Source organism: Coregonus lavaretus (assembly GCF_964263955.1).
Source record: "Coregonus lavaretus genome assembly, chromosome: 3".
NCBI classification, from domain to species: Eukaryota; Metazoa; Chordata; class Actinopteri; order Salmoniformes; family Salmonidae; genus Coregonus; species Coregonus lavaretus.
The window spans coordinates 4,128,785-4,272,963 of NC_139990.1; the positions used below are offsets into that span (position 1 = coordinate 4,128,785).

Here is a 144,179-nt window from a genome sequence, read left to right on the forward strand (position 1 = left end):
CCCGGTATAAACAGTTTGCTTGCTTAACACAATTGCTATTGCGCCATCCAGTGGACGTAATTGGAACAGCAGTTTATTTTATTGAAAAATTGCAGCGCATTTTTATACTTTACAATTTTTTTTTTTTTTTTTTTCGGACGTTTGCCGGACGTTTGACACCCCTGTTCTAGATGATTCTGTGCTTCCAACTTTGTGGCAACAGTTTGAGGAAGGCCAATTCCTGTTTCAGCATGCAATGCCCACGTGCACAAAGCGAGGTGTGGAAAAACATGACGGGCCTGCACATAGCCCTGACCTCAACCCCATCGGACACCTTTGGGATGAATTGGAACGCCAACTGCGAGCCAGACCTAATCGCCCAACATCAGTACTGACCTCACTAATGCTCATCGCTGAATGGAAGCAAGTCCCCGCAGCAATGTTCCAACATCTAGTGGAAAGCCTTCCCAGAAGAGTGGAGGCTGTTATAGAAGCAAAGGGGGGACCAACTCCATATTAATGCCCGTGATTTTGGAATGAGATGTTCGACCAGCAGGTGTCCACATACTTTTGGTCATGTAGTTGAACTATATTATGTAATGGCCATTGATATGAAAAGTAGGAAATTATTAATTTATGAAACACCTGTTCATGTGCATTTTGGATTCATCCCAGTTTTAGGAGTTGGATTCATTATTAATCACACCAAGTGGGGTTTGAAGGGTATGAGAAATTGACAGCCTCCTGCACTGTATTCAGCAACATCGAATCTAAGGTTGTAACACAGTATATCCTTGCATCTACAAGAAAACATAACATTTAAGGGTACAGTATAGCACGAAACATTAAGATAACACCTGTTGACATGATCATTTCATATCGGATTAAAAGGTTCCTGGAACGTTCAATTAGAAGTCTTCCGGAAGTTTGAAATGGACGGACCAGAAGTGTGCAACAGCGGTTAGACTGTCACGAAATCGAAGCATTTGTAAAATTATCTGTCAAACATTTGATTGTTATTTAATGCCCTTTGGTACTAGCTAGTTCTATCAATGGAGGAGATGTAACACAATAAGGCACCCTCTGTCATAGATCGGTATTACACACAATGGTATAAAACAGGTAATTTATTAACGTCTCGTAAAGTGTCGACCACTGAACTTGGGTGTCAACATGATACCAACATGTGTTTTGGTTTTGGTCATGGCAGCCTGACGGCCTTTATGTCATTTACAGTAATTTCATAGAATGTGCAGTTGACTCATTTGTGTTAGTGTTGGGCTGGTCCAAAAACCTGCAAACCCTTAGCCCTCCTTGTCCATGGTTCGTTACCACTGGTTTATCGACATTGTTATGAATTAATAAAGTTGTAACTAAATGTGTATTCGTTGTGCTTAGATATCAAGGGTGCGGCTTCTTCAGCATTCAAACAGGTAAGAACGTCAGTGTTCATTTCCTGCTACTGAGATGAGTAGATACACCTGCTACACTTCAAATTGGACAATGTGCAGCTCATCAACAACACTAAATCAAATCAACGCGTTGCTTCGCTACTTCCAACATGGACATTATGATTTCAAGTCAGTAAACGTAAACATGGCGTTAATCTCTCTTTTTACAGAATCTGTGTGATCACACTGGCAAAGAGTCACCCTATCCTTCAGAATGGCAGGACAATCAAGAGCATCAACTATCAGATAAACGCTGGCTGCAGTCGCCTGCAGAACAGAGTGTGTGGAAAGTCGAAGAGAATATGTACTGCTAGATTTAAAAAGAATCATAATTGTATATAATCTGGTATATTCTCTTCCATACATACTCTGGCATATTATATGACATTATTATCTGGTAAATTATACTACTGTTATATACTATGGTATTGTCATCCTCTGAGTTTTCTGACTTGGGACTGTCAAACTAACTACACAAACTAACACGTGTCTTCCTCATTCCCAGGGAGGGCAGTTCCTCACAGAGTTCGCTCCTTTGTGTAGAATAACATGTACAGATGGAATACACCATTTACAGGTGATTTCAACCTTTGCCCTCGTGTTAAGATTTTCACCTCTGCAGATAATCCACCCTTTATGGTTAGTGCCATTCACTACTTATTAGATCTTTTGAAATGATCCTGAAATGTAATTCTGGTTGATCTTTTCAGCTGCATAAGGGGTCGGCTATTGGAGGTCAATGAGGTTGTTCTTGAAAGGCCAAAACTTTTACTGGGAAAGGTGAGGAGCATTTCCATAAGCTTCATACCAGTTAAAACACATTTTTGCGTTCTCTAGTGTTCTTCATTTACATGTACCCCATTGAGAAGTTAAATGACATTAGCATGGCTAACTCTCCCACCTATCTTTCGTGTGTATCTGACCAGCCTTCCACTGAGGGATACATTGCTGTCATCCTCCCTAAAATAGAGGAGAGCAAGACGGTCACTAACGGTCTCCTGAGCAGAGAGGAGCACGAGAGCGTCGTCTCTAAACGGACCAGCAGCAACCAGCCTGAGTCATGCTGAGGAATGAGGAGGTCACAGGGACTCATCACACTCACCTCAGCTGGAGTGACTGGGGCAGCTTTGTTGCAGGGGGCTCTTGCCTCCTTCAGACCAAGGTACCTACATCAGATCTACATCACAGCATAGTGCATAACCCTGTGTAGATATGGACTTATGCCCGTGGTGGATGACAGTGGGGTGATGGAGTTTCTATAGCCACTACCAGCAGCAGCCAATCCAGGGCAAATACTTTTGTTTGCTTTGTTGTAACATGGAAGAAATTGAGCCAGTTAAGTTTTAGGAGATACCTTTTTTAGCTCTTGATGATGATTGTTGATGGAATGTGAGATTTAATTTTCGAAGGAGGAAGTTCCCAAGATATTTCCGTTACGTCGGTTATTGACTATGTACCAAACAAGCCCTTCTTTTACTTTTTTTAATGCGTACTGTACATACCTAAATAAATGACCCACTCCACCCTGTTTTAAGAAAAATAATGTTTATTTAGATTTGTGTTCAATTTATCAATCATTTAACTGTCAAAATAATAATGGTCCAAAACTAAATCATTTTTTTAACATCTGGGGCTTTACTCAACAGCAGCCGACTTTAGCTGCACTAATTCACAACCATCGCTAAAGCTTTATATGGTGGTTTAGTCTTCACACGAACCATTCAGGTTTAGTAGGACCAAAATTATCACATCTGTGGATATACAGTGGCTTGCTAAAGTATTCACCCCCCTTGGCATTTTTCCTATTTTGTTGCCTTACAACCTGGAATTAAAATGGATTTTTTTGGGGTTTGTATCATTTGATTTACACAACATGCCTACCACTTTGAAGATGCAAAATATTTTTTCTTGTGAAACAAACAAGAAAATAGACAAAAAAACAGACAACCTGAGCGTGCATAACTATTCACCCCCCCAAAGGCAATACTTTGTAGAGCCACCTTTTGCAGCAATTACAGCTGCAAGTTTCTTGGGGTATGTCTCTATAAGCTTGGCACATCTAGCCACTGGGATTTTTGCCCATTCTTCAAGGCAAAACTGCTCCAGCTCCTTCAAGTTGGATGGGTTCCGCTGGTTAACAGTAATCTTTAAGTCATACCACAGATTCTCAATTGGATTGAGGTCTGGGCTTTGTCTAGGCCATTCCAAGACATTTAAATGTTTCCCCTTAAACCACTCGAGTGTTGCTTTAGCAGTATGCTTAGGGTCATTGCCCTGCTGGAAGATTAACCTCCGTCCCAGTCTCAAATCTCTGGAAGACTGAAACAGGTTTCCCTCAAGAATTTCCCTGTATTTAGCGCCATCCATCATTCCTTCAATTCTGACCAGTTTCCCAGTCCCTGCCGATTAAAAACATCCCCACAGCATGATGCTGCCACCACCATGCTTCACTGTGGGGATGGTGTTCTGGGGCGTTTTCCTTGATGGCCAAAAAGCTCAATTTTAGTCTCATCTGACCAGAGTACCCTCTTCCATATGTTTGGGGAGTCTCCCACATGGCTTTTGGCGAACACCATATGTGTTTGCTTTTTTCTTTCTTTAAGAAATGGCTTTTTTCTGGCAACTCTTCCGTAAAGCCCAGCTCTGTGGAGTCAACGGCTTAAAGTGGTCCTATAGACAGATACGCCAACACTTTGTAGCTACTTAAGGGTTATCTTTGGTCTCTTTGTTGCCTCTCTGATTAATGCCCTCCTTGCCTGGGCTGTGAGTTTTGGTGGGCGGCCCTCTCTTGGCAGGTTTGTTGTGGTGCCATATTCTTTCCATTTTTTAATAATGGATTTAATGGTGCTCCGTGGGATGTTCATCGTTTCGGATATGTTTTTATAACCCAACCCTGATCTGTACTTCTCCACAACTTTGTCCCTGACCTGTTTGGAGAGCTCCTTGGTCTTCATGGTGCCGCTTGCTTGGTGGTGCCCCTTGCTTAGTGGTGTTGCAGACTCTGGGGCCTTTCAGAACAGGTGTATATATACTGAGATCATGTGACAGATCATGTGACACTTAGATTGCACACAGGTGGACTTTATTTAACTAATTATGTAACTTCTGAAGGTAATTGGTTGCACCAGATCTTATTTAGGGGCTTCATAGCAAAGGGGGTGAATACATATGCACGCACCACTTTTCCGTTATTTATTTTGTATAATTCTTTGAAACAAGTTTTTTTTTTCATTTCACTTCACCAATTTCACCAATTTTGTGTATGTCCATTACATGAAATCCAAATAAAAATCCATTTAAATTACAGGTTGTAATGCAACAAAATAGGAAAAATGCCAAGGGGGATGAATACTTTTGCAAGGCACTGTAGAGATCTATGCTTCAAGTACCACACTAATACACCGTGATACACAATAGCCCACAAGGCATTCTTAGGCTTGCGTCCCAAATGAAACCCTATTTGCTATATATAGTCCACTACTTTTAACCAGAGCAACTAAAAGTAGTGCACTATATAGGGAATAGGGTGCCATTTGGGGCGTACACTTAATTACAAGTACACTTCATAACAAGTACACTTCATAAGGAACAGCTTCAAAAACCACAGTTCATTTGATTTGACTCATGCGCTGGACCAACAGTCTTTTAGAAAGGTATTCTGAAAACATGGATAAAACAGTATACCACACATACACGGAATATGATTCAATACTCTACTGACAGTAGAAAGTCAGTCGGATAAACTTGTCTCCGCCTCAGCTGAAATAGAGCAATAATAAGAGCCTCATGTGTCAGTCAGTTTATAGCAAGCCAAGTGGCATAATTCAGTGATTAAACCATCCATTTACACTCTTATTTGGCATCAAAGTGAGATTGCATTAATTACAAACAATAATTGCTAAGCCATGATGGGATTTGGTTGGTGTACAACAGTGAGAGGAACATCAGACATCAGCTTTGTCCTTGTCTCAGATCTGTTTGGTTGGTCTTGCCAACTCCTCATGACAATAGGCTAGGGATCAGAAAGCTGGGGTAACAGCCCAAATCACAGGGTAAGATTCAAAGACTTGTGGTGATGACGGCATCATGCTCTGACCATGGCTTTCATTTCAGCATATTTCTTTTTTTTCTTCATACATGTGATACATTTGGCTGAGATGTGCTACAGGTTACAGTTACACGACAAAGTGAATGGGCTGATTACACTGACGGGCACATAAGTGAGCGTTTTTTTGTTGCCATAATTGTGTCCGAGTGAGTGAGGCATCTGTCGCCCCCCGGCGGTTGACAATGGTACGCTCCAGCTCTGTGATAGGTAATACAGGTTAGGGGTCAAAGGTCACTGGACTGGACTACTTGCTCTCCAGGAAGGTGAGGTTGGCCATATGCTTCTCCAGGGACTTGACCCCGAAGCCGTTGCTGTTCTTGCCATTGAGCGCGTCGTCTTTGACGGGCGTGGACGACTGCCTGTCCCTCCAGCTCTGTGGAGAGCCCAGACTGCTTCTCTCTGACTTATACTGGAGGCACAAACACAGGATATGGTAGTCACTTTACCCCTACCTACATGTACAAATTACCTCAACTAACCTGTACCCCCGCACATTGACTCGGTACCAGTACCCCCTGTATATAGCCTCGTTATTGTTATTTTATTGTGTTACTTTTTTATTTTTTCTTATTATTTATGTAGTAAATATTTTCTTAACTCTATTTCTTGAACTGCATTGTTGGTTAAGGGCTCGTAAGAAAGCATTCCACGGTAAGGTCTACACTTTTTGTATTCGGCGCATGTGACAAATACAATTTATTTTATTTTTATTTTGAAATCGAATCAATGTAGAAATGGTGGAGAAAATGACCACATTTACATTTACATTTTAGTCATTTAGCAGACGCTCTTATCCAGAGCGACTTACAGGAGCATTTAGGGTTAAGTGCCTTGCTTAAGGGCACATCGACAGATTTTTCACCTAGTCGGCCCGGGGATTAGAACCAGCGACCTTTCGGGTACTGGCACAACGCTCTTACCCACTAAGCTACCTGCCACCATTGACATATTCATCTGTACAAGTATACTCAAACCCCAGTAAACATTGGTTACTTGGACATCTTGTTAGATGAGCTGATGTCAACTGTGACCTCACCTTTCTGACAAGCTTATTACAGACTGGCAGGAGGTAGATCACCACAGTCATGATGCCTCTAGTGTTCTGAATGGACGAATCCACCTAGAGACAGACAGAGAAAAATATTACAAAAACATATCAAGGATGGTGGTCTAGATAGAATGTAATTCATCCTAACAACATAAAGATAATGACTTTATTATCCCTGTGGGGAAATGTTGGAAAACCACATGGGAAAGCTGATTGGCTAAGTTGTCTCTAAAGAGTTTGCTAAAACCAACTCTAGACAACAAACAGACAGAGCCTCAATTTCCTGCTCCATTTAAAAAGGCCTTTCAGCAATGACCTTTGTCTGATTAAAACACCCTGACAGACTAACAGAGGACCGATCTGTCTAGTTAATGACAACTTGAGGGGAAAGCCAATGGCTATATAACCGATCCACATTAATCACAGAAGCTCATGGGTGTGTCCCAAATGCCACCCTATTCCCTACTTTTGACCAGAGTCCTGTGGGCTCAGGTCAAAAGTAGTGCACTATATAGGGAATAGGGTGCCATTTGGGATGCGACCCATGTTATTCTCTAATATCTCATTCTGACTGTAACCTTCCCCATTAGTAAAAAGTGACCCATGCCAGTTCATCACTGTCCAACTGATTTTAATGGAGGTTAATTAAGCTCAATGTCATTAAAGGGCTTAATTTTACAATCATGTTTTCATGATTGACCTCTCTGTAAAGCAGTAACCAATGTTTGCCCAATGCTGCCAATGCTGATGAATGGGTTGACTTTCTGTTCTTTTTCATTGCAGTTTATCAATCCTCCTTGCCAGTTTATTTTCTGTGCATTGTCTCATACTCTTCTCTATAACCACGTCTTTTGTGACATGATAGAACTGTATTTATAGTAATAGAACTCTCCAGTCAATATCTGTACTGAATTCTCTATGACTGACAGACTAATTATTTAGCTGAATATTTGAACTAAGAACTTAAATAAAAGTGGATTTTATTACACAAACAAATCCAGTCATTGACAACTAAGGCTGACCCCAATTAGTTGACTGGTTGATTGTTTTGTCGTTAGGCTGTTGGTCGACCGAGATTGTTTTAGTCGAGCAGTAACATACAGTGGGGAAAAAAAGTATTTAGTCAGCCACCAATTGTGCAAGTTCTCCCACTTAAAAAGATGAGAGAGGCCTGTAATTGTCATCATAGGTACACGTCAACTATGACAGACAAAATTAGGAAAAAAATATCCAGAAAATCACATTGTAGGATTTTTAATGAATTTATTTGCAAATTATGGTGGAAAATAAGTATTTGGTCAATAACAAAAGTTTCTCAATACTTTGTTATATACCCTTTGTTGGCAATGACACAGGTCAAATGTTTTCTGTAAGTCTTCACAAGGTTTTCACACACTGTTGCTGGTATTTTGGCCCATTCCTCCATGCAGATCTCCTCTAGAGCAGTGATGTTTTGGGGCTGTCGCTGGGCAACACAGACTTTCAACTCCCTCCAAAGATTTTCTATGGGGTTGAGATCTGGAGACTGGCTAGGCCACTCCAGGACCTTGAAATGCTTCTTACGAAGCCACTCCTTCGTTGCCCGGGCGGTGTGTTTGGGATCATTGTCATGCTGAAAGACCCAGCCACGTTTCATCTTCAATGCCCTTGCTGATGGAAGGAGGTTTTCACTCAAAATCTCACGATACATGGCCCCATTCATTCTTTCCTTTACAGGGATCAGTCGTCCTGGTCCCTTTGCAGAAAAACAGCCCCAAAGCATGATGTTTCCACCCCCATGCTTCACAGTAGGTATGGTGTTCTTTGGATGCAACTCAGCATTCTTTGTCCTCCAAACATGACGAGTTGAGTTTTTACCAAAAAGTTTTATTTTGGTTTCATCTGACCAAATGACATTCTCCCAATCCTCTTCTGGATCATCCAAATGCACTCTAGCAAACTTCAGATGGGCCTGGACATGTACTGGCTTAAGCAGGGGGACACGTCTGGCACTGCAGGATTTGGGTCCCTGGCGGCGTAGTGTGTTACTGATGGTAGGCTTTGTTACTTTGGTCCCAGCTCTCTGCAGGTCATTCACTAGGTCCCCCCGTGTGGTTCTGGGATTTTTGCTCACCGTTCTTGTGATCATTTTGACCCCACGGGGTGAGATCTTGCGTGGAGCCCCAGATCGAGGGAGATTATCAGTGGTCTTGTATGTCTTCCATTTCCTAATAATTGCTCCCACAGTTGATTTCTTTAAACCAAGCTGCTTCCCTATTGCAGATTCAGTCTTCCCAGCCTGGTGCAGGTCTACAATTTTGTTTCTGGTGTCCTTTGACAGCTCTTTGGTCTGGGCCATAGTGGAGTTTGGAGTGTGACTGTTTGAGGTTGTGGACAGGTGTCTTTTATACTGATAACAAGTTCAAACAGGTGCCATTAATACAGGTAACGAGTGGAGGACAGAGGAGCCTCTTAAAGAAGAAGTTACAGGTCTGTGAGAGCCAGAAATCTTGCTTGTTTGTAGGTGACCAAATACTTATTTTCCACCATAATTTGCAAATAAATTCATAAAAAAATCCTACAATGTGATTTTCTGGATTTTTTTTCTCAATTTGTCTGTCATAGTACAGGCCTCTCTCATCTTTTTAAGTGGGAGAACTTGCACAATTGGTGGCTGACTAAATACTTTTTTTCCCCACCGTACATATACATATACATATATATACATATACATGTATATATATATACATATATACATATACATGTATATATATATACACATGTATATATATACAGTGGGGAGAACAAGTATTTGATACACTGCCGATTTTGCAGGTTTTCCTACTTACAAAGCATGTAGAGGTCTGTCATTTTTATCATAGGTACACTTCAACTGTGAGAGACGGAATCTAAAACAAAAATCCAGAAAATCACATTGTATGATTTTTAAGTAATTAATTTGCATTTTATTGCATGACATAAGTATTTGATACATCAGAAAAGCAGAACTTAATATTTGGTACAGAAACCTTTGTTTGCAATTACAGAGATCATACGTTTCCTGTAGGTCTTGACCAGGTTTGCACACACTGCAGCAGGGATTTTGGCCCACTCCTCCATACAGACCTTCTCCAGATCCTTCAGGTTTCGGGGCTGTCGCTGGGCAATACGGACTTTCAGCTCCCTCCAAAGATTTTCTATTGGGTTCAGGTCTGGAGACTGGCTAGGCCACTCCAGGACCTTGAGATGCTTCTTACGGAGCCACTCCTTAGTTGCCCTGGCTGTGTGTTTCGGGTCGTTGTCATGCTGGAAGACCAATGGAGGTATCTTCAATGCTCTTACTGAGGGAAGGAGGTTGTTGGCCAAGATCTCGCGATACATGGCCCCATCCATCCTACCCTCAATACGGTGCAGTCGTCCTGTCCCCTTTGCAGAAAAGCATCCCCAAAGAATGATATTTCCACCTCCATGCTTCACGGTTGGGATGGTGTTCTTGGGGTTGTACTCATCCTTCTTCTTCCTCCAAACACGGCGAGTGGAGTTTAGACCAAAAAGCTCTATTTTTGTCTCATCAGACCAAATGACCTTCTCCCATTCCTCCTCTGCATCATCCAGATGGTCATTGGCAAACTTCAGACGGGCCTGGACATGCGCTGGCTTGAGCAGGGGGACCTTGCGTGCGCTGCAGGATTTTAATCCATGACGGCGTAGTGTGTTACTAATTGTTTCCTTTGAGACTGTGGTCCCAGCTCTCTTCAGGTCATTGACCAGGTCCTGCCGTGTAGTTCTGGGCTGATCCCTCATCTTCCTCATGATCATTGATGCCCCACGAGGTGAGATCTTGCATGGAGCCTAAGACCGAGGGTGGTTGACCGTCATCTTAAACTTCTTCCATTTTCTAATAATTGCGCCAACAGTTGTTGCCTTCTCACCAAGCTGCTTGCCTATTGTCCTGTAGCCCATTCCAGCCTTGTGCAGGTCTACAATGTTATCCCTGATGTCCTTACACAGCTCTCTGGTCTTGGCCATTGTGGAGAGGTTGGAGTCTGTTTGATTGAGTGTGTGGACAGGTGTCTTTTATGCAGGTAACGAGTTCAAACAGGTGCAGTTAATACAGGTAATGAGTGGAGAACAGGAGGGCTTCTTAAAGAAAAACTAACCCCCGTCCATCGTCCCTTTGATGCAGTGAAGTTGTCCTGTCCCCTTAGCAGAAAAACACCCCCAAAGCATAATGTTTCCACCTCCATGTTTGACGGTGGGGATGGTGTTCTTGGGGTCATAGGCAGCATTCCTCCTCCTCCAAACACGGCGAGTTGAGTTGATGCCAAAGAGCTCCATTTTGGTCTCATCTGACCACAACACTTTCACCCAGTTCTCCTCTGAATCATTCAGATATTCATTGGCAAACTTCAGACGGGCATGTATATTTGCTCTCTTGAGCAGGGGGACCTTGCGGGCGCTGCAGGATTTCAGTACTTCACGGCGTAGTGTGTTACCAATTGTTTTCTTGGTGACTATGGTCCTAGCTGCCTTGAGATCATTGACAAGATCCTCCCGTGTAGTTCTGGGCTGATTCCTCACCGTTCTCATGATCATTGCAACTCCACGAGGTGAGATCTTGCATGGAGCCCCAGGCCAAGGGAGATTGACAGTTATTTTGTATTTCTTCCATTTGCGAATAATCGCACCAACTGTTGTCACCTTCTCACCAAGCTGCTTGGCGATGGTCTTGTAGCCCATTCCAGCCTTGTGTAGGTCTATAATCTTATCCCTGACATCCTTGGAGAGCTCTATGGTCTTGGCCATGGTGGAGAGTTTGGAATCTGATTGATTGATTGCTTCTGTGGACAGGTGTCTTTTATACAGGTAACAAGCTGAGATTAGAAGCACTCCCTTTAAGAGTGTGCTCCTAATCTCAGCTCGTTACCTGTATAAAAGACACCTGGGAGCCAGAAATCGTTCTGATTGAGAGGGGGTCAAATACTTATTTCCCTCATTAAAATGCAAATCAATTTATAACATTTTTGACATGCGTTATTCTGGATTTTGTTGTTGTTATTCTGTCTCTCACTGTTCAAATAAACTTACCATAAAAATTATAGACTGATCATTTCTTTGTCAGTGGGCAAACATACAAAATCAGCAGGGGATAAAATAATTTTTTCCCTCACTGTACATATATATATACACACATACATATATACATATATAGATACAGTTGAAGTCGGAAGTTTACATACACTTAGGATGGAGTCATTAAAACTCGTTTTTCAACCACTCCACAAATGTCTTGTTAACAAACTATAGTTTTGGCAAGTCGGTTAGGACATCTACTTATTTGACACAAGTAATTTTTCCAACAATTGTTTACAGACAGATTATTTCACTTATAATTCACTGTATCACAATTCCAGTGGGTCAAAAGTTTACATAAACTAAGTTGACTGTGCCTTTAAACAGCTTGGAAAATTCCAGAAGATGATGTCATGGCTTTAGAAATTTCTGCTAGGCTAATTGACGTCACAACTCAGTGCCTCTTTGCTTGACATCATGGGAAAATCAAAAGAAATCAGCCAAGACCACAGAAAAATAATTGTAGACCTCCACATGTCTGGATCATCCTTGGGAGGAGCAATTTCCAAACGCCTGAAGGTACCACGTTCATCTGTACAAACAATAGTACGCAAGTATAAACACCATGGGACCACGCAGCCGTCATACCGCTCAGGAAGGAGATACATTCTGTGTCCTAGAGATGAATGTACTTTGGTGCGAAAAGTGCAAATCAATCCCAGAACAACAGCAAAGGACCTTGTGAAGATGCTGGAGGAAACAGGTACAAAAGTATCTATATCCACAGTAAAACGAGTCCTATATCGACATAACCTGAAAGGCCGCTCAGCAAGGGAGAAGCCACTGTTCCAAAACCGCCATAAAAAAGCCAGACTACGGTTTGCACATGGGGACAAAGATCATACTTTTTGGAGAAATGTCCTCTGGTCTGATGAAACAAAAATAGAACTGTTTGGCCATAATGACCATCGTTATGTTTGGAGGAAAAGGGGGCGGCTTGCAAGCCGAAGAACACCATCCCAACCATGAAGCACAGGGGTTGCAGCATCAAGCTGTGGGGGTGCTTTGCTGCAGGAGGGACTGGTGCACTTCACAAAATAGATGGCATCATGAGGAAGGAAAATTATGTGGATATATTGAAGCAACATCAAGACATCAGTCAGGAAGTTAAAGCTTGGTCGCAAATGGGTCTTCCAAATCGACACTGACCCCAAGCATACTTCCAAAGTTGTGGCAAAATGGCTTAAGGACAACAAAGTCAAAATATTGGAGTGGCCATCACAAAGCTCTGACCTCAATCCTATAGAAAATGTGTGGGCAGAACTGAAAAAGCATGTGTGAGCAAGGAGGCCTACAAACCTGACTCAGTTACACCAGCTCTGTCAGGAGGAATGGGCCAAAATTCATCCAACTTATTGTGGGAAGCTTGTGGAAGGCTACCCGAAACGTTAAACAATTTAAAGGCAATGCTACCAAATACTAATTGAGTGTATGTAAACTTCTGACCCACTTGGAATGTGATGAAAGAAATAAAAGCTGAAATAAATCATTCTCTCTACTATTATTCTGACATTTCACATTCTTAAAATAAAGTGGTGATCCTAACTGACCTAAGACAGGGATTTTTTATTAGGATTAAATGTCAGGACTTGTGAAAAACTGAGTTTAAATGTATTTGGCTAAAGTGTATGTAAACTTCCGACTTCAACTGTATACAGTGGGGAGAACAAGTATTTGATACACTACCGATTTTGCAGGTTTTCCTACTTACAAAGCATGTAGAGGTCTGTAATTTTTTATCATAGGTACACGTCAACTGTGAGATATGGAATCTAAAACAAAAATCCAGAAAATCACATTGTATGATTTTTAAGTAATTAATTTGCATTTTATTGCATGACATAAGTATTTGATCACCTACCAACCAGTAAGAATTCCGGCTCTCACAGACCTCTTAGTTTTTCTTTAAGAAGCCCTCCTGTTCTCCACTCATTAGCTGTATTAACTGCACCTGATTGAACTCGTTACCTGTATAAAAGACACCTGTCCACACACTCAATCAAACAGACTCCAACCTCTCCACAATGGCCAAGACCAGAGAGCTGTGTAAGGACATCAGGGATAAAATTGTAGACCTGCACAAGGCTGGGATGGGCTACAGGACAATAGGCAAGCAGCTTGGTGAGAAGGCAACAACTGTTGGCGCAATTATTAGAAAATGGAAGAAGTTCAAGATGACGGTCAATCACCCTCGGTCTGGGGCTCCATGCAAGATCTCACCTCGTGGGGCATCAATGATCATGAGGAAGGTGAGGGATCAGCCCAGAACTACACGGCAGGACCTGGTCAATGACCTGAAGAGAGATGGAGGAATGGGAAAAGGTCATGTGGTCTGATGAGAAAAATATATAGCTTTTTGGTCTAAACTCCACTCGCCGTGTTTGGTGGAAGAAGAAGGATGAGTACAACCCCAAGAACACCATCCCAACCGTGAAGCATGGAGGTGGAAACATCATTCTTTGGGGATGCTTTTCTGCAAAGGGGACAGGACGACTGCACCGTATTGAGGGGAGGATAGATGGGGCCATGTATTGCAAGATCTTGGCCAACAACCTCCTTCCCTCAGTAAGAGCATTGAAGATGGGTCGTGGCTGGGTCTTCCAGCATGACAACGACCCGAAACACACAGCCAGGGCAACTAAGGAGTGGCTCCGTAAGAAGCATCTCAAGGTCCTGGAGTGGCCTAGCCAGTCTCCAGACCTGAACCCAATAGAAAATCTTTGGAGGGAGCTGAAAGTCCGTATTGCCCAGCGACAGCCCCGAAACCTGAAGGATCTGGAGAAGGTCTGTATGGAGGAGTGGGCCAAAATCCCTGCTGCAGTGTGTGCAAACCTGGTCAAGACCTACAGGAAACATATGATCTCTGTAATTGCAAACAAAGGTTTCTGTACCAAATATTAAGTTCTGCTTTTCTGATGTATCAAATACTTATGTCATGCAATAAAATGCAAATTAATTACTTAAAAATCATACAATGTGATTTTCTGGATTTTTGTTTTAGATTCCGTCTCTCACAGTTGAAGTGTACCTATGATAAAAATTACAGACCTCTACATGCTTTGTAAGTAGGAAAACCTGCAAAATCGCCAGTGTATCAAATACTTGTTCTCCCCACTGTAAATGTACCCATTTGGGGATCTGATAGTATTTCTGATTGGCTTAACGCACCACCACTAATGACCTGTGGAGCTTCTCAAAGTAATGTTTTTTTCACCTCAAACAGCAAGCAAACAAAGTCTGTTTTTACATCCATTGAGAATCACAATAGTTCCTCAATGTATTAGAAAAATCTTTCCAGCTCTCTCCCCTTTGATAACCACTCAGCGTGAAAGGGAAAAATGTCATGCCCTGATCCAGTGGAAACGCCATTAAATAGGCCTACCTGATTACTTCTTATCAGTGCTTGACTTGGACTGAAATAGGTTCCGGTACTCATTTTGGGTGCTTCGGGGAAGACCCAAGTTAATAGTTGATACAATGTTTCAAGTTCCTTGCAGACAGGCCATGTGTAGCCAATGTGATTTCTAGGATATTTATTTTTATCTGGATATTTTCTACCTGCAGGTTGCAATGTTTTTATTTGTTGGCTTTATGTAGGCTATTTTTACATATTGGCAATGGCAATAGAAGTTACTTTTTTAGGTTTGTATCATTTTCATTTAGATAGAATTTTAATTAACCACATGACAATGATTTTGCGATATGAAGACATTATTATAAATTAAATGAAACTGTTTCACGAAAATTTGCATATAAAAACCATAACTGGCACACAGATCGGTAGAAATTGTAAGATAAATTGTCATTCCACATGAGGAAGGTTGCTGACTCCTCGTGTAGCCTATTACCGGCAACTTCAGGAGCGTAATGGCAGAATCTGTGAAAGCCAGCAGGAGCTGGAGGAGAATAGTTGGGTCGGGTTACGTTTTTTTCTTCTGGTTATCTAGATCTCTGGCGCCCTCTTGGGGCATTTGTCTTATTTCATTAAAACGTAAGCTCAATGCATATAGTTGCTTTTATTAAAACACATAGGCTGTGTCTATATATGGAAAAGTATACGTTTAAAAATGTAGACCAATCGATTGGTCGAAAGAACAGACGGTCGACCAAGATTTGTTTTTTGTCGGGGACAGCCCTATTGACAACATCATAGTTCCACATACGTCACTGTAAGGCTGGTGTATCAGTAATAGTACCTTCTGGAAGGTGGCAGTCTTGCCCTGTACCGGCGTCCTCACACCCATCTGCAGCTGCTGACATAAGCCCATAAGCTTCTCCATCTCTGACAGCACTACCACCTTCTCTTCATCCGTCAGCTGTTAGAGGGAAAAGGAGAGACATATTTAGTTATGTCAAAATAAAAGTCAAAATGTGATCACAAAAAAAGTTGCTCTATTAAAACACAGTTAAGGTTTAGGAGTAGGGTTGCAAATTTCCGGTAACTTTCCCCAAATTCCCTGGTTTGGAGGATTCCGGATTTCCTGCTTATTCCCTTATAATTCCATGAATCTTCAAACCAGGATTTCTGGAAAACCGGGGAATTTTGGGAAATTTACCGGAATTTTGCAACCCTATTTAGGAGGTTAGAATGGAGTATATGCATTAAAATCTCACTGTGCTTGAAGTCTCTCATGTATGCCATATGCAATTATTTCTCAAACGCTAAAAGAAGTGTATATTGATATTATCCTACTACATTAGAATAGATCTGTGTCGTACCATTCACAATCTCTGGTAGAAAAGAATTAGGAACATTTTCAGCCTCAGTTGAAAATGTCCAGGCTGATTAGCATAAAGAACTTGATAATTTACAAGAGGGTAGTGCAGCTGCACCACAAGCCTGCTCCATTCCAGAGTGGGGGGGGGGGGGGGGGGGCTCCATTAGCCAATGTTTGTTTGAAGTAATTAATCAAACGCTGCTGAGCTGAAATGCTGGATGTGTTGATTATGTATTAGTAGTGTGTGTGTGTGTGTGTTAGTGTTTGGGTGCCCTCTCTGGAGAGCAGGGTTAGCCAATGTTGATAAGCACATTTCCACTTTCCCCAGAGACGGATGGCAGTCATGAATGGCTGTCAAAGAGGGACATTTAATTAAACTCCAGGACCTGGGCACTTTGGAGAGAGGGAGGCATACGTCCTTGTTTCTTTGATTTGAGTACAGAGGAAACTGAAACTGGGTGACAGGATTCATTTCCTGCCTAGTGTGTGTGATTTACATCCGTGCAGTAGGCTACCTGGGTGAAGAACGTGTGTGTGTGTGTGTGTGTGTGTGTGTGTGTGTGGTTGCGTGAGTACCAGGGTGGAGAAAGTGTGTAGTGAAGAACACAGCTGGAGTCCTTCCTCAGAAAGCACCTGCAGAGAGAGAGAGAGAGAGAGAGGTAGAGAGAGAGAGAGAGAGGTAGAGAGAGAGAGAGGTAGAGAGAGAGAGAGGTAGAGAGAGAGAGAGAGAGAGAGAGAGAGAGAGGTAGAGAGAGAGGTAGAGAGAGAGAGCGGTAGAGAGAGAGAGAGGTAGAGAGAGAGAGAGAGAGAGAGAGAGGTAGAGAGAGAGAGAGAGAGGTAGAGAGAGAGAGAGGTAGAGAGAGAGAGAGGTAGAGAGAGAGAGGTAGAGAGAGAGAGGTAGAGAGAGAGAGGTAGAGAGAGAGAGAGGTAGAGAGAGAGAGAGAGAGAGAGAGAGGGAGGTAGAGAGAGAGAGAGGTAGAGAGAGAGAGAGAGAGAGAGAGAGAGAGGTAGAGAGAGAGAGAGAGAGGTAGAGAGAGAGAGAGAGAGAGAGAGAGGTAGAGAGAGAGAGAGAGAGAGAGGTAGAGAGAGAGATAGAGGTAGAGAGAGATGTAGAGGTAGAGAGAGGTAGAGAGAGGTGTAGAGGTAGAGAGAGAGAGAGAGAGAGGTGTAGAGGTAGAGAGAGGTAGAGAGAGAGAGAGGTAGAGAGAGATGTAGAGGTAGAGAGAGAGAGGTAGAGAGAGGTGTAGAGGTAGAGAGAGAGAGGTAGAGAGAGGTGTAGAGGTAGAGAGAGAGAGAGAGAGAGGTGTAGAGGTAGAGAGAGAGAGGTAGAGAGAGAGAGAGAGGTAGAGAGAGAGAGAGAGAGAGAGAGAAAACAAAAAGAAAACAAAAAGCATTGCTCACTTTACTGGCAGAACATTGAGAACCCTGGTCTGGCAAATCTATCAGCCAAGTCTTGTCAATTCCAATGGCTGTATCGGAAGTAGCTGGGATGACGTGAACAAGACCGGTACACTGTACTGTAAGGTTTTCAAATTCACATTTGAAAGGTGTATTTAAAATCAGCCAATCGGTAAGCAGCCAATTAGAATAATTGCAAGTTACATTTTGCTGTGTGAAAGGGTAGAGTTATATAAAGTATGGTTGCATCATGAAACTTGAGGGGACCTCGACAGTTTGTTCTCTACTCCGTTCCGTTTTCTACTATATTCTACTACTCTGTTCCATATTCTATTGTCTACTATTTTAGGATTAGTAGAATAATCCTAAAGGGTGATATGTAGAACACCAGCAGTATATGGTAGAACTAAAAACCCATGTTCCTTGTGTTGTGAATGTACAAGGATGAACCAAACAGAAGTAAAGAACCAATCTCTAAAAGACATGACATGTTGTAGTGAATGTGTCATAGAAGACAGCTGCCCTTTTCCACCTCAGTGAATTAGCAGAGGCCATTATTGCTCAGTGGGAGAGAGAGAGGGAGCTCTACAGTGGAAGGTTAGGCTGTCTCTGTGTGTGTGTGTGTGTGGCATTATGAAGGCCCTGCTGATTGAACGACAGGTGGCCTCATCAGCACTTCTTCTGTCTCTCTTCCTCTCTCTTTCCCCTTTTCTCCTACAGCGAGTGCAGATCATCATCACATCTCTCTCGCTTTCTCTCTCCGTCTCGATCTACATTAAGTGCAGGGCCAGGGTACTCTGCTCCCCTACTCATCCTCTCCTTACCACAGACAAATGATTGTCTTGGGCCTTTTAATACTGTATTGATCCTCTCTTCTCCAAGGGACGTGGTTGTGTTTAATGGCACCTGGGACAGATTGAATTAAAGCCCTGTATGAAGTAGAGAGTGAAGTACAGGAGAGGGATGAGTGGAGTGGGGGACGGGGGACGGGTACAGTACTTTACCTCAGCCTGGTGTAAGAGATCCATGGTTGTCTTCAGAAGGCCCTCCCCCCTGCACAATCGATACAGGAAATGAACGAAAAACAGAACAGAGTGAATGAAATATTACCTGATGATAACAACTGATGAGGTATATTGACTATGAACATCATATCAACAAGATATGTGATGGCATCTGTGTTCTCTACTTCTAAATCCATATCAGAGGTGGTCAATACCTGGCTGGTGGTCAATACCTGGCTGGTTGTCAATACCTGGCTGATGCAAAGTATACTTGACATTTATACTTCAGGCTTGCTGAAGACACATTAATAAAGATGCTTTTAATGTATGATTTTAATTATATATATTTTTTCATTCTCCTTCCTCCTGTCTTTGTTAGTACTTTTATTTTATTATTTAATTTTTTACATTTACGTCATTTAGCAGACGCTCTTATCCAGAGTGAGTGCATACATTTATTTTTCATACTGGCCCCCCGTGGGAATCGAACCCACAACCCTGGCGTTGCAAACGCCACGCTCTACCAACTGAGCTACACGGAGCCCTTTTATGATGGTAAGCACTTTGTTACTTGCATTGAAAAGCGCAATACTGTATAAATGAAGTTATTCTTATTATTATTGAGTGACAGTCTAATGATGGCTAGATAAGCTACCTGGTGAAGACAGACAGAAGCTGGTGTCTACCTGGTGAATAGGTACATGGAGTAGGCCATGCTGGACATGCTCTGGCCCTGGCGGACGATGTCCTGCTCCTGGTCCTCCCACTTCTCCACCTCCGTGTCCACATCGGAGGTCAACAGACGCAGCTCTAGACCCAGCTTGGCTATGGTGCTCTGCTCCTGGAGAGGGAGAGAGGGAGAGAGAGAGAGAAAGAGAGCGAGAGAGAGAGAAAGAGAGAGAGCAAGAAAGAGAAAGAGAGAGAGAAAACAAAAAGATAATTACTTGACACATTGGAAAGAATTTACAAAAAAACAGAGCAAACTAGAATGCTATTTGTTCCTAAACAGAGAATACATAGTGGCAGAATACCTGACCACTGTGACTGACCAAAAATTAATAAAATATTTGACTATGTACAGACTCAGTGAGCATAGCCTTGCTATTGAGAGAGGCCGCCGTAGGCAGACCTGGCTCTCAAGAGAAGACAGGCTATGTGCACACTGCCCACAAAATGAGGTGGAAACTGAGCTGCACTTCCTAACCTCCTGCCAAATATATGACCATATTAGACACATATTTTCCTCAGATTACACAGACCCACAAAGAATTTGAAAACAAATCCAATTTTTATAAACTCCCATGTCTATTGGGTGAAATACCAGTGTGCAATCACAGCAGCAAGATTTGTGACCTGTTGCCACAAGAAAAGGGCAACCAGTGAAGAACAAACACCATTGTAAATACAACCTATATTTATGTTTATTTATTTTCCTTTTAGTACTTTAACTATTTGCACATCATTATAACACTGTACATAGACATAATGACACTTGAAATGTCTTTATTCTTTTGGAACTTTTGTGAGTGTAATGTTTACTGTACATTTTGTATTGTTTATTATATTTTCCACTTGCTTTGGCAATGTAAACATATGTTTCCCATACCAATAAAGCCCTTAGAGAGAGAGAGAGAGAGAGAGAGAGAGTGTTAATGATGGTCTCCCATTCAAGTAACACTACTAATCAAGCCCAAACCTTCTGAGATTCCACCATATTGGGTGGTTTCCGTAAGGGAAGGGCATGATGAGCAATAACTACATTGCTTTTTATCTACAGTGGCTTACCCCCTTGGAATTTGGATTTACACAACATGCCTACCACTTTGAAGATGCAAAATACTCTTCCGTAAAGCCCAGCTCTGTGGAGTGTACGGCTTAAAGTGGTCCTATGGACAGATACTCCATTCTCCGTTGTGGAGCTTTGCAGTTCCCTCAGGGTTATCTTTGGTCTCGCTGTTGCCTCTCTGATTAATGCCCTCCTTGCCTGGTCCGTGAGTTTTGGTGGGCGGCCCTCTCTTGGCAGGTTTGTTGTGGTGCCATATTCCTTCCATTTTTTAATAATGGATTTAATGGTGCTCTGTCGGATGTTCAAAGTTTCTGATATCTTTTTATACCCAACCCTGATCTGTTTTCTCCACAACTTTGTCCCTGACCTGTTTGGAGAACTCTTTGGTCTTCATGGTGCCGCTTGCTTGGTGGTGCCCCTTGCTTAGCGGTGTTGCACTCTGGGGCCTTTCAGAACAGGTGTATATATACACTTAGATTGCACACAGGTGGAGTTTATTTAACTAATTATGTGACTTCTGAAGGTAACTGGTTGCACCAGATCTTATTTAGGGGCTTCATAGCAAAGGGGGTGAATACATATTCACGCACCACTTTTCCATTATTTATTTTGTAGAATGTTTTGAAACAAGTTATTTTTTTAATTCCACTTCACCAATTTGGACTATTTTGTGTATGTCCATTACCTGAAATCAATCAATTTAAATTACAGGTTGTAATGCAACAAAATAGGAAAAATGCCAAGGGGGATGAATACTTTTGCATTACTGATTCATGATCATTCATAACCATATACAGTGCCTTCAGAAATTATTCACACCCCTTGACTTTTCCCACATTTTATTGGGTTACAAGGTGGGATTAAAATTGATTGAATTGTATTTTTTTGTCAAAGATCTGCACAAAATACTCTAATGACAAAGTGGAAGAAAAATTCTAACATTTCTAAAAATAAATATGAAAAATAAAACACGAATATGTCTTGATTACATAAGTATTCTACCCCCTGAGACAATTAGAATCACCTTTGGCAACGATTACAGCTGTGAGTCTTTCTGAGTAAGTCTAAGAGCTTTGCACACCTGGATTGTACAATATTTGCACATTATTTTATTTTTTTATTCATCAAGCTCTGTCAAGTTGGTTGTTGATCATTGCTAGACAGCCATTTTCAAGTTTGCCATAGATGTTCAAGGTGATTTAAGTCAAACCTGTAACTAGGCCAATCAGGCACATTGAATGAGTTATGGCTTTTCAACCTCTGCCATATCATGGATTCAGAGCTATCTAATAGAACTCAAAAGGGTTTTCTTTAATGGAAGCTTCTCTAATGTCAAACATGTAAAGTGTGGTGTACCATAGGGCAGCTCTCTAGGTCCTCTACTCTTCTCTATTTTTACCAATGACCTGCCACTGGCATTAAACAAAGCATGTGTGTCCATGTATGCTGATGATTCAACCATACACGCATCAGCAACCACAGCTAATGAAGTTTTGGAATGAGTGGGTACTAATAAACTGGTCCTGAACATATCTAAAACTAAGAGCATTGTATTTGTATTGTAAATGGTCCTCTGTAGCTCAATTGGTAGAGCACGGCGCTTGTAACGCCAGGGTAGTGGGTTCGATCCCCGGGACCACCCATACAAAAAAATACGTAAAAATGTATGCACACGTGTTCTAGACCTCAGCTGAATCTGGTAATGAATGGTGTGGCTGTTGAACAAGTTGAGGAGACTAAATTACTTGGTGTTACCTTAGATTGTAAACTATCATGGTCAAAACATATACAGTGGGGAAAAAAAATATTTAGTCAGCCACCCATTGTGCAAGTTCTCCCACTTAAAAAGATGAGAGAGGCCTGTAATTTTCATCATAGGTACACGTCAACTATGACAGACAAATTTAGATTTTTTTTCTCCAGAAAATCACATTGTAGGATTTTTAATGAATTTATTTGCAAATTATGGTGGAAAATAAGTATTTGGTCACCTACAAACAAGCAAGATTTCTGGCTCTCACAGACCTGTAACTTCTTCTTTAAGAGGCTCCTCTGTCCTCCACTCGTTACCTGTATTAATGGCACCTGTTTGAACTTGTTATCAGTATAAAAGACACCTGTCCACAACCTCAAACAGTCACACTCCAAACTCCACTATGGCCAAGACCAAAGAGCTGTCAAAGGACACCAGAAACAAAATTGTAGACCTGCACCAGGCTGGGAAGACTGAATCTGCAATAGGTAAGCAGCTTGGTTTGAAGAAATCAACTGTGGGAGCAATTATTAGGAAATGGAAGACATACAAGACCACTGATAATCTCCCTCGATCTGGGGCTCCACGCAAGATCTCACCCTGTGGGGTCAAAATGATCACAAGAACGGTGAGCAAAAATCCCAGAACCACACGGGGGGACCTAGTGAATGACCTGCAGAGAGCTGGGACCAAAGTAACAAAGCCTACCATCAGTAACACACTACGCCGCCAGGGACTCAAATTCTGCAGTGCCAGACGTGTCCCCCTGCTTAAGCCAGTACATGTCCAGGCCCGTCTGAAGTTTGCTAGAGTGCATTTGGATGATCCAGAAGAGGATTGGGAGAATGTCATATGGTCAGATGAAACCAAAATAGAACTTTTTGGTAAAAACTCAACTCGTCGTGTTTGGAGGACAAAGAATGCTGAGTTGCATCCAAAGAACACCATACCTACTGTGAAGCATGGGGGTGGAAACATCATGCTTTGGGGCTGTTTTTCTGCAAAGGGACCAGGACGACTGATCCGTGTAAAGGAAAGAATGAATGGGGCCATGTATCGTGAGATTTTGAGTGAAAACCTCCTTCCATCAGCAAGGGCATTGAAGATGAAACGTGGCTGGGTCTTTCAGCATGACAATGATCCCAAACACACTGCCCGGGCAACGAAGGAGTGGCTTCGTAAGAAGCATTTCAAGGTCCTGGAGTGGCCTAGCCAGTCTCCAGATCTCAACCCCATAGAAAATCTTTGGAGGGAGTTGAAAGTCCGTGTTGCCCAGCGACAGCCCCAAAACATCACTGCTCTAGAGGAGATCTGCATGGAGGAATGGGCCAAAATACCAGCAACAGTGTGTGAAAACCTTGTGAAGACTTACAGAAAACGTTTGACCTGTGTCATTGCCAACAAAGGGTATATAACAAAGTATTGAGAAACTTTTGTTATTGACCAAATACTTATTTTCCACCATCATTTGCAAATAAATTCATTAAAAATCCTACAATGTGATTTTCTGGAGAAAAAAATTCTCATTTTGTCTGTCATAGTTGACGTGTACCTATGATGAAAATTACAGGCCTCTCTCATCTTTTTAAGTGGGAGAACTTGCACAATTGGTGGCTGACTAAATACTTTTTTTCCCCACTGTAGATTCAATGGTTGTAAAGATGGGAGAGGTCTGTCCGTAATAAAGATATGCTCTGCTTTTTTGACACCACACTCCAAAAAGCAAGTTCTGCAGGCTCTAGTTTTGTCTAATCTTGATTATTGTCCAGTCATGTGGTCCAGTGCTGCAAGGAAAGACCTAGTTAAGCTGCAGCTGGCCCAAAACAGAGCAGCACGTCTTGCTCTTCATTGTAATCAGAGGGCTGATATAAATACTATGCATGCCAGTCTATCTTGGCTAAGAGTTGAGGAGAGACTGACTGCATCACTTCATCTTTTTATAAGAAACATTAATGTGTTGAAAATCCCAAATTGTTTGCATAGTCAACTTACACACAGCTCTGACACACACACTTACCCCACCAGATATGCCACCATGGGTCTTTTCACAGTCCACAAATCCAGAACAAATTCAAGAAAGCATACAGTATTATATAGAGCCATTATTGCATGGAACTCCGTTCCATCTCATATTGCTCAAATAAACAGCAAACCTGGTTTAAAAAAACAGATAAAGCAACACCTCGCGGCACAACGCCTCTCCCCTATTTGACCTAGATAGTTTGTGTGTATGTATTGATATGTAGGCTACGTGTGCCTTTAAAAAATGTTTTATGTAGTTCTGTCCTTGAGCTGTTTTTGTCTATTAATGTTATGTATTATGTTTCGTGTGGACCCCAAGAAGAGTAGCTGCTGCTTTTGCAACAGCTAATGGGGATCCTAATAAAATACCAAATACCAAATGATGTCTTGGTAAGCAACTCCAGTGTATATTTGGCCTTGTGTTTTAGGATATTGTCCTGCTGAAGGTGAATTTGTCTCCCAGTGTCTGTTGGAAAGCAGACTGAATCAGGATTTCCTCTAGGATTTTGCCTGTGCTTAGCTCGATTCCGGTTTTTTTATCCTAAAAAACCCATCTTTCCAATAGGTGCCCTTCTTTGCGATGCATTGGAAAACCTCCCCGGTCTTTGTGTTTGAATCTGTGTTTGAAATTCACTGATCGACTGAGGGACTTTACAGATAATTGTATGTGTCGGGTAGAGTTAGTTATTCAAAAATCATGTTAAACATGACTTCAACATCATCATTAAGTTTGCTGACGACACAACAGTGGTAGGCCTGATCACCGACAACGATGACACAGCCTATAGGGAGGAGGTCAGAGACCTGGCAGTGTGGTGCCAGACAACAACCTCTCCTTCAATGTGAGCAAGACAAAGGAGATGATCGTGGACTACAGGAAAAGGAGGGCCGAACACGCCCCCATTAACATCGAAGGGGCTGTAGTGGGGCAGGTTGAGAGTTTCAAGTTCCTTGGTCTCCACATCACCAACAAACTATCATGGTCCAAACACACCAAGACAGTCGTGAAGAGGGCACGACAACACCTTTTCCCCTTCAGGAGACTGAAAAGATTTGGCATGGGTCCTCAGATCCTCAAAAAGTTCTACAGCTGCACCATCAAGAGCATCCTGACCGGTTGCATCACCGCCTGGTATGGCAACTACTCGGCATCCGACCGTAAGGCGCTACAGAGGGTAGTGCGTACGGCCCAGTACATCACTGGGGCCAAGCTTCCTGCCATCCAGGACCTATATACTAGGAGGTGTCAGAGGAAGACCCAAAAAATGGTCAAAGACTCCAGTCACCCAAATCATAGACTGTTCTCTCTGCTATCGCACGGCAAGCGGTAACGGAGCGCCAAGTCTAGGTCCAAAAGGCTCCTTAACAGATTCCACCCCCAAACCAGAAGACTGCTGAACAATTGATCAAATGGCCACCCGGACTATTTACATTGACACCCCCCCCCCCCCCCTTTGTTTTTACACTGCTGCTACTCGCTATCACTTTACCTCTACCTACATGTACAAATTACCTCGACTAACCTGTACCCCGCACATTGACTCGGTACCGGTACCCCCTCTATATAGCCTCGTTATTGTTATTTTATTGTGTTACTTTTTATTAAATGTTTTACTTTAGTTTATTTAGTAAATATTTTCTTAACTCTAATTCTTGAACTGCATTGATGGTTAAGGGCTTGTAAGTCAGCATTTCACTGTAAGGTCTACACCTGTTGTATTCAGGCGCATGTGACAAATACAATCTGATTCGATTTAGATTTGAGTGAGACTCCTGCTAAAATATATCAGACCATGCAAGGTCCCTGCAATAATCGCCATTATTCCCCAATAGTGTGTTTGAACAGACATTCATTTCCTGCAGAATAAATGCACCTGTCAGGATGAGGAAGTAGAGGTAGTAGATGCAGGCCAAATGGCACCCTATTCCATATATAGTGCAGTACTTTTGACCCAGGGCCATGTGGGGAGATTGGGTGCCAATTGGGGCACACCCTATGTGAGGTGTATTGTGTAATTGATGAGTTTAGTTATACCTCCGTATCTAGCTTAACAGCTTTCACCGTCTTCAGGTTGGCTGAATGTTTCTGGGGGGAGAAAAGGTTTGACAGGATGAGTGATATTAAAGGAGAAAGTGAGGGAAAGTCATTTAAACAGAATGACATAGGAAATACCACCAATCATAGTATTGTTTATTCTGATACTCACCCCTGGTCTGGGAAGCGACAAGTAGGCTCTTTTATCACCTGTTATTAAATCAGAAATAAATAGTATTTTGAGGAAAAATATTTTTTCAAGTCACATTTTGGCCATTGGATCACAAGTAAGGGAAAATGAACAAGGGGCTGTGCGTTATATGGAAAATAATGAACGGCATGTAAGGCGTGTTCCACAAAGGAGTGGAACTGACCTTCCACAGAGTTGCATTATTTTTCAGAGAACGCATAGAGACTCGAGTTGATTATCCCTTTTACACCATGGCTATAATTTGAAATGTGTTAATTTGCTGGTAGAAATGTGTTCAACATCCCCTGAAGTGGCTAGCCAGTTTACTAGATACAGTTGAAGTCGGAGGTTTACATACACTTAGGTTGGAGTCATTAAAACTCGTTTTTCAACCACTCCACAAATGTCTTGTTAACAACCTATAGTTTTGGCAAGTCGGTAAGGACATCTACTTTGTGCATGACACAATAATTTTTCCAACAATTGTTTACAGACAGATTATTTCACTTATAATTCACTGTATCACAATTCCAGTGGGTCAGAAGTTTTTATACATTAAATTGACTGTGCCTTTAAACAGCTTGGAAAATTCCAGAAAATGATGTCATGGCTTGAGAAGCTTCTGATAGGCTAATTTACATCAATTGAGTCAATTGGAGGTGTACCTGTGAATGTATTTCAAGGCCTACCTTCAAACTCAGTGCCTCTTTGCTTGACATCATGGGAAAATCCAAAGAAATCAGCCAAGACCTCAGAAAAAAAATTGTAGACCTCCACAAGTCTGGCTCATCCTTGGGAGCAATTTCCAAACGCCTGAAGGTACCACGTTCATCTGTACAAACAATAGTACGCAAGTATAAACACCATGGGACCACGCAGCCGTCATACCGCTCAGGAAGGAGACGTGTTCTGTCTCCGAGAGATGAACGTACTTTGGTGCGAAAAGTGCAAATCAATCCCAGAACAACAGCAAAGGACCTTGTGAAGATGCTGGAGGAAACAGGTACAAAAGTATCTATATCCACAGTAAAACGAGTCCTATATCGACATAACCTGAAAGGCCACTCAGAAAGGAAGATGCCACTGCTCCAAAACCGCCATAAAAAAGCCAGACTATGGTTTGCAACTGCACATGGGGACAAAGATCGTACTTTTTGGAGAAATGTCCTCCGGTCTGATGAAACAAAAATAGAATTGTTTGGCCATAATGACCATCGTTATGTTTGGAGGAAAAAGGGGGTTGCTTGCAAACCAAAGAACACCATCCCAACCGTGAAGCACTGGGGTGGCAGCATCATGCTGTGGGTGTGCTTTGCTGCAGGAGGGACTGGTGCACTTCACAAAATAGATGGCGGCATGACGAAGGAAAATTATGTGGATATATTGAAGCAACATCTCAAGACATCAGTCAGGAAGTTAAAGCTTGGTTGCAAATGGGTCTTCCAAATGAACAATGACCCCAATCATTCTTCCAAAGTTGTGGCAAAATGGCTTAAGGACAACAAAGTCAAGGTATTGGAGTGGCCAACACAAAGCCCTGACTTCAATCCTATAAAAAAATATGTGGGCAGAACTGTAAAAGCGTGTGCGAGCAAGGAGGCCTACAAACCTGACTCAGTTACACCAGCTCTTTCAGGAGGAATGGGCCCAAAACATTTGACCCAAATTAAACAATTTAAAGGCAATGCTACCAAATACTAATTGAGTGTATGTAAACTTCTGACCCACTGGGAATGTGATGAAAGAAATAAAAGCTGAAATAAATCATTCTCTCTACTATTATTCTGACATTTCATATTCTTAAAATAAAGTGGTGATCCTAACTGACCTAAGACAGGGAATTCTTACTAGGATTAAATGTCAGGAATTGTGAAAAACTGAGTTTAATTGTATTTGGCTAAGGTGTATGTAAACTTACGACTTCAACTGTAGCTACCGTAGTTGCCGTGGTAACCAAACAAACTTGCTGGTTTAGCTGACCAAACCATCAGTCCTAGCTTGCCATTATGAAAATCAAATTCAACAATGCCAATGTTTTCAGTTTGACTTTTGCTTTCAAAAGCAGCTCAAACATGTAAGAATTAACCATAGCCATTGAATTCTACCGTTCAAATATACCGTGCATTATAGGGAAATAATGCACGCTCTAGAATGCTCTTCAAGCCAATCAGAAACAAGTATTCAACAATGCCATCGTATAAGGTGAAATATTGGTCCGTTTGGTAAAATAATGATTGTATGCCTTTTAAATCCCCTACACTCATTTTTTATACTGTATTTCAAATGGTTTTCAGCCATTCATTCAATTAAATGAAATAATACTAAAAGGGAGGGATTCAGTTTATTATCCCTAACACATCCTCTGTCACACTACAGTTGATTGTCCCTAACACATCCTAGGGCTAGGTGATATATCGAATTAAGTCGATTACTTTGAATTTATGTTTTTGTGCGATATTCCAAATGCCTGTATCGCAGAATCTAGGCTTTATGTCTGCTTGTTCTCATGTTGTCTTTTTGGTCTCGTCTCTTTCGCTCCTTCTGTGCTGTGCACCTTCCCATTTACACCAGAGATCTGTATATAATGACGAGATGCTCATGTCTCCGCCCTAACAATGGGATTCGTTGTCCCAAAGGCGGGAAGGCAGGCGACAAACTTAGGTTCAAATTAAGAGCATAGAAACAAATTGGCCTTATTTTGGACAGATTTTGGCGAGAGTGAAACCTCTCACATCGCCACTTTCTCCCAAGCCCCTCCCCCTACCACTCACAACAACAATAAAGATGAGAGATCACTTCTTCCGCTCTGACAAACAGTTTCAACTCGCTATTTGCATTTGAGGTTGGAGACATTATTTTACTGTAATAGAGGAGAAGTTAAAATTTACATTTACATTTTAGTCATTTATACACTCTTATACAGAGCGACTTACAGTTAGTGAGTGCATACATTTAACCTTTCAAACCATACCCTGTTTATGTTTAAACTGCTCAAATTTAGAGCAGAGCAGACACTACTAAAACGGATATACCAATGAACGGTACCACGTATCGCTAGCAGCATTTTAGTCAAATAAAGATTGTTATACAAGCTGTTTAGTCTGTTTTATAAATGTGCAATAAGCATAAAACAATTATATAAGAAATTGGCAACTCGTTCTCATTCTGAGAAACAAGGTAGGCCACTTGATTTCAACATCTGAACAAAGTGGACAGGCTAGCATGCTGTTCAAACAGTTGGAGACGGACAGAAGGCTGTGTTCATAACAATTCAACTGTTTTGCCTTGTTAGCTGAATTCAGAGCTTGTGAAATTATACCTAGATCCAAGTTGGCTAAACTGGAAATATAAATATTAGCTGGCTACTCACTAGCACGTGGGCTTGTGCTTGAGAGATTGTTTGTTTATGAGACCGGTGTTAATTGTCTATAATGCCTGCTACATTTTTTGTGCATGTGCATTATGCATGGTTCTGGTTAAATTTGTAACAAAAAGGCAATTTTTATAGACAGACCTAAAAGCCAGATCAGTGATTATTGCAACAAAAAAAAGGTAAAAAACTTGTGCTGCCATCCTGTTAGAATGTAACAGATTATTTTATTATAGTGGTTAAGAGTGATTTTGATTGTGTTCCATGGCCCCCTAGTGGAGCTTTCTGGTACTTAGAAAGACTGCACAAAAACCGGAAGTAGAGTAGAGTAGTCATTCTGCACGCAGACAAAGCAGCTAAAAACAACGCTATGGTACAGTTCTTTCTGTGCAGCTATTTCTTGTCACGCTTCAGTGTCTGAAATTTTTTGTTTGTAAGTTAAATTCAAGCATATTGCTAGTGATGATAATATTGCTTACTTATCAATGTTAGTTGGTTACATTTACTCACGCAAATTGCCTTGCCTTTCATGTATGCCATCAGCTGTATTAATTTGCTTGAGCGTCATGTAAGTGAATTGTAAAACATACTATGCTATAGTTTGTCACTGTTTCTAGTTTAATATGCTTTGTTATTGTACAGAGGTGTTTGCACGTTGTTAGAGTAATGAAAGGAGTTGGCTAGCCACTACTCATATGGTAATTATCTATCTGGTTTGGCGTCATGTCAGATACATGGTATTTTGGCACGTGCTTTATATTTATGCAACTTCAACTTGAAATGTATAATGTAAAGTATATTCATTTCTGTATTTTGAAGTTTCACAACATAAACGTTTTCAATACATTAGTTTAAGAAAAGTTAGGCCTTGGAAGTTTTATTGAAGACTCAGTTGTTAGCTATCTGTCTAGTTTTGCATGGGAATGCAATTCCAGGGCAGAATACAGCTTATTTAGAGAAAACATTTAAAAACCAAGATATACACTACCGGTCAAAAGTTTTAGAACACCTACGTATTCAAGGGTTTTTCTTTATTTTTACTATTTTGTACATTGTAGAATAATAGTGAAGACATCAAAACTATGAAATAACACATATGGAATCATGTAGTAGCCAAAAAAGTGTTACACAAATCAAAATATATTGTGCAAAGCTGTCATCAAGGTAAAGGGTGGCTATTTGAAGAATCTCAAATTTAAATATATTTTGTTTAACACTTTTTTGGTTACTACATGATTCCATATGTGTTATTTCATAGTTTTGATGTCTTCACTATTATTCTACAATGTACAAAATAGTAAAAATAAAGAAAAACCCTTGAATGAGTAGGTGTTCTAAAACTTTTAACAGGTAGTGTATATATCATAAATCGCCCATAGATATGAGTTGTGAATCGCTCTGGATAAGAGCGTCTGCTAAATGACTAAAATGTAAATGTAAACGTTAGGCCTTATCGCCCAGCCCTAACACATTCTCTCTCATAATACAGTATATTTTCCCCAACACGTTCTCTATCATACTACAGTTGATTATCCCCAACACATACTCTATCATACTTCAAATGGAGTGCAACCAATAAACATCACTGACCTGTTTAACGGCTGATGAGGCGCTGCAGTAAAAGGACCATTACTTCACATAAAAGTTTAACTGTCTACGTCGCTTCAGCACTGCACTCCTCCACGCACGCACACACATACACACTTACACAGGCAAACAGAAACACTTCCACCAAGGAGGGAGATTTATCCTTATCACTTCTCTATTCAATGGTTTTAGCAGGGGGATGTCGTCTCTCTCGTTGCGTGTCATTCGGATCGTGGCCCATAAATACGAGCACCGTGACGCGCCACAGAGGTTACGGATTATAGGAATCATGCTGTGGAGTGGGAGAGCGCTGAGAAACAGCTGGTTTCACCCAATGTTGAGATACACATGCAAACACGCAAGCACACAGGCCTGTAACAGAACGGTTTGTGCCTTCGACTCGGTGAGAGGTATCGTGCTGATGGTGCTTTAATCGCTGCCTTGTGTCAGACAATACAAACAACCACAGTTATAGAGATTCAACTGTCTATGAATAGGATCAACACATTTCAGACTACCACAGCTCAGAGAGAGACGGAGAGTACAAACAACCACAGCTTGTAGTAAGACTAACTGCCCGTGAAAAGGATAGAGAGAAAGAGAATAGAGAGAGAGCGAGAGAGAGCGAGAGAAAGAGCGCGAGAGAGCGACAGCGAGAGAGAGTGAGAGAGCGAGAGAGAGTGAGAGAGCGCAATAGAGAGAGAGCGCAAGAGAGAGAGAGAGAGAGCAATAGAGAGAGAGCGAGAGAGAGCGAGCAGGAAGGTGGGGAGAAATCTGTGTGGTGATTACTGGTATTGATGTTATTTCAGTGTGGTGTCGATATAATAGTGGTGGGAGTCCATCAGATTTGACATAACTAAATGAATAACCCATTCCTTCACAGTCTTATTAACTTTTGCTATCAAAAACCCCATGCCAGGGGTTGGTTGTATGGCAACATCTGTCTGCGTGAGATCCAATCCTGGTCCCACAGTTCTTCAACACCCCTCCAACCCCCCCCCCCTCTCCTCCCACCAGGGGGACTGCCCCACCCCTCCAACCCCCCCCCCCCCCTCTCCTCCCACCAGGGGGACTGCCCCACCCCTCCAACCCCCCCCCCCCTCTCCTCCCACCTGGAGGGACCGCCCCACTCCACCCCTCCAACACCCCCCCTCTACTCCCACCAGGGGGACCACCCCACCCCACAGTCCCCCTGGTGGGGCGGTCCCACCCAATCTCTCCAACACCCCCCTCTCCTCCCAACAGGAGGCCCGCCCCACCCCCACCCCTCCAACACCCCCCTCTCCTCCCAACAGGAGGTCCGCCCCACCAACACCCCCCTCTCCTCCCAACAGGAGGCCTGTCCCAACACACCCAATCCCTCCAACCAAGCGACAGCTCCTCTCACCACACCACCTACTCTCACTCCCCTCTCCTACGACCGGGAGGCCCACCTTGGCTGCCCATTACACACCCACACCCTCCTCCCTCTCCTACCACTGGCAGGCACACCTCGGCGGCCCTCGAACACGTCGTTGATCTCCCGGAGCAGCACACCCATGTCGCAGAGCTGCGACTCCCAGGCCTCACAGAACACATCCAGGTTCTCCTTGGCAATTTTACTGGATGGGTGCAGGGCCAGCGTCTGGGCTGCAGAGATGATCTGAGAGGATGGAGGGGAGAGAGAGAGGGAGGGAGGGAGAGAGAGAGGGAGGGAGAGATGGGGAAAGTAGCTATGTTTTAAATTAGTTTTGGAGTGGTGAAGTGCTTCGATAAGGTGCACAGGTCTTGTGCACTGCACACACCTTAAGTGGAGCTATTATGGTGTTATTCACACCAGTAGCTATCCAGACTAACCGGTGCCCCCGCACATTGACTCTGTACCGGTACCCCCTGTATATAGCCTCCCTACTGTTATTTTATTTTACTGCTGCTCTTTAATTATTTTTTTATTTTATTTTTTAAATATCTATTTTTTACTTCAATTTTTTTCTGAAAACGGCATTGTTGGTTAAGGGCTTGTAAGTAAGCATTTCACTGTAAGGTCTACACCTGTTGTATTTGTCGCATGTGGCAAATAAAATTAGATTTTATTTGATTATGAGGGAAAACCAACAAAGGATCCAAGAAAATTATTAGAATGGAATCAGGCCTCAGTCTCATAGAATGTTTAACTACTCTATGAGAGAGCAGAGACACAGGATACCGGATCATTTCCTCTCAGTGTGGGGGCTGATTGGTTTCATTTCACACTATCTTCAGCGAGCAGAGCAGGGGGCATGGAATCCGTTTTGTCTCCCAGTTTTCTAATTATGTTTGGTCTTCCAGGCCGTTGGGACGGATGCTTCATTATCTGCTGCTGGGAGTGTCAGACCCTGCATGACCCAGCAGTAATGACTGAGCTCATAGGTTCAAAGGTCAACCAATCAATAAGGTCACAGAGGGGGAGCCTCTGCCCAGGGAGGTATAATACTGATGTGTGTGTGCGTGTGCATATCTTTCAATGGTAATAAAGAGACACCTGTGGGTAATTGCCAATTAAATGCAACACACTGGAGGTGATAAACTCTGACTTGTGTGCGTGTGCTTTTCGGAGTTATTTCTTCCTGTATCAGATGAAGTCATCTTAATGTCTGTTTCTGTAATAGTTGACTGTGCTTAATGGATGGGGGTGAAGCTCTAGGGGACCAAGATGGCAGAGGATGTGCTGACAAACTGAACCTTGATAATGGAGAAGTTATACAGCTTAACAACAACATCAGGGTGGAGTTTCTGGCACAACATGGATTGTATCAGACATGATCAATCCTCAGTGTGTGTGTGTGTCTGTTACCTGTGGGCCGATGATGTGGACGGTGTCTTCAGCATGTGTGTTTCCTGTCAGAGTGTGTTTCCTGTCAGAGTGTGTTTCCTGTCAGAGTGTGTGTTACCTATCAGTGTGTGTGTGTTAGCTGTCAGTGTGTGTTACCCGTCAGAGTGTGTTACCTGTGGGCCGGTGACGTGGAAGGTCTCCTCTGCGTGTATACAAGTGATCTCCAGAGGCTCTGTCCCAGAGACGTGACACAGCAGACGACACGTCTGGAACAGAACATACAACATCAGCATCTAACATCGATATGACTGGATATGAGCAGCACACAGATCAAGACATATTTTCCTGATATTTCAATTGGAAAATACATGCAGGCTTCCAAAGCCAGTAGCTCATATCACTAGTACCGTGTCCATACACCTCAGCCATAGAGATGTTGGACATTTTTTGATTTAATTGAATTGAATAAACAATTGTGGTTCAATAAAATTGTATAAATTAAATTCAAATCAACAATGGTGATTTGATCAGGGAGATTCAACAGACTTAAGTTAACCTCCCCAGCCCAGAAAGCCTCGCTAACCTCCACCAGCTGTTCCTTCTGCTCGCCGAGCGTGCGGGCGTACTCCGTCACGGCCTCCACGTTTCCCTCGCCCCCCGAGGCCTTCAGGGCCCGCAGAGGCAGGTGTTCCACGTGCAGCTTCAGCAGGTCTGCCGCACGCCCCACCGCCACCTTATGGAGCTGGACGGCGGGAGATGAATATGTGTATACATGTAATGTAATGGTAATAGGAAGAGAAAACAATAGTAAGACAGGAAGAGAGGAGGAGACGGAAAGGGCAGGGTAGAGAGGGAGAGCGTAAGGGGTAAAGAGATTAGGTAAAGAGGGAGAGCGATAAGGCAATATTAAAGAGACAGAAGAGGAAGAGATATGGACAAACTGATGGAGCAGGGTTGGGTCAGTTACTTTCTAAATGTAATCTGTTACAGTTACTAGTTACATGTCCAAAATTGTCATCAGTAACGTAACTTTTGGATTACCCAAACTCAGTAACGTAATCTGTTTACTTTCAGTTACTTTCCCCTTAAGAGGCATTAGGTGTGTCATCATAGTGGTTTCTGACTTGTGGTCAGACTCGCTCAGGTGGGACAAACTTAAACTTGCTCTTTTTTTCAATGCTGAATTTAATGGCATTGAGAAAACAGAAAAGGTGTCATAATGTATTTTTACACGAACATCCTTTCTGAATTTAAAAGTAATCCAAAAAGTAATAGTTTTTTTGAAACGTATTTAATCTGATTACAATATTTTTGCTGGTAACATAACTGATTACAGTTACAGGTTTATGTAATCAGATTACATTTAATCAGTTACTCCCCAACCCAGATGGAGAGTACAGAAAAATCTGATCTAGGACTGAACCACTTGACATGCCAGACAGTGATGCATTCTGGGTAAGACCGCAGGGTTACAGGACTCACCTCTCTGCGGAGTTCGTGGACACTTTGGCAGGTCTTCAGAATGGACAGCTCCATCTCCTCTGTGGACTCTTTGGCATTGAGAGACAGCTGGGATGAGGGAAAGATTCAAATAAAAATAAATAAGGGAGGGGAAAAAGATAAGAGTAGTCATCACATAAATCACATGATGACTGGTGCCTGGGAAGTGGCCTGTTTTAGCAGGAGATGAGAAGTGGCCTGTTTTAGCAGGAGATGGGAAGTGGCCTGTTTTAGCAGGAGATGGGAAGTGGCCTGTCTTAGCAGGAGAAGGGAAGTGGCCTGTCTTAGCAGGAGATGGGAAGTGGCCTTTCTTAGCAGGAGAAGGGAAGTGGCCTGTCTTAGCAGGAGAAGGGAAGTGGCCTGTCTTAGCAGGAGAAGGGAAGTGGCCTTTCTTAGCAGGAGATGGGAGGTGGCCTTTCTTAGCAGGAGATGGGAGGTGGCCTGTCTTAGCAGGAGAAGGGAAGTGGCCTTTCTTAGCAGGAGATGGGAAGTGGCCTGTCTTAGCAGGAGATGGGAAGTGGCCATTCTTAGCAGGAGATGGGAAGTGGCCATTCTTAGCAGGAGATGGGAAGTGGCCTGTCTTAGCAGGAGATGGGAAGTGGCCATTCTTAGCAGGAGATGGGAAGTGGCCATTCTTAGCAGGAGATGGGAAGTGGCCTGTCTTAGCAGGAGAAGGGAAGTGGCCTGTTTTAGCAGGAGATGGGAAGTGGCCATTCTTAGCAGGAGATGGGAAGTGGCCTTTCTTAGCAGGAGAAGATTATGAGAATACACAGCCCTGCTCAGGCCCTGTCAGAGAGAGAGGGAGAGCGAGAAAGAGAGACAGATAGAGTGAGAGAGACAGAAGGAGAGAAAGAGAGAGCGAAAAAAGGTAGAGAGAGTGAGAGGAAGAGAAAGAGTGTGTGAGTGAGTCAGTGAGTAAAAGAGAGATCCCTTCTGCCACACCAATATTCTGTAAAACATAAGAGTTTCAGACACACGTTCGAAGGGCAAGGAGACAGGTGGGAGGCACTGTGCTCAGACAGGATTACAGCAAGGTGTCAAAACAATGTCAAAAAACTTTCAAACAAGCAGAATTCACCAGGGGCCCAGTTTTTCAAATGTGATCTATCCGGATTTTGGCTATCGGATAGGATTAAATGCAAAGAAATATAATGAATTGAATGGATGAATCATTGACTTGAATGGGGACTCCCATTCTATTTCTATGCATTTAATCCTATCCGATAGCTGAAATCCGGATAGAAAAACTGGGCCCTGATGATTTGTCTTTTACCCTCTCATCACCTGCTCTGTTTCTACTGAAGAAAAAAATATCCAGAAAATCACATTGTAGGATTGTTTATGAATTTATTTGCAAATTATGGTGGAAAATAAGTATTTGGTCACCTACAAACAAGCAAGATTTCTGGCTCTCACAGACCTGTAACTTCTTAAGAGGCTCCTCTGTCCTCCACTCGTTACCTGTATTAATGGCACCTGTTTGAACTTGTTATCAGTATAAAAAGACACCTGTCCACAACCTCAAACAGTCACACTCCAAACTCCACTATGGCCAAGACCAAAGAGCTGTCAAAGGACACCAGAAACAAAATTGTAGACCTGCACCAGGCTGGGAAGACTGAATCTGCAATAGGTAAGCAGCTTGGTTTGAAGAAATCAACTGTGGGAGCAATTATTAGGAAATGGAAGACATACAAGACCACTGATAATCTCCCTCGATCTGGGGCTCCACGCAAGATCTCACCCCGTGGGGTCAAAATGATCACAAGAACGGTGAGCAAAAATCCCAGAACCACACGGGGGGACCTAGTGAATGACCTGCAGAGAGCTGGGACCAAAGTAACAAAGCCTACCATCAGTAACACACTACGCCGCCAGGGACTCAAATCCTGCAGTGCCAGACGTGTCCCCCTGCTTAAGCCAGTACATGTCCAGGCCCGTCTGAAGTTTGCTAGAATGCATTTGGATGATCCAGAAGAGGATTGGGAGAATGTCATATGGTCAGATGAAACCAAAATATAACTTTTTGGTAAAAACTCAACTCGTCGTGTTTGGAGGACAAAGAATGCTGAGTTGCATCCAAAGAACACCATACCTACTGTGAAGCATGGGGGTGCAAACATCATGCTTTGGGGCTGTTTTTCTGCAAAGGGACCAGGACGACTGATCCGTGTAAAGGAAAGAATGAATGGGGCCATGTATCGTGAGATTTTGAGTGAAAACCTCCTTCCATCAGCAAGGGCATTGAAGATGAAACGTGGCTGGGTTTTTCAGCATGACAATAATCCCAAACGCAATGAAGGAGTGGCTTCGTAAGAAGCATTTCAAGGTCCTGGAGTGGCCTAGCCAGTCTCCAGATCTCAACCCCATAGAAAATCTTTGGAGGGAGTTGAAAGTCCGTGTTGCCCAGCGACAGCCCCAAAACATCACTGCTCTAGAGGAGATCTGCATGGAGGAATGGGCCAAAATACCAGCAACAGTGTGTGAAAACCTTGTGAAGACTTACAGAAAACGTTTGACCTGTGTCATTGCCAACAAAGGGTATATAACAAAGTATTGAGAAACTTTTGTTATTGACCAAATACTTATTTTCAACCATAATTTGCAAATAAATTCATTAAAAATCCTACAATGTGATTTTCTGGAGAGAAAAAAATCAAATTTTGTCTGTCATAGTTGACGTGTACCTATGATGAAAATTACAGGCCTCTCTCATCTTTTTAAGTGGGAGAACTTGCACAATTGGTGGCTGACTAAATACTTTTTCCCCCCATTGTAAGTGGAGAAAAACACCTAATCTCACCCTCTCTGTTTCTACTGAAATGAGTAGAGAAAAACACCTAATCTCACCCTCTCTATTTCTACTGAAATAAGTGGAGAAAAACACCTAACCTCACCCTCTGTTTCTATTGAAATAAGTGGAGAAAAACACCTAACCTCACCCTCTGTTTCTACTGAAATAAGTAGAGAAAAACACCTATTCTCACCCTCTCTGTTTCTACTGAAATAAGTAGAGAAAAACATAAATCTCACCCTCTTTATTTCTACTGAAATAAGTAGAGAAAAACACCTAATCTCACCCTCTCTGTTTCTAATGAAATGAGTTGAGAAAAACACCTAACCTCATCCTCTGATTCTACTGAACTAAGTGGAGAAAAACACCTAACCTCACCCTCTGTTTCTACTGAAATAAGTGGAGAAAAACACCTAACCTCACCCTCTGTTTCTACTGAAATAAGTGGAGAAAAACACCTAATCTCACCCTCTCTGTTTCTACTGAAATAAGTGGAGAAAAACACCTAACCTCACCCTCTCTGTTTCTACTGAAATAAGTGGAGAAAAACACCTAACCTCACCCTCTGTTTCTACTGAAATAAGTGGAGAAAAACACCTAACCTCACCCTCTGTTTCTACTGAAATAAGTGGAGAAAAACCCCTAATCTCACCCTCTCGGTTTCTACTGAAATAAGTGGAGAAAAACACCTAACCTCACCCTCTGTTTCTACTGAAATAAGTGGAGAAAAACACCTAACCTCACCCTCTGTTTCTACTGAAATAAGTGGAGAAAAACACCTAACCTCACCCTCTCTATTTCTACTGAAAGAAGTAGAGAAAAACGAACAGACCCTGGGATCTAGCTAGTCACACACACTGTAGAAATGGGTCTCGCTAGGGAGCCAACCATTCAACGTGCTGTAGCTCTGATTCCATTCAATCTGTCCATGGAACTGTGGCCTCTACTTTCACACATTTATACAAGCTTAACGATGGAAAAACACATTATATGAAACCCACACGCTATGGAGTCCAAGGAGACTCCTTTCATCGAGGTGTCCAGAGAGACGGGGAGAACAATGTGTTCTATGTCATCAATGGAGTCAAGTGAATGGCCATTCATACAACGAGGCTGACTTCAGGGCCCGTATCCACAAAGCATCTCAGAGCAGGAGTCCTGATCTAGGATCTGTCCATATAATCTTATTCATTATGATTTAAAAGGCAAAACCGATCCTAGATCAGCACTCCTACTCTGAGATGCTATGACGGGCCCAGGACTGGTTTAAGACCTATAAAGAATGAAGGGGAATAGCACCGTATAGCAGTATGGGAGAGGGTAGTGTGAAAAGGCTGGATATTCAATACTTCACCTTCACATTATCTATAAACCTAGCAACAGTACACAAGGTAATGTAGCTAGCAACAGAAAGGAAGAGAAGGAGTGTGTGTATCTGTGGGCATCTACATGTGTGAGTGCAATGTACATATTCATACGTGCTAAATCATTACATACTGTACCTGTGCTCTTAATCAGGTAGACGTATGAGTACATATCTACATGAGTAAATTTCGACATACAGTGGTGTGAAAAAGTGTTTTCCCCCTTCCTGATTTGTTATTTGTTTGCATGTTTGTAACACTTAAATGTTTCAGATCATCAAACAAATTTAAATATTAGTCAAAGATAACACAAGTAAACACAAAATGCAGTTTTGAAATGGTTGTTATTATTAAGGGAAAACAAAATCCAAACCTACATGGCCCTGTGTGAAAAAGTGTTTGCCCCCCCCCCTGTTATAACACAACTCAACTGTGGTTTATCACACCTGAGTTCAATTCCTCTAGCCACACCCAGGCCTGATTACTGCCACACCTGTTCTCAATCAAGGAATCACTTAAATAGGACCTGCCTGACAAAGTGAAGTAGACCAAAAGATCATAAAAAGCTAGACATCATGCCGAGATCCAAAGAAATTCAGGAACAAATGAGAAAGAAACTAATTGAGATCCATCAGTCTGGAAAAGGTTATAAAGCCATTTCTAAAGCTTTGGGACTCCAGCGAACCACAGTGAAAGCCATTATCCACAAATGGCGAAAACATGGAACAGTGGTGAACCTTCCCAGGAGTGGCCGGCCGACCAAAATTACCCCAAGAGCGCAGCGACGACTCATCCAAGAGGTCACAAAAGACCCCACAACAACATCCAAAGAGCTGCAGGCCTCACTTGCCTCAGTTAAGGTCAGTGTTCATGACTCATAAGTGTTCATAAGAAAGAGACTGGGCAAAAATGGCCTGCATGGCAGAGTTCCAAGACGAAAACCACTGCTGAGCAAAAAGAACATTAAGGCTAGTCTAATTTTTGCCAGACAACATCTTGATGATCCCCAAGACCTTTGGGATAATACTCTGTGGACTGACGAGACAAATGTTGAACTTTTTGGAAGGTGTGTGTCCCATTACATCTGGCGTAAAAGTAACACCGCATTTCAGAAAAGAACATCATACCAACAGTAAAATATGGTGGTAGTAGTGTGATGGTCTGGGCCTGTTTTGCTGCTTCAGGACCTGGAAGACTTGCTGTGATTCTGCTGTCTACCAAAAAATCCTGAAGGAGAATGCCCGGCCATCCATTCGTGACCTTAAGCTGAAGCGAACTTGGGTTCTGCAGCAGGACAATGATCCAAAACACACCAGCAAGTCCACCTCTGGATGGCTGAAGAAAAACAAAATGAAGACTTTGGAGTGGCCTAGTCAAAGTCCTTACCTGAATCCTATTGAGATGCTGTGGCATGACCTTAAAAAGGCAGTTCATGCTCAAAAACCCTCCAATGTGGCTGAATTACAACAATTCTGCAAAGATGAGTGGGCCAAAATTCCACCACAGCGCTGTAAAAGACTCATTGCAAGTTATCGCAAACGCTTGATTGCAGTTGTTGCTGCTAAGGGTGGCCCAACCAGTTATTAGGTTGTAGGGGGCAATCACTTTTTCACACAGGGCCATGTGGGTTTGGATTTTGTTTTCCCTTAAACAACCTTCATTTCAAAACTGCATTTTGTGTTTACTTGTGTTATCTTTGACTAATATTTAAATTTGTTTGATGATCTGAAACATTTAAGTGTGACAAACATGCAAACAAATAAGAAATCAGGAAGGGGGCAAACACTTTTTCACACCACTGTATGTATACACGCGAGTGTGTCTATGCGTGTGTGTACGCATGTACAAATATTTACATGTGTGTGTATGCCCAGTTTCTGCCCACATACCGCCTCCATCCAGGCTGCGATGAGCTGGTCAGTGTCCTGGCGGGCGAGCTGGCAGAGCTGCAGGATGCCCTCTCGGTGCTCGTGGCTGGTGTAGGCCGAGTCAGTGAAGTCCTCCGTCCTCTCCACCACTGCCTCCAGCTGGCCAGACAGAGCCTGGTGGGGCAGCGAGTACAGACCCTCACGCAGACCTTCCACACTGGACTGGGATCACAGACAGAGACACAATAATGAATACAACACTTCTTTGTCATGACAATAAAGCATTTCCATTTAATTGACACAGGCAGTGAGAGAATATCATTTGAAAGCTCTATGACCTCTGTTGCAGTCTATTATCTAGTTCAAAAACAAGCTACTGGTTTTTCAGGTTGACTAGGGATAGTTTACTTATTCTAAACACCTTGCGTGCTTCATGTTTGTATGTCCAGGTCTAATCTCTTGTGGACAGACTACGTAAACATAAATGGTACCCAAATTACGCAAGGTAGTCCAGGCCTAAACCGTCACAATGTAGTTACATAGTTGAGCACAGTGTAATAACACATTGTTGTATTGTACTTATAACTATATTACAATGCAAAGTGGAGGAAAAAACAACAACATATGGAATCCATAAGGAAGTCCTCCCCTGTAGTCCCACCTTGAAGTCCTTGATGCCGGTGTGAATGCTGAGGGGTAGGACCTTGGTCTCCCCGCAGGGCTGGGCGTCCGTCACGATCTCGATGACCTGCTCCAGGGCGAAACGCATGCGGTGAAACACGGCGTCTTTGTTGATACGCGCCGACTCGCAGTCCGGGTGTCTGAGACACGTCTACAGTGAGAGACACACATGGTTTTACAACTGAGGCTGCATTTACACAGGCAGCCCAATTCAGATATTTTTTTCACTAATTGGTCTTTTCACCAATCATATCAGCTCTTTTGCTAATCATTGGGAACATTTTAAGAATTGGTCTGCTTGTGTGGCATTGAAGAAGAAACAGTCCATGTTTGGAATCAACTGTAGTAATACAGTCTCTATACCTCATATACATTAAACACAAACACTATGTTTTAAGTGAGAAGTTAGGCTGGATTGAAGCCGAAAAAAATAATGGAAATTCACATGAGCATCACAAGGCCTAATTTCACCCAAGTGTTTCCAGTACACAGGTTTAACCTACTACATTAGCAGTAGTGGTAGGATGCACCTACCTTGGATGCAGTGAGCAGCATCATGGTGCATTTCTCCAGCACTGCTCTGGCTGCTGCCATCCTGGCCTTCTTATTCTCCTCCTTCAGGTCCTAATGGACAGAGACCAACACTGGACAGTTAGAGAAGTAGTCTCCTCCTTCAGGTCCTAAAGGACAGAGACCAACACTGGACAGTTAGAGAAGTAGTCTCCTCCTTCAGGTCCTACTGGACAGAGACCAACACTGGACAGTTAGAGAAGTAGTCTCCTCCTTCAGGTCCTAAAGGACAGAGACCAACACTGGACAGTTAGAGAAGTAGTCTCCTCCTTCAGGTCCTAATGGACAGAGACCAACACTGGACAGTTAGAGAAGTAGTCTCCTCCTTCAGGTCCTAAAGGACAGAGACCAACACTGGACAGTTAGAGAAGTAGTCTCCTCCTTCAGGTCCTACTGGACAGAGACCAACACTGGACAGTTAGAGAAGTAGTCTCCTCCTTCGGGTCCTAATGGACAGAGACCAACACTGGACAGTTAGAGAAGTAGTCTCCTCCTTCAGGTCCTAATGGACAGATACCAACACTGGACAGTTAGAGAAGTAGTCTCCTCCTTCGGGTCCTAAAGGACAGAGACCAACACTGGACAGTTAGAGAAGTAGTCTCCTCCTTCAGGTCCTAATGGACAGAGACCAACACTGGACAGTTAGAGAAGTAGCTGGTTCCCAAACTTCTCTGATTTGTGATTGTGGGCCAGTTAAAAGCCTTTTGAATGATCTTGTGAGCCACCAAATAGAGAGAACCATTTTTCAAGCCACAACTCAGTCTTGCCAAGAATAACTGGCTTGACCTACCAGGGGTCTGGACCAGAGCCATGTATTAAGAATAAAATAAATACATGGCTCTGGTCTGGACCAGTGGACCAATTACTTCAAGGGGTAAGTTGTTCAAAAAAGCAACCCCCACACTTTAAACACACACAGAGCATATCTGTACGATGTGAAAGAACCGTCTCAAGCTAAGTTTAGTTAAGGCTTAGTTCACCGACCATCAGAGATCTCAAGCTAAGTTTAGGTAAGGCATAGTTTTCCAGCCATCAGAGTTATTAGGGCTCCCGAGTGGCGCAATGGTCTAAGGCACTGCATCTCAGTGCTTGAGGCGTCACTACAGACCCCTGGTTCGATTCCAGGCTGTATCACAACCGGCCGTGATTGGGAGTCCCATAGGGAGGCGCACAATTGGCCCAGCGTCGTCCGGGTTTGGCCAGTGTAGGCCGTCATTGTAAATAAGAATTTGTTCTTAACTGACTTGCCTAGTTAAATAAAGGAAAAATAAAAATACATTACTCATAGATTAACCTGGTGAAGTAGATAGCTCAGTAACATCCACTGACTCTCTCCTTATCTCCGTGTTTCAAAGACTAAGCAGCCTCCAGTAAGGATTTAGTGTGTGTTTCAGGGGGATCGTCGATGCGAAGGAGATGTGTCGCGCTGCATGAGGCAAATGGTGGTCACACAAGACACTGACTGGTTTTCTGATTCATGCCGCTACCTTTTTTACATGTATCTGTGACCAACAGATGCATATCTGTATTCCCAGTCACGTGAAATCCGTAGATTAGGGCGTAAGGAATTTACTTGAATTGACTGATTTCCTTATATGGACCGTAACTCAGTAGAATCTGCTTGGTGACCTAAACTGGGATATGCTTAACACCCCGGCTGTCCTACAATCTAAACTAGATGCCCTCAATCTCACACAAATTATCAAGAAACCTACCAGGTACAACCCTAAATCCGTAAAAATGGGCACCCTCATAGATATCATCCTGACTAATTTACCCTCTAAATACACCTCCGCTGTCTTCAACCAGGATCTCAGCGATCACTGCCTCATTGCCTGCGTCCGTAATGGGTCCGCGGTCAAACGACCACCCCTAATCACTGTCAAACGCTCCCTAAAACACTTTAGCAAGCAGGTCTTTCTAATTGACCTGGCCCGGGTATCCTGGATGGATATTGACCTCATTCCGTCAGTAGAGGATGCCTTGTTGTCCTTTAAAAGTGCTTTCCTCTCCATCTTAAATAAGCATGCCCCATTCAAAAAATTCTGAAATAAGAACAGATATAGCCCCTGGTTCACCCCAGACTTGACTGCCCTTGACCAGCACAAAAACATCCTGTGGCATACTGCATTAGCATCGAACAGCCCCCGCGATAGGCAACTTTTCAGGGAAGTCAGGAACCAATATACAAAATCAGTTAGGAAAGCAAAGGCTAGCATTTTCAAACAGAAATGTGCATCCTGTAACACTAACTCCAAAAGGTTTTGGGACACTGTAAAGTCCATGGAGAATAAGAGCACCTCCTCCCAGCTGCCCACTGCACTGAGGCTAGGAAACACTGTCACCCCCCCCCCCCCCCCCCCGGGCTAGTCAATCTGGACCCTTTCTTTCTAAAATTAGCCGCCGAAATTGTCGCAACCCCCATTACTAGCCTGTTCAATCTCTCTTTCGTATCGTCTGAGATCCCCAGAGATTGGAAAGCTGCCACGGTCATCCCCCACTTCAAAGGGGGAGACACTCTAGATTCAAACTGTTACAGACCTATATCCATCCTGCCCTGCCTTTCGAAAGTATTTGAAAGCCAAGTTAACAAACAGATCACCGACCATTTCGAATCCCACCGTACCTTCTCCGCTATGCTTTCGACTCTGTCAATCACCGCATTCTTATTGGCAGACTAAATAGCCTTGGTTTCTCAAATGACTGCCTCGCCTGGTTCACCAACTACTTCTCAGATAGAGTTAAATGTGTCAAATCGGAGGGCCTGTTGTCTGGACCTCTGGCAGTCTCTATGGAGGTGCCACAGGGTTCAATTATCAGGCCGACTCTATTCTCTGTGTATATCAATGATGTCGCTCTTGCTGCTGGTGACTCTCAGATCCACCTCTATGCAGACGACACCATTTTGTATACATCTGGCCCTTCATTGGACACTGTGTTAACAAACCTCCAAACGAGCTTCAATGCCATACAACACTCCTTCCGTGGCCTCCAACTGCTCTTAAACGCTAGTAAAACTAAATACATGCTCTTCAATTGAACGCTGCTTGCACCCGCCCGCCCGACTAGAATCCCTACTCTCGGCAGGTCTGACATAGAATATGTGGACAACTACAAATACCTAGGTGTCTGGTTAGGCCATAAACTATCCTTACAGACTCACATTAAGCATCTCCAATCCAAAGTTAAATCTAGAATCAGCTTCCTATTTTGCAACAAAGCCTCCTTCACTCATGCTGCCAAACATGCCCTCGTAAAACTGACTATCCTACCGATCCTTGACTTTGGCGATGTCATTTACAAAATAGCCTCCAACACCCTACTCAGCAAATTGGATGTAGTCTATCACAGTGCTATCCGTTTTGTCAGCAAAGCCCCATATACTACCCACCACTGTGACCTGTACGCTCTCGTTGGCTGGCCCTCACTACATATTCGTCGCCAAACCCACTGGCTCCAGGTCATCTATAAATCACTGTTAGGCAAATCCCCGCCTTATCTTAGCTCATTGGTCACCATAGCAACAAACACCCGTAGTATGCGGTCCAGCAGGTATATCTCACTGGTCATCCCCAAAGCCAACACCTCCTTTGGCCACCATTCCTTCCAGTTTTCTGCTGCCAATGACTGGAACGAACTGCAAAACTCTCTGAAGCTGGAGACTCTTATCTCCCTCACTAACTTTAAGCATCAGTTGTCAGAGCAGCTTACCGATCACTGCACCTGTACACAGCCCATCTGTAATTAGCCCACCCAACTACCTCATCCCCATATTGTTATTTATTTTGCTCATCTGCACCCCAGTATCTCTATTTGCACATCATCTTCTGCACATCTATCACTCCAGTGTTAATACTAAATTGTAATTATTTTGCACTGTCCTATTTATTGCCTTACCTCCATAACTTACTACATTTGCACACACTGTATATAGATGTTCTATTGTGTTATTGACTGTACGTTTTGTTTATCCCATATGTAACTCTGTGTTGTTGTTGTTTTTATCGCACTGCTTTGCTTTATCTTGGCCAGGTCGCAGTTGTAAATGAGAACTTGTTCTCAACTGGCTTACCTGGTTAAATAAAGGTGAAATAAAAAAATTATAAAAAAATCCCCTGCTCTTCACTTGGTTAGTCTCAGTAGATTTCCAGACAGAGAGATGATGTTAAACAAAAAGAGGGGAAGGAAAGCTGAATGTTTTCCTCTCTCTCTCTCTATCACAGCTATTCACTTTTGATTATCTAGCTAGCGCAGTCTGTTGAACCATAGGCTGTATACAGAATGGCAACCTATTCCCTGTGTAGTGCACACCTTTTGAACGCGTGGGCCCTGGTCAAAAGTAGTGCACTACATAGGGAATAGGGTGCCTATTTGGATGCATTCATAGAGACTGTGTATGAATCAAAGCAGGATTAGCAGACGCTGGCACTACAGGGAACACCAGAGTTATAACTTTCTGCCATAATTATTTCTTGAAAACGTGCAAAGATGTATGTACAGTATGATGTTTTTACAACGTCATTAGGTCGCTAGAGAGTTTGTTTGATTTGAATGTCAAAACTTATCAAGGCACATTTTGCTTTGATGATGTAATCACTCCTTTGAGATGTGAGTCAGATCTGACCCACGCATTTGTTCTGCCGTCTGTCTAAACACACCTACACTATCCCTGGTTGTGCAGAGGCCCTGTAGTGTGTGTATATGCACGTGTGTCAGGGCAGCAGGGGCTCGTCATACATACCCTGCTATCTGTGTCATCTCGTTGTCTGACTGGATGTGGAGTCAACATGGCTCACGGCACCGTACGGTTCTCTCTCCCACACACACAGGCGCACACACACAGACACTCACTTGATTCATTAAGACAGGAACCTCTTTTTACAAGCTGGAAAGCCCATGGCATTTAGACCTTTATAGTTTATCTCTCTCTCAATTCAATTTAATGGGCTGTATTGTCATGGGAAACATGTTTACGTTGCCAAAGCAAGTGAAATGGATAAACAAAAGTGAAATAAACAATAAAAAGTGAACAGTAAATATTACTCACACAAGTTCCAAAGGAATAAAGACATTTCAAATGTCATATTATGTCTATATAGAGTGTTGTAACGATGTGCAAATAGTTAAAGTACAAAAGGGAAAATAAATAAATATGGGTTGTATTTACAATGGTGTTTGTTCTTCACTGGTTGCCCTTTTCTTGTGGCAACAGGTCACAAATCTTGCTGCTGTGATTGCACACTGTGGTATAGATATGGATATGGGAGTTTATCAAAATTGGATTTGTTTTGGAATTCTTTGTGGGTCTGTGTAATCTGAGGGAAATAAGTGTCTCTAATATGGTCATACATTTGGCAAGAGGTAAGGAAGTGCAGCTCAGATTCCACCTCATTGTGTGGACAGTGTGCACATAGCCTGTCTTCTCTTGAGAGCCAGGTCTGCCTATGGCGACCTTTCTCAATAGCAAGACTATGCTCACTGTGTCTGTACATAGTCAAAGCTTTCCTTAATTTTGTGTCAGTCACAGTGGTCAGGTATTCTGCCACTGTGTACTCTCTGTTTAGGGCCAAATAGCATTAGAGAGAGAGAGAGATCTGTTTAGGGCCAAATAGCATTAGCGATAGCGAGAGAGAGAGAGAGCTGGAGGGGAAAGAAGAGTGTCTTGACCAATACTCTTTTCGAGTGGGACGGTACTTACATTCTGTCTGTCCCCGGTCAGGTGGGCGAATTCTACCATTTGGTTCCCAAACTGGCTGAAGATCTGGACAAACTCCTGGAAGGTGCTCACTCTCTCCAGCTGCTCCAAGGTTACTAGCACCTGGGTAAATCAGGAACACTACTACAGTAACTATCGCTGACTCCCACACATTACACATAACAACTCGACTTAAACATCAAATATTATACACAGAACTCAAAGATGGCTCCAGCTTTCTACCCGAACCAGGTCTTGAGAGATGGAGTAAAGTTGCTGTGACACCGTTAAGATGTGTGTGTGAATGGGGTTATAGATACAGAACGAGGCAGCAAAGCAAATTGATACGCAGACTCAATGTGGGCCTCGTCATACAAGTGATGGCCATCACGTTCACTTTCCACGCTTTCAAGCCAAAGTGTTCAGTAGACCAGCTTGTCATGACTGACTGACTGCAACGACGTCGAGGACCTGTCTGTAGAAACAGGAAAAGGTCATCGTGACAGGAAGTGGAATCGTGTCCCAATCGTCTGGTGAACGGGGAGAGAGAGGGAGCGAGGGAGAGGAAGGAGGATTGATGGTCATGTCTCCATGTCTCAGCAGATCACTCTGGCCCTGAGGCTGGGTGGCACTTGAGAAACCAATCAAATCACAGTGATTTACCCCAATCACCTCTACTGTACACACTGGAACACGCAGGGTGGGGTAAGGGGTGACCTGTGATTTCTCTGCAAAAGGAACGGAACAGAGTATATGTTATATGCGTGTTACTTTATGACATATGATTTTCATATCGTCATACCGTCCTTCTCTCATTCCGGGATTTACGGTATTACCAGTTTAGTACACGAGACGCAAAAAACATTGTGCATCTGTTACCAGAATTACAAAATTAGCACAAGTAATAGCGAATTTCCATGGAGGCTGCTAGCTAAATATGCTAACGAGAGTAAACGAAAATAAACAAATTGCAAAGACAGGCAAACCAGCTCATAAAGTTATACATATGTTGATCACTGATTGTCTAGATTCGTATCATCGACTGGACAGTCTATTTTGTTAATATGTTTTTTATCCGAAAAGACTAGGTGATTTGGTGGTTCTATTTCCGTTGTATTTTTGAGACGCTACTCGATGAGATAAACGTCAGGTTCAACTGAGAACACGTGTGTTTTTTAAACATCACAACACATATAGGTAGAAGTAAATGGGGCGGCAGGTAGCTTAGTGGGTAAGAGCGTTGTGCCAGTAACCGAAAGGTCGCTGGTTCTAATCCCCGAGCCGACTAGGTGAAAAATCTGTCGATGTGTCCTTAAGCAAGGCACTTAACCCTAATTGCTCCTGTAAGTCGCTCTGGATAAGAGCGTCTGCTAAATGACTAAAATGTAAATGTAGAAGCTACCGAATGTCATTTTTGGTGAGTCTGGACATTTACAATCGAACGTGAACAAGATATATTGTGCAAATGAACAACGTTTTGACGCATCCTTGTCTGCTCTGAAGCCGCATGTGTACACGCTGTCTGGAGTCGCTAGGGCAACGGGCCTGCCTGCTCTGCTCTGAGAAGATGGGGGAGGAGCAGACAGGCGAAGAACAGAGAGGAGACAAATGCAAGGAAATCAAAAGATAGCAGTGGCAGCTGTACAGATAACTCATCCAAAGGGTGTTGAGTTCTCAAACACGGCACAAAGATTACATCATATGATGCCCCGTCACCTTATTAATTCAGTAACTTACTTAGGGGTCACGTTAACGCAGAATTCTTAATTTTTCACACAGGAACAAAAACAACACGCGTAAGAAATCTCATGCTGCGTTTTGTAAATGCAGATCTGAAATGCATCTTACTGTAATTTCTGCTTGGCATCATACTAATTTTGTGCTGAAGTTGCACTTCTGAACTCAGATGAGAATTCACGAACGTGCATTCTATCTGCAGACAGCACTCTGACTGTGTAAGTTTCTTCTCCGTGTAGGCACTAGGCAGCCTACTTTCCTCAGGTAAAATGCAAGATGAACTCTAAGCAAAACATTAGGAAATGTAGCTGGCTACATTCTTTCTATGATAAACAATAGCAATATGATGGTCATGCATTGTTTTAGCAAAAAACAAATTTACTTGTGTGGCTGCCAGACAAATAGTGTTCCACTTCTGTTCATAAAAATGAAGCTATTTTCTGCCTAATGTGTTGCACTAATGTATTTTCTGTGAAGGAAAACTATAGTTGCACGTCCCTCATCCCTCTATTGAAAAAAAAAAACACTTGACCCTTGTCAATACACAGCTGGACTAGCTTTCACCAGTAGTGCCATTTACAAACAAACACGTGCTTGTCCTTCTAGACCTGTCTGCTGCCTTTGATACTGTGAACCATCAGATCCTCCTCTCCACCCTCTCCGAGCTGGGCATCTCCGGCGCGGCTCACTCTTGGATTGCGTCCTACCTGACCGGTCGCTCCTACCAAGTGGCGTGGCGAGAAGCTGTCTCCGCACCACGTGCTCTCACCACTGGTGTCCCCCAGGGCTCAGTTCTAGGCCCTCTCCTATTCTCGCTATACACCAAGTCACTTGGCTCTGTCATATCCTCACATGGCCTCTCCTATCATTGCTACGCTGACGACACACAACTAATCTTCTCCTTTCCCCCCTTCTGATAACCAGGTGGCGAATCGCATCTCTGCATGTCTGGCAGACATATCAGTATGGATGACGGATCACCACCTCAAGCTGAACCTTGGCAAGACGGAGCTGCTCTTCCTCCCGGGGAAGGACTGCCCGTTCCATGATCTCGCCATCACGGTTGACAACTCCGTTGTGTCCTCCTCCCAGAGTGCGAAGAGCCTTGGCGTGACCCTGGACAACACCCTGTCGTTCTCCGCTAACATCAAGGCGGTGACCCGATCCTGCAGGTTTATGCTCTACAACATTCGGAGAGTACGACCCTGCCTTACACAGGAAGCGGCACAGGTCCTAATCCAGGCACTTGTCATCTCCCGTCTGGATTACTGCAACTCGCTGTTGGCTGGGCTCCCTGCCTGTGCCATTAAACCCCTACAACTCATCCAGAATGCCGCAGCCCGTCTGGTGTTCAACCTTCCCAAGTTCTCTCACGTCACCCCGCTCCTCCGCACACTCCACTGGCTTCCAGTTGAAGCTCGCATCTGTTACAAGACCATGGTGTTTGCCTATGGAGCTGTGAGGGGAACGGCACCTCCGTACCTTCAGGCTCTGATCAGTCCCTACACCCAAACGAGGGCATTGCGTTCATCCACCTCTGGCCTGCTGGCTCCCCTTCCACTGCGGAAGCATAGTTCCCGCTCAGCCCAGTCAAAACTGTTCACTGCTCTGGCACCCCAATGGTGGAACAAGCTCCCTCACGACGCCAGGACAGCGGAGTCACTCACCACCTTCCGGAGACATTTGAAACCCCACCTCTTTAAGGAATACCTGGGATAGGATAAAGTAATCCTTCTACCCCCCCCCCCCCTAAATAAAAAAATAAAATAAAAAATAATAATAATTGTAAAGTGGTTATCCCACTGGCTATAGGGTGAATGCACCAATTTGTAAGTCGCTCTGGATAAGAGCGTCTGCTAAATGACGTAAATGTAAATGTAGATCAACTGTTCTGGGAACTGTACTGAACAAAAATATAAACGCAACAATTTCAACGATTTTACTGAGTTACAGTTCATATAAGGAAATCAGTCAATTGAAATAAATTCATTAGGCCCTAATCTATGGATTTCACAACTGGGCAGGGGCACAGTTTTACCCCACAGAAGGGCTTTGTTACAGACAGAAATACTCCTCAGTTTCATCAGCTGTCCTGGTGGCTGGTCTCCGACGATCCCGCAGGTGAAGAAGCCGGATGTGGAGGTCCTGGGCTGGCGTGGTTACACGTGGTCTGTGGTTATGAAACCTGTTGGCCGTACTGCCAAATTCTCTAAAACAATGTTGGCGGCTTATGGTAGAGAAATTAACATTACATTATCTGGCAACAGCTCTGGTGGACATTTCTGCAGTCTGCATGCCAATTCCACGCTTCCTCAAAACTTGAGACATCTGTGGCATTGTGTTGTGTGATAAAACTGCACATTTTAGAGTGGCCTTTTATTGTTCCCAGCACAAGGTGCACCTGTGTAATGATCATGGTGTTTAATCAGCATCTTGATATGCCACACCTGTCAGGTGGATGGATCATCTTGGCAAAGGAGAAATGCTCACTAACAGGGATGGAAACAAATTTGTGCCCAACATTTGAGAGAAACAAGCTTCTTCTGCGTATGGAACATTTCTGGGATCTTTTATTTCAGCTCATGAAACATGGGACCAACACTTTACATGTTGCGTTTATATTTTTGTTCAGTATATAAATCTTCATAATGTAAAATAATGTGAAGGGTAAAATGAAGAACATGCTTTATCTCCTAACGCATTGCACAAGTTGACTGCAGGTAGCTACAAATATTACAATTTATTGAAAAACTTGAAATAGTTAACGGTATTGATGGCATTGAATAACAATCCAGTGGCTATTTTTACCCCGGTATACGGTATACCGCTTAAGGCTAATACATACCTAGATAGATTCCTGGTAGCATATTATCTGTATTGCATTTAGTCACAACTTGGTCTGACCTGACACATGCATCACCCAACAAAGATACATGGTTTGACCTGACATATGCATCACCAAACAAAGTCAGCTGATGCATAATGCATCAAACCTTTCACACCTCAGACCCCCCAAAAACATCAATTATATAACGCTGTGATCCATCCATCTGGAGCAGTGTGTGTGTGTATGTGTGTGTGAGAGAGAGAGATGGTGAGTGTGATGGTGTGTGTGTGTGTGTGAGAGAGATTGTGAGTGTGATGGTGTGTGTGTGTGTGTGTGTGTGTGTGTGCATGTGTGCATCAGAGGCTTGGCCTGGCTCTCGAAGGGTAAACAGTAGTGACATCCTGCAGGCCAGGCAGAAGAGCTAGGCTGTTATCAGACAGAGACAGGGTTCAAAATTAAATTCTGTTTGCCAGTAATGGGAGCAGCCCCGTCCCCAGTCTGTCCAAACAGGCCTTACTAGACTAGACCAAACAGGCCCTTACCCCCCAGGACCCCGTGTGTGAGCACATCCCCTTCCTGAAAGCACCAGGTAGAGAAATGGTAAATGTGCTTCTTCTGTTATCTCCAGAGCAGCAGAGGACGGAGTTCTCCTGTACTGTATCATGGAGCTCCGATAAGATCTGAAAGACTGGATGGAGTCGCCAGTGCTGGGCGTTTGTGTCTTTGTGTGTGTGTGTGTGTGTGTGTGTGTGTGTGTGTATTGTGTCAGTGAAGGCTCCTCAGAGGAGGAAAGGGGAGGACCATCCTCCTCAGTGAATTTCATAAAAATAAAAATAGTGGGAAAAAAAATAAGTCATCATTTTTAGATAACACTATACTAAATATATTCACGTCAACAAATAATTGATTAAAACACAATGTTTTGCAATGAAGGTCTACATTAGCCTCAACAGCACTCTGTAGGGTAGCACCATGGTGTAGCCAGAGGACAGCTAGTTTCCGTCCTCCTCTGGGTACATTGAGTTCAATACAAAACCTAGGAGGCTCATGTTTCTCACCCCCTTCCATAGACTTACACAGTAATTATGACAACTTCCTACAACCTATCAGAGCTCTTGTAGCATGAACTGACATGCTGTCCACCCAATCAAAGCATAAGCTACAGCTAGCTAGCACTGCAGTGCATAAAATGTGGTGAGTAGTTGACTCAAAGAGAGAGAAAGAAACAGTTTTGAACAAATTATTTCTTCAAAAATGGAGGAGAGAGAGAGATAGCTATATATTTCGTATTTTTTTTTCACTTTCACTTACTTAGCTGGCAAATGCAGCTATCTAGTTTAGCCTACTCAAACACCCGGATCAAACAGAGACAGATGCTATGTTACCTTGTTGGCTATCCAACACTGGAACTCTTCCAAGTCAAGGTAAGCTTTTGGTTTTATTAATTTATTGCCACCGGGGCCTGAACGTGTAACTGCTAAACTGCTTGCTAACTGTACACTGTACTGCATGACTGTAGCGGGTTCACCAACGTATTAGTTCTAGTAGCTATGTTGACTTGACGTTAGCTAATATGGTGACAATGATGTAAGCTGTGTGTAGCGGTTAGCGGTTATGATATGAAGGTTTGGCTTGTAACGTTTTTATTTTCACCTGGTCACATACAGCTGATGTGTTGTGCATTTAAGTTCACAAGTGAATGGAAAAGGTGAGAGGAAGAAAACGCGTAGATGAGAGAAGGAATTATCCAACGATCAAAGGGATCATGCTGTTTGTATGTTGGCTGCTATGAAAGTGAACTGTGTTTGGGTGTGATCAGGGGTGTATTCATTCCGCCGATTCTGTTGAAAAACATTACTTAAACGGAAACAAACAGGGATAAACATACCTGAAGTTGTCCAATAGAAACTTGTTTGCAACTGTTGGGACTAATGATTACACCCTAGATCAGCTAGATGCAGCCTAAACCTATCGATGTTACATTGAGCTGGGTGAATGGAATATGAATGACAGTCATCCAATATGCTGGAATAGAAATAACGCCATGCTCATTAAAAAAAGAATCGTCCTGCCTTATCTTAAACGGCACAGACTGCCACTGGTGTGTGTGTTTGTGCGCACCTGCTTGTGAGTGTGTGTGTCTCTGTGTGTACCTACAGTGGGGAAAAAAAGTATTTAGTCAGCCACCAATTGTGCAAGTTCTCCCACTTAAAAAGATGAGAGAGGCCTGTAATTTTCATCATAGGTACACATCAACTATGACAGACAAAATGAGAAAAGAAAATCCAGAAAATCACATTGTAGGATTTTTAATGAATTTATTTGCAAATTATGGTGGAAAATAAGTATTTGGTCACCTACAAACAAGCAAGATTTCTGGCTCTCACAGACCTGTAACTTCTTCTTTAAGAGGCTCCTCTGTCCTCCACTCGTTACCTGTATTAATGGCACCTGTTTGAACTTGTTATCAGTATAAAAGACACCTGTCCACAACCTCAAACAGTCACACTCCAAACTCCACTATGGCCAAGACCAAAGAGCTGTCAAAGGACACCAGAAACAAAATTGTAGACCTGCACCAGGCTGGGAAGACTGAATCTGCAATAGGTAAGCAGCTTGGTTTGAAGAAATCAACTGTGGGAGCAATTATTAGGAAATGGAAGACATACAAGACCACTGATAATCTCCCTCGATCTGGGGCTCCACGCAAGATCTCACCCCGTGGGGTCAAAATGATCACAAGAACGGTGAGCAAAAATCCCAGAACCACACGGGAGGACCTAGTGAATAACCTGCAGAGAGCTGGGACCAAAGTAACAAAGCCTACCATCAGTAACACACTACGCCGCCAGGGACTCAAATCCTGCAGTGCCAGACGTGTCCCCCTGCTTAAGCCAGTACATGTCCAGGCCCGTCTGAAGTTTGCTAGAGTGCATTTGGATGATCCAGAAGAGGATTGGGAGAATGTCATATGGTCAGATGAAACCAAAATAGAACTTTTTGGTAAAAACTCAACTCAAGGACAAAGAATGCTCAGTTGCATCCAAAGAACACCATACCTACTGTGAAGCATGGGGGTGGAAACATCATGCTTTGGGGCTGTTTTTCTGCCAAGGGACCAGGACGACTGATCCGTGTAAAGGAAAGAATGAATGGGGCCATGTATCGTGAGATTTTGAGTGAAAACCTCCCATCAGCAAGGGCATTGAAGATGAAACGTGGCTGGGTCTTTCAGCATGACAATGATCCCAAACACACCGCCCGGGCAACGAAGGAGTGGCTTCGTAAGAAGCATTTCAAGGTCCTGGAGTGGCCTAGCCAGTCTCCAGATCTCAACCCCATAGAAAATCTTTGGAGGGAGTTGAAAGTCCGTGTTGCCCAGCGACAGCCCCAAAACATCACTGCTCTAGAGGAGATCTGCATGGAGGAATGGGCCAAAATACCAGCAACAGTGTGTGAAAACCTTGTGAAGACTTACAGAAAACGTTTGACCTGTGTCATTGCCAACAAAGGGTATATAACAAAGTATTGAGAAACTTTTGTTATTGACCAAATACTTATTTTCCACCATAATTTGCAAATAAATTCATTAAAAATCCTACAATGTGATTTTCTGGATTTCTTTTTCTCATTTTGTCTGTCATAGTTGACGTGTACCTATGATGAAAATTACAGGCCTCTCTCATCTTTTTAAGTGGGAGAACTTGCACAATTGGTGGCTGACTAAATACTTTTTCCCCCCATTGTACTTTGTTCTGTGTATCTGTGTCAGTGTGCATCTATGGCCCTATATCTACATTGTGTCTGTATGCATCTACAGTGAGGGAAAAAAGTATTTGATCCCCTGCTGATTTTGTACGTTTGCCCACTGACAAAGATATGATCAGTCTATAATTTTAATGGTACGTTTATTTGAACAGTGAGAGACAGAATAACAACAAAACAATCCAGAAAAACACATGTCAAAAATTTTATAAATTCATTTGCATTTTAATGAGGGAAATAAGTATTTGATCCCTCTGCAAAACATGACTTAGTACTTGGTGTTAAAACCCATGTTGGCAATCACAGAGGTCAGACGTTTCTTGTAGTTGGCCACCAGGTTTGCACATATCTCAGGAGGGATTTTGTCCTACTCCTCTTTGCAGATCTTCTCCAAGTCATTAAGGTTTCGAGGCTGACGTTTGGCAACTCGAACCTTCAGCTCCCTCCACATATTTTCTATGGGATTAAGGTCTGGAGACTGGCTAGGCCACTCCAGGACCTTAATGTGCTTCTTCTTGAGCCACTCCTTTGTTGCCTTAGCCGTGTGTTTTGGGTCATTGTCATGCTGGAATACCCATCCACGACCCATTTTCAATGCCTTGGCTGAGGGAAGGAGGTTCTCACCCAAGATTTGACGGTACATGGCCCCGTCCATCGTCCCTTTGATGCGGTGAAGTTGTCCTGTCCCCTTAGCAGAAAAACACCCCCAAAGCATAATGTTTCCACCTCCATGTTTGACGGTGGGGATGGTGTTCTTGGGGTCATAAGCAGCATTCCTCCTCCTCCAAACACAGCGAGTTGAGTTGATGCCAAAGAGCTCGATTTTGGTCTCATCTGACCACAATACTTTCACCCAGTTCTCCTATGAATCATTCAGATGTTCATTGGCAAACTTCAGACGGGCCTGTATATGTGCTTTCTTGAGCAGGGGGACCTTGCGGGCGCTGCAGGATTTCAGTCCTTCACGGCGTAGTGTGTTACCAATTGTTTTCTTGGTGACTATGGTCCAAGCTGCCTTAAGATCATTGACAAGATCCTCCCGTGTAGTTCTGGGCTGATTCCTCACTGTTCTCATGATCATTGCAACTCCACGAGGTGAGATCTTGCATGGAGCCCCAGGCCGAGGGAGATTGACAGTTCTTTTGTGTTTCTTCCATTTGCGAATAATCGCACCAACTGTTGTCACCTTCTCACCAAGCTGCTTGGCGATGGTCTTGTAGCCCATTCCAGCCTTGTGTAGGTCTACAATCTTGTCCCTAACATCCTTGGAGAGCTCTTTGGTCTTGGCCATGGTGGAGAGTTTGGAATCTGATTGATTGATTGCTTCTGTGGACAGGTGTCTTTTATACAGGTAACAAGCTGAGATTAGGAGCACTCCCTTTAAGAGTGTGCTCCTAATCTCAGCTTGTTACCTGTATAAAAGACACCTGGGAGCCAGAAATCTTTCTGATTGAGAGGGGGTCAAATACTTACTTTCCTCATTAAAATGCAAATCAATTTATAACATTTTTGACATGCGTTTTTCTGGATTTTTTTGTTGTTATTCTGTCTCTCACTGTTCAAATGTTATAAATAAACATACCATTAAAATTATAGACTGATAATTTCTTTGTCAGTGGGCAAACGTACAAAATCACCAGGGGATCAAATACTTTGTTCCCCTCACTGTATGGCCCTAGATCTACATTGTGTCAGTGTGCATCTATGGCCCTATATCTAAATGTATATTGTGTCTATGATGTGTGTGTATCCCACTGTGTGGTAGGAATCGATACCTACTTTGTTGCGTGAGGTGATGATCTGTTTGATGACGATGCGGTCTGCGAGGACCAGGACTTTGGTGACGGAGGAGAGGAGCATGCGGGCGGCCTTCACCATGCCTGTCCGGTCACTGAACACTGTGTTGCGTCCGTCCACAGGGGGGGCCACCGGCGTCCCAACATCTGTCAGCTTGGCTATGGCATCCCCTAGGACAAAAAGGACAAAAGGAGGTGGAGAATGATGGTGATGAGGATGATCATGGTGATGAGGAGGATGAGGAAGAGGATGATGAGGATGATCATGGTGATGAGGAGGAGGATGATGGTGATGAGGATGATCATGGTGATGAGGAGGAGGAGGAAGAGGAGGATGATCAAATCTATACGGATTTTTCTATATCATTCAGCATACAAATGCCATACAACATTTTCAGAGGTACCATATCAATTTTCACTGTATCTCCATTTTCTAATACTTGGTCATACTGCTTCACAGTGGTAAGTGTCTTTCAAACAATCCTCCCAGAGAGCTCATCATTTAGTGTTTCATGCAAACCCCATTATCCAAAAATGTGTTCAAAATGTGACATCTAGAATTCAGCTTCACTTTGTTTGAGATGTTTAGCTAGCTAAAGCCCCTTAGGTTCCCTCCCATGGTTGGTGCCCCCTCTCCTGTCAGTCAACAGCAGCACCATAAACCCCAGTAGGAACATCTCATCCTTAACAGGCAGGCTGGCACAGGAGGATTATATTCAGCCCGGTGGCACTGCAGCAATGTGATGCCAGCCAATGCCAGGGCCCAATTGGCAGGCCCTCTGAGAGGCATGACCAGGCCATTTCAAACTGAGCGGCTGGTACACTGGAGGGTCATAGTTCGTTCACGAAATTCCAAAACAACCCTGGGTGGACGAGGGAAAAGGACGGCAAATAAAGGAAAATGAACACACAAATACTGAAGAACCTTAACCACAACAGTCTCAGGCAGTACAGAGAGAGATAGAGAGAGAGAGAGAGAGAGAGAGAGAGGGAGGAGGGCGAAGAGAGAGAGACTTGTCTTACGTTGGATACATGGTTTGCCTCCTTATTTGGGTTGGCTTGCATTCCAAAAGAAAGTGCAATGATGCACTGATTGCATCCGGATGCCAGAATGCCACAAACCAGCTGAAACATTCAGCCTGGCTCACAAAGAATGCTGCTGAACCCCAGAATAGGCTCCGGAATAAGCACGGAGCATGATGATGCTATGCCAGATTCCCCCTCCATCACATAAGGGTTCCCCTATTTTGCTTCACAACAGTGTTGTAACAGTGTTGCTCATTCGTATTCTTGTTCTAGGCCAGACTCGTCACGGTGTGTTTGTTCCCCCATTTGTTCTATCCTGACCTTGTTCTTCTTGTGAAACATGGGTTTGAGTTGTGCAGAGAGAACAGCAATTTATTGAGCACGTCTCTTTATCGCTAAGCTCTCTTTCAATGGGAATTGTACACTTGACTTGATTAACATCTGTGGAGTCCTTTAACAAGTCCTTACCATAAAGATAGTCTTATAACAGGGTGATTGTGATGCTATGTAGTCTACAGCCTGCAGGTTGCACTGACAGACGGTTGGTGAGATACAGGACCTAGGTGCCTTTTAAACACTCACTATCCAAAACTCTTAATATAGTATTTGCCTCCTAAAACCTCAGTTAGAGACATTCATTTGTTTGGACTGGTCCAACAGAACAGACTGAAACCAACAACTCAGCCTCAGTGCCCCCTATCTACGATGTCGCCCCATGATGGAAATCACCAAATTAAAGTAATGTAATCACCTTTTTTATTTATTTGATTATGCTGCCTGCCTCCCTCCCTGCCTGCTGCCTCCATCACTGCCCCCCCGTCCTCCTTCCTGCCAGCCCGAATCCCTTCCTGCCTGCCCGTCCTCCGTCCTGCCTGCCCGTCTCACTTCCTGCCTGCCCGTCCCCCTTCCTGCCTGCCCGTCTCCCTTCCTGCCTGCCCGTCTCCCTTCCTGCCTGCCCGTCTCCCTTCCTGCCTGCCTGTCTCCCTTCCTGCCTGCCCGTCTCCCTTCCTGCCTGTCCATGTACCTTCCTGCCTGCCCGTCTCCCTTCCTGCCTGCCCGTCTCCCTTCCTGCCTGTCCGTGTACCTTCCTGCCTGCCCGTCTTTCTTCCTGCCTGCCTGTCTCCCTTCCTGCGTTGGAGGAGTCCTGCTTAGTCTCTCCCTCCGTCTGGCTACACGTTAAGAGGCCATCAATCCTTTCCTGCAGATTTAAAGCTTTACCTCTCTTTCCTTCTATCACAGAGAAGACAACTTCATTCCGTCCCAAAATGACAGAGGGAAAAGTTCACATTCTCTCTTTTTAATGGTGAACGTCAAATATTATCTCAATAGAGTATAGAAGGTAAGATGGCAGATAGGAGTAGAAGGAATAAATTGGCCACAGTGGGCCACTCTGGCTGACGATTCCCACTAGCTCTCTTTTGTATGGGTTCAGCCCTTTTCAAATCAGCACACTGGGGGATTAAAAGACACTGTTACACATGCCGGTTCTCCCAAACATAAACCTATTATCCACTGTGTTGGGGGTCTAAATTCTTAATTCTTATCCTGTGAGATTTTGTTTTGGACTTATCAACAGGATAAGACTGCAATTGGGCTTCAGGCTTTAGGCTTTGTCCCCGTATTCATCTTGCTATTTTTCGCTTGATAAGAGTTGCAAAGCCGGCTCAAAAATATATTACACTGTTCAGTTGAAAGGGTGGTGATAGCCGCGGTGTAGATATCCTCCTCCCGCGAAGAGTGTTGAAAGAGGGGGGGCACAAGTGGGAAACAGCGGTCACATCTCCCTCTCCATTTACTCTCTCTTTTTGCCTCAATTATTTGTAAGCAAAGGATGCAACCGCCGACAGCTGAGGCTAGAGACAATCTCTCTCTCTCCCTCTGAGCAAGAGTCGATACTGCAGACGAGTGAACTCTGTCCAGAAGACAAACCTCAGAAAGCCTTCATTATGCCTGCAGCACTGCCTGGTACACAAACACTTCAGCCTCAAATCAGAACCATGACACAGCTCTCTACCTCTCCAAACCTGACTCACACTGTTATTTTCTCTGTCTCTGCATTTCCCCCCTCAAGCAAGAGCAGAAGTAACTCTGTTCACTTCACTTTAGCCTTAAGTCTTACAAACTTCAACTCAACTTCACTCAAAACGAACAAAAACAACAAAGCCTCCAACTTCTGGATGCCTCCGGTGCGGTTGTGTTTGATAGGCAGAGTGATGTCTTGAAGGAAAACACATTTTAAACCATTTATTTATGATGAAAACAATCCCAAAAACACTCCGTTAGTTGGACTCCTAGACTGCATCCGAAATGGCATCCTATTCCCTATATAGTGCACTACTTTTGACCAGGGCTCGTATGGGGCTTTGGTCAAAAGTAGTGCACTAGATGGTAGGGCTGGGAATTGCCAGGGACCTCACAATACGATATTATCATGATACTTAGGTGCCGATCCGATATGTATTGCAATTCTCATGATTCTATATGTATTGCGATTCGATAGTGATTTTATTGCGTTTTGGAGCAGGTACACCCAAATAGCGCAAAAAATAATATTGAGTTATTGTCAAAACGATAGGATACGATATATCCCAATATGCAACTGTATCGATCTTTTCCCACATCACTACTACATAGGGAAAAGGATGCCATTTCAGACACAGACCTAATTACCTGCTCTGCGGGCCTCGAAACAAGCCATGCCCATCTCCTCCTTCAGCTCCTCGTTCTCCACGGCGATGGCCTCGCCTACGGCAACAAAGCGTCCCACAGCAACGCTGACGGCCTGGCCCACTCTCTGGATGGCCTGCTGGGTCCGCTCCGACTTCTTCGGCTTGTCTTTGTGGTTGATCAGTGTGGTGATCTAGGAGGATACAGAGACTGGTCAGTGTGGTGATACAGAGACACAGGCTGGTCAGTGAGGTGATACAGAGACACATGCTGATCAGTGAGGTGATACAGAGACACAGGCTGATCAGTGAGGTGATACAGAGACACATGCTGATCAGTGAAGTAATCCTTGTCTGTTTGTAATATAGGTGTATAGGAACCACACTACCATTTAAAGGAATCATATTTTGGGGTGGTGCTACCAGAGAATGCTGTCATAGCTGGTGAGGAAATGGTTATCTGAAGACTGCTGGTTTAAATCCCAGTAATTCTATCTAACTTTCCATGGCACAGTGTGCTGCTGTGCTCAACCTGAATCAGCATACCAACCCATTTCACTGTGGAACAGCATGTTTTCCCAAAACAAATCACTGTCTACACCATCCAGGGTCCAGTGTGTAAACACAGGCCGTGGTTCCACCACTTTGCCCAAGTGAGGAACCAGAAGAAAAGTAGAAATTAGAATCATTTCCTTTTCCCGGAGAGAGACAGAGAGCTGATTGCTGATTTCCTATGGAGTAGCCTAACAGGTGGAGAGCCGGCTGTGAGAGAGCAGGAAAGAAGAGGTGTCTCCCGTAGCGCAGCACGCATGCACGCACACACACACAACTCACGTGGGGCCTGTTAGCGACGATCAGAGTCATCTATTATGTATAGGTTTTAACCAATTACTATCAATTATTCAATGATTGTTTCCATTCGGGTAACTAAGGCATTCCCTTCCAGACCATAACAGAGCACAATTGGTGAGAGAGCAGTCGGGGGAATTTAAATTGGTACACAACTGGCATTCTCAAGGCCCACTAACTCCTGGAGTGTGTCCCAAATGGCACCCTATTTCCTTTGTAGCACACTACTTTCGACCAGGGCCCACTATTAAGGGAGAAGGGTGCCATTTGGGACACAACACTGTGGTCAGCTATCTATAATGTAGTAGGTTTACTGTACAAACCATGGTGCTTATAAACAAGTTTAAAACAATTGTAAAGCACGTGTAAAACTGGCTAAACTTGGCTCCGCAAAACACAGCTATCGATTCCTTCCAAAAATATATGTGGTTGGATTATTTGAAACAAGATTTCATCCAAACAGTGTCTCAAATGATTATTTTTGGATTTGGAAAACAAATTCAAATACCTCAGAACTGACTTTAGAATAGAAAGTGATGGAACAGATAATGTGTGTCCAATACCTATATAGGTGAATTGGAAAAGAGGACCAGAGGGAGAAACAAAGACGAGAGAGAGAGAGAGACAGAAAGAGAGAGAGGTAGAAAGAATGAGAACGTAAAGAGGAGGCACTAGGGAGCTGGAACGTAAAGAGGAAGGACGAGGGAGCTGGAACGTAAAGAGGAGGCACAAGGGAGCTGGAACGTAAAGAAGAAGAACTAGGGAGCTGGAACGTAAAGAGGAGGCACTAGGGAAATGGAACGTAAAGAAGAAGAACTAGGGAGCTGGAACGTAAAGAGGAAGCACTAGGGCGCTGAAAATAAAAGAGGAAGCATTAGGGCACTGGAAGGTAACGAGGAAGCACTAGGGAGCTGGAACGTAAAGAGGAAGCACTAGGGAGCTGGAACGTAAAGAGGAAGCACTAGGGAGCTGGAACGTAAAGAGGAAGCACTAGGGAGCTGGAACGTAAAGAGGAAGCACTAGGGAGCTGGAACGTAAAGAGGAAGCACTAGGGAGCTGGAACGTAAAGAGGAAGCACTAGGGAGCTGAAACGTAAAGAGGAAGCACTAGGGAGCTGAAACGTAAAGAGGAAGCACGAGGGAGCTGGAACGTAAAGAGGAAGGACGAGGGAGCTGGAACGTAAAGAGGAAGCACTAGGTAGCTGGAACGTAAAGAGGAAGCACTAGGGAGCTGGAACGTAAAAAGGAAGCACTAGGGAGCTGGAACGTAAAGAAGAAGAACTAGGGAGCTGGAACGTAAAGAGGAAGCACTAGGGCACTGGAACGTAAAGAGGAGGCACGAGGGAGCTGGAACGTAAAGAGGAAGCACGAGGGAGCTGGAACGTAAAGAGGAGGCACGAGGGAGCTGGAACGTAAAGAGGAAGCACGAGGGAGCTGGAACGTAAAGAGGAAGCACGAGGGAGCTGGAACGTAAAGAGGAAGAACGAGGGAGCTGGAACGTAATGAGGAAGCACTAGGGAGCTGGAACGTAAAGAAGAAGAACTAGGGAGCTGGAACGTAAAGAGGTAGCACTAGGGAGCTGGAAAGAAAAGAGGAAGCACTAGGGCGCTGGAAGGTAAAGAGGAAACACTAGGGAGCTGGAATGTAACGAGGAAGCACTAGGGAGCTGGAATGTAAAGAGGAAGCACTAGGGAGCTGGAACGTAAAGAGGAAGCACGAGGGAGCTGGAACGTAGAGGAAGCACGAGGGAGCTGGAAAGACAAGAGGAAGCACTAGGGCGCTGGAAGGTAAAGAGGAAACACTAGGGAGCTGGAAGGTAAAGAGGAAACACTAGGGAGTTGGAACGTAAAGATGAAGTACTAGGGAGCTCATCAAGTGCAGTGGGGATAGGTAATTCCCCTTCATCCACCTGCTTTTCACAGCCCACTCTTCAACCAGAATCACAGCCCACTCTTCAACCAGAACAGATCCACAGCCCACTTTTCAAACAGAACAGAACCACAGCCAACTCTTCAACCAGAACCACAGCGCGCTCTTCATCCAAAACAGAACCACAGCCCACTCTTCAACCAGGCGGCAGGTAGCCTAGCGGTTAAGAGCGTTGGGTCAGTAACCGAAAGGTCGCTGGTTCAAATCGCCAAGCAGGCTAAGTGAAAAATATGTCGATGTGCCCTTGAGCAAGGCACTTAACCCTAATTGCTCCTGTAAGTTGCTCTGGATAAGAGCATCTGCTAAATTACTAAAATGTAACAAAACCAAAGCCCATTCTTCAACCAGAACAGAACCACAGCCCATTCTTCAACCAGAACAGAACGACAGCACACTTTTCAACCAGAACCACAGCCCATTTTTCAACCAGAACAGAAGATGCTCGAGGCATATTAATTGGAAGGGGGCGGCGGGTGAGTTTGGAGTGAGTGCGTGACTACGTGATGTCACAGTGTAGCCGAGTGGGACGCGATGGTTGGTTTAGTGACATGTGTCCCTGAAGAGTAGGATAATCAGAAAACGAGAGAAAATGTAACAGAGCATATCTCTCACTCTCGCCCTTATCTGCCCCTCTCTCTCTTCCCTCTCTCCTTCAATGCATCACAACAGCGTTGCCTGGCCAGGATTAGATAGCCACTAGTTACGTTGCCTCCAAACCAAGGAGCTCTCGATAACTCACCTACAGAAAAAAATTAGCCATTCTATAGGAAAAGGGAAATCCAATTTCTGTCCCAAAGCCTGAATACTGGATGAGATCTACTACTGTATATAACAGCATAGGACAATGGTGACTCAGTGATAGAGTTACCATATATCATACTGCACACAACCTCTGCAGAACATTAGAATGTTTGGCCTGAATTCAAATCAACATCACAGTGACATTTACATTCTGTGCAGACTTAATGGACAATCCATTTTTCTAATCTAATCATTAGAGTCATGTGTCTTCACTACCCAGTAGATGAGGATAACGGATGGTGTGTGCGTGCGTGCGCATGGCGTGCGTATTTGGCGTGCAGGTCATAAAGGGCCAGAATCAGGGGCATCTGCCATTCATGACACTCAAATGCCCTCTCGTGCTGGCACTCACCCAGAAAAGAAGGGATGAGACAGAACCTCGGGAACCTGACCAGTGCATCTGGTTGTGTCCCAAATGGAACACTATTCCCTATATAGAGCACTACTGTTGACCAGTCCCTGGGAAATAGGGTGCCATTTGGGAAACACCCTCTGCCTTTTAGCAGCCTGTTGAACGACTGTGGAAACCTGATAATAGCTCCCTCCGTGAGAAATCCCTCCATTTACTCTTGAAGAACAAGGAGAAAATGAGAGAGAGAATGAGAGAGTGAGAGAAAGAGAGAGTGAGAGAAAGAGAGGGGGAGAGAAATAAAAAGAGAGGGAGAGAGCTGCTATATGGGTCTAAACCCAAAAGAGGGAGGGAGGGAGGGAGGGAGGGAGAGATCCTATATTGCTCTAAAATCAAAAGAGAGAGAGACATATGGGTCTAAAACCAAAATGTCTCATTATCTGACAGAGAGGAGGAAAACTGGCCAACACCAACAAACTATAGCCTAGCTCTAAACACTACACCATACATCAGCCTATATATTTTGGCTTGGTCATACGGACCACAGTATGCTGTCAATTCCTCTCTCTTATCTTACTGTCCATGTGGCTCTGTTCAGACCAACAATAAAAGTGACATTATCTTTATTAGTCTTATCAGCAACAAGCCCCTGTATCAATATGAAGTCAATATGTCCATCCAAACAGTAATGCTATGAACACATTCTATGTTTGCGTCCCAGAATTGCACCCTATTCCCGAAGTAGTGCACTACTTTTGACCAGAGCCCTATGTGCCCTGGTCAATAGCAGCGCACTAAATAGGGAATAGTGTGCAATTATAGTGTCCAATAGTGTCCAATCTAATTAAGCAAGCCATTCAGTGGAAGTTGTTCTTGTTCAACAGCATCAGTGTCTGTGGTTGTCAGGCAAAAACACTGCAGAGTGTTATTCATTTGAGTGTGAAACGTGGCATTGAGCACGCAAGCGCACACACACCTGACACACCCCCATGCATCCCACTGAGAACAGAACAGCCTCAGAGCATCATGCTGATGAAACTAATACCTGTCAAGGATTCAGAAGAAAACAGCTAGACTTCAAAGAACAAACAAAAACAAATGTTTCTTTAGCCTCAGACTTTATCGGAACAAAGCACATCACCTGTTTATAGAGGAGTACACAAATACATACAGATAGAGATGCCGATGCACACGCACGCACGCCCAGACCACACGCAATTACGCACACATCACATTGCTGCAACAACAAAATCCAACCCCACAATGGAAACAGAGGAGAAGAACAGGAGAGAATAGGCTTTGATGTGTATGGGCTTACAGGAAACGTATTCCTGAAGGACACACTGACTATAAATCTGACTTTTAACTAAATCTGGAAATACTTGTGCCTGCCTCCTGTGCCTGCCTCCTGTGCCTGCCTCCTGAGGCTACCCCCTGAGGCTACCCCCTGAGGCTACCCCCTGAGGCTGCCCCCTGAGGCTATCCCCTGAGGCTGCCTCCTGAGGCTACCCCCTGAGGCAACCCCCTGAAGCTACCCCCTGAGGCTACCTCCTGAGCCTGCCTCCTGAGGCTACCTCCTGTGCCTGCCTCCTGAGGCTGCCTCCTGAGGCTACCGACAGCTCAACAAAATACTCAGTTTTATCATATCAATGTAATTCTGTCTTTCTGCCCTTGGTGTAATAATATCCGTGTGTGTGTGTGTGCGCATGTGTTTTTCTATTTACACAAAGGATTTCAATCATACTCTGTTTCTGAGAAGCGATCTAGAGGCTTTCCAGTTATTGGTAAATCCCATAGGGAAAATCCAGTCAATTCTTCTTAGCAGTAATAGCAAACACTGTGGCTCTGTCAAGATTGCAGCCTAATCCCTACGTAGTGCACTACTTTTAACCAGAGCCCTGGTCAAAAGTAGTGCACTACATAGGGAATCCAGTGCTTTGCAAAAGTATTCATCCCCCTTGGCGTTTTTCCTATTTTGTTGTATTACAACCTGTAATTTAAATGGATTTTTATTTGGATTTCATGTAATGGACATACACAAAATAGTCCAAATTGGTGAAGTGAAATGAGAAAAATAACTTGTTTCAAAAAATTATAAGAAATAAATAACGGAAAAGTGGTGCGTGCATATGTATTCACCCCCTTTGCTATGAAGCCCCTAAATAAGATCTGGCGCAACCAATTACCTTCAGAAGTCACATAATTAGTTAAATAAAGTCCACCTGTGTGCAATCTAAGTGTCATATGATCTGTCACATGATCTCAGTATATATACACCTGTTCTGAAAGGCCCCAGAGTCTGCAACACCACTAAGCAAGGGGCACCACCAAGCAAGCGGCACCAAGAAGACCAAGGAGCTCTCCAAACAGGTCAGGGACAAAGTTGTGGAGAAGTACAGATCAGGGTTATAAAAAAATATCAGAAACCTTGAACATCCCACGGAGCTCCATTAAATCCATTATAAAAAAATTGAAAGAATATGGCACATTTACATTTTAGTCATTTAGCAGACGCTCTTATCCAGAGCGACTTACAGTTAGTGAATACATACATGTTTTTTTGTGTGTTTTTTTTTCCATACTGGCCCCCCGTGGGAAACGAACCCACATCCCTGCCGGCAAACCCTCCCCTACCTTGGACAACGCTGGACCAATTGTGCGCCACCCATGGGTCTCCCGGTCGCGGCCGGCTGCGACAGAGCCTGGACTCGAACCAGGATCTCTAGTGGCACAGCTTGCACTGCTATGCAGTGTCTTAGACCACTGCGCCACTCAGGAGTCACCGAGTGACCACAACAAACCTGCCAAGAGAGGGCCGCCCACCAAGCCCTGCCACATCCGACGGAGTACTCGGATTCAATCTTAGTCCTGTATTGACGCTTTGCCTGTTTGATGGTTCACCTGAGGTCATAGTGGGATTTCTTATAAGCGTCCGCTCCTTGATAGTGTCCCGCTCCTTGATAGCGGCAGCTCTAGCCTTTAGATCGGTGCAGATGTTGCCTGTAATCCATGGCTTCTGGTTGGGATATGTACGTACGGTCACTGTGGGGACGGCGTCGTCGATGCACTTACTGATGAAGCCGGTGACTGAGGTGGTATTGACTGAGGTGGTATACTCCTCAATGCCATTGGATGAACCCCGGAACATATTCCAGTCTGTGCTAGCAAAACAGTCCTGTAGCGTAGCATCTGCGTCATCTGACCACTTCCGTATTGAGCGAGACACTGGTACTTCCTGCTTTAGTTTTTGCTTGTATGAGTCTCTGTGTGTAAAGAAAAGGTAGTCTAGAGTTTTTTTCCCCTCTGGTTTCACTTGTGACATGCTGGTAGAAATGAGGTAAAACGAATTTAAGTTTGCCTGCATTAAAGTCCCCGGCCACTAGGAGCGCCGCTTTTGGATGACCATTTTCTTGTTTGCTTATGGCCTTATACAGCTCGTTATCACTCTGAGAGCTCTAGAGTTCCTCCGTTGAGATGGGAGAACTTTCCAGAAGGACAACCATCTCTGCAGCACTCCACCAATCAGGCCTTCATGGTAGAGTGGCCAGACGGAAGCCACTCCTGAGTAAAAGACCATGACAGCCCACTTGGAGTTTGCCAAAAGGCACATAAAGACTCTTAGACCATGAGAAACAAGATTCTCTGGTCTGATAAAACCAAAATTGAACTCTTTGGCCTGAATGCCAAGCGTCACGTCTGGAGGAAGCCTGGAACCATCCCTACGGGGAAGCATGGTGGTGGCAGCAACATGCTGTGGGGATGTTTTTCAGCGGCAGGGACTGGGAGACTAGTCAGGATCGAGGCAAAGATGAACGGAGCAAAGTACAGAGAGATCCCCGATGAAAACCTGCTTCAGAGCGCTCAGGACCTCAGACTGGGGCAAAGGTTCACCTTCCAACAGGACAACAACCCTAAGCACACAGCCAAGACAATGCAGGAGTGGCTTCGGGACAAGTCTCTGATTGTCCTTGAGTGGCCCAGCCAGAGACCGGACTTGAACCTGATCGAACATCTCTGGAGAGACCTGAAAATAGCTGTGCAGCAACGCTCCCCATCCAACCTGACAGAGCTTGAGAGGATCTGCAGAGAGGAATGGGAGAAACTCCCCAAATACAGGTGTGCCAAGCTTGTAGCGTCATACCCAAGAAGACTCGAGGCTGTAATCGCTGCCAAAGTGCTTCAACAAAGTAACGAGTAAAGGGTCTGAATACTGTAAATGTAATGTTTCAGTTTTAATTTTTGATATAAATTTGCAAATTGTGTCATTATGGGGTATTGTGTGTAGATTGATGAGAAAAAAAACGGATTTAATTAATTTCAGAATAAGGCTGTAACGTAACCAAATGTGGAACAAGTCAAGGAGTCTGAATACTTTCCGAATGCACTGTAGTACATTAAGCAAATTCGTAACATTTTGTAAAGTCTTGTGATGGCAGGAGACTTGTGTTCGAATACTGGTCGGTCATGCAATGACTATAGCGATAGACTGTAGACTGTACAGCAAACCTCCGTTCCAGTTGAGCAGAAGGACATCAACTGAAAACAGGATTGTGTGGTTGAGTCTCTAATTGGGGGATAAGGTATTTTAAAAAACAGAAGTACTAATCAACACAGTAATTAAAAGATGCTGAAACCTTGGCAACACTCTCTTCCACTGAAACAAGGGCCATTCAAATTGAGCCAGTGACACAGACACTGTAACCAAGGGCTGTGCTGCATCTTTGCTCTGCTCTCTGCTGCAAAGCTCTCAGGTCGCTAACAGGACACAGTCCTCTACTATCACAGGACTATCATTTTGTCACAGAACATCGAGAACATTGCCCTCAAACTGACAGGCTTTTCTTTTCATCCCTTATACAATATGTTTTCCACAGGGTTGGACTTCTTTTCAGGAACCTGAACCGAGGTGAAACACTGGTCTTTCTGCTGTGTAATGCTGCTGAGATGAGGCTGTTCTGTTCACAGGGGGATTGGGGAGAAAGATGAAAGTCGCGCTGAATATGCACTTTAATGGAAGAACAAATTCCTTCCAAATTGGCTGTGAGTGGATGAGGCTCAGCTAGCTCAGTACGGCGAGAGAGAGAGAGAGAGAGAGAGAGAGAGAGAGAGAGAGAGAGAGAGAGAGAGAGAGAGAGAGAGAGAGAGAGAGAGAGAGAGAGAGAGAGAATAGAATAGAGAGAATAGAGAGAGAGAGAGAGAGAGAGAGAGAGAGAGAGAATAGAGAGAGAGAATAGAGAGAGAGAGAGAGAGAGAATAGAGAATAGAGAGAGAGAGAGAGAGAGAGAGAGAGAGAGAGAGAGAGAGAGAGAGAGAGAGAGAGAGAGAGAGAGAGAGAGAGAGAGAGAGAGAGAGAGAGAGAGAGAGAGAGAGAGAGAGAGAGAGAAGGCAGATAATTAAGATCAAAGAGTGGAATGGGGACAGTGTGTAATACTTAGGAGAGGACACACGTTACACAAAGGCCCCTGGCCTGCTACTGTCTAAGATAGGACATCTCTCTCTCTCTGCAATGCATCTCTCTCAAATCAATTTCAATTTAAGGGCTTTATTGGCATGGGAAATGTATGTTAACATTGCCAAAGCAAGTGAAGTAGATAATAAACAAAAGTGAAATAAACAATCAATATTAACAGTAAACATTACACTCAGAAGTTCCAAAAGAATAAAGACATTTCAAATGTCATATTATGTATATATACAGTGTTGTAACGATGTGCAAATAGTTAAAGTACAAATGGGAAAATAAATCAACATAAAAATGGGTTGTATTTACAATGGTGTTTGTTCTTCACTGGTTGCCCTTTTCTTGTGGCAACAGGTCACAAATCTTGCTGCTGTGATGGCACACTGTGGTTTTTCACCCAGTAGATAAGGGAGTTTATCAAAATTGGGTTTGTTTTCGAATTCTTTGTGGATCTCTGTAATCTGAGAGAAATATGTGTCTCTAATATGATCATACATTTGGCAGGAGGTTAGGACGTGCAGCTCAGTTTCCATCTCATTTTGTGGGCAGTGTGCACATAGCCTGTTTTCTCTTGAGAGCCAGGTCTGCCTATGGCAGCCTTTCTCAATAGCAAGGCTATGCTCACTGAGTCTGTACATAGTCAAAGCTGTCCTTAAGTTTGGGTCAGTCACAGTGGTCAGGTCTGCCACTATGTACTCTCTGTTTAGGAACAAATAGCATTCTAGTTTGCTCTGTTTTTTTGTTAATTCTTTCCAATTCAAATAATTCTCTTTTTGTTTTCTTTATGGGTCTGTCCTGGGGCTCTGTGGGGTCTGTTTGTGTTTGTGAACAGAGCCTCAGGACCAGCTTACTTAGGCGACTCTTCTCCAAGTTCATCGCTCTGTAGGTGATGGCTTTGTTATGGAAGTTTTGGGAATCGCTTCCTTTTCAGTGGTTATAGAATTTAACGGCTCTTTTCTGGATTTTGATAATTAGCGGGTATCGGCCTAATTCTGCTCTGCATGCATTATTTGGTGTTTTTCGTTGTACACAGAGGATATTTTTGCAGAATTCTGCATGCAGTCTCAATTTGGTGTTTGTCCCATTTTGTGAATTCTTGGTTGGTGAGCGGACCCCAGACCTCACAACCATAAAGGGCAATGTTTCTATAACTGATTCAAGTATTTTTAGCCAGATCCCAATTGGTATGTCAAATTTGATGTTCCTTTTGATGGCATAGAAGGCCCTTCTTGCCTTGTCTCTCAGATCATTCACAGCTTTGTGGAAGTTACCTGTAGCGCTGATGTTTAGGCCGAGGTATGTATAGTTTTTTGTGTGCTCTAGGGCAACGGTGTCTAGATGGAATTTGTAATAGTGGTCCTAGCAACTGAACCTTTTTTGGAACACCATTATTTTTGTCTTACTGAGATTTACTGTCAGGGCCCAGGTCTGACAGAATCTGTGCAGAAGATCTAGGTGCTGCTGTAGGCCCTCCTTGGTTGGTGGCAGAAGCACCAGATCATCAGCAAACAGTAGACATTTGACTTCAGATTCTAGTAGGTTGAGGCCGGGTGCTGCAGACTGTTCTAGTGCCCTCGCCAATTCGTTGATATATATGTTGAAGAGGGTGGGGTTTAAACTGCATCCCTGTCTCACCCCACGGCCCAGTGGAAAGAAATGTGTGTTTTTTGCCAATTTTAACCGCACACCTTTTGTTTGTGTACATGGATTTTATAATGTCGTATGTTTTTCCCCCAACCCCACTTTCCATCAATTTGTATAGCAGACCCTCATGCCAAATTGAGTCAAAAGCTTTTTTGAAAACAACAAAGCATGAGAAGACTTTGCCTTTGTTTTGGTTTGTTTGTTTTGTCAATTAGGGTGAATACGTGGTCAGTTGTACTGTAATTTGGTATAAAGCCAATTTGACATTTGCTCAATACATTGTTTTCACTGAGGAAATGAACTAGTCTGCTGTTAATGATAATGCAGAGGATTTCCCCAAGGTTGTTATAATAATAATAATATGCCATTTAGCAGACGCTTTTATCCAAAGCGACTTACAGTCATTGTTGTTGACACATATCCCACGGTAGTTATTGGGGTCAAATTTGTCTCCACTTTTGTGGATTGGGTTGATCAGTCCTTGGTTCCAAATATTGGGGAAGATGCCAGAGCTAAGGATGATGTTAAAGAGTTTAAGTATAGCCAGTTGGAATTTGTGGTCTGTATATTCTATCATTTCATTGAGGATACCATCAACACCACAGGCCTTTTTGGGTTGGAGGGTTTGTATTTTGTCCTGTAGTTCATTCAATGTAATTGGAGAATCTAGTGGGTTCTAGTAGTCTTTAATAGTTGATTCTAAGATTTGCATTTGATCATGTATATTTTTTTGCTGTTTGTTCTTTGTTATAGGGCCAAAAACATTGGAGAAGTGGTTTACCCATACATCTCAGTTTCGGATAGATAGCTCTTCGTGTTGTTGTTTGTTTAGTGTTTTCCAATTTTCCCAGAAGTGGTTAGAGTCTATGGATTCTTCAATTACATTGAGCTGATTTCCGACATGCTGTTCCTTCTTTTTCCGGAGTGTATTTCTGTATTGTTTTAGTGATTCACCATAGTGAAGGCGTAGGCTCAGGTTTTCTGGGTCTATGTTTTTGGTTGGATAGGTTTCTCAATTTCTTTCTTAAGTTTTTGCATTCTTCATCAAACCATTTGTCACTGTTGTTACTTTTCTTTGGTTTTCTGTTAGAGATTTTTAGATTTGATGGGGAAGCTGAGAGGTCAAATATACTGTTTAGGTTTTCTACTGCCAAGTTTACACCTTCACTATTACAGTGGAAAGTTTTTTTTTTTTTTAGTTTTTTTTGTCGTCATTTAGCAGACGCTCTTATCCAGAGCGACTTACAGGAGCAATTAGGGTTAAGTGCCTACACTCTTAACCACTAAGCTACCTGTCCAGGAAGTTGTGTAAAAGGGATTTAATTTGATGTTGCCTAATAGTTTTTTGGTAGATTTCGACACTACTTTCCTTCCATCTGTAGGATTTCTTAATATTATTCAGTTCCTTTGGCTTTGATGCGTCATGATTGAGTATTGCTCTGTTCAAGTAGACTGATTTTGCTGTGATCAGATAGGGGTGTCAGTGGGCTGACTGAACGCTCTGAGAGACTGGGTCAGTGATAAAGTAGTCTACAGTACTCCTGCCAAGAGATGAGCTATAGGTGTACCTACCATTGGAGTCCCCTCGAAGCCTACCATTGACTATGTACAGTGAGGGAAAAAAGTTTTTGATCCCCTGCTGATTTTGTATGTTTGCCCAGTGACAAAGACATGATCAGTCTATAATTTTAAATGGTATGTTTATTTGAACAGTGAGAGACAGAATAACAACATAAAAATTCAGAAAAACGCATGTCAAAAATGTTATAAATGGATTTGCATTTTAATGAGGGAAATAAGTATTTGACCCCCTCTCAATCTGAAAGATTTCTGGCTCCCAGGTGTCTTTTATACAGGTAACGAGCTGAGATTAGGAGCACACTCTTAAAGGGAGTGCTCCTAATCTCAGTTTGTTACCTGTATAAAAGGCACATGTCCACAGAAGCAATCAATCAAACTCTCCACCATGGCCAAGACCAAAGAGCTCTCCAAGGATGTCATGGACAAGATTGTAGACCTACACAAGGCTGGAATGGGCTACAAGACCATCGCCAAGCAGCTTGGTGAGAAGGTAACAACAGTTGGTGCGATTATTCGCAAATGGAAGAAACACAAAAGACCTGTCAATCTCCCTCGGCCTGGGGCTCCATGCAAGATCACACCTCGTGGAGTTGCAATGATCATGAGAACGGTGAGGAATCAGCCCAGAACTACACGGGAGGATCTTGTCAATGATCTCAAGGCAGCTGGTACCATAGTCACCAAGAAAACAATTGGTAACACACTACGCCGTGAAGGACTGAAATCCTGCAGCGCCCGCAAGGTCCCCCTGTTCAAGAAAGCACATATACAGGCCCGTCTGAAGTTTGCCAATGAACATCTGCATGATTCAGAGGAGAAATGGGTGAAAGTGTTGTGGTAAGATGAGACCAAAATCGAGCTCTTTGGCATCAACTCAACTCGCCGTGTTTGGAGGAGGAGGAATGCTGCCTATGACCCCAAGAACACCATCCCCACCGTCAAACATGGAGGTGGAAACATTATGCTTTGGGGGTGTTTTTCTGCTAAGGGGACAGGACAACTTCACCGCATCAAAGGGACGATGGACGGGGCCATGTACCGTCAAATCTTGTTGAGAACGTCCTTCCCTCAGCCAGGGCATTGAAAATGGGTCGTGGATGGTTATTCCAGCATGACAAAGACCCAAAACACACGGCCAAGGCAACAAAGGAGTGGCTCAAGAAGAAGCACATTAAGGTCCTGGAGTGGCCTAGCCAGTCGCCAGACCTTAATCCCATAGAAAGTCTGTGGAGGGATCTGAAGGTTCGAGTTGCCAAACGTCAGCCTCGAAACCTTAATGACTTGGAGAAGATCTGCAAAGAGGAGTGGGACAAAATCCCTCCTGAGATGTGCGCAAACCTGGTGGCCAACTACAAGAAACGTCTGACCTCTGTGATTGCCAACAAGGGTTTTGCCACCAAGTACTAAGTCATGTTTTGCAGAGGGATCAAATACTTATTTCCCTCATTAAAATGCAAATCAATTTATAACATTTTTGACGTACGTTTTCAAGATTTTTTTGTTGTTATTCTGTCTCTCACTGTTCAAATAAACCTACCATTAAAATTATAGACTGATCATGTCTTTGTTAGTGGGCAAACATACAAAATCAGCAAGGGATCAAATACTTTTTTCCCCTCACTGTAGTCCCTGTGCCCAAGAACACCAAGATAACCTGGCGAAATGACTACCAACCAGTAGCACTCACGTCTGTAGCCATGAAGGGCTTTGAAAGGCTGGTCATGGCTCACATCAACACCATCATCCCAGAAACCCTAGACCCACTCCAATTTGCATACCGCCCCAACAGATCCACAGATGATGCAATCTCTACTGCACTCCACACTGCCCTTTCCCACCTGGGCAAAAGGAACACTTACGTGAGAATGCGGTTCATTGACTACAGCTCAGTGTTCAACATCATAGTGCCCTCAAAGCTCATCACTAAGCTAACGACCCTGGGACTAAACACCTCCCTCTGCAACTGGATCCTGGGCTTCCTGACGGGCCGCCCCCAGGTGGTAAGGGTAGGCAACAACACATCTGCCACACTGATCCTCAACACGGGGGCCCCTCAGGGGTGTGTGCTTAGTCCCCTCCTGTACTCCCTGTTCACCCATGACTGTGTGGCCAAGCATGACTCAAACACCATCATTAAGTTTGTCGACGACACAACGGTGGTAGGCCTGATCGTCGACAATGATGAGACTGACCTCCTCCCTATAGGCTGAGACCTGGAAGTGTGGTGCCAGGACAACAACCTCTCCCTCAATGTGAGCAAGACAAATGAGATGATCGTGGACTACAGGAAAAGGAGGACTGAGCATGCCCCCATTCTCATCGATGGGGCTGTAGTGGAGCAGGTTGAGAGCTTCAAGTTCCTTGGTGTCTACATCACCAACAAACATGGCACGACAACACGTTTTCCCCCCTCAGGAGACTGAAAAGATTTGGCATGGGTCCTCAGATCCTCAAAATGTTATACAGCTGCACCATCGAGAGCATCCTGACTGGTTGCATCACCGCCTGGTATGGCAACTGCTCGGCCTCCGACCGTAAGTCGCTACAGAGGGTAATGCGTACGCCCAGTACATCACTGTGGCCAAGCTTCCTGCCATCCAGGAACTCTATACCAGGTGGTGTCAGAGGAAGACCCTAAAAATGGTCAAAGACTCCAGCCACCCTAGTCATAGACTGTTCTCTCTGCTACCGCACGGCAAGCGGTACCGGAGCGCCCAGTCTAGGTCCAAAAGGCTTCTTAACAGCTTCTACCCCCAAGCCATAAGACTGCTGAACAGCTAATCAAATGGCTACCCGGACTATTTGCATTGAACCTGCTGCTACTCACTGTTTATTATCTATTATCTATGCATAGTCACTTTACCCCAACCTACATGTACATATTAACTCAATTACCTCAACTAACCTGTGCTCCCTTACATTGACTCTGTACCGGTATCCCCTGTATATCGCCTCCCTACTGTTATTTTACTGCTGCTCTATTTTTTTGTTATATATTTTTTACTTAACTCTTATATAGCCTCGTTATTGTTATTTTATTTTTGCTCTTTTATTCATGTTTTACTTTAGTTTATTTGGGTAAATATTTTTATTGACTCTTATTTTTCTTAAAACTGCATTGTTGGTTAACGGCTTGTAAGTAAGCATTTCTCGGTAAGGTCTACACCTGTTGTAGTCGGCGCATGTGACAAATACAATTTGATTTGAAGTAAACATTAAACATTTTCCTTTTACATGAAAATGTTGCATTAGCTCATTCACAGACACTAGTCTGCTTGTTCTAGTGGTGGTTCACCATCTCATGAAACAGTAGCACGTTGAGAGTAATGCATCACTATTATGAAGGAGCTGTGTACTGGGCACAAGATAAGATGGGCTGAGCGAGGCTGCCTCTTATCAGAATGGGCAGACTGGTCCTGGGCTGATGAGCCTGGTGGAGGCTGGAGGACTGTACAACTATTGCTTATCACACACAAACACTTTACTTACACACAGACATCCTTATCACACTGTACTTCCTGCTTCCAGATCCAAGGAGCAGATCTGATCCTGCAGCTCCGGAGAGAGGGCAGACGACTCAAAGCTGTGCGGTGCCCAGCGAGATGCCAGGGAAAATAATGCCAATTGATTGGGTGAGCTTTGAGAGCACTAAGGAATCATTGACTGACTGGCTACGCACAACGACTGATGGATGTCAAATAAAACATCAGACAGGAAGGTGAACGCGAGTGGCAAATTAGGGTTAATTCCTTGCTCAAGGGCACAGACAGATTTTTCACTTTGACAGCTCAAGTATTGGAACTAGCGAACTTTCGGTTACTGGCCCAACGCTCTTATAGCTAGGCTACCTGCCGCCCGTGTGTGTGTGTGTGTGTGTGTGTGTGAGAATCAGATTAAAGTATCGATTCTACTACAGTACTCTTGAATGCGGGAATGGACTAAAACCTTAATAAAACATACATAATCCCTGAAATGTATAAGCATACATCCTTTCATCTGATCTGCCTAATAGAAACAGTAAACATAAGCCCGTTTAACGTGTCGCTCCTCTCCGGTGACAGCTGAACGGAAAGAGAGGCATCTGAAGGCCGTGACCCCAAATCGCCTGAGTGCACACACACACACCACTCACATTCAGCAGAGCACAATACCCTCCTTTCATTCTGTCCTTTGTGTGCGAGTACTGGAGGAGCTGGAGCCAACGGAGACCTAGTGCCTAGAATGCAACGTGACTGACTATCTACTGTATCCGGTGAAACTCACTCTCTCTGACCTGCATAGCCAGAGAATACCATAGATGTAGATCCATCAGAGATTTCCGTGAGAGAGAGAGAGAGAGAGGGTACAGAGGCAGGTGTGTAGTCCACCATTCCTGGGAGACTTGGGTTATATAAGAGAAGCTTTCTGAACCTGGTGCGTAGATGTAACGTTGCTACGTCTGACACACCTTGCTGCTGTGCCTCGATTTCAAACTGAGGAGCTGTAATTTCAGGGGTGAGGGAGCACTCCGCTGTACTGTGTGTCCTCTCACTCTATGTCCCTAATTTACCCAGCGCTCTCACTTCTGGAGGTGGCAGTAACCTTGAGATTAGAGAGGCATGCATGCCTATGGACTCGCCTATGGACTGACAGGGACAAATCTGGCGGGATTCTGTATCCTCTTTCCATATCCTCAATAACTCTTCTTTTCTCTGACAGAAGGTGACAGGTTTTCTGGACCAGACTGAATCCTCCACTTCTAATCAATGTCTTTGTCCCATAGGAGGTCACACAGAGCTGAGAACTCATCCTTTCAGGCTCCAGTTGCTGAACCCAGAGTGTGAGGTTGAGTGATGAACATGCTCCTCCTCCATAGCGGTTGTCGGCCTCTATCGCCGTGGACAGATGACAGTTACAACCTTAAAAGCAGAACTGAACTCGAGAACCATCTTCTCTCATTGAAAACGGCAGCGCAGCAGAACAGACAACACGTCATATATTTTTGTACTTGAGAAATACAGCACTAAACACCTTAGCTAGATGTAAAATTGTGCAACTAAAACCTCCTGCGCATAAGCGTCTAAATTTATTACAGATTTCTTAAATTATCTTAGATTCATTCTGACTATTTTGAGGAAGTGTTACCGGCTTTGTTACTATGGTGTCTCATGGGGGACAAACATCAGTAACTGCCACATCGGACCACACCCCCAAGACTGAAAACTCGTTTTTCTTAATGAGCAACAGAAAAAACACATTCGGAATTGGTGTGTTCAGTCGCAGCTATATCTGTTCTCGGCTGGCCGTGCAGCGTGGTCCCCCGTCAAACAATGTCACAGTCATCATCTGTTTCACACATCGTGACACATTGTGATTCGTGATAGGACAGTCTTCGCTACGGTGTCACCACAGTGTCTCAGGCAAGGATGGAAATCCAGCTGAATCAACTTCCTTCCTTCACCAAATATGATTAAATATGTAGGCTATATTATGCTAGGCAAGACTTTTGTTGTTGCTCCACAGGTGTTCAGTGCACTTAAAAAGCCACATCCCTTAGCTTTAGTTTACCGAAACAAATGGATGGGTGACCACTTTGTTGTTTTTTTCTAATCCCTTTAACCAGTGAAAATCCCCAAGGAAATCTGCAATTGCTGTTGATTACTTGAGGTCTCACTCAATACACTGTATGTCTGAACATGCCAGGACACAGCAAGAAGACTCATGCCAACCCCAACCAGACTGACAGCCAGACACAGTGCAAACCAACCAATGAACACAGCCCTCGTGTTTTCTATAGCACCATTCAGTGTCAAATCAACTTGAAATATTGACCAGCGTTATGCTCTGGCATCCTGCATTGTGCTCTGTGCCACAGTTCAAATGTCCATAGACATAAATGGAGGACTGATAAAAAATGATGAGGAAAGTGAGCAAAGAAGGAAAAACCATCCTTCCTTTGATATGGTAGAGCATGGCACTAGCAACACCAGCGTCGTGAGTTCGATTCCAGCTGGGGGCCACCCATATCAAAATGTATGCACTGATGTAAGTCGCTTTGGATAAAAGCGTCTGCTAAATGGCATACATTGCTTGTCATAGTGTTCCACATTAAACTCCTAATTCATCTTATGGATGGTAGAGGTCTTGTCATTCATCCACTTGAGTGGTGGTGAGTTCTCTCACCATAAAAGCAGTAAGAGGGAGAAAATGGCTGCTTAAACTGGCGCCCCATCTCTGCTGTCTGAGCCGTAATGGGACATCTATCAGGTATTAAGTGGAGCATGGCTGAGCAGCAAGCACACTTCATGAGTCACTTTGACCAAAGCAGCAAGCATAGGCTGCGTCCCAAGTGGCACCCTATTCCATATGTAGTGCACTACTTTTCACCAGGGTCCATAGGGCTCTGGTCAAAAGTAGTGCACTACATAGGGAAGCCTAGCACATGATGACGATTATATACACTACCGTTCAAAAGTTTGGGGTCACTTGTTTTCGAAAGAAAAGCAATTTTTTTGTCCATTAAAATAACATCAAATTGATCAGAAATACAGTGTAGACATTGTTAATGTTGTAAATGGCTATTTTTAATTTAATGGAATATCTACATAGAGGCCCATTATCAGCAACCATCAGTCATGTGTTCCAATGGCACGTTGTGTTTGCTAATCCAAGTTTATCATTTTAAAAGGCTAATTGATCATTAGAAAACCCTTTTGCAATTATGTTAGCACAGCTGAAAACTGTTGATTAAAGAAGCAATAAAACTGGCCTTCTTGAGACTAATTGAGTATCTGGAGCATCAGCAATTGTGGGTTCAATTACAGGCTCAAAATGGCCAGAAACAAATAACTTTCTTCTGAAACTCGTCAGTCTATTCTTGTTCTGAGAAATGAAGGCTATTCCATGCAAGAAATTGCCAAGAAACTGAAGATCTCGTACAACGCTGTGTACTACTCCCTTCACCGAACAGCTCAAACTGGCTCTAACCAGAATAGGAAGAGGAGTGGGAGGCCCCGGTGCACAATAGCCATTTACAACATTAACAATGTCTACACTGTACTTGTGATCAATTTGATGTTATTTTAATGGACAAAGAAATTGCTTTTCTTTCGAAAACAAGGAACCCAAACTTTTGAATGGTAGTGTGTATATATATTTTATTTTTTTCCCCAAACCAATACTGTTTTTTTGTTTTGCATATACCCTCACAGACAACTAAACAGAACAGAGCATCCTGATTCAATTAGGGTTTAGTCTAGCGTATATGACCGATAGTTTCTAACATTTTGTCCCAAATCAATCCTGTTTTTCAGCACATAGGCTATCCTCAGACGAGCAGAGCACACTCAATATGAGCACAGTGAAGACGGAGAGCACTGCTACAATCTTACGACCGCTGCACTGTGGGTTTACTGTAAGCACTGCACAACAGCATACAGCAGATGATGAGACTGGGTGATAACTCCACAACAGCAGATGAGACTGGGTGATAAACAAGGGAAGAGCAGAGGGTGAGTCAGGTGTGATGAAGAGATATACTGTCAGAACAGATGAGGGGAAACAGGGAAAAGGGGACTAGAGAAAGGGCAGTGCCAGAGAGAGAGAGAGAGGGGGGCTGAGAGAGAAAGAGTGAGAGAGAGTTAAGAGAGAGAGAATGGAGAGAAAGAGAGATAGTGTGTGTATACAGTGGGGGAAAAAAGTATTTAGTCAGCCACCAATTGTGCATGTTCTCCCACTTAAAAAGATGAGAGAGGCCTGTAATTTTCATAATAGGTACACGTCAACTATGACAGACAAAATGAGAAAAAGAAATCCAGAAAAACACATTTTTTATGAATTTATTTGCAAATTATGGTGGAAAATAAGTATTTGGTCAATAACAAAAGTTTCTCAATACTTTGTTATATACCCTTTGTTGGCAATGACACAGGTCAAACGTTTTCTGTAAGTCTTCACAAGGTTTTCACACACTGTTGCTGGTAGTTTGACCCATTCCTCCATGCAGATCTCCTCTAGAGCAGTGATGTTTTGTGGCTGTCACTGGGCAACACGGACTTTCAACTCCCTCCAAATATTTTCTATGGGGTTGAGATCTGGAGACTGGCTAGGCCACTCCAGGACCTTGAAATGCTTCTTACGAAGCCACTCCTTCGTTGCCCGGGCGGTGTGTTTGGGATCATTGTCATGCTGAAAGACCCAGCCACGTTTCATCTTCAATGCCCTTGCTGATGGAAGGAGGTTTTCACTCAAAATCTCACGATACATGGCCCCATTCATTCTTTCCTTTACACGGATCAGTCGTCCTGGTCCCTTTGCAGAAAAACAGCCCCAAAGCATGATGTTTCCACCCCCATGCTTCACAGTAGGTATGTTGTTCTTTGGATGCAACTCAGCATTCTTTGTCCTCCAAACACGACGAGTTGAGTTTTTACCAAAAAGTTATATTTTGGTTTCATCTGACCATGTGACATCCTCCCAATCCTCTTCTGGATCATCCAAATGCACTCTAACAAACTTCAGACGGGCCTGGACATGTACTGGCTTAAGCAGGGGGACACGTCTGGCACTGCAGAATTTGAGTCCCTGGCGGCGTAGTGTGTTACTGATGGTAGGCTTTGTTACTTTGGTCCCAGCTCTCTGCAGGTCATTCACTAGGTCCCCCCGTGTGGTTCTGGGATTTTTGCTCACCGTTCTTGTGATCATTTTGACCCCACGGGGTGAGATCTTGCGTGGAGCCCCAGATCGAGGGAGATTATCAATGGTCTTGTATGTCTTCCATTTCCTAATAATTGCTCCCACAGTTGATTTCTTCAAACCAAGCTGCTTACCTATTGCAGATTCAGTCTTCCCAGCCTGGTGCAGGTCTACAATTTTGTTTCTGGTGTCCTTTGACAGCTCTTTGGTCTTGGCCATAGTGGAGTTTGGAGTGTGACTGTTTGAGGTTGTGGACAGGTGTCTTTTATACTGATAACAAGTTCAAACAGGTGCCATTAATACAGGTAACGAGTGGAGGACAGAGGAGCCTCTTAAAGAAGAAGTTACAGGTCTGTGAGAGCCAGAAATCTTGTTTGTTTGTAGGTGACCAAATACTTATTTTCCACAATAATTTGCAAATAAATTCATTAAAAATCCTACAATGTGATTTTCTGGAATTTTTTTTCTCAATTTGTCTGTCATAGTTGACGTGTACCTATGATGAAAATTACAGGCCTCTCATCTTTTTAAGTGGGAGAACTTGCACAATTGGTGGCTGACTAAATACTTTTTTTCCCCACTGTAAGTGAGAGAGAGAGACAGAACAATAGAGTGAGAGAAAGAGAAAAGCCCTGTGATATACAGTTTCTGTAAGGGGTGGCCCACAGGAAAGATGAGAGCAGATAATCTCAGAGCGGTCTCCGCTCCCCGTCTCTCAGAGCGGTCTCCGCTCCCCGTCTCTCAGAGCGGTCTCCGCTCCCCGTCTCTCAGAGCGGTCTCCGCTCCCCGTCTCTCAGAGCGGTCTCCGCTCCCCGTCTCTCAGAGCGGTCTCCGTTCCCTGTCTATCAGAGCGGTCTCCGTTCCCTGTCTCACAGAGCGGTCTCCGCTTCCTGTCTCTCAGAGCGGTCTCCGCTCCCCGTCTCTCAGAGCGGTCTCCGCTCCCCATCTCTCAGAGCGGTCTCCGTTCCCTGTCTATCAGAGCGGTCTCCGCTCCCTGTCTCTCAGAGTGGTCTCCGCTCCCTGTCTATCAGAGCGGTCTCCGTTCCCTGTCTATCAGAGTGGTCTCCGTTCCCTGTCTATCAGAGTGGTCTCCGTTCCCTGTCTATCAGAGCGGTCTCCGTTCCCTGTCTATCAGAGCGGTCTCTGCTTCCTGTCTCACAGAGTGGTCTCTGCTCCCTGTCTATCAGAGCGGTCTCCGTTCCCTGTCTATCAGAGTGGTCTCCGTTCCCTGTCTATCAGAGCGGTCTCCGTTCCCTGTCTATCAGAGCGGTCTCTGCTTCCTGTCTCACAGAGTGGTCTCTGCTCCCCGTCTATCAGAGCGGTCTCCGCTCCCCGTCTCTCAGAGCGGTCTCCGTTCCCTGTCTATCAGAGCGGTCTCTGCTTCCTGTCTCACAGAGTGGTCTCTGCTCCCCGTCTATCAGAGCGGTCTCCGCTCCCCGTCTCTCAGAGCGGTCTCCGCTCCCCGTCTCTCAGAGCGGTCTCCGCTCCCCGTCTCTCAGAGCGGTCTCCGCTCCCTGTCTCTCAGAGCGGTCTCCGCTCCCCGTCTCTCAGAGCGGTCTCCGCTCCCCGTCTCTCAGAGCGGTCTCCGCTCCCCGTCTCTCAGAGCGGTCTCCGTTCCCTGTCTATCAGAGCGGTCTCTGCTTCCTGTCTCACAGAGTGGTCTCCGTTCCCTGTCTATCAGAGCGGTCTCCGCTCCCCGTCTCTCAGAGCGGTCTCCGTTCCCTGTCTCACAGAGCGGTCTCCGCTTCCTGTCTCTCAGAGCGGTCTCCGCTCCCCGTCTCAGAGCGGTCTCCGTTCCCTGTCTATCAGAGCGGTCTCCGTTCCCTGTCTCACAGAGCGGTCTCCGCTTCCTGTCTCTCAGAGCGGTCTCCGCTCCCTGTCTATCAGAGCGGTCTCCGCTCCCTGTCTATCAGAGCGGTCTCCGCTCCCTGTCTATCAGAGCGGTCTCCGCTCCCTGTCTATCAGAGCGGTCTCCGCTCCCTGTCTATCAGAGTGGTCTCCGTTCCCTGTCTATCAGAGCGGTCTCCGTTCCCTGTCTATCAGAGCGGTCTCTGCTTCCTGTCTCACAGAGTGGTCTCTGCTCCCTGTCAATCAGAGCGGTCTCCGTTCCCTGTCTATCAGAGTGGTCTCCGTTCCCTGTCTATCAGAGCGGTCTCCGTTCCCTGTCTATCAGAGCGGTCTCCGTTCCCTGTCTATCAGAGCGGTCTCTGCTTCCTGTCTCACAGAGTGGTCTCTGCTCCCTGTCTATCAGAGTGGTCTCCGTTCCCTGTCTATCAGAGCGGTCTCCGTTCCCTGTCTATCAGAGCGGTCTCTGCTTCCTGTCTCACAGAGTGGTCTCTGCTCCCTGTCTATCAGAGCGGTCTCCGTTCCCTGTCTATCAGAGCGGTCTCCGTTCCCTGTCTATCAGAGCGGTCTCCGTTCCCTGTCTATCAGAGCGGTCTCCGCTTCCTGTCTCTCAGAGTGGTCTCCGTTCCCTGTCTATCAGAGCGGTCTCCGTTCCCTGTCTATCAGAGTGGTCTCCGTTCCCTGTCTATCAGAGTGGTCTCCGTTCCCTGTCTATCAGAGCGGTCTCCGTTCCCTGTCTATCAGAGCGGTCTCTGCTTCCTGTCTCACAGAGTGGTCTCTGCTCCCTGTCTATCAGAGCGGTCTCCGCTCCCCGTCTCTCAGAGCGGTCTCCGCTCCCCGTCTCTCAGAGCGGTCTCCGTTCCCTGTCTATCAGAGCGGTCTCTGCTTCCTGTCTCACAGAGTGGTCTCCGCTCCCTGTCTCTCAGAGTGGTCTCCGCTCCCTGTCTCTCAGAGTGGTCTCCGCTCCCTGTCTCTCAGAGTAGTCTCCGTTCCCTGTCTATCAGAGCGGTCTCCGTTCCCTGTCTTTACTGGGGAGAGATAAGAGGACATTGTGCTTCAGATAGTGCTCTAACTTCTACGGTTAACCACCATAGCCGTAAGGAGCAAAACACTGAAACACTGATCTGCATACAGAATGCATCCCAAATGGTACCCTATTCCCTATAGAGTGCACTACTTTTGACCATTTAGAACACACACTCAGCCATTGGTTAAAAGACTGGCGAGCCATGACTTAAACCCCTGCTGTGGTTCATCAACCCATCCTAGTCTATAAGGCCACGATTGACCGGCCTGCCAAAATACAGAATCTGAAATTCCTGTCTTGTCTCAGTGGCTATCGGGGGAAGCATGGGAGGTCCTCCTTATTGAATTCATTGTACATTTGATTATGTTTATAACCATGTTATCATATTCAAATCATATTCAAGTAAAAATTTAAATCTTCCCCATCAACAAAATCCACAGCAGTAAATTAAATTATCAGGATTATTATGTTTTCATTGACTTGGAAATGGGCCAATTGAATTATCTAGGCCAGGCTTGTCCCCTTTGTGTAAACAAACATCGTCATCATTGGGGAAAAAGATTCCATGAGTTCTCCTTCTGCATTCTCTTATTCCATCAGAGTTCTTCTGCATTCTCTTAGCATCAAGGTCATACAAGTCAAAGGTTTAAAGCCAGGGTTTTCTAGAACAGGTTGAGTAAAAACAGGGGGAAAGCCCTGCTGCAAAGCTAGTCATTTATTGATAAGCAGGTACTTATATAGCTGGCTTTACATTCATATTTAATGTGGTGTATAAATTATGGATGAGAGTTTGACTTGTGCCTACGAATGCAGATGATGCACCTCAAGTGTTATGCGTCTCATATGTGGGTGTGGGTGTTTGTGTGAGAGAGAGAGTGTATGTGTGTGTGTGTGTGTGTGTGTGTTTGTATATGTGCTCGTGTAAGTGTGCGTGTGCACGTGGCAATGAGTCACAATCACTCTCAATCAAAAACATTGACGATTTCAGAGGCATATTTCCTTTAAATGCCCAAACAAATCTCTTTTTTTTTTCTTTACATTGTCCACTCTCTAAAATAGTGGTAGGCGATTAGTGCCTTCACATCTTTGTTCCCAGTACCAAGTAATGATGATAGTGATCCATTAACACCTCAAACCTACCTACTGGTTACCCTGCTTCCAGTGTAGAGGAGACAGCAGAAACCTTTTACAGAGACAAGCTTTAATATTGGGAGAGGAAATGCTGGTGACTGTGTCCCAAATGGCACCGTGTTAGCTATTTAGTGCACTACTTTCAACCAGGGCCCATTGGTCTCTGGTCAAATGTAGTGCACTTAATTAGGTAATAGGGTGCCATTTGGGACACGATCACCAGCATTTCCTCTCCCAATAGTGGTCTGACAGTTAGACAACCAGTCCGTCACCAACACCCTAGTGGTCTGACAGTTAGACAACCAGTCCAACACCCTAGTGGTCTGACAGTTAGACAACCAGTCTGTCACCAACACCCTAGTGGTCTGACAGTTAGACAACCAGTCCGTCACCAACACCCTAGTGGTCTGACAGTTAGACAACCAGTCCAACACCCTAGTGGTCTGACAGTTAGACAACCAGTCTGTCACCAACACCCTAGTGGTCTGACAGTTAGACAACCAGTCCGTCACCAACACCCTAGTGGTCTGACAGTTAGACAACCAGTCCAACACCCTAGTGGTCTGACAGTTAGACAACCAGTCTGTCACCAACACCCTAGTGGTCTGACAGTTAGACAACCAGTCCAACACCCTAGTGGTCTGACAGTTAGACAACCAGTCCGTCACCAACACCCTAGTGGTCTGACAGTTAGACAACCAGTCCATCATCAACACCCTAGTGGTCTGACAGTTAGACAACCAGTTCAACACCCTAGTGGTCTGACAGTTAGACAACCAGTCCGTCACCAACACCCTAGTGGTCTGACAGTTAGACAACCAGTTCAACACCCTAGTGGTCTGACAGTTAGACAACCAGTCCGTCACCAACACCAACAAAGAGCCTTGGGGTCACAATCACACTCGTCTTTTCTTACTAGCTCTGACTTTACTGATCACTTCTTTATTGAGGAAACGTGTACTTACTATGCCTGTGATATGTGGTTGTCTCACCTAGCTATCTTAAGATGAATGCCCTAACTGTAAGTCTCTCTGGATAACAGCGTCTGCTAAATGACTAAAATGTAAAAAATGTCCAAAGTTAGTCAGTAGAACACAATAAAACACACATTGACAGAGAATACATTATATCAAAGATAGACAAGAAGAGAGTTCCATCCCACCCACTTGTACATGTACACCATATGTATATACTGTAACACACTGCCTCCGTCTTCTACTTCAGACAGGGTCAGTATGTCATAAGACCAGGGCTCTCCAACCCTGTTCCCGGAGAGACACCGTCCTGCAGGTTGTCACTCCAACCCTGTTCCCGGAGAGACACCGTCCTGCAGCTTGTCACACCAACCCTGTTCCCGGAGAGACACCGTCCTGCAGCTTGTCACACCAACCCTGTTCCCGGAGAGACACCGTCCTGCAGGTTGACACTCCAACCCTGTTCCCGGAAAGCTACCGTCCTGCAGGTTGTCACTCCAACCCTGTTCCCGGAGAGACACCGTCCTGCAGGTTGTCACGCCAACCCTGTTCCCGGAGAGACACCGTCCTGCAGGTTGTCACTCCAACCCTGTTCCGGGAGAGACACCGTCCTGCAGGTTGTCACTCCAACCCTGTTCCGGGAGAGACACTGTCCTGCAGGTTGTCACTCCAACCCTGTTCCCGGAGAGACACCGTCCTGCAGGTTGTCACTCCAACCCTGTTCCCGGAGAGACACCGTCCTGCAGGTTGTCAGTCCAACCCTGTTCCCGGAGAGACACCGTCCTGCAGGTTGTCACTCCAACCCTGTTCCTGGAGAGACACCGTCCTGCAGGTTTTCACTCTGGCTCGTTCTTTCCCGCCCAGATGAACTATTCTTTTACAAGGAGATGGCAGTTGTTAAACCTGGCCAGGAAACCCAACCTGGAGAGCCAAACAGTGCAGCCAAACAGCAGGACATATTACATCTAGGTGTAAGGTCTCAATATACAGTCGTGGTCAAAAGTTTTGAGAATGACAAGTATTGGTCTTCAAAAAGTTCACTGCTTCCGTGTTATGAGATATTTTTGTCAGATGTTACTATGGTTTATTGAAGTATAATTATAAGCATTCCATAAGTGTCAAAGGCTTTTATTGACAATTACATTTAGTTTATGCAAAGGGTCAATATTTGCAGTGTTGACCCTTCTTTTTCAAGACCTCTGCAATCCGCCCTGGCATGCTGTCAATTAACTTCTGGGCCACATCCTGACTGATGGCAGCCCATTCTTGCATAATCAATGCTTGGAGTTTGTCAGAATTTGTGGGTTTTTGTTTGTCCACCCGCCTCTTGAGGATCGACCACAAGTTCTCAATGGGATTAAGGTCTGGGGAGTTTCCTGGCCATGGACCCAAAATGTCGATGTTTTGTTCCCTGAGCCACTTAGTTATCAATTTTGCCTTCTGGCAAGGTGCTCCATCATGCTGGAAAAGACATTGGTTGTCACCAAACTGTTCTTGGATGGTTGGGGGAAGTTGCTCTCAGAGGATGTGTTGGTACCATTCTTTATTCATGGCTGTGTTCTTAGGCAAAATTGTGAGTGAGCCCACTCCCTTGGCTGAGAAGCAACCCCACACATGAATGGTCTCAGGATGCTTTACTGTTGGCATGACACAGGACTGATGGTAGCGCTCACCTTGTCTTCTACGGACAATATGTTTTCCGGATGCCCCAAACAATCGGAAAGGGGATTCATCAGAGAAAATGACTTTACCCCAGTCCTCAGTAGTCCAATCCATGTACCTTTTGCAGAATATCAGTCTGTCCCTGATGTTTTTCCTGGAGAGAAGTGGCTTTTTTGCTGCCCTTCTTGACACCAGGCCATCCTCCAAAAGTATTTGCCTCACTGTGCGTGCAGATGCACTCACACCTGCCTGCTGCCATTCCTGAGCAAGCTCTGCACTGGTGGTGCCCGATCCCACAGCTGAATCAACTTTAGGAGACGGTCCTGATGCTTGCTGGACTTTCTTGGGCGCCCTGACGCCTTCTTCACAACAATTGAACCTCTCTCCTTGAAGTTCTTGATGATCCGAAAAATGGTTGATTTAGGTGCAATCTTACTAGCATCAATATCCTTGCCTGTGAAGCCCTTTTTGTGCAAAGCAATGATGACGGCACGTGTTTCCTTGCAGGTAACCATGGTTAACAGAGGAAGAACAATTATTTCAAGCACCACCCTCCTTTTAAAGCTTCCAGTCTGTTATTCTAACTCAATCAGCATGACAGTGATCTCCAGCCTTGTCCTCGTCAACACTCTCACCTGTGTTAACGAGAGAATCACTGACATGTCGTCAGCTGGTCCTTTTGTGGCAGGGCTGAAATGCAGTGGAAATGTTTTTGGGGGATTAAGTTCATTTTCATGGCAAAGTGGGACTTTGCAATTAAATGAAATTCATCTGATCACTCATGACATTCTGGAGTATATGCAAATTGCCATCATCAAAACTGAGGCAGCAGACTTTGTGAAAATTAGTATTTGTGTCATTCTCAAAACTTTTGACCACGACTGTAGACGCTGTTGGCATTATGGAGAGGGGGAACTCAGCAGTAAGTATGTCAAATGACAGCAACAGTTTGCTGAAATATGTCTAAAATGAATGCAATGAATGCTGCGTTCATTTCGGATACATTTTCAGGTATTTCACAGAGAAATTGAGTTTCAAGGTTCCTGGGGCACGTGCTCAGGCCAAGGCCTACCTCTGATTGAATAACTGCATTATTCAAAAGGACAAGGTCTCTTGTTGGAGAGGAGGGGAAATAAGATCATGCTTGGAAAAAATATTTTACCTCAGAGTTGAAAAATGTAAATCTGTCTAAACCTGTTCTATGCAGATGGTGAGATCATGCATCCCAAATCAGTTTAGAAAAGAAAACTGTCCTGAATTTACATAGGGTGTAACGAATCTCTTTCTTTGAAATAATACAAAATAAAAAGCACGAGCACAGGCCCGGGCTAACTTTTTATTCAACCTGACTAGCCTGAGCCCAAACTCTGATTATCCCCTTCCTTCATTAGCTTTTGAAGAGGAAACAAGGTATGAAAGACTCCCTTCCCCTACCTGATGAGGCTTTACTGTCCCTCTCCATTTATCCCAGAGAGAAGGATCCTTTGGTGGCGAACTAGCGGAGCAGACGATTGATGGAAACCAACCTGCCCCCCCTCTCGGCCGAGATCACGCATGCACACACTAGGCCCATCGCTGAGAGTGTAAATCAATCCAGTTGAGGTAAATCTACCTAGGAACCATTATCAAAAAACAGTGTTTTGTTGGGACCCTACTGTGAGAGGAGAGCAATCACTGTAATTAGCAGCTCTGTGTCTTTTCATCACCATTATCTTAGAGTCATCCAACTGCTGCCTCACACAACAATGGCTCGGATAAGAATGAACTGCCCATTTAAACTCCTGTTGCGTTTTGGCCCCAGAAATGGTCCTCGAGGAATATTGCTCGAGCTGTTACTGAGGTGCACAGTAACGGCTGACAGAATGGAACCAGGGGCCGTATTTACATTTACATTTTAGTCATTTAGCAGACGCTCTTATCCAGAGCGACTTACAGGAGCAATTAGGGTTAAGTGCCTTGCTCAAGGGCACATCGACAGATTTTTCACCTAGTCGGCTCGGGGATTAGAACCAGCGACCTTTCGGGTACTGGCACAATGCTCTTAACCACTAAGCTACCTGCCGCCATAGTATGTATCAAGCGTCTCAAAGTAGGAGTGCTGATGTAGGATCATTTTTGGATTTTAGATCACGGTGAATGAGATTACATGGACAGGGGGGGATCTGATCCTAGATCAGCACTCCTACTATGAGACGCTTGATACATTAGGCCCCAGAAGATGTGAGTTAGCTAACTTTGCCTGGGACCTATACATGTCTTTGCTTTACATCATCACACTGGAGCATTAGCAAGACAGGAACCCAGCCCAGGTATGAGGAACCATCCTGTTCAGGAAAATAACTTCCATAAAGGATTTACTAGCCTAGGTGTTCTGCAGCACAAAAAGCAAGTGCCCACTTCGGTTGGTTGCTAATGCTAAACCACACCAGGATCCTAAAGGGGTCCTATCCTCTGGTGAAACCACCCCTTCCTCTAATGTTGTTTTCACCCATAGCTGTGTCTAATACCTTGGTAATTACAACAACCCTTACAGGAGGATAATCCCAAATCCCAGCCAAGTCAGGCGCAGAAATTCCTTCAGTCTTCATTACCAGTAATTACAAGTAATGGGCAAATAATACAGAGCTGGGGAACAGTGTGTGAAAGTGGCTTAACTCGCTCTGAGACAGCTTCACAGCTTCCCACAGTGCCAACAGGGGCTAATGACCACGGCCCTCAGTCGAGGTATTCGACCTAACACCGCACGGCTGCAGTCAAACACTACATTCATTCACATAGTAATCTAATAAAATGTTCTGTGTGACTGCTGAATGGAAGGCAAAGTAAAGGGGAAAACACGGTTTTCAGTCAGAGAGAGAGACACCATTGAGGTGAAATCAAATAAAAGCTCAATTATCACATGAAAGAGTTAGTCAAGTGAGCTACGACGGGGCTTTCGCCTGAGTCACAATCACTCTGTTTTCAAATTCAAATGAATAAATGGAAGATAAGATGTCAGGTGTGATAAAAAGTCAACATGACTACATGTTCTATCGCGAGGGAAAGAAAAAGCCCTCAAGTTTCTTCCCTTGAGACTGCGGTGTTGTCAGTGACATTTGAGCTTCTTTTTTTTTTTTTTTTATACCAAGTGAATGATTGCCTCAATAATCACTTTAAAAAGGGATGTCATGCCAAACATAAAAAAGCAGAAGCTTGGGGTAAGGGCTAGTGGGATGTGCGAGCATTTGACATTTTAGTCATTTAGCAGACACTCTTATCCAGAACGACTTACAGTTATTGCATTCATCTTAAGGTAGCTAGGTAAGACAACACATATCACATTCATAGTAAGTACATTTTTCCTCAATAAAGTAGCCACGATATCAGCAAAGTCAGAGGTGGGGCAGGACAGAGTTGAGCTGGACTGGGCTAAGTGGGAGCTGCCCTCCCAAAGGGCCAAGAGTTCAGAGGTGGCAGAACAGAGTGCTCGGGTTGGGGTGTAGGGTTTGCAGTATCTCATGCTGACCGGAGAGGCCTGTGTGTATCCAGGTCTCGCACTAGGAGACTCTGCCCTTTGACCTCACTGGAGACACCCCTCCTGTCACCGCACACGCACAAACACACGCGCACACAAACACTTTCGCTGGAGGGTGGAATGCTGGCCCCCCGCCCTTCGTCCGCACAAAGGAATGTGTCCTTTCAAACCACACCACACACCTGTTTTTACTACATGACAAACAACCATGTTCTTTAGTTTTTAAAGTACACATATTTCCTTCAAGCCACAGCTTTCAGAAGTCAATCTGTAACCCAAGCCTGTCACTAAATCCACTATATGTACAGAAACTGAAACCAAACCAACCACATATTTATGAAGTCTGGCTGCAGTCCCATATCCTCTGTATATAATGCAAACCAATCTACACTCCAAGACATCGTTACAGGTAAACTTCTCTACCCACCACAGTATATTACTCACACTACGCTACATATGAAGCAATTTCAATAACGGACGTGATCTTTCCTCTTGGAACCAGACTGTTTATTTATAGTGAGTGGCCAGTGGTAGGGCCAACGTTAACTTATTAATAGGAAGTTCCATCACTGTGTAAAAGTCTCCTTACTGTCACTCTCACTCGCCACCACCTGTCCCCACACCGGTTCCCCCCACTGGTTCTGACGGAAGGGCACTGAGCGCTAGGCTAATCCATGGGGTTCAGACCAGGGACATGATTGATGGAACTAATTACCCTGAGAAGCTGCTTTTGGAACCCAACTCTGCAGGAAGGAAGCATTGACGGCAGGTTCTAGAATCTACACACTGGGACAATCAAAGGAGGATTCACATTGGGGTCTTCTCTTCTTTGGGCTGCTAGCTGACACGTGATCTCTGTTTGCACTGGTTTTTACCTTTGAGGTCGGTCACTCTTTGAAAAGTCACTTAGGGTTTTTTTCCCAGACATTTTTGTGGTGTTAGCTGAAATTAAAGTGAGAAAAGTTATTTTGAAAGCGACAGAGTGTAGCCAAAACTCAAACAAATATGCCCGGCTCATCAATCTCATTACTGTCATACGACAATAATTTACAATAAAAACTCATTAGCATTGAACGTTGATCTTTTGTTTGGCGAGGACCTTCTCATCTATCAAAATGACAGATCTGTCCCTTTCCTATTAAAATTAGGTCTGTGTAAAGTAAACCCTTTTCTGACTGGCCACATGACAACCACATTACACGCAGGTTGACGTTTATTGGGATAAGCCTTGAGGCAGAACAAAGCAATTTCGACTAGATGGCATCATTGTCCATATTGTAAAAATGAATTTAAGGTTAGGCATTAGGGTTAGCAGTGTGGTTAGAGTTAAGGTTAGGTTTAAAATCAGATGTTATGACTTTGTGGCTGTGCCAGCTAGTGACCACTGCAGAGCTGCCTCCAGAACAAGATTCATGACGAAAAAAACCGCTAACCTGCACATTACACACACAACATGATCAGAATACCCCAAGTTCCTCGTCGGTTCTATGTAGACTACTCAATCCCGGTGAGAGGGATGTTGAATGTGGGCGGTTGCATCCCAAATGGCACTCTATTCCCTTTACTGTGTACTACTATTGACTAGGGCCCATATCTCTGGTCAAAAGTAGTGCACTATATAGGGAATAGGGTGCCATTTGGGACTTACCCTGCAACTTCTTTACAGACTGTTCCAGGCCAGCTCTGTTCTTTAGAAACTGAGGCTGAGAGGGTGCAGAGATGAGTGGGTATTATCACGTCTCAGTTCATCCCTTTGACTCACAGAGAGCAGAAGTAGGAGCTGGGTCATTGTGGAGACGACAGGTTGGTTTTACCTCAGTGTGCTAGCTACTTGTAGCCTGGGGCTTTCAATAGCATGTATAATTAATGAACCTGTGAGTCTGGGACACTGGGTTCTCAGGAGAGAGGGAGTGAGAGGAGAGAGAGAGAGGGAAAAGAGAGAGAGAGAAAGAGAGAGAGAGAGGAATAGAGAGAGCGAGAGAAAGGGAGAGAGAGATAACTAAAACACCCAAAGTGTTCTGACGTCACACGGGTATCAAGTGACACACACCAGCCCCCTACAAATCACAGGAACAGCTGCCAACTCCACCGGCCTGGATGGAGACGGTCTCTTGACCCATCCATACCTAAGGTGCCATCCAGCCTGACAAGCAACCCCCGCAGCATGTTCCACACCTGGTTCAGCCAGGGGTGATTTCCTACCTTGGGTGGGGTGGCAGAGGGTTGTGAACACCTGCCAGAGGAAATCATATCTCTAAACCTTTGGGGCGGAAACTTGAATGTACCTGTAACACACACAAGGGGGCATAAAACTTAGGAGGCATCAACTTTTTCTGCACTTTTGTGGTGCATTTTCACTATCAGGCAGAGCTCCAATGTTTGGCCAAAATGTTTTGCATTTCGTGTTTCCACCTCTTCAGGCCTGGCCCAAAAAAAGCCCAAACGTTCCTGTCCTGGCTGTCCTGCTTCTGAAAAGGTCCTGGCTTTGTTCTGTTATGACAACTTTCAGGTCTTTAAAGAACTCATTATCGAAGGGAGGGGAGGGGAGGGGGGGGGGGGGGCTTCAAAAGCTGCTCACATGGAAGCAATTAACACATAGAACTAATAGTCTGGTGTGATTCTCTCCCTGTGGTCCAGTCAGCTGAGACAGGGATGAGTGGGGCCCATTATAGAATAGTAATAGGACACTGATAGACCATTGCTGGCTGTTTGTTTGCCATTGTCCAGGCGGCAGAATTGATAGATAGCTCAGTTTATTCCTCGCTATACTTCACAGGTTGGCAAAGTGGGTGTGTGTTTGTGTAATTACTGTAAGTGGGTATTTGTCACAAGCCCTTTAAATTCCATACTGGGATCAACTGCTGCATAGCACTGACTATCTGCCTACCAGTCTGTATGTCTGACTCCAACCCAACCACCAAACAATGTGCGGTCGGCCCAACCACTAAACAATGTGCGGTCGGCCCAACCACCAAACAATGTGCGGTCGGCCCAACCACCAAACAATGTGCGGTCAGGCCGACACAAATGAAGAGTCAGCTTGCATGGAGTGAACAACTGTCTAATCATGAGAGAGGGGAGAGAAAGACCACCAACTGCAACACACTGCTACACAATACTGTACTTCCCCAAACCCCAGAGAGCAGAAGCAGCACCAGTGACAGACAGTGGATGTTTTGTATTCTCTATCCAAATAAAAGGGCTCCTCTTTCTTCCCTATGCTGGGTCTAAAGCTGGGGGTGGTCGGTTACAGTGAGACAGGGGGATCAACCCAAAACAACACCACCACCAGTGATAGAGATCACTTCCTGCCCCCAGCACGCTGACAGATAGAGATATCATGCCATGGCATAAATACAGCCTGCTGGAAGCGGGCCAAGACCTGATCCTCGGGGAGGAACCCAGAAGACCTGGGAGGGATAGGGGACCTCCCCTCCAGTCAGACCCCCAAAAAGCATCTCAAGAGTAGGAGTTCTGATCTAAGATCAGGTTCTCCCGGTCCATATGATTGTATAAATGATTATCTAAAAGGGAAAACTGATCCTAGGTCAGCACTCCTACTCTGAGATTTCTTTGTGAAAATGGGCCCAGGTCCCCAGGCTTGTTTCTCCTCTCCCAGCCTGGTCTGAGGCAGCAGGCAGGCACTTAGCTTCACTCCAGATAATGAGTCTGGCTATCAGCTATCAGCCACCAGTCACTGGGCCGATAGATAACCACCAGTCACCGGTCTGATAGATAACCACCAGTCACCTGGCTGATAGATAACTACCAGTCACCAGGCCGATAGATAACTACCAGTCACCAGGCCGATAGATAACTACCAGTCACCAGGCCGATAGATAACTACCAGTCACCGGGCTGATAGATAACCACCAGTCACCGGGCTGATAGATAGCCACCAGTGAGGGTGAGACAGACTCCACTTACCTCCCCATTATCTCAGGAGAGAGATCCCTTATGAGTAATGCCTCCTCCTATCTCTAAAACCAATGAGGAGGAGGGTAAAATGGCACCACACACACACAGTGGATGGATCGGCTGCCGTTCATAACGCCATTCCTGGTTATAGCAACTGGGGGGGATTTCAGAGAGGAGCTTCACTGGCTTTGGCCTCACACAGAAACCTATTATGAGAGAACAAACCAACAGACGGAGGCCTGAACTCACATAGCCAGCCTGAAGTCAACTGTGAAATAATTTATCACATATTGCCCTGGCCACGCTTGTTTCGCTAAAGCTAAACAAACGTCATGCTGAGGGAATGCAACCGCTTACCACACACACACACACTCCACACAAACACACTTTTGTCTCTGAGGTGGTGTTTGGTATGGTAATCCTTTGTTGTTTGCCTTAAAGCCATGGAGTCATTCATCTTTATTACAGTCATGCCTAGAGGAAGCTAATCTGTTATGTTCTCTATAGGTTGATGCCTCTGCTGTCTGTCTACTGTACCACCTGGGTGTCGGTCCAGTGCTGGGATGGGGACATTACTAGCCTAACTGATATGCTGGTGAAACGGAGCATAACATTTACATTACATTTTAGTAATTTAGCAGACGCTCTTATCCAGAGCGACTTACAGTTAGTGAATACACATACATATATATATATATATATATACATATACATATACATATACATACACATACATATATATACACATATATAAATATATATTGGCCCCCCATGGGAATCAAACCCACAACCCTGCCGTTGCAAACGCCATGCTCTATCAACTGAGCTACATCCCTCCTGGCCATTCCCTCCCCTACCCTGGACGACGCTGGGCCAATTGTGCGCCGCCCATGAGTCTCCCGGTCGCGGCCGGCTGCATAACCATCTGGGTTCTAGTTACAGGGTGGTTTAATGTCACCATAAAACTACATTTCCCATTTTTCACATGAAAACACTCAGATACCAGAAACTAATTAGACACATTTTTCAAAACACATTTTTTTGTGACACAATGCAGCTCTGTAGCATTTTGTCTCTTTATTCTGAGATGTTGTCAGAGTAGTTATTTGACAAAATAGGTGAAGTGGCAAGTAGCCTAGTGGTTAAAGCATTGGGCCAGGTCGCTGGATCAAAAAACCAAGGTGAAAAATCTGTTGATGAGCCCTTGAGCAAGGCTAATTTGTTCTAATTTGCTCATTTCACTAATTTGCTCCAGGGGCACCTTACTACTATGGCTGACCCTGTATAATAACACATTTCACTGCACCTATCAGGTGTATGTGAAAATAAAACATTTAAAATGTATAAAAAATATATATATAAAAAAAATAATAATACTGAAATCACTGAAGCCTGCCACTGAGGTTTTGTTTAGGTAATACATCTTAAATCATATTCCAGATCGTAAATAAACAAAGAAATGCTCAATTTCCTCTCAGACCTTTTGACCATATTTTCTATTCGTATTTATTGAATAAAGAGAAACAATACCTTTAAAAACAAATACATCAATGTATAATTATTGTGCACATTATATAGGCTGCATTTCGTTTTTCTTTCTGGTATTACTGCATTAGCCTAACTGTCATGTGAATTTCTATCTCTAATTCACCCTAAGCTTGAATCATTACCAGAGGTTGTAAGGCTCTGGTTTTAATCATAAATGATTCAAGGTCCATAACCACGAAGAAGGATTTTTTGTATGTTTATTCATGGAGAGCTCTGGCCCCAAAAACACATACATACTGTTTTTATACCTCTTGACAAACAAAGGCACTATGCTCCTCCCACCTTTAGGTGGCTTTTCTAAACAGTTTCCGCCTTCCCCTTCACCCTTGAATGTTTAGTACCGCCCCCTCTGTTAGTGGGTTGACACTACATGATAATTCTAACATTTATACTGTATTTGGGGTGAAATCCTTTAGTCATTATTCTTAAAATCCAAATTAATCTAACACTAACCTTGAGGGTTTAACTGTATGTGCCAAATAGCCTACACAGCCAATCGCCAAATAATGCTGTTGAGAACGGGCAGAAAAAGTTAATGTCAATCCACGGAGGCAACAAGGACATTGTGGAAGTTTAATTCAATAAGAGCAAAGCTGTGAAAGGAGAGTTGTAAATAAAGAGAAGGGAGGGTCAGAAAAGTCATGTTTGGGAAAGATTTGGTGAAGTGGTAAAACAGGATGATAGCAGTGCCCGGCTATGTTATGTGAGATGTTTGTGAGGCTCTGTACATATTCTACAGTCACAAGACAGGACTTCAAATAGGCCTATGGCACATCAAGGGAACTGTAGCCTACTGTTTAGATGGGTTAAATGGAAACTGAAATCTGGACATTGACTAACCAGAATAACCTACAGTTATTTTTGCAAACTCCAAGGTCCTCTGATAATACTAGTCCCGTGCGAATCGACATCCCTGTGTTTTGAGAGAAATGTCTGAGTTTGACAGGTGTTGCTCGCGGTTTGAGCAAAAAAAACAATAACGGATTCGATCAATTGAACAAAGTGCTGCGCATAAGCTATATATGAAGGGCCTACATGTAGCAACTTTCACAGTGAATGCTTTTGTTTATATGTTTTGTGTGCAAATGAATTGAACATCGCCAAATGAATAACGGACATTCTGGGGTAGGGCCTAATAAATACATAACCAACGTTCTCTAGTAATACTAGTCCCGTGCGATTGGGGCTATAGACTTAATAATAACTCCTGCAGAATTAAGCATTTCTTGCAGTAAAATTATACACCAAATGTAGGCTAAATTTGGCCTTCGGAACAGGAGTGGAGAAATATTATGTATTTATTTCTGCATCTTGAGAGAATGCAATGCTCAGTTAGAAACCATCTGTAGCTGTCTTCATCATAAAAGCATAATAAAAGCTGATAGTATTTCAACCACATAAAATATGCATCGAAGCTGAACTGAAATCTTATCAGAAACACGTTGGGTCGTTTTCAAAGCTTTCTTTTTCCTTACAACCGGTCAAACTGATGTCATTTCGATATTTAGCACAGAAAATCTTTCCTGTATTTTTTATTTTTTTACTTTATTGTATTTTCTCCCCAGTCCCTAAATGTCTTTGCTCTGCGAAAGATGACAGAAAACTCCATCGATGTCAACTAGATTTAAGCATTCATTTTTATCGATCTATTACATTATTCTGTTGAGGGTTTACCTAGTCTTCTGGGGCAACATATAATGACAGAAGAGAAGCTGCATGTATCTAATTATAGACAAGTTGACTAGCAAATAGCCTACCAACATGTCGGAAATTATAAGGAGAAACATATCCAAATCAGGCAACAACAAAAGATCCTGCACGCCCTGTCAAAAAAATCGTTCTGCAGTCTTTGACTATAGCCTATAGCGCATTTTCTATACTTGCGGGTTAGTGTTGGGTGCAGACCTCAGATTTTCACTTTATCACATATAGTCGGGCAGTTGCGGATGGGCTATTAGCAATTGCGGGTGGGTGCGGGTGAACAAACAGCTGACCCGCACACCACTAGCGTGTGTTATCATGTGTGTATGCGTGTGTCTCAGATAAAACTGTAAGTGAAGCAGAAGTTACGCAACCATGACAACTTAATTTAACACTTGGAAAGAGAAAGGATTTCGCAGCCCAATTATTGCAGAAAATATTTTAAGAAACTGTGCTTAGTCCGGCAGAAATACTATAGAGCCAGCACAAATATGTTATAACAGGGGGCAATGCAACGGTAGCGGAATTACTCTTCGACTCAATTTTCCAAAAACTCTTAAATATCTACTCCGAAAATAAGATTCAAAGATGTCTGCAGAAAGAATGGGGTGTCAGCTATGACATGGCACCTTGAGTTTGAAAAATAAATCTACTTTGGTTATCGAACTACAGAAAGTGAAATGGATTTACACCAGGTAATGGAATTACGGTAACTGAATTACATCATGGGTGCCTGATCTGTACTACACAGAAATGCATAACTATGGATATGAACGTCATTCTCCTCGTTTCACAAGTTTGGCCAGCACAGGACAGCACAGAAGAGGACAGAAGAGGACAGCACAGAAGAGGACAGCACCGCACAGAAGAGGACATCACAGCACAGTACAGAAGAGGACAGCACAGCACAGTAGAGGACAGCACAGAAGAAGACAGCACAGCACAGAAGAAGACAGCACAGCACAGAAGAGGACAGATGTGTTCAGCACAGTACAGTAAAGAAGAGTATAGTTCAGTACAATATACTGTACTATAATTTTCTTTACGGTACTGTGCTCTACTCACTGTACTATCCAAACGTGTGAAACATACGTCTATGATAGGTTCAGATTTGGTCCAGTCAGGACAGTCTGTGGACGTTAACATCAAGGCCAGGGACGACCTACCAAATTTCAACGTCCATGGACGTCCGGTGTTGGTCGGTGCTCAGTGGGTGAGGATCCTGGTTATTGTACATGGAAAAAGAGGGGGCTCATGGGTTTGAGAACGGACAAACACGATTTGAAAAAATGAACTGCAATTTTTAAAGGAACCGGTTGACTTGGTCTTTTAGCTAGCTACAGTGAGGGAAAAAAGTATTTGATCCCCTGCTGATTTTGTACGTTTGCCCACTGACAAAGAAATGATCAGTCTATAATTTTTACAGAAGGTAAACAATTTATCCAAAACTAAATATAAGTGTTGATATTAGTTGGCAGGGGTCTATGTCAACATTATTGTGTTTTGATGTATTTCTGATACATTTTAAGACTTTTTCTGGGTAGATGTTTGCTAAGCCCCCTCTTCCCTCTGTTTATCCAGAAATCAAAGCCTTTACTTATAGCTAATTTTAAAGGATGGAAAATGGTTGAAAAAATGTATCTATGCCTTCATTTCCCACAAATATAGACTCTTAGCTTTCATCTGACAGCCAATTTCATATGCTTCTATGAACTTCACGTCAGTGCTCATGGGCCCTTTTCGATGGAAATGCCCCAAAGCTTTGGGTGTCACAGGCGTTTAAATGTTCCCAGATGAGATCAAAGACTCAGTTGTAATTTCGTAACCCCCCTTTCTTCCCACAAGACCCACACCTCCAGAACACCATAAACACCATCACCCATTCATCCAGTCAACACAAAGACCACCATGTTAGGTCTATACTGTAACACAGGAACTTTTGTTTAACCAAACTCACACCTCAATTATACAGCCAAAGACCAGAACTATTATTTGACTAATCATGGCTTCAAAACAGTAATCGGATGTGAAAAGGAAGCAGAAAAGCTAGATTAAAAAAACTAGATGATCCCTAATTGCCCACCAGCCTACTGTGTGGTCCACATCACAGGTAAGGCTGTACAAAGGGCTGGTTGAGACACATTCATTTAGCTTTCCTTTGCATTCCCTGTGCTGTGTGTTTGATGACGGGTGAATTTTGCCCCACTATCAGAGATAGGCTATTCTTCACCATGCATTCAATATGCCATTGGAATTTTTAAAAAGGGTCGCCTTCAAAACAAAGACAAAATGCACCATTGCATAGATATGAGAGAGAACTGTTGAAAGACATAAAACATTTTCTTAGTTTTGACCAGGTCCCGAGAGGGGCCACAGTGACGGAGGATGCAGACAGACAGGCAGGTTGTAGCCATGTGTGTGCATGCATGGTGCAGGACCATAGAGATACAATATTGTAGCCATAGAGATACAATATAGCAGTATTCTATATTATTTTGTTCTGAGAATGTATAAAAGTGGTCCATTTCATTCTGTGGTTGTAGTCGTGTGCGGTCGTGAGCAGGCCCAGGAGTTCGTCTCCCTCCAAGCTACTAACTAGCCCTCTGATCACATGCTGGTGGGAGTGGAGCTGATAACAGAACAGAGGCTGTGAGAAGATCAACGTCACAACCTACAGACAGGGTGAAACGAGACCCATAATAACCTTCCCAGGACATTTCTCAGTGACACTGGCCTTTCATTTCCTCACAGATAATCATCCCCCCTCCTCCCTCCCCACAACCCCACTCCCAAAGGAGAGACAACACAATTCAGCTAGACCTCACCATCTACCTCTGGTCTCTACACAACAGAAGCCTCTCACCCCAGGGAAACAAGTGTATCATCTACACTCACTGGCTGGCTAGCGGCATGATTATCCCCGATGGCATCATCAATAACAACAGCAACCATAACAAGCAAACATTGATCCATATGGAAAAAACATTTAACAGAGAATCTCTGTGTTGCAAATGGTTGCTATGGGGATTCTTACACAGAAAAAAAAAGAAAAAAAAAAGAGATTGGGCAAACATTTTGTCCTTGACGCTTTCGTTACATCTAAAAACAGCAAGATTGTGAATGTCATTATAGCACACTCACACAAGACCATCCTTCCTCACCACCGGAGAGAACAGAGAGAACTTGAAACAGACATGATTACATTCAGTGGCAGTGCAATGTGCATGAATAACAACAATAACGCTGCTAGTTTTTTTAATTAGTTGGTATGAAAAGGTTAAGCTAGAGAAGGCCTTGAATCTCTTTAGCTTTCCTTGAGAAAGGCAGAAACATTGATTGACTGGTCATCTGATAAAACAACGACGAGGTCCGGAGCCTGCTGGTTTTCTGTTCTACCTGATAATTAATTGCACACACCTGATGTCCCTGGTCTAAATCAATCCCTGATTAGAAGGGAACAATTAAAAAATGCAGTAGAACTGGCTTCGAGGTCCAGAGTTGAGTTTGAGGGAACTAAAGCATGTACATTGTGATTTCTTAGGCACGCAAAACCTGCATCTTCACTTAAGACACATGGAATCAACCAGTGATAAATGAATGCATTTGAATGACAGATTGGTCCTATATCATGCCGCTCTCCTCTTAAGACAAGGAGTATCCACAGGGACGACTCTAGTAGCCTTATCTTTCTAAATGAGCCAGTGCCAATGGAGGGATGACCCAAGCTTTGACACCCCTTTCAGGGGGAAGGGCCCTGGCCAGAGACCCCCTCACCACTGTATTGTCTGGGGATATGTGAAGGTGTCCGCATGCTTCCCAGCCGAAATAATTCGGAACAGTTTGTGCATATATTATGACAAAATGTTGACGTTTTTGTTTGTTTTGGTCTTTGGCAAGGTTTTTTTGGTTGTTCGTGAACACTACATTTTTTCGAGGCAAGCCGAGTCTACGCCCCTTCGTCAGTGATTGGTCAACAGTAGGGATTCTTCAATTAAGTGTTTGTTTTCATGCAACGAGAGACTAATCACTTTCATGCACATTTGTTATCTCTTGAGAAATACTGCACCAAACATCTTAGATGTAAAATTGCGCGACGAAGATTTCCTCTGCAAAAACGTCAAAATGAATGACAGATTTCTTGAGTTAGATTAATTCTGACTATTGAGGAAGTGGCTACGGCGTCTCAAAATGGACAAACAGTACTATTACCATTTTTCAAGCGAAGGTCTTTTAAGGGAGTATGCGAGTACACTCGTTCGTTAACTGAAGCATGCGGACACCTTACGCCTCATTGGAGAGGTGCCCCACTGCCTCCCTTTCCACTGTAGATGAATAGACACCAGACAATTTACAGGTCTCTGACCCTTGTAAAATAGCCACCACCTCTTCAACAAGGTACATTTAGCATTTATGTGATTCAAAGTTTCAATGTCACGTGTACAGTGAAATACCTTTCTTGCAAGCGCTAAACCCAACAATGCAGTAATCAATATCAATGTAGTACTAAACATAACATAAGGTAGAACAAAAACACGTGAGAAAGTAAGAAGCTATATACAGGGTCAGTTCTAATAGCATATTTACAATGTGCAGGGATACTGGAGTGATAGAGGTAGATATGTATAGGGGTAAGGTGACTAGGCATCAGGATATATGATAAACAGAGTAGCAACAGCGTACATGAAGACTGTATGTGTGTGTGTGTGTAGTCAGTATAAATGTGTGTGCATGTTATGTGTGTGTTGGAGTGTCAGTGTGCGTGAGTGACTCGGTACCGGTACCCCCTGTATATAGCCTCGTTATTGTTATTTTATTGTGTGACTTTTTTTTTTACTTTTGTTTATTTAGTAAATATTTTCTTAACTCTTATTTTCTTAAAACGGCATTGTTGGTTAAGAGCTTGTAAATAAGCATTTCAATGTAAGGTCTCCACCTGTTGTATTCGGCGTATGTGACAAATAAAATGTGATTTGAGTCTTGTGAGTGTGCATAGAGAGTGCAAAAATAAATACAAGGGTCAACTCAGATAGTCCGTGTAGCCATTCTGTAGCTATTTAGCAGTCTTATGGCTTGGGGATAGAAGCTGTTCAGGAGCCTGTTGGTGTCAGACTTGATACACCGGTACCGCTTGCCATACGGAAGCAGAGAGAAAAGTCTATGGCTTGAGTGTCTGGAGTCTAATGATTTTCCAGGCCTTCCATTCACACCGCCTAATATAGAGGTCCTGGATGGCAGGGAGCTTGGCCCCAGTGATGGACTGGGCTGTCCACACCACCCTCTGTACCCTCGCCATGCGATCGAGGGTGGTTCTGTTGCCATACCAAGCAGTGATGCAGACAGTCAAGATGCTCTCAGTGGTGGAGCTGTATAACTTTTTCAACCTCCTGAGCACAACTGTGCGTGTGTGGACTGTTTTAAGTCCTTAGTGATTTGGACTCCGAGGAACTTGAAGCTCTCGACCTGCTCCACTGCAGCCCCGTCGATGTGGATAGGGGCGTGCTCGCCCCCCCCCCCCCCCCGTTTCCTGTTGTCCACGATCAGATCCTTGGTCTTACTGACGTTGAGGGAGAGGTTGTTGTCCCGGCACCACAGTGCCAGGTCACTGACCTCCTCCCTGTAGCCTGTCTCATCATCGCCGGTGATCAGGCCTACCACCATCGTGTCGTTAGCAAACTTCATGATGGTGTTGGAGACGTGCATGGCCACACAGTTGTGGGTGAACAAGGAGCACAGGAGGGGACTAAGCACACACCCCTGTGGGGCCCTCGTGTTGAGGGTTAGTGTGGTGGAGGTGATGTTGCCTACCCTCTACCTTGGGTTGGCCCGTCAGGAAGTCCAGGATCCAGTTGCAGAGGGAGGTATTCAGTCCCAGTGTCCTAAACTTGGTGAGGAGCTTGGAGGGGACAATGGTGTTAAACGCTGAGCTGTAGTCAATTAACAGCATTCTTACATAAGTATTCCTCTTATCTAGGTGGGTGAGGGCAGTGTGGAGTGCAATTGAGATTATGGATCTGTTGAGGCGGTATCTATAGTTGTTCTCTCTCTCTCTCCCTCTTTGGGGAGGAATCTATTCTATTCTCTCCCTCTCTCATTCCCTCATTGCAAGCTAGGTCACATCAAGTCATAATGGGCTAGTTTTACATTGAAACAAGCTATTTCAGAGAAAATCTGATTATGTTGTTGATCTGATCTGGACAAATCATATTCTTCAATGGGGATATTATTACTCTCTTTGTGCAATCTGAGAAATGTAGACATCATTTGCTTATAGCTTTCTCTAGAGAACTACAATAGCCTAATAGTCGGAACCGACTGAGCTGTCCTAGATCATATGCTTTTAACCTGCAGAAGTGTTTTGTTTATCCGATGAACACTGAATAATCAAAGAATTAGAAGAATGGTAGGGATACCAAATTAGAGTTGTTGATTGAAAGCCAAAACATGTGTCAAAGTAGCCTAATAGTAATTAGAGTGGGTGGGGTCAACACTGTTCTGGAAGACAGCTCGCTGGGACAAACTGGGTAAAACTATTGCCATGATATTCAGAGAAACTTTCTCTACAATCATACATGTTCATAGGCTCTTTGCATTGTTCCAAAAGGTGGAGAAAAGTAAAAAATTATTGTTTTAGAATAATTGTAACTTTTGAGATTTTTGGGTCAGTCCTCTTGTGCACTAATTAGAAAAGTTAGTATATGCAGGGAGAAATGTTCACAGACAATTTGATAAGCTACATGTAAAGGCAATGAAGGCTAGCGACACTATAATTATCTAATGTAGTTCTAACTTACTTAAATGAAACCGTTTCAAAAACACCAATCAGAGTAAACGATACATTGTTTCCTCTTTAGTAGGCTACCTTTTGATCATGTCCACATATTCTTTCCGTAGTTGGTCCCCATGCAACGAAATCAGTTTTGAAACTTTTGACAGCTAAGGACTGAAATTAATCACATTTTTACTGTTAAAACTGTATTTACATACAACACTTTACGGCTTGAGTTTAACATTTTGCTAAAATCAGATTTCAAACCATTTCAACAACATGAACATGTGGCCTCGACGTAAACAAAACAGGAACAACGCAGTTATTTAAAAGTAGGCTAATTCAAACGGCTCTATCAAACTTCCATGTCTGAATAGCCTAGTTTTAAAACCAACAACTGGAGAGCAATTCAGTCCCTCCTTCAAATCGACAACTGCGTAGCCTGATAAATGAAACAAATAACAATTCGTCCCTTTATAGTGTTCATGACAAAGTTTCAAGTGGCTCGTTCTCGCGCAAAAACTCACCTGCGAGACCAATGGGACAAGTGTTTGTTCCACCGACCGAGTTTTGATTTCCAGTCCGGAATCAAAGTTCCCACTGCCGCAAGGAGATGAAGCCATTCCCGCCGACCTCTCTTTATTACACGATTCACTACTGACTTACCGCTACCTAGCGTAACGTTTCAATAAATGTGGGTAATGTCTGTAAATCTTTGGGATTTCTTCCTCTAGTTACACGATCGACTGACTGCCCCTTTAAAACAAGCATGCATGTTCGGCTGTGCTGCGTTCTGTGCGTCCGCTAATGTCCATGTAGTTAGGCTACTAAACTACGGCAGAGAAAGGAGAATGCAGCGACTAGAGAGAGAGTGGGTTGGCTATCCAGGACTATAGCCGGATGGATAGGAACTGACTCACACACACGAGCGAGAGAGAGCACACTGAGAACATGGGGCAGTTTTAGCCTCTAATTTACAGAAATAATTTCAGTTTGTCTTAAACTCGTACGAAAGCGGTATATTTTCCTCATAGCCTATAGCCTACCCTAACAGTGTTTCCGTATGACATGGTAGTGACCCTTGACTTTCGAAGTTATTGAAATGGCTAACAAAAGCCACTATTTGATTATATATTCCATGACTCTTTTTCTACAGTGAACAAAAATATAAACACAACATGCAACAATTTCAAAGATTTTACTGAGTTACAGTTCATATAGGAAATCAGTCAATTTAAATAAATAAATTAGGCCCTAATCTATGGATTTCACATGATTGGGAATACAGATATACATCTGTTGGTCACAGATACTGTACCTTAAAAAAAGGTAGGGGCATGGATCAGAAAACCAGTCAGTATCTGGTGTGACCACAAATTGCCTCATGCAGCACGACACATCTCAGACTGTTGGTTGTGGCCAGTGGAATGTTGTCCCACTCCTCTTCAATTGCTGTGCGAAGTTGCTGGATATTGGCGGGAACTGGAACATGCGGTTGTGCACGTCAATCCAGAGCATCCCAAACATACTCAATGAGTGACATTTCTGGTGAGTATGCAGGCCATGGAAGAACTGGGACATTTTCAACTTCCAGAAATTGTGTACAGATCCTTGCGACATGGGGCAGTGCACTATCATGCTGAAACATGAGGTGATGGCAGCGGATGAATGGCACGACAATGGGCCTCAGGATCTCGTCACGGTATCTCTGTGCATTCAAATTGCCATCGATAAAAATGCAATTGTGCTCGTTGTCCGAAACTTATGCCTGCCCATACCATAACCCCACCGCCACCACTGGGCACTCTGTTCACAACATTGACATCAGCAAACCGCTCACCCACAAGACACTGTGCTCTTTGGTTCTACCCACCAGTGGCGTCATTAGGCCTGAGCTTTTTTTAATGTATTTTAACATTTCACATTGATATGAGTTTCCATAACCACACATCACTTGTGCTATGCAGTATGATTATTTATTTTTTTTACTGACAAATTTTAACGACAAAAATAAACAATACAATCTACTGCGCTATGCAGCAGCAGGTACTGCAAGAAGCCCCTGGAGTGACGCTGTGCCTGCTGTGATTGGTTGAGATTTCACAACGCAGTGGACCGCTGATGTCCCTTGACCCCCCTCCCCCACCCCTAAAGCACTGGTTAGATGTCAATTAAATCATTCAGCAAAACCTCTGTCACTCAGTCAGTCTGCAGCACAGAGCAAATATGGTTATTCGGAACTTCTTCCGAAAGAGTGGCAAAAAAAAAGAGCAGGTTGAGGCAGCAGTGAATGAGGTGGAGAACAGCCAGTCAAAGTGAGTTAAGGCTTCTGCATACTTTGGTTCGGCTGAACGAGTTTGCTTGCATACACAGTTAAAAGACGTTCACTGGAAAAATGACGAAAAGCAGCAATAGTACTGTTTGTCCATCTTGAGATGCCGTAGCCAGTATACCCTTCCTCAAAATAATCAGAATGAATCTAAGATAACTCAAGAAATCTTTCATTAATTTGGAAGTTTTTGCCGAGGACATCTTAGTCGCGCAATTTTACATCTAACTAAGATGTTTGGTGCAGTATTTCTCAAGTGAATACATTTGTATGAAAACAAGTAGTTTATCGTTGAATGACAACAAACACTTCATTGAAGAATCCCTACTGTTGACCAATGACCAACGAGGGGGCTTAGACTTTGGCTCCGAAACTTCGGCTTGCCTCAATTTTTTGTGTGTTCACGAACAGCCGAAAAAAACGTTGCCGAAGACCAAAACAAACAATAACGTCACAAAATGTCGTCATAATATATGCGCAAACTGTTCCGAACTTTTTTGGATGGGAAGCATGCGGACGCCTTAAACCACAGGTTTGTGCAGGGTTGGTGGTAGCTAACTAGCTAGTCTCTCTCATCATAAGGGCTGGCTAATGCTAATAAACTAGCTTTAGCGCTAGCGCTCAGCATCCTTAAGCTATTGGGTGTCAGTTATTTAATTAACAGTATATTTAGTGAATGGGAAAGCTAAGGATGTTGATATACAGTAAGTCATGATATTAAGACAAGTGTTTATTTCCAGCGAGTGTATTTTATGGGTTTTGTTTCTGTAGTTAACTTGGCTGGCTAGCAGCCACTTCGGTAGCTACTGGCTGGCTAACGTTTTTCCGACTGAAGCACATACTGTATCTACTGACAGGGACACAGTGCCCACCTGTGGACTGAAGCTGAACTTTATTACAACATTATATTTAACCCTGTTTAAAATTAGCAATGTTGTGGTAGAACTGACTAAATTAAATGAATCATAACCTATTCCATTCTACAGGTAAACATGCTTGGCTCGTCTGTTATTTCCATATAGGCTACGTAACTATTTGTAAAGAAAAACATTATTAAATTGGTGAAATTATTTCATTGAACTTTTAATTTGTATTACTCTTTTTATTCACTTAGCAACTGACTTGTTCTACTGTTGTTGCATTGTCGACAGGTTAACCTGCAAGTAAGCATTTCATTGCACTTCATGTATATCATGTGTATATGACAAATAAACTAACTTGAACTTAGAAGGGAAAGGGAAGGGAAGACAGAAGGAAAAGATGGCCAGCTTTGTGGTTAGGTTGTAGGTGAACACAACATTGAAAATACATAGGCCCTTAAGTTATGTGTCCTCAAATGTTGTGTAATCTAAAAATCTCACATTAGCTGATAGGACTGATTAAATTAAATTAATCATAGAGGTCTTATAACTTATTTCATTCTACAGGTTCATTTTTTTTGGCTCATGTCTCTTTATAGTCTTTATAGTCATATAACCAAGGGGCTATGCAGCTTTTTATATGTCATGTTTGGAGTTGTGTTGCGCTGTTATTTGGACACTTGAATTTTTCTTGACATTTGAGTTGCCCTGGTCTTGTCAGTATACAGTAACTTTAAAGAGCAACTTCCCCTAAAAAAAAAAACATTGATATGAGTCAGAAACATTTATTCTACTGTCAAAATTGACCACAAAGTGTAAATAGGATAGTTTTGGTTATAAAGTTTTATGAGACTTATGGTTGTGACTGCATCACGCGACCTGATTGTAATGCCTGTGGTAAATTTGGGTTGACTTTGTATAGCCCTATGGGGTTAGTTAGGGACCATCGGTAAATTACACACAATACACAATGGGACAATATGTAAAAATTCCAATAGCTCCAAATTTCAATGACATAAAAACCTAAAACCAATTATGAATTGTAGAAATTCATATACAAATATTAAAAGCATTTAATGAGAAGACCAAAAGGTGTGCAACATGAAACTATTGTCTCATTTACATTGTGTAATTTCTTGACGGTCCCTAACTTGCCCTAGAGAGTCAGGTCGCACACCAGCTGACTGAAGCTAATTGGCTAAATCATTTTGGGCTGACTCTTCCCACCTGCGAACACACATGAGACACCCACATAAAACCACTCCCTGAAACCAACTCACGATTGAATTCTGTCATGGCCGCTAGCATGAACCAAATCTAAAATGAGGCCAAATCAGGAAGTGCAGTCACCCTTTACAACTAACTAATAACATGTTGCAAATCTACCTTGCTACCTTCCAGATGAGCCAAGGAAGAGGACAGATGAGAACAGCAGGCTAGTGGAGCATGTAGAACAGCAGCAGCCAGGTGCAAATGGTAGGGAGGAGGAGGATTTAGGTAACCCAGACACAGGCCCAAAACAAGTTACGCTACCTCAGTATCCCCTTGACCGTTTTGGATTTGAAAACTGAAGAGACACACCAGACAAGAGACAGCAACAGAAGAATAGGATATGATGGAGAGAGACACCAGACAAGACACAGAGACAGCAACAGAAGAATAGGATATGATGGAAGGACACACCAGACAAGACACAGAGACAGCAACAGAAGAATAGGATATAATGGAGAGAGACACCAGACAAGACACAGAGACAGCAACAGAAGAATATGATATGATGGAGAGAGACACCAGACAAGACACAGAGACAGCAACAGAAGAATAGGATATGATGAAGAGAGACACCAGACAAGACACAGAGACAGCAACAGAAGAATAGGATATGATGGAGAGAGACACCAGACAAGACACAGAGACAGCAACAGAATAATAGGATATGATGGAGAGACACACCAGACAAGACACAGAGACAGCAACAGAAGAATAGGATATGATGAAGAGAGACACCAGACAAGACACAGAGACAGCAACAGAAGAATAGGATATGATGAAGAGAGACACCAGACAAGACACAGAGACAGCAACAGAAGAATAGGATATGATGAAGAGACACCAGAAGAACAGAACAGGCCATAATAGAAGAGGATAGAGAAAGGAGACAGTAACAAACAAGAACCTGAGATAATAATGTTTAATAATATTTGCATACTGTTTTACCCACTTGTACAGTTGAAGTCGGAAGTTTACATACACTTAGGTTGGAGTCATTAAAACTCGTTTTTCAACCACTCCACACATTTCTTGTTAACAAACTATCGTTTTGGCAAGTCGGTTAGGACATCTACTTTGTGCATGAAACAAGTAATTTTTCCAACAATTGTTTACAGACAGATTATTTCACTTATAATTCACGGTATCACAATTCCAGTGGGTCAGAAGTTCACATACACTAAGTTGACTGTGCCTTTAAACAGCTTTGAAAATTACAGAAAATGATGTCATGGCTTTAGATGCTTCTGATAGGCTAATTGACATCATTTGAGTCAATTTGAAGTGTACCTGTGGATGTATTTCAAGGCCTACCTTCAAACTCAGTGCGTCTTTGTTTGACATCATGGGAAAATCAAAAGAAATCAGCCAAGACCACAAAAAAAAATTTGTAGACCTCCACAAGTCTGGTTCATCCTTGGGAGCAATTTCCAAACACCTGAAGGTACTACGTTCATCTGTACAAACAATACTACGCAAGTATAAACACCATGGGACCATGCAGCCGTCGTACCGCTCAGGAAGGAGACACATTCTGTCTCCTAGAGATGAACCTACTTTGGTGCGAAAAGTGCAAATCAATCCCAGAACAACAGCAAAGGACCTTGTGAAGATGCTGGAGGAAACAGGTACAAAAGTATCTATATCCACAGTAAAACGAGTCCTATATCGACATAACCTGAAAGGCCGCTCAGTAAGGAAGAAGCCACTGCTCCAAAACCTCCATAAAAAAGCCAGACTACAGTTTAAAACTGCACATGGGGACAAAGATAGTACTTGTTGGAGAAATGTCCTCTGGTCTGATGAAACAAAAATATAACTGTTTGGCCATAATGACCATCGTTATGTTTGGAGGAAAAAGGGGAGGCTTGCAAGCCGAAGAACACCATCCCAACCGTGAAGCACGGGGTGGCAGCATCATGCTGTGGGGGTGCTTTGCTGCAGGAGGGACTGGTGCACTTCACAAAATAGATGGCATCACGAGGAAGGAAAATGATGTGGATATATTGATGCAACATCAGTCAGGAAGTTAAAGCTTGGTTGCAAATGGGTCTTCCAAATGGACAATGACCCCAAGCATACTTCCAAAGTTGTGGCAAAATGGCTTAAGGACAACAAAGTCAAGGTATTGGAGTGGCCATTACAAAGCCCTGACCTCAATCCTATAGAACATTTGTGGGCAGAACTGAAAAAGCGTGTGCGAGCAAGGAGGCCTACAAACCTGACTCAGTTACACCAACTCTGTCAGGAGGAATGGGCCAAAATTCACCCAACTTATTGTGGGAAGCTTGTGGAAGGCTATCCGAAACGTTTGACCCAAGTTAAACAATTTAAAGGCAATGCTACCAAATACTAATTGAGTGTATGTAAACTTCTGACCCACTGGGAATGTGATGAAAGAAATAAAAGCTGAAATAAATCATTCTCTCTACTATTATTTTGACATTTCACATTCTTAAAATAAAGTGGTGATCCTAACTGACCTAAGACAGGGAATTTCTACTAGGATTAAATGTCAGGAATTGTGAAAAACTGAGTTTAAATGTATTTGGCTAAGGTGTATGTAAACTTCCGACTTCAACTGTATATACTAAGTATATACTGTATTCTAGTCAAGGCTCATCCTATATAACTACTGCTGTACACACCTTTCTTATTCATATACTGTCCATACTGTATATACACACCATGTCTGATATTTATTGATATCTTTCTTTAAACTTTTTGGGATTTTTGTATATTGTTTTGTATTGTTGGGTTTACTGCACTGTTGGAGCTAGAAACATAAGCATTTCGCTGCACCTGCAATAACATCTGCAAAATATGTGTACGCGACCAATTAAATTCGATTTTATTAGATTTTGATTTTGACAGCATCAGACAAGGCACAGACAGCAACACAAGATACAGAGAAAGTGACAGAAGAGGGCAGATGGAGAGAGAACAGAAGTGGGTTAAGCACACAGTAGACCAGAGGGCAGATGGAGAGAGAACAGAAGTGGGTTAAGCACACAGTAGACCAGAGGGCAGATGGAGAGAGAACAGAAGTGGGTTAAGCACACAGTAGACCAGAGGACAGATGGAGAGAGAACAGAAGTGGGTTAAGCACACAGTAGACCAGAGGACAGATGGAGAGAGAACAGAAGTGGGTTAAGCACACAGTAGACCAGAGGACAGATGGAGAGAGAACAGAAGTGGGTTAAGCACACAGTAGACCAGCAGTAGACTGTATCACTTCAAGCTGTTCTATAGATTCTAATTCGTTTTATTTACTTACACATATTATAACAGGTGAAATACAGACATTGAAAAAGTAAAACATGGTTTACAAAGTATTTTCAGGTGAGTTGAAATTACTATTAAAACAATTGTTTACTTTTACACTTTTTACAACTAGGACAGGACAAGAGAGGAGGGTAGACAAGAGACAGCAACATAGAATACTAAGAGACAGCAACATAGAATACTAAGAGACGGCAACATAGAATACTAAGAGACAGAAACATAGAATACTAAGAGACAGCAACATAGAATACTAAGAGACAGCAACATAGAATACTAAGAGACAGAAACATAGAATACTAAGAGACAGAAACATAGAATACTAAGAGACAGCAACATAGAATACTAAGAGACAGCAACATAGAATACTAAGAGACAGCAACATAGAATACTAAGAGACAGCAACATAGAATACTAAGAGACAGAAACATAGAATACTAAGAGACAGCAACATAGAATACTAAGAGACAGAAACATAGAATACTAAGAGACAGCAACATAGAATACTAAGAGACAGCAACATAGAATACTAAGAGACAGCAACATAGAATACTAAGAGACAGAAACAGAATACTAAGAGACAGCAACATAGAATACTAAGAGACAGCAACATATAATACTAAGAGACAGCAACATATAATACTAAGAGACAGCAACATAGAATACTAAGAGACAGCAACATAGAATACTAAGAGACAGAAACATAGAATACTAAGAGACAGCAACATAGAATACTAAGACACAGCAACATAGAATACTAAGAGACAGCAACATAGAATACTAAGAGACAGAAACATAGAATACTAAGAGACAGAAACATAGAATACTAAGAGACAGCAACATAGAATACTAAGAGACAGCAACATAGAATACTAAGAGACAGCAACATAGAATACTAAGAGACAGCAACATAGAATACTAAGAGACAGCAACATAGAATACTAAGAGACAGCAACATAGAATACTAAGAGACAGAAACATAGAATACTAAGAGACAGCAACATAGAATACTAAGAGACAGCAACATAGAATACTAAGAGACAGCAACATAGAATACTAAGAGACAGCAACATAGAATACTAAGAGACAGCAACATAGAATACTAAGAGACAGAAACATAGAATACTAAGAGACAGCAACATAGAATACTAAGAGACAGCAACATAGAATACTAAGAGACAAACATAGAATACTAAGAGACAGAAACATAGAATACTAAGAGACAGCAACATAGAATACTAAGAGACAGCAACATAGAATACTAAGAGACAGCAACATAGAATACTAAGAGACAGCAACATAGAATACTAAGAGACAGAAACATAGAATACTAAGAGACAGAAACATAGAATACTAAGAGACAGAAACATAGAATACTAAGAGACAGCAACATAGAATACTAAGAGACAGGAACATAGAATACTAAGAGACAGGAACATAGAATACTAAGAGGCAGCAACATAGAATACTAAGAGGCAGCAACATAGAATACTAAGAGACAGCAACACAGAATACTAAGAGACAGCAACATAGAATACTAAGAGACAGCAACATAGAATACTAAGAGACAGCAACATAGAATACTAAGAGACAGCAACATAGAATACTAAGAGACAGAAACATAGAATACTAAGAGACAGCAACAGAAGAGGGCAGACCAGAGAGACAGCAACAGACCGATAAAGCAATGGAGAGGCAGAGGAGGGGTGAACACACAGTAGACTGTATCACTTAAAGCTGCTCAATGGATTCTAATTACTGCACAGTGTGTGTGTGTGTGCATGTGTGTGAGAGAGAGTGTTTGGGTACTGTGGGATTCTTTAATCAGTTTGGCTCATTAATCAGTTTGGCTCATTGGCCAGGTCAGAATCTATGTTTGAAGTTGTTGGAAATGTTTGAAGTTGGAAATACATTGTAGATGTACAGAACCAGTCAAAAATGTTGGACACACCAACGCATTCAACCAGCGCAAACCAGATGGGATGGCATATTGCTGCAGAATTCTGTGGTAGCCATGCTGGTTAAGTGTGCCTTGAATTCTAAATAAATCACTGACAGTGTCACCAGCAAAGCACCATCACACCTCCTCCTCCATGCTTCACGGTGGGAACCACACATGCAGAGATCATCCGTTCACCTACTATGCGTCTCACAAAGACACAGCAGTTGGAACCAGAAATCTCAAATTTGGACTCATCAGACCAAAATACATATTTCCACCGGTCTAATGTCCATTGCTCGTGTTTCTTGGCCCAAGCAAGTCTCTTCTTATTATTGGTGTCCTTTAGTAGTGATTTCTTTGCAGCAATTCGACCATGAAGGCCTGATTCACGCAGCATCCTCTGAACAGTTGATGTTGAGATGTGTCTGTTACTTGAACTCTGTGAAGCATTTATTTGGGCTGCAATCTGAGGTGCAGTTAACTCTAATGAACTTATGCTCTGCAGCAGAGGTAATTTTGTGTCTTCCTTTCCTGTGGCAGTCCTCATGAGAGCCAGTTTCATCATAGCGCTTGATGGTTTTTGAGACTTTCAAAGTTCTTGAAATTTTCCGGCCCTTAATGTCTTAAAGTAATGATGGGCTGTCATTTCTCTTTGCTTATTTGAGCTGTTCTTGCCATAATATGGACTTGGTCTTTTACCAAATTGGGCTATCTTCTGTATACCACCCCTACCTTGTCACAACACAACTGATTGGCTCAAACACATTAAGAAGGAAATAAATTCCACAAATTAACTTTTAACAAGGCACACCTGTTAATTGAAATGCATTCCAGGTGACTACCTCATGAAGTTGGTTGAGTGAATGCCAAAAGTGTGCAAAGCTGTAATCAAGGCAAAGGGTGGCTACTTTGAAGAATCTCAAATATAAAATATATTTTGATTTGTTTAACACTTTTTTGGTTACTACATGATTCCATATGTGTTATTTCATAGTTTTGATGTCTTCACTATTATTCTACAATGTAGAAAATAGTAAAAATAAAGAACAACCCTTGAATGAATAAGTGTGTCCAAACTGTTGACTGGGACTGTATGTGTTCCAGTAGCTACTGTAATTGAATACTGGCAGTGTCTGCTGTGGCAGGTGGGAAGGTGAAAGTTACCTGAAAAATATCTAATCTCTCAATGTTGGAATCGCTCAGTGTTCATCTCAAAGTGCTCCAAATTCATGCATTTAGCTGTTGAAATTCAGGGGTTTTTTTTGCTGGGGAGAATGCCCCCGGACCCCCCTACTGGTTTTGGGCTAAGCCCCGAATGACTTAAAATCCTAGAAAGGCCCCTACTACCCACCATCTTTATATAGTGGATACAGAACAACCACATCTCTCAAATTAGTGCTTTGGTTCTACCCAACATGTTTATATAGAGGATGCAGAACACCCACAGCTCTCAGATCAGCCGTCAGAGAATCTACTGGGCCACATCATTATGCTGAATGGAATTCGAGTGAGATTGGTTGCTTGAACACTGGATTGTGTTAAACTTTGATGACAGACTGGGCTTTTGTTTATTATTCTACTCTGCAATTCAGTGGTTTTCATAGAGTTCAGAGTTTGTTTATGCTTTACGTTGATCAAGAACAAGTGATCAAAAACAGGAAAGAAGTTCCGAAGCACTGCAATTACAATGTAGTCCATGTAGAGTTGTCCTCTACAGAGTATACAATTGTGTTGGCCCGCAATCAGGAAATTGCCAAACATTGTTAAGTTGACTAGCTGATTCATATTTTGTCAATACCAAGAGACATCCTCCCAGATGAATAGAACACTTGTTATCCAGAGCAGTCTATTTCATTTATTGCCATATTGTATTTCGATGTTTTTTTTTTCTAATATCCCTTTTTTTCTAATCTCCCAGACAAATTGACTGTGCTGTTTTTGTTTGTCAAACACATTTCCTGAGAAACAACTGGATTTTTGTTTGTTTAAGCGTATCCGCACTGTCCTAGCGTAGGCATTTTGGCAGTGCTTGACTTGGACCGGAGCTGTCCGGAGCAACGTACCTGCACTTCTAATGGGAGATTGTGTTCCTAATTTTGGGGGAATTGCGTACCAGCTCCTCATAAAACAAAGTAGCCTATCGCCGGCCCAGATTCACACACCGAGGCAAAGTTGATCAAAGCGGAATGAAGGCGGGATCTGCATTGAATAGCAATGGTTATTGGGCATTCATTTTCGGATTCCGCATTGTTCAAGTTTATTTACCACTAGTCTGTGAATCTGTGCGTGACATTGGGCTGTCAATTCGAGATTGTGCAGATTGAAAATGGGCCAGCCTGAATGCGCATGATGCGCTGTCTCAAGTTGTCAAATGATGGTTTGTAAGGCAATGAAAAGGCATGGAGAAAAAAAAATCATACATTTTGTTAATGTAATTCATGAAGCCACACTTAAATATTAGCCTATCAATCACTTAAAAATCGACATATCAGCCATCCTCGGAATGACCCTTCAGTGCGTGTCTGTGTGTGCTGCTTCTGAGCCAGTGCGAGTGGGCCAGAGGGGAGTGAGTGCGACATTTCAGCAGCAGGTATATTGACAGACAGACTAACTAGATAGCCAATTCAAAACATAACTTGTAGCAGTTATCTCGCTAGTTAACTATAGCTATCTAAGCATTACTGTCGTCGTCGCCTTCTTTCCACCAGCACTACATACATCTGCACCGTTGAAAAACGGTGATTCCCTCTATTAAACAGTAGCCATGTAATTGCGACAACGTAAAAAATATTATAAGAATAGTATAATTGACAAATAACTTGCTGTGCATAGATCTCCCCTGAAACATTCATATTTCTTTGAAGTATCCCGCCGTTTCCATTTGATCCCTGATTCATTGAATGAGGGAATCATTTGATAAAAACAAAAGTATTTGGTTGTAATGTTGCAACATTTTATATCAAGGGTGGCAACCATCCTCCAGGATAGCTACTGGGGGTGCAGGCTTTTGTTCAAGCCCTGGTCTAACCACATTGTAGCCTAAACATCAGCTGCTCAACAGGACCTTGATAAGCAGACTTGGGTGTTTCAGGGCTGGATGAAAAGCCATGCCTGCACACCCAGGAGCTCTCGAGATGGAGGGTTGACCATACTCCCTGTGCCCAAGAACACTAAGGTAACCTGCCTAAATGACTACCGACCCGTAGCACTCACATATGTAGCCATGAAGTGCTTTGAAAGGCTGGTCATGGCTCACATCAACACCATTATCCCAGAAACCCTAGACCCACTCTAATTTGCATACCGCCCCAACACCATTATCCCAGAAACCCTAGACCCACTCCAATTTGCATACCGCGCCAACAAATCCACAGATGATGCAATCTCTATTGAACTCCACACTGCCCTTTCACACCTGGACAAAAGGAACACCTATGTGAGAATGCTATTCATTGACTACAGCTCAGCGTTCAACACCATAGTGCCCTCAAAGCTCATCACTAAGCTAAGGACCCTGGGACTAAACACCTCCCTCTGCAACTGGATCCTGGACTTCCTGACGGGCCACCCCAGGTGGTAAGGGTAGGTAACAACACATCTGCCACACTGATCCTCAACACGGGGGCCCCTCAGGGGTGCGTGCTCAGTGCCCTACTGTACTCCCTGTTCACTCATGACTGCATGGCCAGGTGCGACTCCAACACCATCATTAAGTTTGCCGATGACACAACAGCGGTAGTCCTGATCACCGACAACGACGAGACAGCCTGTAGGGAGGAGGTCAGAGACCTGGCCTTGTGGTGCCAGGACAACAACCTCTCCCTCAACGTGATCAACACAACAGAGATGATTGTGGACTACAGGAAAAAGAAGAGGACCGAGCACGCCCCCATTCTCATCGATGGGGGCTGTAGTGGAGCAGGTTGAGAGCTTCAAGTTCCTTGGTGTCCACATCACCAACAAACTAACATGGTCCAAGCACACCAAGACAGTCGTGGAGAGGGCACGACAAAACCTTTTCCCCCTAAGGAGTGAAAAAATGTGGCATGGGTCCTCAGATCCTCAAAAGGTTCTACAGCTGCACCATTGAGAGCATCCTGACTGGTTGCTTCACTGCCTGGTATGGCAACTGCTTGGCCTCTGACCGCAAGGCACTACAGAGGGTAGTGCGTACGGGCCACTACATCACTGGGGCCAAGCTTCCTGCCATCCAGGACCTCTATACCAGGTGGTGTCAGAGGAAGGCCCTAAAAATTGTCAAAGACTCCAGACACCCTAGTCATAGACTGTTCTCTCTGCTACCGCATGGCAAGCGGCACCGGAGCGCCAAGTCTAGGTCCAAAAGGCTTCTAAACAGCTTCTACCCCCAAGCCATAAGACTCCTGAACATCTAATCAAATGGCTACCCAGACTATTTGCATTGCCCCCCCCCCCCCCCCCCCCTTAATGCTGCTGCTACTCTCTGTTTATTATCTACGCATAGTCACTTTAATATCTCTACCTACATTTACATATTACCTCAATTACCTCGACTAACCGGTGCCCCAGCACATTGACTCTGTATCAGTACCCCCTGTATATAGCCTCACTATTGTTATTTTTACTGCTGCTCTATTATGCTGCACTATTAATTATTTGTTACTTTTATTTCGTATTATTTTATATTGTATTTTTTAGTGATTTTTTTTGGTATTCTTTCTTAAAACTGTGTTGTTGGTTAAGAGCTTGTAAGTAAGCATTTCACTGTAAGGTCTACACCTGTTGTATTCGACGCATGTAACAAATTACATTTGATTTGATGTTGACAACTTTGTGTGTGTGGGGGGGGGGGTTTAAGTGCCTTGATCAAGGGCACAACGGCAGGAGATGGAAGGCCTACATGGGATCAGACACAGCAGTCTTCCAGCGTCAATAATGCTTACTTTTTCATTCAGGCTTTAATAATAGTCATGAAAATGTGGTTAAAAGTCAGAGAAGTCACGAAAAATGTATATGAACCCTTAAAATAATCAGAGGTCTCTATAGCATATCATTTGTGGATTTCGGTGAACATAATCTAATGGACGGACTTGTAAAAATACAGCTTCTGCACTTCTTTCATCCCAAGTCAAGCACTGCCTACAAGCCATTAAATACAAGATGTGTCGGCATTGTGTGATTGTCTTACTAACAGCTGCCGCTGAAGTTTTTAAACTCTTCAGAACCGCTGACTGCTATTTCACTCTGTATCGTTCCTCTTGGCTGTGTGGCTCTTGGGAACATAACTGCTGAGCTGAATGTAAAGATCATGAAAGGAGGGTGCTTTTGTGCACAGTGAAACGTGGAATCATCTGCATAGTCAGTAATTTTCCTGGGATATGCAGATTAAGGATTTTAAACTATTTTCTCAGGAATATTGGGTTCATGGGCAGGAATATGATTATTCAAGTAATCCACCAAGAAAGTTTGAGTTGTAGTTTTCACTGAAAAATGCAATGGTGTCATATCTTGTCTGAAATAGAGTTATGGAATGTACGTTCTAAAAATGTACAACAGATGTCATATATAATTTCCTGTAGCATCCATGTCTTTTTTGCTCCAAAGGTATGTAGGTTTTAGGGTAACGGCACTGCAATGACCCTGAGACAACCATGAACCATAAAAACAAAGTCGTTTTTCTGCTTCCAGAGAGTGGATCCTTACAGAAAGGGCATAGTGGAAATATTCCCATACCTCTACCATTAAACCCCTCAACCCCTTTACTTTCAACCTCAGAAAGGGCATGGTGGAAATATTCCCATACCTCTACTATTAAACCCCTTTGCCCTGGCATTTGAGAGCACAGGTGCAAGCTGGCGATTGTGCCTACCAGTCTGCCAGTGCAATATTGCCAATATGGCCATGCCACTCGATGCCCAGTTTGCCAGAGAGAGGCCCTAAGGGGCTAGGATCATTGAATTGCCTGTAAACAAAAGCAGGCTGCAGAAAGTGACACAGACGTTGCTGCCAGTAATCTGGCTGCTGTGTTCTGTTTGAGTATTTCCGCTGTCGTTAAAGCCCACACTTGCTCATTAATACTGTCAGTGCCTCTCTCTTTAGCCTGCACACTAGACTACAGACCGTCTGTCTGCTCTGCAAGCTGATGCGTGCAGGTAGGGATAACATTACACACACACACACACTTCGGGGGTTGCGTCTCCCTTGTGAATGACAGGGGTTTGACCTCTGCTGGACATATTGATTAGCTGTACCTGCTCCCCAATCTGTCCGGTGCTAGGAGAGACAATACGGTGATCATATCTGATGCAGAATGTGTCTGAAGAGCCAGCACAACAAAGCCTTCAGAATGGCTGGTGCCATATTTAGTGGCAGTGGGAAATAGCAGGGGGAGTTACTGCACGTGCCCCAAATGGAACCCTATTCCCTTTATATTGTACTACTTTTGGCCAGAGGCCAGTGCACTATATAGGGAATAGGGTGCCATTTGGGATGCAGACTGTATTGCAGCTGTTGTATGATTCTTAGGGTGAAACAGGAATGTGTCCCTTGGACAGAGAAAGTGTTTATCACACTCTACTCTAAAGGCATTTTGGCACTTTATTGTGTAGGGGCACTTTTGAAATCCAGCATAGCTCCAATTCAATCATAGTCCCAGTATCCAATCTGAAATAGATAAGTGGACTAAAGTACAGTCTAGTGAAGGGGCCTACTGCAGAACATACAGTCTAGGCTACACAAAGGAGCACTGTCTTGTCAAGGAGGAAGGGGGAGGTAATAGAAACGGTGAGTCTCTTTGACAGATGTGATTTTCGTGGTGTTGCGTCCCCCATCAGTTCTCTCAGCTACCCCTGAGATGACATCTGTGGGGGTTTTCTCACCCAAGAGGTCACTTTCACTGAGATAAGTCACTTGGAGTGTCTCTGCGTGCATCCTAAATGGCACCCTATTCCCTATATAGTGCACTACTTTTGAACAGTGTCCATAAGGGATTCTTTTTCCTGAAATGTTGATAATGATGAGTCCAAATACCAACCCTCCGGGACCTGCCTTCTCTCTCTCTCTCTCTCTCTCTCTCTCTCTCTCTCTCTCTCTCTCTCTCTCTCTCTCTCTCTCTCTCTCTCTCTCTCTCTCTCTCTCTCTCTCTCTCTCTCTCTCTCTCTCTCTCTCTCTCTCTCTCTCTCTCTCTCTCTCTCTCTCTCTCTCTCTCTCTCTCTCTCTCCCTCTCTCTCTCTCTCTCCCTCTCTCTCTCTCTCTCTCTCTCTCTCTCCCTCCCTCTCTCTCTCTCTCTCTCTCTCTCTCTCTCTCTCTCTCTCTCTCTCTCTCTCTCTCTCTCTCTCTCTCTCTCTCTCTCGCCTTCTCTCTCACCCATCCATCCATCCCTGCAATGGGAGCCCATCGCTCTTTGTCCTCCTTGCTTTATTTAGTCATGAAACATCTCGTCTCCGAGGATTCAGAGATGACAACCGATTTTCTTCCTTGTGATCACGTCAAGAGGTGGTTTTTAAACAGCTTCTGACAAAACTGTCGTCTGGGACCTTTGCTATATACCTTGTCTGGAGGAGCAGTTCCTACCAGCCCAGAACTGACAGACCAGCTCAGGTCAACCACATCACTTCAGTGTGTAGTAGACAGACAGGGTAACCTTATCAAACATACAATCACTTCAGTGTGTTGCCTACTGACAGAGTAACCTTTCATACAGTGTGCCTGTGATCACATGCCGCTGGCAGCTCTGCCATGACCCTGTATATGTTGGGCTCTTTGAAGATGGCTTCGTCTTGCTTTCTTTGCATGTTATAACTTCTGACATGCAAATCAGCAAGGCTGACAGTACAGAGGATACGGTGGAGACACATGACATAATGGAACAAAAGGCTGCAACACTCTTCTTGTCACATTAATTCCGCCGTCAGTGTTCAAAGCACTGGCTTATGTATTTCACAGAAAAAAGCTAAATGCAATACAACCCTCATCCACAGCACTAAACCACATCTTACTGTAGGCCTATTACAGTGTAAATGTTGACATCCAATATAGCCTCTATTTTTACTAAATTAATCCCAAATCCCAGACCATTCCCAGAGAAACAGTCCAGTTATGTCTTTCCCATTGCCGTGGTTTATGACTTGAGCAACCAGAAATGACAGGTCAAACTATTTTGGGGGTCCCTGTAAAACTGTCTTTAGTCACACTAGGTCCTTTTGGACTATTCAAAGCCTATGCTACAACACTAGTACACAGCTGTGTTTCAAAGGGGACAGCCTGACAACTTTAATCATATAAACAATGCTAAAACTTAAAACCTATGGTATGCTATGGTAATTGCAACATGAGTTAGAATGCATTTAGTGAGCTTAGCTTTGCTTTAATTCCATGGTTTTATAAAAACCTAAGTGCTCACTTGTGATACAAATAACACACAAACCAGCTAGGTTAGGCTACACAATGTTATTACGTCTGGTAGCAGTGTGTATGCCCATCACTTTTCAAATCCAATCATTTGAATGAATTCACTATAATATATTTATATATTTTCTCCAGCCCAAATTAAATATTTTAATTTGCAATTAGTTTGTTATCATATCAATTACTTTATTCAATGAGTGTATTGCACCACCTACTGGATTCTACCGAATAATGCGATCAGACGAGTTTAGTAGCTAGAATGTCCCTGCTCATTAAGACACTATTCATTTGCAAGATAAACCGTGGGTTATGTTTGCCAGCAATACTTTAGCGACTGTCCCCACAGTGAAACAAAATATATACAGTTAGTCTAGAGTGTGTTCCAGTTCATTTTATCCATTGCCGTTTGTAGAATCGTGTGCGGTGCGTGTACTGTACACCCATATTTACGGTAACTCTGCCGGCTAGCATTCAAGATGGCGGCTCCCATAATAGAAACATGTCATGTCGCATGTTGTGCAAATCGAACCCCAAATGTTCTTTCATGGGGTCGTGGGGGACTCATTGCATATGGAACATGCAATTCTGTCGCTCTCTATGACCCACAGGTTATATATCTCTTTCACAATTTAAATGTATTCGTGTCGTTGCAGTTGCAGCATAGGCTAGCTAGCTACATCATCAGTTTTGTCATTTTTGACAATTCACGTTAATCAGCTTTATTTTGAATTGTGCTTGGGGTCCATAGGTTAAGGTATATTTGCTGTGACAGTCAGCTTTACTCTTTACATACCATTCTACAGGAGAAAGGTGTTGTTGCTATCCTGAATGGACATACCGGGAGGGTGAACACAGTCCAGTGGGTCCACAGAGAGGACTGTGGTGAGTAGCTAGCTACCTGCATGCTTTGGTATGCTGATAATATGCTTTATATGCTTCATCCAATGTTTTGATATGCTGATACTATCCTTTCATATGCTGATAATATGCTTTATCCAATGTTTTGATATGCTGATAATATGTTTGATATGCTTCATCCAATGCTTTGATATTATGATAATATGCTTTATGTTTCATCCAATGCTTTGATATGCTGATAATATGCTTTATATGCTTCATCCAATGTTTTGATATGCTGATAATATGCTTGATATGCATCATCCAATGCTTTGATATGATGATAATCTACTTTGTTTCATCCAATGCTTTGATATGATGATAATATGCTTCATGTTTCATCCAATGCTTTGATATGCTGATAATATGCTTTATATGATTTATCCAATGATTTATGTTTCATCCAATGCTTTGAAAGACTGTTTCTGACAGTTGGTTCTTCCTCCCTGATGTCTGCTACAGGTAGAGAAACTCACCTGGTGTCAGGAGCGTCTGACAGTCTACTGATTGTGTGGGAGGTCCAAGATGGGAAGGTGTGTTAATGCCACTAGAAGCAGGAATAGGCCTCATACCATACGTTAATGATCTGTATTGACACTTCTGTGTACATTTGACACATTATCAAAACACAGCAATAGTTTCACTTATATTGATCTCTTCTAAGGCATATGTTTTGTGTTTGTGCCCCCTGCCCCAGTTTAACCACTGTGTTGAGTGTGTTGGACATACTGGACCAGTGTGTGCTGTGGATGCCATCCACCTGGACAACAGTAAGCTACTCATCGCCTCCACAGCCTCCGACTCCACTGTCAAACTATGGCTCTACACTGGGAGTAAAGGTAAGGGAAGCTTTTTTTGTCCCAACAATAGACTAGTGTCCTGTCCAGGGGGTGTACTTGTACATCAAGCTGCCTCACGCGACAGAAACAGGAGATGGAAACTAGCTCGGACAAGGCTACTTTACTTGATGGTTTTTTATGACATGGAACAGGTAAAGGAACTCTTTAGGAGAGTCAGATTGGGAAAGGCAATCAGATCAGTGATATTGGCCTTTGGACTCATGGGCTGCGTCCCAAATGGTACCCTGTTACCTATGTAGTGCACTACTTTTGATCAGGGCTCATGGGCCGCCCAGCCATTTTCATTTGTATTTTGTTACCTCAGTAGTACTCTCAACTACCCTGTCTCTACATGATTAGGCTACACAAACCCCAATGTTAGCCAAAAGTCTGCTTATTTTTATGTAAGACAGAGCGAAGTGAGGTGGTGTAGGGTGAAGTTGCCCCTAGACGCTGATCGTTGGTCAGTTTTAAAATAAAACATGTATTTGTCACATGCTTAATAAACAACAGGTGTAGACTAACAGTGAAATACTTACTTACAGGTCCTTTTCCAACAATGCAGAGTTAAAGACAAACATTAAAAACATTTAAATAGTGACATGAGGAGTAAATACACAGTAAATAACAATAACGAGTAAAAATAACATGGCTGTATACAGGAAGTACCAATACTGAGTTGATGTGCAGGGGTACGAGATAATTGAGGTAGCTATGTACAGTGCATTCGGAAAGTATTCAGACCCCTTGACTTTTTCCACATTTTGTTACGTTACAGCCTTATTTTAAATTGATTAAATAAAACATTTTCTTCATCAAGCTACACACAATACCCAATAATGACAAAGCAAAACAGGTTTTTAGATTTTTTTGCAGATTTATAAAAAATAGAAATACCTTATTTACATAACTATTCAGATCCTTTGCTATGAGACTCAAAATTGAGCTCAGGTGCATCCTGTTTCAATTGATCATCCTTGAGATGTTTCGTCAACTTGATTGGAGTCCACCTGTGGTAAATTCAGTTGATTGGACATGATTTGGAAAAACACACACCTGTCTATATAAGGTCCCACAGTTGACAGTGCATGTCAGAGCAAAAACCAAGCCATGAGGTCGAAGGAATTGTCCGTAGAGCTCTGAGACAGGATTGTGTCGAGGCACAGATCTGGGGAAGGGTACCAAAAAATGTCTGCAGTATTGAAGGTCCCCAAGAACATAGTGGCCTCCATCATTCTTAAATGGAAGAAGTTTGGAACCACCAAGACCCTTCCTAGAGCTGGCCGCCCGGCCAAACTGAGCAATTGGGGGAGAAGGGCCTTGGTCAGGGAGATGACTAAGAACCCGATGGTCACTCTGACAGAGCTCCAGAGTTCCTCTGTGGAGATGGGAGAACCTTCCAGAAGGACAACCATCTCTGCAGCACCACCAATCAGGCCTTTATGCTAGAGTGGCCAGACCGAAGCCGATCCTCAGTAAAAGGAACATGACAGTCCGCTTGGAGTTGGCCAAAAGGCACCTAAAGACTCTCAGATCATGAGAAAGAAGATTCTCTGATCTGATGAAACCAAGATTGAACTCTTTGGCCTGAATGCCAAGCATCACGTCTGGAGGAAACCTGGCACCATCCCTACGGTGAAGCATGGTGGTGGCAGCATCATGCTGTGGGGATGTTTTTCAGTGGCAGAGATTGAGAGACTAGTCAGGATCGAGGGAAAGATGAACGGAGCAAAGTACAGAGAGATCCTTGATAAAAACCTTCTCCAGAGCGCTCAGGACCTCAGACTGGGGCGAGGTTTACCTTCCAACAGGACAACGACCCTAAGCACACAGCCAAGACAACGCAGGAGTGGCTTCAGGACAAGTCTCAATGTCCTTGAGTGGCCCAGCCAGAGCCCGGACTTAAACCCAATCAATTATTAATTTTTTTGTCATTTAGCAGACGCGCATATCCAGAGAGACTTACAGTTAGTGAGTGCATACATTTTTCATACTGGCCCCCTGTGGGAAACGAACCCACAACCCTGGCGTTGCAAGTGCCATGCTCTACCAACTGAGCTATATGGGACTAGTGTCCTGGAGAGACCTGAAAATAGCTGTGCAGCAACACTGACAGAGCTTGAGAGGGTCTGCAGAGAGGAATGGGAGAAACTCCCCAAATACAGGTGTGCCAAGCTTGTAGTGTCATTCCCAAGAAGACGCTAGGCTGTAATCACTGCCAAAGGTGCGTCAACAAAGTACGTATGTAAATGTGTATATTTCAGATATGTATTTTTTTTATACATTTGCAAAAATGTCTAAACCTGTTTTTGCTTTGTCATTATGGGGTGTTGTGTGTAGATTGATGAGGGAAAAAGTCAAGGGATCTGAATACTTTCCGAATGCACTGTACATATAGGTAGGGGTAAAGTGACCAGGCAACAGGATAGATAATAGACTGAGCTGTAGAAGCATGTGGTGTGTGTGGCGTGATTGTGTGCTATTTATTTGTGTGCGCATAATGTGTGTGTGTGTGTGTGTGTTGGTATCAGTTCAAGTATGTGTGGGGGTGGAGTCCAGTGTATGCATAGTCAGGTGCAATAGAGTTAGGGTAGCCATTTGATTAGGTATTTAGCAGTCTTAAGGCTTGGGGGTAGAAACTGTTCAGGGTCCTGTTGGTTTCAGACTTGGTGCACTGGTACCGCTTGCCGTGCGGTAGCAGAGAGAACAGTCTGTGGTTTGGGTGGCTGGAGTCTTTGACAATTTTTTTGGGCCATCCTCTGACACCGCCTGGTACAGAGGTCCTGGATGGCAGGGGAGCTTGGGTTCAGTGATGTACTGGGCTGTACTCACCACCCTCTGACACCGCCTGGTACAGAGGTCCTGGATGGCAGGGGAGCTTGGGTCCAGTGATGTACTGGGCTGTACTCACCACCCTCTGACACCGCCTGGTACAGAGGTCCTGGATGGCAGGGGAGCTTGGGTTCAGTGATGTACTGGGCTGTACTCACCACCCTCTGTAGCGCCTTGCGGTCGGTTGCCTTGCAGTTGCCATACCAAGCGGTGATGCAGCCAGTCAAGATGCCAAATCTTTTCAGCCTCCTGAGGGGGAAGAGGTGCTGTCATGCCCTCTTCATGACTGTGTTGGTGTGTGTGGACCATTTTAATTCCTTAGTGATGTGGACAGCGAGGAACTTGGAAGATCTCAACCCGCTCCACTACAGCTCCATCGATGTGGATGGATATGTGGATTAGGGGTGGGAATTGCCAGGGAACTCACGATATTATCACGATACTTGTCGATTCAATACTGTGATTTTATTGCGATTCGATGTTCCAAACATATTGCTTACCATACGTCTGCTGCAGGGGAACAAGATAAATAAAAGTGCAAAAAACTAATTGGCCCCCTATTTTAAAAGAAGATGGAGAACAAGCTATGAAGGAAAAATATTGTAGTTTTGGTGCAGGTACAGCCAAGTACTGCAAAAATGATATTGCAACATTGTCAAAGCGATACGACACAATTTATTGTCAAAAATAATTTCCAGATATGTAACCCTTTGACAAATGTCCCTGCAGCTAGCGTCAATAGAACTAGCCTAGATATTAGCCATCTTACCTCTCTAGGATGAGTTAATGTAAGTTAATGAAATAATCTCGGAGCAGTTGATTTATGGAGCCCAATGATTTTTCATAATTTTTATGCCCTATTATAAAGGCTCATTTGTATTTATTTATTCTTCCTCTCTCTCTCCCTGAAGCGGAGTGCACCCAGACCATATCCTTTGGGAGCGGATTCATGATGGATGTCTCGCTAGCGTGGTTGCCAGGCAGCAGAGGTAAGCTGTTTCCACAGCAGCGGTTGCTGACGGTTGCCAGTGAACCCCCTCTACACCTCAGATCATCTTGAAGTGTTCCGCGTGTCATGTCTACTCCCTTTCACATGCCTGTTCTCTGTTTGATGCTTTGTCCTTCCCCCCCCCCCCCCCCCCCCTCCACTCAATCTGTCTTAAAAACACGAGGCAGATGCAAATGTGTTATCATGTGGCCTGACTTCAGCAAGCGTGGCAGGACTAACACGATGCACTCATTGCAGTTCCCATACTTGCCTGCGGGGGCGACGATTGCAGAATCCATTTGTATGCGCAGTGCAATGGACAGGTAAGCTCAAGTAGCTGACTGTATGGGCCAACAAATAAAGGTAATGTCGTGTTAACATGAATACATTGAATATGTTGGGTTTACGATGTGTAAACATATTTTTTGACATTGATGCTGACCTTCTTTTCCTGTGTCTCTGACAGTTCAGGAAAGTCCTCTCCTTGCAAGGGCATGAGGATTGGATCCGTGGTGTGGAGTGGGCCTGTGTAGGTGAGGACCACACCAGTGTTTTAACCATTTGTTTCTTCATTGCCTTGTTTTATCTGGCGTGACTTGTGTAGTTCATACATAAATCTGTCAAATAATCAGAGATGGTATGAGAAAATGAGTTTCTGGTATAATCTGTATATCCTGCTGGCTAGTTGTGGTTGTGTAACCCACTCCAGAGGTACTCCAGCAGTGCTCTGTTAAGGGCTACATCACAAATGGCACCCTATGCTTGGCCCTGGTCAAAAGTAGTGCACTATTCAGGGCATAGGGTGCCATTTGTGATGCACACCAGGGTTTGTAAAAGCTATTTTATCTCCTTCACCGACCCTCGTCACTGGACTCATCCCACTCAGTTGATGACTTACTCCAAGCTGGTCGGCCAGTAGTGTCAGAGAGAGACTGCATCCCAAATGGCACCCTTTTCCCTATATAGTGCACTACTTTTTGACTGGTCAAAAGTAGTGCACTCTATAGGGAATAGGGTGCCATTTGGGATGCAGGCAGAGATTCATTTATATGCACCAGCCCCACAGGCATTGCAAAATCACTCTCCAGTCTCTCTCCACTATAAAAGGGTAAAAGAAAATAAATGAAAATTCATCCTTTTATGACTGGGATGTCTGTTTAATTAGATTTTACTTTTGTAGACGGACGTCTTTCCATAATGCATGAAACGGCTGCAGCATGGCCCAGTCAATGCTTTAGTTGTGCCCCTCGCTCTCAGATATACTGTACCCTTCAAGCAGCTATCTCCACAGCCCTGTCTTTGAGATCAGTCTTTTTAATTGTTCAACCGAGGTTTTGACAGTCTGTGGTGACTAAAGGTCCCCTCTTGTCACAGGAGTAGGGGTGTTAACCCTGGTGTCCTGGCTTAAGTCCCAACCCGGCCCCCTCATACTACCATGGCCACCTAATCACCCCCTTTCTTTCAACCTCTCTCTCTTCCCCAGGTAGTCGTAGTTGGAAAAATAGTATTCTCAGCCGTCTTACCTAGAGTGCATCTGAAATGGCACCCTATTCCCTCTATAAAGCCCTCCTATTGCTCAGAGGATATAGGGAATAGATCAAATGAAGTGACAATAACGAGTCTCCATCGGGTCTCCCTTGTCAAAGATGTCTTCTGACCTCAACGGGACTTCCTGAAATAAATAAAGGTTAAATACAAATCAACTAATGTCTACCTCCATGCTGGACAGACGGGGATCTGTTACTGGCCAGCTGTGCTCAGGACTGTCTGATCAGGGTGTGGAGGCTGGTTGCCAAGTCTGGGCCAGAGAGAAACACGCAGGATGAACGCACCATTAGGATGACTGAAGATGTCTTTACACTGACAGAAAACGGTGAGCAGACATTCATTATCAGGTTTCGTTAGAAAAATGTGTTCATTAGAATTATTTCATTATAAAAAATGAATGATTAAATCAAAACATCAGGTTTGAGTCACTTTCACAGGACAATGAATGTCTGTATAGCAAGAAGAATCAAGAATCACATGATCATTAATGTGAATGTCATCATTGTCAGTGTTCATTGGATTGATGCCTTACTATTTAAATGTATCATTATTTAAATGTATTATTATTATTATTTTAATCAGGGGGCATTTGGATTGTTCAATCCCTGGCAACAACCGTACAATTCTAAAACATGCCTTTTAACTGAATAAGTTATCACACAAATGTGGATGGAGTTTGTGATTGTACAATCATACCGTTGTACTTTAGATTAATGTATGCATGTTGTCTTTTTGCCCCAGATGCCTCCTCAGCGTTTGCAGTGACGCTAGAGTCAGTCCTGGCCGGCCACGAGAACAAGGTCTATGGAGTCCACTGGCAGCCCCCTGTCATCAAAGGTACTCTATTGTCAACCTATATGCCTTTTAGTCCCCAGATCAGACTTTAATTATTTCACTGTGATGTGGAGGTGCCATACTAAATGATTTCATGGGGATGGAGGGAGAGTGATTTGTTCCACACGCCCATGAAATCAGAATGGTTGAACCCTAAACTCTTTTAATAGTTCACATCACTCACTGTCTGTCCGCTGCGGTTCTTTCATTATGTTTTATCCATCCAGCCTGCATTGCTGTATTGTGGCTCAGAGGAAGAAGTTTCTCCTAGGGACAGATCTAGAATCAGCTTCCCCTGCCCCATTCCTAACCTTAACCATTAGTGGGGAAAATGGGGGCAAGGGGCAATATCATTACTGTGTTCCTTCATTGTGAAGCTCTTTGTCTCTCCCTACAGGTGGCGACCAGCATCAGTCTCTGAGTTTGCTCTCTGCTTCCATGGACAAGACCATGATCCTGTGGGCTCCGGAAGAGGGCTCGGGGGTGTGGGTGGAGCAGGTCAGTGTCGACTTCTGGTTGTGTCCCAAACAGCACACAGCACCCTATTCTCCATAGTGCACTACTTTGGTCTCTGGTCTTAAGTAGTGCACTATATAGGGAATAGAGTGGCGTTCAGGACACAGACCTCTGGTAAAGGTCACCCCACACTCACCCGTCTCTCTCTCTCTCGCTCTCTCTCTCTCTGTCTCTCTCTCTCTCTCTCTCTCTCTCTCTCTCTGACTTTGTCGCTCTCTCTCGCTCGCTCTCTCTCTCTCGCTCTCTCTCTCTCTCTCTCAGAACATCTGCTGTTTCCCTAAATTCAACAGAAGTTGTAAATTCATCCCCATCTGCCCTTGAGTTTCAGGAGTGGTAGGTGAATTCTGGGAGAGACCTTATATAACCTTCCTTTCTTCTCCTCCTCCACTCTTAACATCTCCTCTGAAATCAATAGATGACTGTGCTACTACAAAATACCTAGTTGGCTTCATCACCAGAATCGTGGTTAAATCCCATTGTCGGAGAGAACTTTACAGGGCGGCAAAATATTTTGCTGTGCGACCTGACATTTTTATTTAGGAGCACCAGTACACCTAGAATAATGAAGGATTCTAGCTGTATTACCTCTAATATGTTGTATTGTGTTCCCAAATTATTTTGTGTGTGCCTATATTTTTCAATTTAGGCGCACACATGCTCCGTGTAAAAATAGGTCAGCTTAGAGCCCTGCTTTGTAGCTTGGCCACATAGTGATGGCCCCCCTCGCTGGGTGTCAGCCTAAAAGCAGGCCTTGGCCCATATTCATAAAGCATCTAATAGTAGGAGTGCCGATCTAGGATCAGGTCCACCTTGTCCTTGTAATCTTATTCATTGTGATCAAAAAGGCAAAACTTATCCTAGATCAGCACTCCTACTCTAAGACACTTTATGAATATAGGGCCCTCAGTCCAATCCAACTTGAACAGGGCTTTGAGTGGCATCCTCAGTGCTGAAGATGACATGATGGAAGGATAACGGTCTACAGGTGATCAATGACATGGAGTTTGTTTGATCAGTGGCAGAAATTCACAGTTCCTCCACTCAAAACCCCTTATCTTGACACCAGGAGACTGATAAGGATCTGCAACAAACTTAAAAAGGTCGTCAATCGAACGAAAAAGCAGCAGCAGGACTCCGGAAAAGATAACATGGCTCCTCTGGCCAGGGCTTTGGACACAGCAAGGCAGGGAGAAAACACACCTGGAATAGCCTCTGTCTTTGTTCAGCGTAAAAGTGCATAATATATTAAGTGATGCTGTGAACAGGTTTTTTTTCTCTTTTTTTCAAACGAGGAGAAACCTTACAATGGAAGCCAACGTCTGTTATCGTACACCTCAATGATTTACATCTAATTGCAGACTTCTTCCTCCCCACTCTGCTCACATCCAGTGGAAAGCTCAATAGGTGAGATGGTGTAATTCACATTGTAATATCCTTTGACAAAAGGATATTATTAATCTCAAAAACCCCACACTTAAAACAGTGCTTGACAAGGTCCTGGTTAATGGAAGCACACAGACAATGGGAAGAGAGTTTTGTCACTGATATAAATGACACATTCACAATTGGGATAGATGACATTGCTAAGGCCTTTCACATGTCCTGTCTGCACCAGAATAATACCTACAGTGAGGGAAAAAAGTATTTGATCCCCTGCTGATTTTGTACGTTTGCCCACTGACAAAGACATGATCAGTCTATAATTTTAATGGTAGGTTTATTTGAACAGTGAGAGACAGAATAACGCATGGAAAAAATGTTATGAATTGATTTGCATTTTAATGAGGGAAATAAGTATTTGACCCCTCTGCAAAACATGACTTAGTAATTGGTGGCAAAACCCTTGTTGGCAATCACAGAGGTCAGACGTTTCTTGTAGTTGGCCACCAGCTTTGCACACATCTCAGGAGGGATTTTGTCCCACTCCTCTTTGCAGATCTTCTCCAAGTCATTAAGGTTTCGAGGCTGACGTTTGGCAACTCGAACCTTCAGCTCCCTCCACAGATTTTCTATGGGATTAAGGTCTGGAGACTGGATAGGCCACTCCAGGACCTTAATGTGCTTCTTCTTGAGCCACTCCTTTGTTGCCTTGGCAGTGTGTTTTGGGTCATTGTCATGCTGGAATACCCAGCCACGACCCATTTTCAATGCCCTGGCTGAGGGAAGGAGGTTCTCACCCAAGATTTGACGGTACATGGCCCCGTCCATCGTCCCTTTGATGCGGTGAAGTTGTCCTGTCCCCTTAGCAGAAAAACACCCCCAAAGCATAATGTTTCCACCTCCATGTTTGACGGTGGGGATGGTGTTCTTGGGGTCATAGGCAGCATTCCTCCTCCTCCAAACACGGCGAGTTGAGATGATGCCAAAGAGCTCCATTTTGGTCTCATCTGACCACAACACTCACCCAGTTCTCCTCTGAATCATTCAGATGTTCATTGGCAAACTTCAGACAGGCCTGTATATGTGCTTTCCTGAGCAGGGGGACCTTGCGGGCGCTGCAGGATTTCAGTCCTTCACGGCGTAGTGTGTTACCAATTGTTTTCTTGGTGACTGTGGTCCCAGCTGCCTTGAGATCATTGACAAGGTCCTCCCGTATAGTTCTGGGCTGATTCCTCACCGTTCTCATGATCATAGCAACTCCACGAGGTGAGATCTTGCATGGAGCCCCAGGCCGAGGGAGATTGACAGTTATTTTGTGTTTCTTTCATTTGTGAATAATCGCACCAACTGTTGTCACCTTCTCACCAAGCTGCTTGGCGATGGTCTTGTAGCCCATTCCAGCCTTGTGTAGGTCTACAATCTTGTCCCTGACATCCTTGGAGAGCTCTTTGGTCTTGGCCATGGTGGAGAGTTTAGAATCTGATTGATTGATTGCTTCTGTGGACAGGTGTCTTTTATACAGGTAACAAGCTGAGATTAGAAGCACTCCCTTTAAGAGTGTGCTCCTAATCTCAGCTCGTTACCTGTATAAAAGACACCTGGGAGCCAGAAATCTTTCTGATTGAGAGGGGGTCAAATACTTATTTCCCTCATTTAAAATGCAAATCAATTTATAACATTTTTTACATGCGTTTTTCTGGATTTCTTTGTTGTTATTCTGTCTCTCACTGTTCATACTCCTGAGTGGCGCAGTGGTCTAAGGCACTGCATCGCAGTGCTAACTGTGCCACTAGATCCTGGTTCGAATCCAGGCTCTGTCGCAGCCGGCCGCGACCGGGAGACTCATGGGCGGCGCACAATTGGCCCAGCGTCGTCCAGGGTAGGGGAGGGAATGGCCGGCAGGGATGTAGCTCAGTTGATAGAGCATGGCGTTTGCAACGCCAGGGTTGTGGGTTCGATTCCCACGGGGGGCCAGTATAAAAAAAAATATATATGTATTCACTAACTGTAAGTCGCTCTGGATAAGAGCGTCTGCTAAATGACTAAAATGTAAATGTAAATGTAAAAATGTTCAAATAAACCTACCATTAAAATTATAGATTGATCATTTCTCTGTCAGTGGGCAAACGTACAAAATCAGCAGGGGATCAAATACTTTTTTCCCTCACTGTATCCCTTTCTATACTGAACAAAAATATAAACGCAACATGTAAAGTGTTTGTCCCATGTTTCATGAGCTGAAATAAAAAATCCCAGAATTTTTCCATACGCACAAAAAGCTTATTGGTCTCAAATTTTGTGCACAAATTTGTTTACATCCCTGTTAGTGAACATGTTCCTTTGCCAAGATAATCCATCTACCTGACAGGTATGGCATATCAAGAAGCTGATTAAACAGCATGATCATTACACAGGTGCACCTTGTTCTGGGGACAATAAAAGGCCACTCTAAAATGTGCAGTTTTGTCATACAACACAATGCCACAGATGTGTCAAGTTTTGATGGAGTGTGCAATTGGCATGCTGACTGCAGGAATGTCCACCAGAGCTGTTGCCAGAGAATTGAATGTTCATTTCTCTCCCTTAAGCCGCCTTCAACGTTGTTTTAGAGAATTTGGCAGTACGTCCATAACCGCTAACCATGTGTAACCACGCCAACCCAGGACCTCCACATCCAGCTTCTTCACCTGCGGGATCGTCTGAGACCAGCCACCTGGACAGCTGATGAAACTGAGGAGTATTTCTGTCTGTAATAATGCCCCTTTGTGGAGAAATACTCATTCTGATTGGCTGGGCCTGGTTCCCCAGTGGGTGGGCCTGACTCCCAAGTGGGTGGGCTTATACCCTCCCAGGCCCACCCATGGCTGCGCTCCTGCCCAGTCATGTGAAATCCATAGATTAGGGCCTAATTAATTTATTTCAATTGACTGATTTCCTTTTATATGAACTGTAACTCAGTAAAATTGTTCAAATTGTTGCATGTTGTGCTTTATATTTTTATTCAGTATAGATCAGACCCATGTTCAGTAAGGAGAAAAGGTTTTAAAAGGGAAGTGAAATTGGGGAGGAACAACCAGAACTTGTCTAATAAGAAACGCTATTTTTCATTTTCCGTTATGAAATGTTTTGCTATGGTGTTCCCTACTGAACACGCCCCAGGACTTAAAGGCCCACTGAGCTTAGCCAGGCAGTAAATGACCAGCCTTGGCTATGTCTTAATTAACACGTTTACAAAGGAGACCTCACCCCTCCATGATGATTAGAGTAATTGACGGGGCAAGCAGTGGGGTGGCGTAAAGCACTAAGTACTAACGAGTCACACTGGTAATTAGGGACCAGGGAGGCCAATAGACCAGAGCGTCCCTCCCTCCTCAGACGTGGCTGATTGTGGTGTCTGTGTTTTGTGTTTGTGTCTGTGTTTGTGTGTCTGTGTTTGTGTGTCTGTGTCTGTGTTTGTGTGTTCGTGTGTCTGTACGTGTGTTCTTTTTATTTGACTTAACCTTTAATTTGACAGGGAGTCAATGCTGAGACCAAGACTTCTTCTCTATGGGTGTATCTATCAACCAATCAAATCCAATAAAATAAAATCAAATTGTATTTGTCACATGCGCCGAATACAGTCAGGTGTAGTCCTTACCGTGAAATGCTTACTTACAAGCCCTTAACCAACAATGCAGTTCAAGAAATAGAGTTAAGAAAATATGTATTTAAACTAAAGTAAAAAAAATAATAAAAAGGTAACACAATAAAATAACAATAACGGGTACCGGTACCGAGTCAATGTGTGGGGGTACAGGTTAGTCGAGGTAATTTGTTTATATAGTTGTCACAAAGTGCTTTACAGGAACCTGGCCTAGACCCCAAAGAGCAAGCAGAGACGGTAGCAGTGGCCAGGGAAAACTCCATAGAGGGAAGAAACCTAGAGAGGAACCAGGCTGTTTCGTATAAACCTGGCGATGGACAAAGCTGAGCAATAATGTGAAACATTTCTTGATGTGAAACATTGTCCTCCTCCCTCTTTTCTCTTGAGGAATGAAATAAGCCTCCCCCTCTTTTCTGTAGTTCTTGTTTTATTCCTCCCCCTCTACCCGCTGGCCAGCGAAAAGACCCTGGGTTGCGCCTCACAGCCATATTGTTTTCCCTCCTAAACAAGACTGATGACGGTTTTGTTGTGTGCCTCTGTGAATTTTGCATGATTTACGGCGGGGCTGTTGTGTGTGGAATAAATATAAATCGGGTTAATGTTGCGTTGCTCTCTCCCCCCTCGTATCTCCTTGTTGTCTATCCCCTGAATGGCTGGGGGAGATGGGTCTCTCCTGGTCATCTATCCCCTGAGTGGCTTGGGGAGATGGTGTCTCTCCTGGCCGTCTATCCCCTAAATGGCTGGGGGAGATGGGTCTCTCCTGGTCATGAAACCCCACCTCTTTAAGGAATACCTGGGATAGGATAAAGTAATCCTTCTAACCCCCCCCCCCCCCAAATTGTAAAGTGGTTATCCCACTGGCTATAGGGTGAACGCACCAATTTGTGAGTCGTTCTGGCTAAGAGCGTCTGCTAAATGACGTTAATGTGCCCTTGAGCAAGGCACTTAACCCTAATTGCTCCTGTAAGTCGCTCTGGATAAGAGCGTCTGCTAAATGACTAAAATGTAAATGTAATCTATCCCCTAAAAGGCTGGGGGAGATGGGTCTCTCCTGGTCATCTATCCCCTGAGTGGCTGGGGGAGATGGGTCTCTCCTGGTCGTCTATCCCCTGAATGGCTGGGGGAGATGGGTCTCTCCTGGTCGTCTATCCCCTGAATGGCTGGGGGAGATGGGTCTCTCCTGGTCGTCTATCCCCTGAATGCACTGGCTTCATCAATAAGTGCATCGATGACGTCGTCCCCACAGTGACCGTATGTACATGCCCCAACCAGAAGCCATGGATTACAGGCAACATCCGCACTGAGCTAAAGGGTAGAGCTGCCGCTTTCAAGGAGCGGGACTCTAACCCGGATGCTTATAAGAAATCCCGCTATGCCCTCCGACAAACCATCAAACAGGCAAAGCGTCAATACAGGACTAAGATTGAATCGTACTACACCGGCTCTGACGCTCGTCGGATGTGGCAGGGCATGAAAACTATTACAGACTACAAAGGGAAGCACAGCCGCGAGCTGCCCAGTGACACAAGCCTACCAGACAAGCTAAACCACTTCTATGCTCGCTTCGAGGCAAGCAACACTGAAGCATGCATGAGAGCACCAGCTGTTCCGGATGACTATGTGATCACTCTCTCCGTAGCCGATGTGAGTAAGACTTTTAATCAGGTCAACATTCACAAGGCCGCAGGGCCAGACGGATTACCAGGACGTGTACTCCAAGCATGTGCTGACCAACTGGCAAGTGTCTTCACTGACATTTTCAACATGTCCCTGACTGAGTCTGTAATACCAACATGTTTCAAGCAGACCACAATAGTCCCCGTGCCCAAGGACACTAAGATTACCTGCCTAAATGACTACCGACCCGTAGCACTGACTTCTGTAGCCATGAAGTGCTTTGAAAGGCTGGTCATGGCTCACATCAACACCATTATATCAGAAACCCTAGACCCACTCCAATTTCCATACCGCCCCAACAGATCCACAGATGATGCAATCTCTATTGCACTCCGCACTGCCCTTTCCCACCTGGACAAGAGGAACACCTATGTGAGAATGCTATTAATTGACTACAGCTCAGTGTTCAACACCATAGTGCCCTCAAAGCTCATCACTAAGCTAAGGATCCTGGGACTAAACACCTCCCTCTGCAACTGGATCCTGGACTTCCTGACGTAACAACACATCTGCCACGCTGATCCTCAACACGGGGGCCCCTCAGGGGTGCGTGCTCAGTCCCCTCCTGTAGGGAGGAGGTCAGTGACATGGCCGTGTGGTGCCAGGATAACAACCTCTCCCTCAACGTGACCAAGACAAAGGAGATGATTGTGGACTACAGGAAAAAAAAGAGGACTGAGCACGCCCCCATTCTCATCGACGGGGCTGTAGTGGAACAGGTTGAGAGCTTCAAGTTCCTTGGTGTCCACATCACCAACGAACTATCATGGTCCAAACACACAAAGACAGTCGTGAAGAGGGCACGACAATGCCTATTCCCCCTCAGGAGACTGAAAAGATTTGGCATGGGTCCTCAGATCCTCAAAAAGTTATACAGCTGCACCATCGAGAGCATCCTGACTGGTTGCATCACCGCCTGGTATGGCAACTGCTCGGCCTCCGACCGCAAGGCACTACAGAAGGTAGTGCGTACGGGCCAGTACATCACTGGGGCCAAGCTTCCTGACATCCAGGACCTCTATACCAGGCGGTGTCAGAGGAAGGCCCTCAAAATTGTCAAAGACTCCAGCCACCCTAGTCATAGAACAGTCTATCTGCTACCGCACGGCAAGCGGTACCGGAGCGCCAAGTCTAGGTCCAAAAGGCTTCTCAACAGCTTCTACCCCCAAGCCATAAGACTCCTGAACAGCTAATCATGGCTACCCGGACTGCTTGCACTGCCCCCCCCCCACCCCCACCACATATTTTTACGCTACTGCTACTCTGTTAATTATTTATGCATAGTCACTTTAACTCTACCCACATGTACATATTACCTCAACTACCTCAACTAGCTGGTGCCCCCGCACATTGACTCTGCACCGGTACCCCCCCCCCCCCCCCCCCCTGTATATAGCCTCCCTAATGTTATTTTATTTTACTTCTGCTCTTTTTTTCTCAACACTTTTTTGTTAAAAAATAAATGCATTGTTGGTTTAAAGTCTGTAAGTAAGCATTTCACAGTAATGTCTACACCTGTTGTATTTGGCGCATGTGGCAAATACAATTTTATTTTATTTGAATGGCTGGGGGAGATCGGTGCCACTCAAGTGAAAGCGGCCGACTTTGTTGCCATCATTAGTTCCGCCTTAGGATCGACAGGAATGTGTCTTTGAAGGTCATTGATGGCTGGTCCTCTTTAGGAGGGAGAATAATGAAGTTAGCAGCAGCTTGGCAGGGAGGTTTTTAGTGCTAAGGCCCCCAGGTTATATGTATCATTACGCTACAAGGAGAGGGAATTTGTAGGCCTAATGTTTGTGGTGAACGTTATTCAAATCTCAACCCAAAATCCGACTTGAGTAGGACTAAGAGTATACCTACTACTGCTTCTACTGCTGCCCTACTACTGCTACTACTGCTACCACTGCTATCACTACTACTACTACTACTACTACTACTACTACTGATACCACTACTACTACCACCACTACTGCTACCACTACTTCTAATAATACTATTGCTACTACTACCACTACTACTACTACTACTACTACTGCTACCACTACTGCTGCTTCTAATACCACTACTAATACTACTACTACTACTACTACTACTACTACTACTATTACTACTACTACTACTACTACTGATACCACTACTGCTGCTTCTAATACTACTACTACTACTGTTACCACTACTGCTACCACTACTGCTGCTTCTAATACTGCTACTAATACTTATACCACTACTGCTACTACTACTACTACAACTACTGCTACCACTACTACTACTGGTACTACTACTACTGCTACCACTACTGCTGCTTCTAATAATACTACTGCTACTACTACTACTACTACTACTACTGCTACCACTACTACTTCTGCTGCTACTACTACTGCTACCGCAACTACTGCTTCAAATACTGCTACTAATACTAATACCGCTACTACTACTACTACAACTACTGCTACCACTACTACTACTGCTACCGCTACTACTGCTTCAAATACTGCTACTAATACTAATACCACTACTGCTACTACTGCTACCACTACTGCTCTAATACTACTTCTGCTACCAAAACTACTACTACTACTACTACCACTATTGCTGCTTCTAATACTGCTACCGCTACTACTACTACTACTACTACTACTACTACTACTACTGGACTCTTATCTCGCTCTCTTTTCACTTCTCTTACTGTCCCCTCTCTCCCTATCTTTCTTTCTTTTTCCCCATCTCTCTCTCTGTCTCTCTGTCTCTCAATATCTCTCTCTCTCCTCTTTACCCCCCTCGCCCTCTCTCTCTACTGGTATCGATTGAAACGGATCCCTCCCTTTGGGCCAGGTTTAGCTACTAGGGTTGTCTAAAGCTTTTAATTGTCTCACTATATTCTCCAAAATAGCCTGACTACATCTCTATATAGACTACATCTTTGTATAGACTACATCTCTATATAG

The 144,179-nt window shown here is 43.8% G+C and overlaps 2 protein-coding genes and 1 pseudogene across 4 annotated transcripts in view; 2 read left to right on the plus strand and 1 right to left on the minus strand.

Moving 5' to 3' along the window:
* Positions 1–1,163: 1,163 nt before the first annotated feature.
* LOC311119833 (protein Abitram-like) lies at positions 1,164–2,497 on the plus strand (annotated as a pseudogene). Its single transcript has 6 exons — positions 1,164–1,214; positions 1,378–1,412; positions 1,601–1,730; positions 1,936–2,007; positions 2,141–2,210; positions 2,357–2,497. The product of its transcript is annotated as a protein Abitram-like (transcript).
* Positions 2,498–4,608: 2,111 nt separating this feature from the next.
* On the minus strand, positions 4,609–108,839 carry LOC311124851 (alpha-catulin-like). Of its 2 annotated transcripts, none has more exons than XM_084158341.1 (19): positions 108,541–108,839; positions 62,646–62,835; positions 58,933–59,120; positions 48,828–48,947; positions 43,094–43,183; positions 42,540–42,710; positions 41,900–42,100; positions 35,835–35,921; positions 34,936–35,094; positions 34,526–34,618; positions 33,038–33,203; positions 26,587–26,624; positions 26,415–26,465; positions 19,505–19,659; positions 18,819–18,867; positions 16,993–17,049; positions 15,895–16,014; positions 6,575–6,658; positions 4,609–5,947 (listed from the first exon to the last, which is right to left on the minus strand). In XM_084158341.1, the coding sequence occupies exons 1-19, from the start codon at positions 108,634–108,636 to the stop codon at positions 5,783–5,785; spliced, it is 2,280 nt and encodes a 759-aa protein (XP_084014467.1). In that variant the 5' UTR covers positions 108,637–108,839; the 3' UTR covers positions 4,609–5,782. The 2 variants fall into 2 exon arrangements, with proteins under 2 accessions (XP_084014467.1, XP_084014468.1); XM_084158342.1 differs by having other exon boundaries at positions 33,053–33,203; positions 108,541–108,752.
* A 17,716-nt stretch (positions 108,840–126,555) lies between these two features.
* LOC311124840 (elongator complex protein 2-like) overlaps positions 126,556–144,179 on the plus strand; it is a 55,253-nt gene continuing 37,629 nt past the window's right edge. The window contains exons 1-10 of the mRNA XM_084158340.1: positions 126,556–126,688; positions 126,884–126,962; positions 127,440–127,510; positions 127,675–127,816; positions 131,560–131,637; positions 131,895–131,959; positions 132,103–132,169; positions 133,366–133,509; positions 133,926–134,021; positions 134,416–134,516. Of these exons, the coding sequence (XP_084014466.1) occupies positions 126,557–126,688; positions 126,884–126,962; positions 127,440–127,510; positions 127,675–127,816; positions 131,560–131,637; positions 131,895–131,959; positions 132,103–132,169; positions 133,366–133,509; positions 133,926–134,021; positions 134,416–134,516 (975 nt within the window). The 5' untranslated portion in view covers position 126,556. The remainder of the gene's footprint in view (positions 126,689–126,883; positions 126,963–127,439; positions 127,511–127,674; positions 127,817–131,559; positions 131,638–131,894; positions 131,960–132,102; positions 132,170–133,365; positions 133,510–133,925; positions 134,022–134,415; positions 134,517–144,179) is intronic.

Coding starts and splice junctions, on each gene's coding strand:
- LOC311124851 (XM_084158341.1), bottom strand. CDS start 108,636: ATGGCTTCATCTCCTTGCGGCAGTGGGAACTTTGATTCCGGACTGGAA. Junction 42,711..43,093: donor TGCTGCTCACTGCATCCAAG/GTAGGTGCATCC, acceptor CTCTCACTGTAG/ACGTGTCTCAGACACCCGGA. Junction 33,204..34,525: donor TCCACGTCACCGGCCCACAG/GTAACACACTCT, acceptor CCATCCTCTCAG/ATCATCTCTGCAGCCCAGAC.